This window comes from Neophocaena asiaeorientalis, unplaced genomic scaffold, assembly GCF_003031525.2.
Source record: "Neophocaena asiaeorientalis asiaeorientalis breed wild unplaced genomic scaffold, Neophocaena_asiaeorientalis_V1.1 scaffold784, whole genome shotgun sequence".
Lineage (NCBI taxonomy): Eukaryota > Metazoa > Chordata > Mammalia > Artiodactyla > Phocoenidae > Neophocaena > Neophocaena asiaeorientalis.
In genome coordinates, this window is record NW_020174692.1 from 397,732 (window position 1) to 541,910 (window position 144,179).

Here is a 144,179-nt window from a genome sequence, read left to right on the forward strand (position 1 = left end):
TCCTCAGATCTCGCCACAAGCTCTCACTTTGCAGTTGTGGCAGCCAAACACAATGGCATCTCAAACTTCTGTGCACACTTCTGCTTTGCATTCAAGGTGACCATAAATGGCAGCTTCTCAGACTCCTCCACAAGCTCTGTCTTCTTATATTTCTCCATGAGTTTCGGCTTCTTCATCTGCTTCAATAATTCAAAGTCAATAGTGAGTGTTCTATAACCCTTTGGCTGCATCTCCCAGACCTGCATTCCTCCTTATTTAGCCCAATGAGACCTCTAGAACTGTAAAATAATAAATCTGTGTTGTTTTAAGCCTCTAGATTTGTAGTAATTTATTACAGCAGCAATAGGAATCTAGTCTATCTACTGTCTGGAGATTAGCCTCCCCTTGCCTGAAGAACCTGTAATGACCTATCCTGAAGTAGGTGTTTTGCAGAGGAATGTTGATTCTCCTCAAGACCCATACCTATCGCTTCTAATTTCATTGCTTCTAGACTAATAACTAGACTCAAATCCTGGAAGACGCCAATGGAACAAGTACATTGCATATTATTCCATGGTGATGACCACAGGTTAACAAATTTGGAAAGCTATTTGTAAAGATTGCTAAAACATTTCTCAAAGGGGATACAGTATCTGTTCAAGAGGACCAGAGTATAAAAGATTTTTTGGTCTGTTGATAGTTTAACTTTGTGGCTAACCAGCAGTCTAGATGACTTATAGCTCTATTTTGGGGGGCTCTTTTTTTTTTTTGGTGTTACACCATAGTTGTAAAATGATGATAACGATCCAGTAGAAAGACAAGAACTGGTGATGTAGAGTAGAAGTAGGATAATTGAAGAAGCCAAGTTCTTAAGTAGGTGAGAGAAGATGGGATCCAATGCACAAGGTTGAGTAGAGATGATTCATCTGTTGTATGGGAGGGAAGGAAGATTATATGAGTACAGATGTAGGTAAATCAATAAGTTTGGTGATAAACAGATAATTAGTTCTGATTCCTTCTATTTTTCTCAGCTGGTTAAGAAGTCTGTCACTAGCATAGAGAACAGACCGGTGGTTGCCAAGGGGAAGGGGGTTGAGAAAGCAGTGCAGTGGGAGGATGAGGTTAGCAGATGCAAGCTTTTATACAGAGAATGGAGAAACAACAAGGTCCTACTGTATAACACAGAGAACTATATTCAATATCCTATGATAAACCATAAAGGAAAAGAATATTAAAAAGGAATGTATATGTATAACTTAATCACTTTGCTGTACAGCAGTAATTACCACAACATTGTAAATCAACTATACTTCAATTTAAAAAATAAATAATAATTTATTTATTTAAAAAATAAATAATAAAATAAAATAGAAAAGAAGTCTTTCATTAGCAGAGAGTGTGGACAGGGGTGGAGGTAGAGAAGATTTAAGAATATTAAGGAAAGTGGAAACACAAATTCCCCAGGCCCAGGGAATCCAAGACTTTATTAAAAACTGTTGATCAGGACAGAGCCCACCTAGAGCCTTACTGGAAGCTACCAGAGATCTACTCATAAGATCTGAAAGCCACTCCCTCCAGAAACCTTAGGCAGGGTGTCACTGATTTATCTCCTGTGGGTGTGATCATATAACCAGTTATGATATACCTTCTTGTCTATTCGACCAACTCCTGTGTCTCCACCTTGATGCTGAGGACTCATGAGAAACCCAGGTAGTAAATACCTTTTGAGTTGTCTGCCAAGCCATGACTTCTTTCTCTGAACTCTCCCCTCAACCAAGAGTGGCCCCTTTGCAGCCAAATTTATATTCTATGACTCCACCCCTACCTCCATTGCCAAACCACAGCCAGGGTAGACACCTGACCCCAACTGATCAATTGGATTTCTCTCCTGGGAATTGAAATTGAATTTAAATTAGGATACTGGGTCTCTAAGCATTTGGTCAGAGGCCTAGAGCTAGGAGGAAATCTGATTGGAGGATTGAGCAGGCTTTTTGCACAATGTGGATCATAGAAGCTGAGAACATAAGTTTTGAGTGTGAAGGGGGGAGAGAGAGAAAGAATGAGCAGATGTATAGAAAGAACGAGAGACCAGAGGCCACGTGGTCCTGACAAGATGAAGATGGTATCTGCCTTGGTTCTTCATGACATACCCATCACTGAGTTCTGTCCTCAGCTGAACTTCTTCCCTTGGGTTATACGCAATGCACCTGTTCCCCGAGATTCACATTTTACCTGAGCAAATCTGAGTACATTTTTGTTACTGTAACCCAAAGAACCTTGATCAAGAGCAAAGATATCTCAAATGCTGGAATCAGGGTATACTGTGTTGATAGCATTTTGCTAACATAATTCTGTCAGAAAAAAAAAAATGAAAGAAAGGAAGTGACCTGAGGCTGAATGATTATTTAGTGACCACATGCAAATTCTTGGGAGAGGTGGAAAGAAAAAAGCAGTAGTCACTACATACAATCCAGCTGTAATTTTTTTAAAATCATTTCAAATAATCTTATTCAGGGATTTCCCTGGTGGTCCAATGGTTAAGACTCGGTGCTTCCACTGCAGAGGGAAAAAATATCTTATTCAATCTGAAAGGCAAAGAAAAAAATCACCCCTAAGACAACCTTCCAAATATAACCACTCTGAGCATTTTGATGTGTTTCATGTCAGGTTTTTTTCCCTTCTGTGTTTGCTTTTAAACAGTGAAATTGCATATCCTACTTTTTTCATCAGCTATTATGCCATACATATTTCCTATGCTGCTGCGTAATCTTCATAGCTAAAATTGTAATGGCTGCCTAATATTCTACTGAACAGATATACTGTAAAAATAACATCGCAGTGATTGTCTAGTGCTCTCCAGTTGGAAATTCCAAAAAGAAATTCCTAACTTTGTAAATATGGCTATTTTTATCATGAGAAAGAGGTTCTCTTTTGTAGGGTTGGAAATAATCAGACGTTACCATTTTGCATCCTCAAGATTAATGTTCACCTTTTTGGGGGTATCTATTCTGGGTCAATTACCCTTTGATGAATAATTCAGCCTCATAGAAAAGGGAACCCTCCTACACTGTTGGTGGGAATGTAAGTTGGTGCAGCCACTGTGGAAAATAGTATGAAGGTTCCTCAGAAAACTAAAAACTGAACTACTGTATGATCCAGCAATCCCACTCCTGGGCATATATCCAGACGAAACTATAATTCAAAAATATGCATGCACCCCTATGTTCATAGCAGCACTATTCACAATAGCCAAGACATGGAAACAACCTAAATGTCCATCAACAGATGAATAGATAAAGAAGATGTGGCACATATATACAGTGGAATGCTACTCAACCATAAAAAAAGAATGAATAATGTCATTTCCAGCAACATGGTTATAACTAGAGATTATCATACTAAGTGAAGTAAGTCAGAAAGACATATACCATATGATATCACATATGTGGAATCTAAAATATGACACAAATGAACCTACTTATGAAACAGAAACAAAATCAGGGACATTTGAATAGACTGGTGGTTGCCAAGGGGGAGGGGAGTGGGAGAAGGTAGGAGTGGGAGTTTGGGGTTAGCAGATGCAAACTGGTATATATAGAATGGATAAACAACAAGGTCCTAACATATAGCACAGGGAAATATATTCAGTATCCTGTGATAAACCATAATGGAAAAGAATATAAAAAAAGAATGTATACATGTGTATAACTGAGTCACTTTGCTGTACAGCAGAGATGGGCACAACACTGTACATCAACTACACTTCAATTAAGAAAAGAAAAAGAATGTATATGTATAACTGAGCCATTTTGCTGTACAGCAATAATTAACACAGTATTGTAATTCAACTATACTTCGGTAAAGAATAAATTAACAGAAAAAATAATTCAGGGGACGTCACTGGTGGTGGTCCAGTGACTAAGACTCCATGCTCCCAATGCAGGGGGCCTGGGTTCAACCCCTGGTCAGGGAACTAGATCTCACATGCTGCAACTAAGAGTTCGCATGCTGCAAATAATGATCCCACATGCCACAACTTAAAAGATCCTGCATGCCTCAACTAAGACCCGGTGCAGCCAAATAAATAAATATTTGTAAAAATAATAATAATTCAGCCTCATGGTTACCCTCATATGGGGAAGGTGTTATCCTTCATGGCAGCCATAAATGTTCAGGACATTGGAAAGGAAACGTCCCTTGTCCCCAAAATTGTACATTAATAGATTAATAAATTGGCATTTTGGTTTTTGCAGTGGCATCTTGTGTGTTTACAGTGGCAGAATCAGTACTTAGAGATCTGAGAACCAGACCTTGGTCTGTGGTGGGCATACTAAAGTACCGCCACCCTGTGGGCTCTTTTTGGGAGGCCTGCCAGCCCCCTTCATTCCCATCTCCATTTGCTGAGCTTTGGCCTTACTGACTATGGAAGACCTCAAACCTGAAACCTTCAAAAATCAGCCAGACAATTGCACAGTAATTGGCAGGAAGTAGCCAAGAAGAGAATAGAGTGATCTCATCTATACTCGTAGCTTCAAATACCACCTCATGATAATTTTAAGTCTTCGGATTTCTGTTCATTGATATTCTATGTCATTTCAAGTGCCTTCTGTCATATATAGATTTAGCGTTATCTGGAGTTCTTCCCCCCCCTCCTTCAACAAAGTCCTCTTGATCAGTTTGCCATATTTCTGGAAAAAAGTCTGTTTTCCCCTAGCCCTTTAGGGATGCACTCTATCCCTAGCCAAGATACTAGTTTTTATTGTCCAAAGATGTCATTCAGGAAACCAGATTCTATGCAGCTAAGCATCTACATACCATATCATTCTTCCTTTCTATTGACAATTTTCTATTGAAAACACTGTCCAGAATGCTGTTTTTACTCCTAAGTACTTCATCTTCTGGCCCAGCACTTCTGAATCCTTTAATGTACATCCTAGGTCTCTTCTGCAAGGGATGGATGACCTTTCCCACAAATTTATAAAAGCAGCTAGTGACTCTCAAGTTTGATGAGACAATAGACCATATATCACTTTCCAGCAAGGTACTCCAGGAAGACCACATACCTCTCCATGGGCCACAGCAGGGACCAAGGCTGCCTTTGCACTCTTCCTCAGGAAGTTGCCAAACATCATTCTGTTAACAAACACTTCATTGTGGCCTCTTGTTTGGCAAGCAGCCTGATAGGCCCAGCACAGGATCTAACCGTCTAACCACTCTTCTTTCTGGGTCTAGGAACCAATATCCTTACACTGTCTACTACTTGTGAAGCTTTTAAATTTTATTTTGTACTATATTCTTATTTTTACTTTAAAGTAGTATTAAAGTACACAAGTAATAAATGAATACAGTTTCACCCTAAACATCCAGACAAACCGCTAACCCACTCCCACTCTCTAAAAATAGACATACAAACTTTAGAGTGGTACCACCATTCTTGAATTTTGCCACTAAGATCTTCTGGTAGGTCCTCTCTTTAAACTCTGTTATTCTCCAGAATTTTCTCCTTGGTCCTCTTCTCTTCTTACTACAGATCCCTTCTTAGTGACTTCATCTACAGATGAGGTATACTCATAACTTCAAATACTATCTCACTTTGATAACTTTTTTTAATCAGTGTGATTTATAATCACTCAGTGCAGTGTATGATCCGTTACACAGTGGCCCGCAAGCTGCTAGGCAAACATCTAAATTGATCAAAAAAGAAATTTTATTTTTGAAAATTACTCACATCCTTCCACCTTTTTCAGTCTTCACTCTTCTTTACCTATACTGGGAAAGTTTCTTCAGTGACTTCTTGATCTCTCTACCAGAGAATGTTCTAGGGTATTTTGTAAATTTTCCCATAATCACAGCTCTGAAACCAGGTGATTGAATGTCCAAAATCGTGTAAAGAATTGAAAGCTGAAAGGCTGAATGTATAAGATAAATTTATTTACTTGCCACATCAGAGTAGTAGATTTTTTTAGATTCATGTCCTGTTTCAAATAACCTTTGCACAATGAGAACTGTAAAAGCAATTCCATCAAACTATTTTTCTTTATTTGAATTTTTATTGAGATAATTTTAGAGTCACATGCAATTGTAAGAAATAACATAGGGGCTTCTCTGGTGGCACAGTGGTTGAGAGTCCGCCTGCCGATGCAGGAGACGCGGGTTCGTGCCCCGGTCCGGGAGGATCCCACATGCGGAGCGGCTGGGCCCGTGAGCCATGGCCGCTGAGCCTGCGCGTCCGGAGCCTGTGCTCCGCAACGGGAGAGGCCACAACAGCGAGAGGTCCCCGTACCGCAAAAAGAAATAACATAGAAGGATCCCATGTACATTTCACCCATTTTCCTCCAATGGCAACATTTTACAAAACTACAATTTAAATCAGAACCAGGAAATTGACATGAATACAATCCACATATCTTCACACTTCCTCAGTTTTACTCTGTGTACGTCAGCAGTCCCCAACTTTTTTGGCACCAGGGACTGGTTTCGTGGAAGACAATTTTTCCACGGACGGGGGTGGGGGGACGGTTTCAGCATGATTCAAGCGCATTACATTTATTGTGCACTTTATTTCTATTGTTATTACATTGTAATAGATAATGAAATAATTACACAGCTCACCACAATGCAGAATCCAGTGGGAGCCCTGACCTTGTTTTCCTGCAACTAGATGGTCCCATCTGGGGATGATGGGAGACAGTAACACCTGAAGTGTGTTGCTTATGTCCACCCTACTCCGTAATCTCGTTTTGGTTGCTCTCACTACAGGAAACCCTGCTTCACAAGGAGAGGATGCTGGAAATGGAAGCAGGCTTTTCAGTGCTTTTGTGGCAATCTCTGGATATTCCTCCATGACTTTAAACCAGAACATATGGAGATTTGAAGTTGTCTCAAACATACTTTTAAGGCCACTGTCGTTTGCGATCTCAAACAGTTGATCCTCTTCTAGCACGGACAAAGTCGATTCACCTGTCTTATTCACAAATGGGTCCTGGGTCCATTCCTTCCCAGTTCGGGGGTCTTTTGTGGTTGGAGAGTAATGCTCAAACTGTTTTGAAAGCTGAGACAGGGGATCATTCACCAGCTGGGAGAAAGAAGGCCCTGGCTCAGTCTCTTTTAAAATCTCTGCCAATGTTTGAAACATGTCAAAATCCCCAGTGTTCACTCATCGCTCCCATAATTCCAGTTTGGCTTTGAATGCAGCCACTTTATCTGCAGATTTGAACATAGTTGTTGTTCTCCCCTGAAGTGACAGATTGAGTTCGTTGAAAGCTTGAATATGTCACACAAGTAAGCAAGTTTTGCAACCCATTCTGTGTCACTGAAATTTGCTGCCAGTGGTGACTGTTTTTTTGAAAGAAATCTCTGGAGCTCACAACTCAAAAACTCTGGCCAGTGGTCTACCTCTAGAAAGCCATCTCACTCTGTGTGTAAGAGAAGACGTGTGTGCTCTGCCTCCATCTCCTCACAGAGCTGCGCGAACAGACGTGAGTTAAGGGCATGTACTTTAATGGGGTTGATCATTTTAATTACATCCTGCAAAACGTTGTTAAGTTCAGGTGACATTTTTCAGCTAGCCAGCATTTCTCTATGGATGACAAAGTGCGTAGACTCACATTCTGAAGCAACCTCTTTGACCCGAGTAGTGAAACCAGAAAGTCGTCCAGTCGTGGCAGCCGCCCTGTCCATGCATATAACCAACACAAAATTAACAGTTCAGTTTTCCTGATACGTAATCATTCAAAGACTTGAATAGTTCTGCAGCTGTGGTGCTGGTTCACAACAAAAGTGCGCATAACATATCCTCATGCACATCCTCCTGAAAAATATATCGAAAAAAACCAAGCGTTGTTGCCTTGTTGTCAACATCGGTACTCGTCAACCTGGATTGTGTACCATGGTGACTCAGTAATCTTCTCTAACAATTGTGCCTCAATATCCTCTGCTATTTCATCAATTCATCCAGTTATGGAGCTAGCCGAAAGAGGAACGCGTGCCACGTTTTGAACTGCAGCCTCTCCTAAAGGTTCACGACAAATGTCCTTAGCAGCAGGCAGGGTTAACTCTTCACCAATAGTAAAGGGCTTCTTAGCTTTAGCAATGCAGTTAGCCACCAAGAATGATGCTCTCAGTGCAGACACATTTCATGAAGTGGTGGCCTTCAATAATTGCTTCTGTCCTTCGTGTTCACAGCTTTTTCTTTTGAAAAACTCCAAAGACTTGTCTTTTAATGCAGGGTGATTGGTCTCCATGTGGTGAAGCAGTTTTGAAGGTTTCATGGCTTCGTTGGATGGCCAGTCACCACATATTATACAAAGCAGGCTTGGAGAGTGTGAATCACCTGTTGCAATGAACCCGTAATTTAAGTAGGACTCTTGGTATTTTCTTTTAAACGCAGCTTTCTTTCTTTCTTTAGATTTTATTTATTTATTTATTTTTGGCTGCATTGGGTCCTTTGTTGCTGCACGTGGACTTTCTCTAGTTGCTGTTAGCAGGGTTTACTCTTCGTTGTGGTGTGCAGGCTTCTCATTGCGGTGGCTTCTCTTGCAGAGTGCGGGCTCTAGGCACACAGGCTTCAGTAGTTGTGGCTCATGGGCTCTAGAGGGCAGGCTCAGTAGTTGTGGTGCTCAGGCTTAGTTGCTCCATGGCATGTGGGATCTTCCCAGACCAGAGCTCAAACCTGTGTCCCCTGCGTTGGCAGGCGGATTCTTAACCACTGCACCACCAGGGAAGCCCCCTAAATGCAGCTTTCTTTTTGTTGGCAGTCTTAGTGTCTTCTGCTGTCTCATCATTGGGTCTTTCCCCCTTTTCAAAGAGGCTCTCCAACGATGTTTGTTTTTTACTCATCTTGGCTAGGGTGAGCTTGTGGGCTTACCAAAACTGTGACTGAGACAAGTGCACAGTTGGGGAAAGACGTGCAGACAGAACTGTAAATAAAATAATGGGCGGGCCATGCGCAGACTAAAATAAGTGTTGGATTCTGACTTAAAGCCTGCCACCAGATGCAGCTGTACAATTGAAGTACATCAACTCACTTGTCACTATAAAGCCTGCCACTAGATGCAGCTTAATTGTCACTTGCCACTCACTGATAGGGTTTTGATATGAGTCTGCAAGCAACTAATTTATTATGGTCTCTGTGCAGTCAAACCTCTCTGCTAATGATAATCTGTATTTGCAGCCACTCCCCAGTGCTAGCATCACCCCTCAGCTCCACCTCAGATCATCAGGCATTAGATTCTTATAAGGAGTGTGCAACCTAGATCCCTTGCATGCTGGGTTCACAGTAGGATTCACACTCCTATGAGAATCTAATGCCACCCCTGATGTGGCAGGAGGCGGAGCTCAGGCGGTAATGCGAGCAATGGGGAGCGGCTGTAAATACAGATGAAGCTTCACCCAGTCACTCGCTGCTCACCTCCTGCTGTGTGATCTGGTTCCTAACGGGCCATGGACAGGTACTGGTGGTGTACCTACCACCATGGTAAAGAGTTCCAGCACCTTGTGCTAATCCCTGACCCCCAAATCACTATGCTGTTCTCCATTTCTAAATTTTATCATTTCAAAAGATTACATAAAGGAATAACACTTTCTGTAACCTTTTGGGGTGGGTTATTTTTCACTCAGTATAATTCTCTGGAGTTCCATCCCCAGGTTGTGGCGTGTATCAGTAGCTTATTCCTTTTTATTTTTGCATGGTATCCCATGGTATGAATGGACGACAGTTTGTTTAAACCATTCAGCTGTTGAAGTACATCTGAGCAGTTTCCAGTTTGGGGCTATTACAAGTAAAGCTGCTATGAACATCCATGTACAGGTTCTTGTACAAACATAAATGTTCATCTCTTTAGAATAAATGCCCAAAAGTGTAATTGCTGGGTCGAACAGTACTTGCATGTTTTGTTTCATAAAAAACTGCCAAAAGGTTTTCAGGGTGGCTGTACCATTTTATATTCTCACCAACACTGTCTGATGATATACTTTTTCTGCATGCTCACCAGTATTTGATATTATCACTATTTGTTATTTCGGCCATTCTGATAGGTGTGTAGTGATATCTCATTGTGTTTTTAATTTGCATTTCCTGAGGATTAGTGATGTCATACAACTTTTCATGTGATTATTTGCCATCTGCATATTTCACCTGTTTCGGTGCAATGTCTATGCATGTTTACAGGGAAAATGCTCCTTGTGTTTTTCCTCTGCTCTACTACTACTACACTCACATTTAAACACTCCACTTCACAACAGTTCTGACACCAAGCCTAATGGAACAAAACTCTGTTTCCTCTTTTACTTACATTCACAGCACTTCTCTGACCAGAGGTGTGTGAGTTTTTCCTCAACACCAAGCGATCCTCAGATCCTCCTGACACCAGAAGGGTGTCCTACAATTTAACTCAATTCTGACACTGTCTACCTGGAGTTAGCTTCAAATCCACAGGTTAAGGGTTCAGACCCACAGGACTGCCGCCACCTCCTCCACTTCAGATGCCAACTACAAGTCCAGGTCTTTACCTGCTCTTCTGACCAACCGGCTGTAAATCAGAGTTTCCCACAACTCCCTCTTCAGGTTCCATTAATTTGCTAGGGCGGCTCACAGAACTCAGGATAACAGTTTACTTACTAGATCACCAGTTTATTATAAAAGGATACAGCTCAGGAAAACCAGATAGAAGAGATGTGTAGGACAATGTATGAGGGAAGGGGCACAGAGCTTCCATGCCCTCTCTGAATGTATCGCTCTCCCAGCGTCTCTATGTTTTCACCAACCCAGAAGCTCCCCAAACCTTGTCCTTTTGTGTTTTTATGGAGGCCTTCTCTTGTAGGCATGATGGATTAAATTATCAATAATTTATGATAAATTCAACCTCCAGCCCCTCTCCCCTCCTTGGAGATCAGGTGGTGGGCAAAAGTTCCAACCCTCTAATCACATGGTTGTTTCCCCTGACAACCAGCTCCCATCACGTGGTTATCTAGGGGCTTTCCCAAAATAATCACTTATTCACACAGGTGGGTAAAACTGAGTTTTTATGAATAATAAAAGTTACCTTTTCATTTCACCTTTATTTTTCTAAAGCTATTTCAGAAACTGAGGACAAAAATAGTAACTATTATAACAAAAGATGCCCCTATTACTCTAATCACTTAGGATATTATAAGGGTTTTGGGAATCATGTGTCAGAAAGGGACAAATATGTATTTAGTATTATAAACCACAATATCATGATGTCTTTTATGACATATTCTAATTAAAAATTTTTTTTTTTTTGGCCATGCCACGTGGCTTGCAGGACCTCAGTCCTGCAACCAGGGATTGAACTTGGGCCACGGCAGTGAAAGTGCAAAGTCCTAACCACTGGACCACCAGGGAACTCCCTAGTTATTTTTTATGAGTGAACTGTGTTCTTTATAGTCTTTATATATTCTAAGTACTAGTACTTTATCTTTTGTGTGGCTTGCAAATATTTTTGGATCCACTGGATCCTTCATACATGCTGTATGCTGTGTATGAAGATCAAAGACAGAAGTCTATGAAAAATTCACTCTGTAATCACAGATTTGGAGTGTCCCAAACCAACCCACCTCTCTCTCTCTCTCTCTCTCTCTCTCTCTCTTTCTCTCTCTCCCTCTTTCTCCCTCACACACACACATCACACTTTAACCGTCTCTCTTTTTGTATTTTTTATTATTTACATTAATATGGCTTTTCATAAAGTTTTCTAAATATAGACCCAAGTTTACCATTGTAAACTTGACACTTTATTCTGTTATGTCCTGCTTTTCTTGTCTGTCAATAGAAGAGCTGAAATAGCTGGCAAAATTTTTTTAAATATGTCTATTTCTGATTAAATTTATTTAAGTTTAGTATTGTTTGCTATTTTTCAAACAGTATCAGTAAAAGCATTGGGTTCTTTTTTTTTTTTTTTTTGGCCAAACCATGTGGCTTGTGAGATCTTAGTTCCACGACCAGGGACTGAACCCAGGCCCTGGCAGTGAAAGAAACGAGTCCTAACCACTGGACAGGCAGGGAATCCCCTAAAAGTACTGGGTTCTGAACTACCAATCAAAAGCACAGCTCTGCATATATATATATATTATATATATATATATATATAATATATATATACACATATATTTTGGCTGTACCACGCGGCTTACAGGATCATTTCCCCAACCAGGGACTGACCCCGGGCAGCGACAAGGAAAGCCCAGAATCCTAACCACTAGGCCACCAGGGAACTCCCATTTGCTTTTATATTTTTAATTTTCCTGGCCTTGTTTCCATCATCCGAAAAAATGAGGGTTGGAATAGTTTATTTCTGGAGTCTCTGAAGAGAAAAAAAATGTTTGGAATATCTATCAAATATGACTTGATAAGTTTATCTTATCAAAATCTTTTCTGTTAGGGAAAACCCCAAACAAAATGAATAGAAATCATGTGGCCCAGGAATTTCCTTGTTAGGTATCTGCCTTGTGTACTGAAATACAATTCAGAATTAGTGTTAGACTCCGTAGGTTAAAAGCACAAGCCCTAACAAGACTGCCTGCACTTCAGACAACAGATGCAAGTTCAAAGGTCCTCAGGCCACTCATTCTTCTGACTTACTGGATACAAACTCAGGAGTGCTCGGGGTCCAGAGCACGTGGGCTCTGTAGTTTCGGGCACACAGGCTCTCTTGTTAAGGTGTGCGAGCTCAATAGTTGTGGTGCGCAGGCTTAGTTGCCCTGTGGCACGTGGCATCTTAGTTCCCCGACCAGGGATTGAACCTGTGTACCCGCATTGGAAGGTGGATTATTTACCACTGGGCCACCAGGGAAGTCCCAACAAAATGATTTTTTTCTGGTCAATTCACCTTTAAGATTTCTCAGGAGAGCGGGGAAGAGGGAGGAGACAGAAGGAAAAAAAGTGAAAGGGAACCAGCTTTGACAAATATAAAATTATCATTGGAGAAAGCCTAATAATCTTTCTGCTGCAAGGAGAGGAAAAATATTTAGATTTACAAAAACCCATTTCAAAACACATGCACACATACACACACACACATGAATCCTTTTTTGCGGTATGCGGGCCTCTCACTGTTGTGGCCTCTCCCGTTGCGGAGCACAGGCTCCGGACGCGCAGGCTCAGCGGCCATGACTCATGGGCCCAGCCGCTCCACGGCATGTGGGATCTTCGCGGACTGGGGCACGAACCCCTGTCCCCTGCATCGGCAGGCAGACTCCCAACCACTGCGCCACCAGGGAAGCCCACGAATCCTTTTAACTGGTTTAAATAGTAACTCAGACTCTTGACAATTTTATCAAGTCACAGAATAAAACAGCCAATATTTATTAATCCCCTCAGAATGGAAATTAAGGATGTTTGAGGAGGGAGGGAGTTTTTCTTTAAACTAAATGATCTTTCACACAAATAAGATAGACAATCCCCTCAAGAGATTTTTGAGGGTTTTAAAATATTTATTTATTTATTGGGCTGGGCCAGATCTTAGTTGCTGCAGGTGGGATCCAGTTCCCTGACCAGGGATCGAACCTGAGCCTCCATGCATTGGGAGCACAGAGTCTTAACTACTGTGCCACCAGGGAAGTCCCAAGAGAGGGTTGTTTTTTCTTTTTCTTTTTCATTCTAAGGTGTCTCTAGAATGAACAATCTTGTTTATGTCAAAGTTCTTCAGAGTAGCCAGTACAATTCCAAACCATCTACTATGAAGCTATGTCAGGAAGTAGTGCAAGTTTATTAGCAGGCAACCCATGAGAAGTTGGCTGATAGTTGGTCAAAAATGAAAATAGCACTTAGAAGAGTTTTAGGTCCTAACCTTAAGGATTAGGTGCCCTGCCTACTTACTCAAGAAACCAGCAAGACTCTGAAGGCCAAAGACATAATAAAAGTCCAGATTCAGCACAAAAGCCACACAATTGAGAACAGAGAGGCCTCAGCAGGGGAAACTCAAGGGGTCTCAGATGTGCATATTGTTACTGAGTCGAGGTCCTGGTTCATGGCAGCAAAGACCTTAACCATACCTCGATGGCAATTATTTTAGCTCAATCAGCCAAAGACCATAAGGGACAAACCTGTATTCGAACACACATGTTGAAACAAGAGGGACTGCACACTGGAGAAACTATGGGGTGTCTCACTAAACAAAGGAAAAGATAAGAGTTACAGGATTGGAGGGAATGCTGACATGTAGGTGAAATTTAAATGAAATTCAAATGTTTTAATAGGATCAAAACAAAGAATTGTTGAATGTAAAGGTGGCAACATCAGATCCGGCCTGCCAAATTGAACAGGCTCTTGTTTCCTTGGAAACTACAAAGTTGTTTTCTTTGTTTTTTTAAAATTTTTTGGCTATGTTGGGTCTTTGTTGCTGCGCGTGGGGTTTCTCTAGTTGCGGCGAGCGGGGGCTACTCTTTATTGCGGTGCGCGGGCTTCTCATTGCTGTGACTTCTCTCGTGGAGCACGGGCTCTAGGCACGCGGGCTTCAGTAGTTGTGGTGCTCGGGCTTAGTTGCTCCACGGCATGTGGGATCTTCCCGGACCAGGGATCGAAACTGTGTCCCCTGCATTGGCAAGCAGATTCTCTTTTTTTTTTGAAATAATTTTTATTTGTATTGAGTCTTTTCCCCATTTCAATAACTGGCAAGCGGATTCTTAACCACTGCACCACCAGGGACTCATTCAGTCATTCATTTATTCATTTTTCAAATATCTGTTGAGGCATAAATATGTACTTGGCACAATTTAAACTCTGGTGAACCAAAATATCAATAGAACATGGCTCCTACCTTTGAGGGGCTCATGGTCCAGTGAGAGAGGCAGACACCTTAAGAATATTTATATTAATGTAATCCTTATGTGGAGGATGCTATTGGAACACAGAGAACCAAGTCCCTACCCCTGCCTGGAGAGGCCTGGGAAGACTCCACAGAGAAGCTGATGTGTGAGCTCTGTCTGGAGGAAAGACTGGTGGACTCCAGGGAGATAAGGGAGGGAGCAGTTTTCCAGGCAGAAGGGACAGCATGTACAATGAGAGGGCTCCCTGTGTTCAAGGAATTGCAAACAGTTTGGTGTTGACAGGGAGAGGGTGGGGATGACACTTGGAAAGGCTGGCTGGGTCAAGACAACCAGGAGGGGTCGTGGTTTCGTTGAACACTACTTCCAAAAGTTAGTCTCTGGCTTTCTTCCTGGTGACCAAACTCCACCTTCTAGCTCTACCTTGGTTTGTTTGTTTATTAACCCCGTTCCCACATTTGCCTTTTGAGAACTCTAATGTGGCCAAATCACTCCTCACTTCAGACACCAGCTCCTTCTTTCCTAAACCTCTGCCAGCTGTCTCCAGCCATTTCTCCTGACTGAAGCTAAACCAGCTTTCCCAGGTGCAGAATCTTAGATTCTCAGGAACTGAAGAAATTTTTAAGATTATTAGACCGGTGGTCTTGTTAATCTTTTTTTTTTTTATATTAACAGACATGATGGATGATTTTCTCCTGCAAAACATACTTCCAAGGGTGTACTTGTGCTGAAACCCTGTTCCTCTCTTTCCAATTCAACTAACGTTAATGGAATGCTAGTAATTGAAAGTGACATTGGGACTTCCCCGGTGGCACAGTGCGTAAAAAATCTGACTGCTAATGAAGGGGACACGGGTTCGAGCCCTGGTCTGGGAAGATCCCACATGCCGCGGAGCAACTAAGCTCGTGCGCCACAACTACTGAGCTCTGCGCTCTAGAGCCCAAGAGCCACAACTACTGAAGCCCGCTTGCCTAGAGCCCGTGCACCGAAACAAAGAGAAGCCACTGCAATGAGAAGCCCGCGCAGCGCAACGAAGAGTAGCCCCCGCTCGCCGCAACTAGAGAAAGCCCGTGTGCAGCAACGAAGACTCAACGCATCCAAAGATAAATAAATAAATTCATTAAAAAAAAAAAAGAAAGTGACATAATTTTTTTTTTTTTTGCGGTACGCGGGCCTCTCACTGCCGCGGCCTCTCCCGTTGCGGAGCACAGGCTCCGGAGGTGCAGGCTCAGCGGCCATGGCTCACGGGCCCAGCCACTCCGCGGCATGTGGGATCTTCCCAGACCGCGGCACGAACCCATGTCCCCTGCATGGGCAGGCGGACTCGCAACCACCGCGCCACCAGGGAAGCCCAAGAAAGTGACATTATTATAGGACTAACATTGACGCTGCAAACATTGGTCCTGCTTAAACCACATGTAACAAGTTCCCTGTGACTGATTTTGGATATCTGATCTCAACCAAAGCTTGACTTCTCTTATAACACACCTGAACCTCAGCTTGAATATTCCTGATGATGTAAATCTCATCTCTCATGAGCAATCATTCAATCGTGGACAGCTCCAAATATCAGACAATTCTTTCTTAAACAGAGTAGAATTTCCCTTTCCATGATTTTATTTGTCCCAGTCCCACTCTTTGGTAACATAGGATAAATATAATCATGCCTCCATATAACAGTCCTTTAAATATCTAAAGATGATTACCCTAGTTCCAATAACAGTTTTCTTTCTCTACTTTAAATATTCCATAGGCATGGTTTCCATTCTCGGGGGACTAAATGGATCATTTCAATTATTGGGGTAGACAAAGCTTAAACTGGATTAGATACTTAATAATTTTCTTTTCCACTAAATAAGAGGAAGGTCAGAAGAGTTTTAGGTTGAAAAAACACTTGTGTTGTACCCTACAAGGTTATTTTATTCGTGGGTAATTGGCCAAAACTTCACTGTAAATCAGTGGGGTAACAAATGCATTATGGTACAGCCTTACGATAATTTATTATGTAGCCATGAATAAAATCTTGTTTTGGAAAAACAAAATCACAGAATCCCAGAATGTCAAGATGGACTAGAATGCTGTATTTCCACTGAATAAAAGGTCTAGTGTGAGAGGAAAACAAAAACCAGAAAAACTTCTGTTTTTTTCCCTGTACATCTGAATTGTGGTAGGAAATAAATTTTTGAACTTATTCCACAAAATTGTCATCAGGAAATAAAGACAAAAGGAAAAAATTAACAAATAAAAATAATATTTTCTAACCCATTCATCCCTTCCCCCCACACACACATCTAATATGAAATTGAGTACTTTTTATACTGCTGTTCTGAGATTAGTAAATTTTTATCATGTTTTTATCAATAAAATATTCTAATAGAATGATACTCTGATGAATTATCCATTTTTTTCTATAGCTAAATATGAAGTAAATTTAAATCTTTGCTTAATTCTATATGGAGAGCAGTAAAGCCATTTTCAATGTTTTTCATTTTATTTTTATTTCTCTGAAATCAATTAATTTGATCAGAATCAATTCTTTGTTTTGAAGATTTGGTCACATTTTGCCCATATCTAATTTTACCATTGAAGATTTTGCCACTATAATTTCTTTTCTTTTTTCTTTTGGCTGCGCTGCACGTGGGATCTTATTTCCCCTACCAGGGATTGAACCCCGGCCCTTGGCAATGAAAGCATGGAGTCCTAACCACTGGACCACCAGGAAATTCCCTATAATTTCTTTTTATGACCATAATTGCTACCAAATCAAATTTTTCCATTTCTAATTTTGCATATCTAAATTTTGTCAAAAAGATTTCATTCTTTGATTTTTAGTTAATAAATGTTTTTCTTTTATCAACTGAAAGTTTTGTTTTGTACTTCATTATTTGTTTTCCTATTTTGAATTTTTAAGTCTATTTTCTATGTGTCAACATTCTTATTAATACAGATTTCAACCTGATAAAGTCTGAACGAAGCATGTAAAATATTTCCGTTTAGAATTGGTTAAATCAGAGAAACATTTTTTTTTTTTTACGGTGTGCGGGCCTCTCACTGCCGTGGCCTCTCCCGTTGCGGAGCACAGGCTCCAGACGCGCAGGCCCGGTGGCCATGGCGCACGGACCAAGCCGCTCCGCGGCATGTGGGATCCTCCCCGACCGGGGCACAAACCCATGTCCCCTGCATCTGCAGGCGGACTCTCAACCACTGCGCCACCAGGGAAGCCCAGAGAAAATTTTTAATTAATTTTGAATATATACCCTCAAAAATAAATATTCACTTAATGTGGCCTTATCTGTTTATGATATCAAAAGGTAGGTTTTATTCTCCCAAAATAAATGTTCTAAGATAAATTCAAGATTCCTTTGAATAAAAAAAAAAATACACCTTCTAAAACAGTGAGCTTATAAAATAGTGCAGTGGATTGCTAGGCATACTTAGTGTAACAGGAAAGTATGTTCACCGAGAAAGAAATTTGAAAAATGACTATAAGCCTTTATGGAAAATTGTAACAAGGCCTTTACTTCATTTACTTTTAGCTATGTCATAAATACTGGAAGATAAATTGGACAGTTTGTGACGAAAGTTAGAAAATTTTTTCCATAAAACGAACTTAGGAATCTTTCCTTTTGGCTCTATGCTCCAATCCACCTTCACTGTGTTAAAGAGATAGCGAGTTCTTCCCGATTTTTGGTTCAAGTGAGTGGTTTCCGAATTGACTGGACTCTCAAGGTAGGGAGTTCCTGCTCAGGGTTTCCCAGTCACCAGGTCTGTGACTTGTCCAACTTTGAAAATGATCGCAGCCAGTTCATGTTTCACGGGCTGTGTCCGTGGGACAGGTAAAGCTGTGAGAAGCACAGTATTTCCAGCTGTGCACTGCTGAAGAGCATCGTAAGGTAGGTTTTTCACTTATTAAAATGCTTTAACAACTAGGGATCCAGAACAAGCCTGGTTACTCTCGCTTTAGCAGGTACTTGAATTGCTGTCGCAATCACCTTCCCCACGACCCATCTGGCATGGATGGATGAATGAGCTATTGACGTTATGTGGCTTTGGTCACCTGGAGGTCTCCCATGCCGCGGCGCTTCGGCCCTGGAATCCACCCCCTGTGGCAGCAGAGCGGGGTCAGCAGTCACCTCAGGGCTCCACTGTCCGTAAGCTTTCTTAAGTCAATATTTAAAGTTTTCCATGCTATAAAAAGAGATGCGATTTTTAAAAAATAAAAAGTGTATCACTAATTTTATCCTGTGCAGGCTTTTTGTTTTTTGTTTTTTCCCCTCTGGCCGCTTAGTGAAAGGGCACAGTCCTAACCACTGGATCACCAGAGGATTCCCTATCATGTTCAGTTTTAGGTGAAATCAATTTTGATGTCATTCTTATCAGTAAAATTCATTTTGAATTTGGTAAAAGACTGATAATTTATGTTCTTTCTTAGAAAATGCATGAGAAAATTATGAGGATAACTTTTTATCATTCAGGATTCTCCCCATTGGACTAGATGGTTTAACATTTGGCGAATCTAATATTTCCACATACTTAGGTCAGTTTCTATGCGATGTAATAACTGTCTGCCCTATGGCTAATGCAAAGAATAAATAGTGGTATATGAGAATATTCTGAATGGCCAAAATGACAGTCAAAATATCCTTCTTCAGTAAAAAACTGATAAGGTAAATAATCATATTTCTTTTGCATTTTGGGAAATAACTAGTTCAGTCATATTAAAATGTAAAGAAAACAAACTAAAAGAACTTAAGCTACCATTACATATCTCTTAAACTAGAAAAAAAAAGTAAACACCAATGTTGGCAAATGAAACAAAAATATTGACTAGTACAATGATGTTGTAAATAGCCCTGTAGATTATTCAGTCTTTTTGGAGAGCAATATAACAATAGGGGGCTTCCCTGGTGGCGCAGTGGTTAAGAATCCGCCTGCCAGTGCAGGGGACATGGGTTCGAGCCCTGGTTCTGGAAGATCCCACATGCTGCGGAGCAACTAAGCCCCGTGCACCACAACTACTGAGCCTGCGCTCTGAAGCCCGCGAGCCACAACTACTGAAGCCCTCGCGCCTAGAGCCTGAGCTCCGCAACAAGAGAAGCCATGGCAATGAAGAGCAGCCCCCGCTCGCCGCAACTAAAGAAATCCCGCACCCAGCAACGAAGACTCAACGCAGCCAAAAATAAAAATAAATTAAATAAGTAAAATTTTAAAATAAGACAATAGGTATAAAATTATACTACTTTGAGAAATGTATAAGAATTACTCCAATCCAAAGGAATAAAGAATATTTACAAAGATATTTATGCTCTCCTTCATAACAAAAAAAATCTGAAAACCACAAATCCTAATCATGATTTTTCTTTCAACCATGTTTTAAAATTGGAGTATAATTAATTTACAGTGTTGTGTTAGTTTCGGGTGTACAGCTAAATGATTCAGATATGTATATACTTTTTCAGATTCTTTTCCATTATAGGTTATTACAAGATATTGAATATAGTTCCCTGTGCTATACAGTAGGTCTTTGTTGTTTATCTGTTTTATGTATAGTGTGTATATGTTAATCCCAAACTCCTAATTTATGCGCCCCGCCCAACTATCCTCTTTGGTAACCATAAGTTTGTTTTCTATGTCTGTGAGTCTATTTCTGTTTTGTGAATTTATAAAAATTAATTTTTTCGTAGCCAACATTCATTTACACTTTCCGACATCTACAGTTTTTTTTTTTTTCTTCATTCCTTTTTGTATCTCAGGCCTTTTTCCTCTAGGATCTATATTTACTATTGGCTTTAGAATCTCCTTTAGTGAAAGCTTCCTCATGATGAAGTGTTTTATTTTTTAATTAATTAATTAATTTTTGGCTGCATTGTGTCTTCCTTGCTGTGCCCGGGCTTTATCTAGTTGTGGCGAGTGGGGACTATTCTGTTGTGGTGCGCGGGCTTCTCATTGCGGTGGCTTCACTTGCTGCGGAGCACGGGCTCTAGGCGTGCAGGCTTCAGTAGTTGTGGCACTTGGGCTCAGTAGTTGTGGCTTACGGGCTCTAGAGTGAAGGCTCAGTAGTTGTGGTGCATGGGCTTAGTTGCTCTGCGGAATGTGAGATTTTCCCGGACCAGGGCTCGAACCTGTGTCCCCTACATTGGCAGACAGATTCTTAACCACTGCACCACCACGGAAGATCCGATGATGAAGTGTTAATATTTTTTTCTTTCAGAAAATATTTTTATTTCACCTCCAATCTTGAAAAATTTTTGGCTGATAGAGAATTCTCAGTTGTGGTTCTTTTCTTTTAGCATTTTTTAATATACCATTCCACTATTGGCTGGCTTCCATTGTTTCTTTTTTTAAAAAAAATTTATTTGTTTTATTTATTTATTTTTGGCTGCGTTGGGTCTTCGTTGCTACATGTGGTCTTCCTCTAGTTGCCGCGAGCGGGGGCTACTCTTCGTTGCGGTGCACAGGCTTCTCATTGCAGTGGCTTCTCTTGTTGCGGAGCATGGGCTCTAGGCACATGGGCTCAGTAGCTGTGGCTCTCGGGCTCTAGAGCGCAGGCTCAGTAGTTGTGGCACACGGACTTAGTTGCTCCGCGGCATGTAGGATCTTCCCCGACCAGGGCTCAAACCCATGTCGTGGCAGATTCTTAACTACTGCACCGCCGGGGAAGCCCACTTCCATTGTTTCTATTCAGAAGTCAGCAATAAGCCTTACTACACCTTTGGAAATAATGTTTCTCTCCCCAGCTGCCTGTTATCTTACTCTCTTATTAGTTATTTTTCATACTTTTAAGTGGAAATTTACAGCATACACTAAATTAGAAATAATCATATTATGAACTCATGTACCTACTACCCAATTAAAAAATTATCAGTGTCATTCCAAACTTGTTTTATTCTACCTCTTTCTTTTTATGCTGTAAATACCATATACCATATCATTTTCGCATAAATATTTTTGTATGTATCTCTAACAGGTAAGAACTTTCTTTAAAAGATAACTAAATACCATTGTGATGTCCATGTTTAAATTTCCCTTAACGTGTTTAAAAACTGTCTTGTCAGAGTTGATAGTTCAAATCTGTTTTCAATAAAGGTGTATACTTTGTATTGGATTAATGTACCTTTTTTTAGTCACAACTTTTTATTTTTTAGTCACAACTTTAAAGAGATATAATTCACATAACATAAAATTTATTTTTTAAATGTACAATTTAGTGGTTTGTAGTAAGTTTACAGAGCTGTGTAGTCATCACCACTTTAGAATTTTTTCTTCAAAAAAGGAATCCCATACACATCAGCAGTCATTTCCTACTGTGTCTTCTTCTAGCCCCTGGGCAAGTATTATTCTATTTTCTGTCTTTATGGATTTACATATTTTGGACATTTCATATAACTGGGCATATAATGTCATATAACTGGGCATATAATATCATACAGCATTTTCATATATAGTATTTATATAACATGTGACCTTTTGTGTCTAGCTACTTTCACTTGGCATGTTTTCAAATATCATCCATGTTGTATTATGTGTCAGTACTTTATTATTTTTGTGACTAAATAATATTCTATTGCACAAATATACACCATTTTGTTTATCCATTCATCAGTTGTTGAACATTTGGATTGTTTCCATTTTTCAGCTATTATAAATAATGTTGCTATGAATATTTGTGTACAAGTTTTTGTGTGGACATGTTTTCATTTTTCTTGGTATTTACCTAAGAGTAAAATTGCTGGGTCATAAGGTAACTCTATGTTTAACTTTTTGAGGAAATGTCACATTGTTTCCTAAAGTGGCACCACAATTTTACATTCCAACCAGCAAAGTATGAGGATTGATTTCTCCACATTCTCACCAAAACTTGTTATTGTCTGTCTTTTTGATTTGGCCATACTAGTATGTTCAAAGCAGTATCTCATTGCATTTTTGATATTTGCATTTCCCTAATGACCACTGATATTCAGCATCTTTTCATGTACTTTTTTTTTTTTTTTTTGGCCACTTTGGGTGACTTGCGGGATCTTAGTTCCCTGACCAGGGATTGAACCCAGGCCCTTGGCAATGGTTGCATGGAGTCCTAACCACTGGACCACCAGGGAATTCCCTCATGTACCTTTCGACCATTTGTATATCTTTTTTGGAGAAATGTCTATTTGGATTCTTTGCCCATTTTATAATTTGTCTTTTTGTGTCTTTTTTTTTTCTTAGTTGTGTTTCTTTTATATTCTAGTTACAAGTCGTTCATCAGATATGTGCTTTCCAATATTTTCTCCCATTCTGTGGATTGTCTTCACTTACTTGATGGTGTACTTCGAAGCACAAATGTTTTTAATTTTGATGAAATCCAATTTATCTGGTTTTTTTTGTTTTTTTTTTTTGCACTTGTGCTTTTGGAAAACATTGCCTAATCCAAGATGGCCAAGATTTACTCCAATGCTTCTATATTTTCTTCTAAGAATTTTAGTTTTAGCTATTACATTTAGATCTTTCACCATTTGCATATTTGCACACAATTTTTGTATATGTTATAAAGTAGGTGTCCAACTTCATTTTTTTGCATGTAGATATCAAATTGTCCCGATACTGTTTGTTGAAAATTCTACTCTTTCCCCATTGCATTGTGTTGGCAACCTTATCAAAACTCAATTGATCATAAATTTAATAATTTATTTCTGGACACTCAACTCTATTCCATGGATCTATGTCTATCTTTATGCCAGTACAACACTGCCCTGATTACTGCAGCTTGTAGGAAATTTTGAAATCAGGAAGTATGAATCCTCCAACTTTCTTCTTTTTTCCCCAAGATAGTTGGGCTATTCTGGGTCCCTTAAATTTCCATAAAATTTTTAAGCTCAGCTTGCCAATATCTGCAAAATGTCCAGCTGAAATTTTGATAGTGATTACATTAAATGTCTAGATCAGTTTGGAGACTACTGCCATTTTAATGATATTAAGCCAAATCCATGTACGTGGACTATATTTCCATTTATTTAAGTCTTCTTTCATTACTTTTATCAATGTCTTATAGTTAGCTATTTACAAATCTTACATTTCTTTTGTTAAATTTATTCCTATTTCATTCTGTTTTGATGCTATTGCAAAAAGAATGTTGTCTTAATTTCAGCTTTGGATTGTTCATTGCTAGTGAATAGAAATAAAACTGATTTTTGTACATTGATCTTGTATCCTGCCACCCTGCTGAACTAATTCATTCTAATATTTTTGTGGATTTTCCATATACAAGGTCATGTCATCTGCAAATATAGTTTTATTGATACTTTTTCCTTTTCAACCCGGATAAATTTTACTTCTCTTTCTTGCCTAGCTGGCCTGGCTAGAATCTTCAATACTAGATTGAATAGGAGTAATAAGAGCTGACATCCTTGTCTAGTACTTCATCTCAGGTGGAAAGCATTCAGTCTCTTACCATTAGTATGATATTAGCTATGGGGTGTTTTAGACAGTCTATCAGGTTGAGGAGGTTCCCCTCTAAATTAACCTGCTTAGGCTGCCATAACAAAATATTATAGACTTGGTGGTTTAAACATTAGGCATTTAGGGACTTCCCTGGTGGTCCAGTGGGTAAGACTGTGTGCCTCTGATGTAGGGGGCCCGGGTTAGATCCCTGGTCAGGGAACTAGATCCTGCATGCATTCTGCAACTAAGAGTCCACATGCCATAACTAAGAAGTCTGCATGCCACAACTAAAAGATCTTGTATGCTGCAACGAAGTTCTTGTGTGCCCCAACTAAGATGTGGTGCAGCCAAAATAAATAAATAAATATTAAAAATATAAACAATAGGCATTTATTTTCTCATATTTCTGGAGGCTAGAAACCTAAGATCAAGGTGCCAGCAGGATTGAGTTCTGGTGAGGCCTCTTTTCCTGGCTTGCAGGTGACCTCCTTCTTGCTGTGTCCTGACATGGCCATTTCTGTGTTTGTGTGTGTGTGTGTGTGTGTGTGTGTGTATGTGCATTTAGAGGGAGGGAGAGATTGATCTCTGGTGTCTCTTCCTTTTCTTATAAAGACATTAGATTAGGGTACTACCCTATTACTTCATTTAACATTAGTTATCTCCTTAAAGGTCCTATTTCCAAATACAGTCACATTGGGTGTTAGGGCTTCAACATGAAAATTTTTTGGTGGGAGGAGGGGACAAAATTTAGTCCATAACACCTGCTATTCCTAGTTTGTTTAATTTTTTTAATCATGAAAGTGTATTGGATTTTGTCAAGTGCTTTTTCTGGTGCACTGAGGTTATTATCTAGTTTTTGTTCTTTTGTATGTTAATATGGTGCATTACATTGGAGTTGATTTTTAGCTGTTAAACCAACCTTACATTCCTGGGATAAATCTCACTTAGTCATCATGTATAATCCTTTTTACATGTTACTGGGTTCTGTTTCCTAGGGTTTTGACTTTTTTTTTCTTTTCTTTTTGAAAGAATGTGTGTGGGGAATTCCCTGGCATTCCAGTGGTTAGGACTCCATGCTCTCACTGCTGAGGGCCCAGATTCAATCCCTGGTCAGGAAACTAAGATCCCACAAGCTGCATGGTGTGGCCAAAAAATGAACAAACAAACAAAACAAACAAAAAACCCCATAAAATAAAGAATGTGTGTGTATATATTTATAAGAATTATTGGTCTGTAGTTTTCTTGTTATATCTTTGTCAGGTTTTGATATCAGGGTAATATTGGCCTCACAGAATGAGTTAGAACGTGTTCCCTTCTCTTTTATTTTCTGGAAGATTTTGTGAAGGATTAGTGTTAATTCTTTAAATGTTTGGTAAAATTCACCAGTGAAGCCTATAATTCTAGGGTTTTCTTCATGGAAAGTTGTTTTTTGTTTGTTTGTTTGCGGTATGCGGGCCTCTCACTGCCGTGGCCTCTCCCGTTGCGGAGCACAGGCTCCGGACGCGCAGGCTCAGCGGCCATGGCGCACGGGCCCAGCCGCTCCGCGGCACGTGGGATCCTCCCGGACCGGAGCACGAACCTGCGTCCCCTGCATCGACAGGCGGACTCTCAACCACTGCGCCACCAGGGAAGCCCTGTTTTTTTAAATTATTAATTCAATGGCTTTACTTGTTCAGTTTTTCTATTTCTTCTTGAGGTGGTTTCAGTAGTTTTTGTCTTTCTAGGAATTTGCCTATTTCAACTAGGTTATGTAATTTGTTCATTGTACTCCCTCCTTGGGAAGTTACAATGTCACAAAGCTTAATGTTCTGAGATTCAGTCATTAAAAAAAAAAAAGCTCCTTGGACTGTTGCAAAACTTTATTTCCAATGTTATGAAAAAGTTGATTTTGACAGTTTTTTTTGCCATTGTTCTCATTCCTTTTATGGAGTAGTGAAATTTTGGATGTCCTCACTCTGCTATTCTGGCACTTATTCTGATTAATTCATCTATTATATATCCATTCCTCACTCTCTTGAGGTTTTTTTTTTTTTTTGTGCTAAAAATGAATTTAATAAAGACTATTTTAGTACCTTAGCCTCTCCAGGAGAAAGCCACACTTGGGAACTTTCATCCAGGAACCATTTCCAAAATCACACCACAAAGCTGGCTCCATAAAGCCACCGTGTTTCTACTGCTGCTGCTCCTGCTATCCACAGATCCTGCTGCTTTCAACACTGACATCATCAATGCTAGATACTGGATGCTGCCGCTAGAACATCACTGCTCCTTTGGAAAAGTAGCTACCACCATGGCTGCCACCTGCCCTAGCATTGATTCCACTAAATCAATTTGATTCACTAGTGTTTGTCTCAAAGTCTAATGTAGGAGAATTCTGACTGATAGAGCTGTGGTCATATATCTGTGCTCTGGCTGTAAGAAAGGCTGGGTAAGTTGATTTTTTAAATATTATGTTGGGTGGTACTCTTTGCTTCTTACCAAGACTCGTATGATGGGAATTCCCCAAACATGGAATGGTAGTCTCCATTTTCCATAAAATACTTGCTATGTCATAAAGAAAGAAAGAATAGTGATTTGCACTTTAAATGCTTGCTTACCATAATACATGTTGCTTACCATAAGTCTTTTAATCTTAAACCACCTCCACTCCCCACTTATTTCATGTCACCTATTTTTTGAAGAAGTGGGACATTCTAATAGTTGAATTTTCCACATTCTAGATTTGACTTGTTGCATCCTCATGGTAGTTTAACATATGCCTCTATTTCTTGTATTTCCTGCTTACTTGTGGTTGGATATCTAGATTTAGCTCCTTTTAAGATTTTGTCTTTGTGGTTGAATATTTAGGTTTCACCATGATGTATCTTTGTAAAGATTTCTCTGTATTTTTCCTACTTGCAGTTTGTTGGTATACTGAATCTGTAGATTGTCTTCCATTGCTTCTAAAAAAATTTCAGCCATTATCTCTTCAAATATTGTCTCTTATTCTGCCTCTTCTTCTAAACCTCCAATTAAATATGTTATATCTACCCACTCTATCCTATATGTCACTGGTTCTCTATGGCAATTTTCATGTTTTTATCTTTTCATGCTACATTTTGGATAGTTTCTTCTCATTTTTTCCTTCAGTTCTGCAATTCTTAAGTTGTGTCCAATCTGTTGTTAGACCCACCTATCTTTTGTTTTTAATTTCATTTATTGTATTGTTTTATTTGTTAAGTTCTGTTTGATTCTTTATCAGATCTGCTATGTTGCTTTTATAGTTTCCTCTTCCCTGGAGATATTTTCAAGCTTATATATTATTTCAACATAATAAGCATGGGGACTTCCCTGGTGGCACAGTGGTTAATAATCCACCTGCCAATGCAGGGGAGACGGGTTCGATCCCAGGTCTGGGAAGATCCCACATGCCATGGAGTAACTAAGCTGAGAGCTACAACTACTGAAGTCCTCGTGCCTAAAGCCCGTGCTCCACAACAAGAGAAGCCACTGCAATGAGAAGCCTGCACACTGCAACGAAGAGTAGCCCCAGCTCGCAGCAACTAGAGAAAGCCTGTGCGCAGCAACAAAGACCCAAGGCAGCCAAAAAAACCCCCAAAAAACATAATAAGCATGGAGGCCTGATATCTCCTGGAACTGTTCATCGTGTGTGTTGATTCTCACTTGTGCTGGCTTTAATTTATTTATGTGCTGGTCATCATGTTTTAAAAAATATCTGTAGAAACAATCAGAAACCTAAGATGAAATAATGATTTTCATCTGATTCTTCCAGGCACTTGAGGCCTTTACCTTTCTAGGACTATCTTAATCTAAATTCTGAGATTGAAGTTGCCTTAACCGCCCAGGTGAGGAATCTGGGTTATCTCTTGCCTTGAGAGTGTAGCCCTTTGGAAGACCTTAGTTTAATGGAGTAATGAGGTATGAGAGTCTCCGCCTGGGGTTGGACCTACGTTTTTGGCTTCTGTGCCCTTTGTCCAGTAAGGCCATTAAACCCAGCTAGGTTTGCTTCTCCAGGTTTTGACCTTCTCTTAGATTTTAGCCAGGTAAATTTCTCATTATCTTTTAAACTCTTTCAGTTCTTTTAAGAAGACTTAAAAAAATATTTCATCCTGCTTAATTTTCTTCAGAAGGATTGGTTTGAATTATTTAGGCCGTAGTTGCTGAATGCAGAGGCAAGTAAATATTTTTTGAAAAATTATACAGGAATACCTCATTTTATTGCACTTCACTTTACTGTGCTTCCAAGATGTTACTTTTCTTACAAATTGAAAGTCTGTGGCAACCCTGCATTGAGCAAGTCTATTGGCACCATTTTTCCAATAGCATTTGCTCACTTAATGTCTCTGCAACACATTTTGGTAATTCTCAAAATATATCAAATGTTTAAGTTATTATTATATTTGTTATGGTGATCTGTAATCAGTGATCTTTGATTTACTACTGTAATTGTTTTGGGGCACCGTGAACCATGCCCATTTAAGAAGGCAAACTTAATCAATAAATGTGTGTGTTCTGACTGCTCCCCTGTCTCTCTCCCTCTCCTCAGGCCTTTCTACTCCTTGAGACACAACAATATGGAAATTAGGCTAATTAATAACTCTACAATTGTCTCTCAGTTTTCAGGTGAAAGAGTCACATATGTCTCACTTTAAATCAAAAGCTAAAAATGATTAAGCTTAGTGAGGAAGGCATGTCCAAAGCTGAGATAGGCTGAAATCTGGGCCTCTTTCACCAGATAGTTAGCCAAGTTGTGAATGCAACAGAAAAGTTCTTGTAGGAAATTAAAAGTGCTCCTCCAGTGAACATATGAATGATAAAGTGAAACTGCCTTATTGCTGATATGGAGAAAGTTTTAGTGGTCTGGATAGAAGATCAAACCAGCCACAACATTCTCTCAAGCCAAAGCCTAATCCAGAGCAAGGCCCTAATTTCCTTCAATTCTATGAAGGCTGAGGGAGGTGAGGAAGCCACAGCAGAAAAGTTTGAAGCTAGCAGAGGCTGGTTCCTGAGGTTTAAGAAAAGAAGCCCTCTCCAAAACATAAAAGTGCAAGGTGAAGCAGCAAGTGCTGATGTAGAAGCTGCAGCAAGTTATCCAGAAGATATAGCTAAGGTAATTAATGAAGGTGGCTACAGTAAACAACAGATTTTCAGTGTGGATGAAACAGCCTTCTATTGGAAGATGCCATGTAGGCTTTCATAACTAGAGAGAAGTTAATGCCTGGGTTCAAAGCTACAAAGGACAGGCTGACTCTCTTGTTAGGGGCTAATGCAGCTGGTGACTTGAGGTTGAAGCCAATGCTCATTTACCATTCCAAAAATTCTAGGGCCCTTAAAAATTATGCTAAATCTACTCCACTTGTGCTCTATAAGTGGCACAAAGCCTGGATGACAACACATCTGTTTACAACATGGTTTGCCGAATATTTTAAGCCCACTTTGAGAACCACTCCTCAGAAAAAAAGATTCCTTTCAAAATATTACTGCTCATTGAAAATGCGCCTGGCCACCCAAGAGCTCTGATGGAGATACACAATGAGTTTTCTTTTATTTTCATGCCTGCTAACACAATGCCCATTCTGCAGCCCATGGATCAAGGAATAATTTTGACTGTCAAGTCTTATCAAAGAAATACATTTCGTAAGGCTATAGCTGCCATACATTGTGATTCCTTGATGGATCTGGGAAAAGTCGATTGAAAACATTCTGGAAAGGATTCACCATTCTAGATGCCATTAGGAACGTTTGTGATTTGTGAGAAGAGGTCAAAATATCAAATACCAGTTTGGAAGAAGTTGATTCCAACTCTCATGGATGACTCTGAGGGGTTCAAGACTTCAGTTGGGAGATGTGGTGGAAATGGCAAGAGATTTAGAATTAGAAGTGAAGTCTGTTATTTGTTTCTATGTGTCTGAATTGCTGCAATCTCATGATAAAACTTTAACGGATGAGGAATTGCTTCTTATGGATTAGCAAAGTGGTTTCTTGAGATGGAACCTACTCCTGTTGAAGATTCTATGAAGATTGCCAAAATGACAACAAAGAATTTATTTTTAAAATTTTATTACTATTTTTAGTTGGAGTATAGTTGCTTTACAATGTTGTATTAGTTTCTGCTGTACAATGAAGTGAATCAGCTATATGTATACATACATCCCCTCCCTCTTGGACCTCCCTCCCACCCCCACCCCCATCCCATCCATCTAAGTCATCATAGAGCACTGAGCTGAGCTCCCTGTGCTATACAGCAGGTTCCCACTAGCTAGCTATTTTAACATGACAGTGTATAAATGTTAATCCTAATCTTCCAGTTAGTTCCACCCTTCCCTTCCCCCACTGTATCCACATGTCTTTTCTCTAGGTCTGTGTCTCTATTCCTGCCCTGCAAATAGGTTCATCTGTACCATTTTTCTAGATTCCACATATATGCATTAATATACGGTATTTGTTTTTCTCTTTCTGAATTACTTCATTCTGTATGACAGACTCTAGGTCCATCCACATCTCTACAAATGACCCAATTTTGTTCCTTTTTATGGCTGAGCAATATTCCGTTGAATATATATACCACATCTTCTTTATCCATTCATCTGTAGATGGACATTTAGGTTGTTTCCATGTCCTGGCTATTGTAAATAGTGCTGCAGTGAACACTGGGGTACATGTGTCTTTTTGAATTATGGTTTTCTCAGGGTATATACCCAGTAGTGGGACTTCTGGGTCATATGGTAGTTCTATTTTTAGTTTTTGAAGGAACCTCCATACTGTTCTCCATAGTGGCTGTATCAATTCACATTCTCACCAACAGTGCAAGAGGGTTCCCTTTTCTCCATACCCTCTCCAGCATTTATTGTTTGTAGATTTTTTTGTTGATGGACATTCTGACTGGTGTGAGGTGATACTTCAGTGTAGTCTTGATTTGCATTTCTCTAGTAATTAGTGATGTTGAGCATCTTTTCATATTACTTGTGATTGGTCTGTTTATATTTTCTAATTCTTCCTCATTCAGTCTTGGAAAGTTGTATCTTTCTAAGAATCTGTCCATTTCTTCCAGGTTGTCTATTTTATTGGCATATAATTGCTTGTAGTATTCTCTTATGATCCTTTATATTGCTGCAATGTCAATTGTAATTTCTCCTTTTTCATTTATAATTTTGATTTGAATCCTCTCCCTTTTTTTCTTGATGAGTCTGGCTAAAGGTTTATCAATTTTGTTTATCTTCTCAAAGAACCAACTTTTAGTTTTATTGATCTTTGCTATTGTTTTCTTCATTTCTATTTCATTTATTTCTGCTCTCCTCTTTATGATTTCTTTCCTTCTACTAACTTTTTTGTTTTTTGTTCTTCTTTCTCTAGTTGCTTTAGGTGTAAGGTTAAATTGTTCATTTGAGATTTTTCTTGTTTCTTGAGGGGAGATAGAATTGCTATAAACTTCCCTCTTAGAACTGCTTTTGCTACATCCCATTAGGTTTTGGGTTGTCATGTTTTCGTTGTTATTTGTTCCTATGTATTTTTTAAATTTCCTCTTTGATTTCTTCAGTGATCTCTTGGTTATTTAGTAGCATATTGTTTAGCCTCCATGTGTTTTTTTTTTTTTTTTTTTCTCCATGTGTTTTTGTATTTTTCCTGTAATTGATTCCTAATCTCATAGCATTGTGGTTGGAAAATATGCTGGATACAATTTCAATTTTCTTAAATTTTCCAAGGCTTGATTTGTGACCCAAGATGTGATTTATCCTGGAGAATGTTCTGTCTGCACTTGAGAAGAAAATGTATTCTGCTGCTTTTGGGCAGAACGTCTTATGAATATCAATTAAATCTATCTGGTTTATTGTGTCATTTAGAGCTTGTGTTTCTTTATTTTATGTCTGGATGGTCTGTCCATTGGTGTAAGTGGGGTGTTAAAGTCCCCCTACTATTATTATGTTACTGTCGATTTCCCCTTTTATGGCTGTTAGCATTTGCTTAATGTATTGAGGTGCTCCTATGTTGGGTGCATAAATATTTATAATTGTATCTTCTTCTTGGATTGATCCCTTGATCATTATGTAGTGTCCTTCCTTATCTCTTATAACAGTATTTTTATTTTTTTTATTTTTTTAATTAATTTTTTTTTTGCAGTACACGGGCCTCTCACTGTTGTGACCTCTCCCGTTGCGGAGCACAGGCTCTGGACATGCAGGCTCAGTGGCCATGGCTCATGGGCCCAGCTGCTCCACGGCATGTGGGATCTTCCTGGACCGGGGCATGTCCCCTGCATTGGCAGGCGAACTCTCAACTGCTGCGCCACCAGGGAAGCCCAACAGTCTTTATTTTAAAGTTTATTTTATCTGATATGAGTATTGCTACTCCAGCTTTCTTTTGATTTCCATTTGCATGGTATATCTTTTCCCATCCACTCACTTTCAGTCTGTATATGTCCCTAGGTCTGAAATGGGTCTCTTGTAGACAGCACATATACGGGTCTTGCTTTTGTATCCATTTATCCAGTCTTTTGGTTGGAGCATTTAATCTATTTACATTCAAGGTAATTATCAATATGTATGTTCCTATTACCATTTTCTCAATTGTTTTGGGTTTGTTTTTGTGGGTCTTTTTCCTCTCTTGTGTTTCCCGCCTAGAGAAGTTCCTTTAGCATTTGCTGTAAAGCTGGTTTGGTGGAGCTGAATTCTTAGCTTTTGCCTGTCAGTAAAGCTTTTGATTTCTCCATTGAATCTGAATGAGATCCTTGCTGGGTACAGTAATCTTGGTTGTAGGTTTTTCCCTTTCATCACTTTAAATATACCATGCCATTCCCTTCTGGCCTGCAGAGTTTCTGCTGAAAAATCAGCTGTTAACCTTATGGGGATTCTTTTGTATGTTATTTGTTGCTTTTCGCTTGCTGCTTTTAACATTTTTTCTTTGAATTTAATTTTTGTTAGTTTGATTAACGTGTGTCTTGGTGTGTTTCTCCTTGGGTTTATCCTGCCTGGGACTCTCTGCGCTTCCTGGACTTGGGTGGCTATTTTCTTTCCCATGTTAGGGAAGTTCTCAACTATAATCCCTTCAACTATTTTCTCAGACCTTTTCTCTTTGTCTTCTTCTTCTGGGACGCCTATATTTCGAATGTTGGTGTGTTTAATGTTGTCCCAGAAATCTCAGAGCCTGTCCTGTCAGTTCTTTTCATTCTGTCTTCTTTATTCGGCTCCTCAGCAGTTATTCCCACCATTCTGTCTTCCAGCTCACTTACCTGTTCTTCTGCCTCAGTTATTCTGCTATTGATTCCTTCTAGTGTATTCTTCATTTCAGTTATTGTTTTGTTCACCACTGTTTGTTTGTTCTTTAGTTCTTCTAGGTCTTTGTTAAACATTTCTTGTATTTTCTCAATCCTTGCCTCCATTCTATTTCCGAGATTTTGGATCATCTTTACTATCATTACTCTGAATTCTTTTTTAGGTAGGTTTCCTATTTCCTCCTCATTTATTTGGTCTTGCAGGTTTTTACCTTGCTCTTCCGTCTGTAACGTATTTTTTGTCATCTCATTTGTTTTGATGGGTGGGGCTGTGTTCCTGTCTTACTGGCTGTTTGGCCTGAGGCATCCAGTACTGGAGTTTACAGGCACTTGCGTACAGCTGGGTCTTGGTGCTGAGATGAGGACCTTGGGAGACCTCACTCCATTTGATATTCCCTGGGGTCTGAGGTTCTGTTAGTCCAGTGGTTTGGACTCAGTGCTCCCACCACAGGAGCTCAGGCTGGACCCCCAGCCTGGGAACCAACGTCCTGAAAGCCATGCGGTGTGGAAAAAAAAAAAAAAAAAAGAAAAAGGGAGCAGAATAACAAAGAATAAAAAATAAAACTAGAAAAATAAAAAATATATTAGATAAAAATACGAATGAAATGACAAGGCAAAACAGAACCACTACAGAAAAAAAAAGTTCAGAAGAAGCCTTGGGGGTGGGGCCTAGGCTCAGGACCCTCATGGCCAGAAAAGGCCTTGTGGGGTTGGGGTCGTGGCTTAGGCTCAGCCTAGACAGTGGGGGCCCCGGAGAGCGGAGGTAGAGGCCTGGGACCCCAGCAGGCTTGCCAGACCCGAGCAGTCAGGGGAGATGCTAGCTGCGTTCCCCTCTGATCCTCCAATCCCCCAGAGGTCTCTCTCTGTCCCCACTGATCCCTGCACCATGGGTGGGCTCCCCCTCTGGTCATGGAACCCCTCCCCTTCCCCAGCCACCCCTCACGGGTGCCAGTCCCCTGCTCCCTCCACTTTCTCTCCCCCCTCCTTCCCTGCCACGTCCTACCTGGTTGTCCGACGTCCCCCACCAGAGCCTGGGAGTTGCCCTAGTTGTGTCAAGAATTTAGAATATTACATAAACGTAGTTGGTAAAGCAGTTGCCGAGTTTGAGAGGGTTGACTCCAATTCTGAAAGAAGTTCTACTGAGCAGGGTAAAGTGCCATCAAACAGCCTTGCATGCTACAGAGAAATCCTTCATGAAAGACAGACCTTGCTGTCTTATTCAAGAGACTGCCTCAGCCACCCACCTTCAGCAACCACCACCCTGATCAGTCAGCAGCATCAACATCCGGGTAAGACCCCCACTGGCAAAAAGATTATGACTCACTAAAGGCTCAGATGATGGTTAGCATTATTTAGCAATAAAGTATTTTCAAATTAAGGTGTATACATTGTTTTTTTAGACATAACACTATTGCACACTTAATAGCCTACAGTATAGTGTAAGCATAACCTATATGTACCGGGAAACAAAAACAATTTGTGTGACTCACCTTACTGCATATTTGCGATGGTCTGGAACTTTACCTGCAATATTTTTAAAGTATGCCTGTATGCCTTTTATCTTATTAGGTATATATGTACACCTGAATACTCTTACACTATATGTAGGACTGCACTAATGCATGGAAATGTAAATATGTAATACAAACTTAAAAAACAGGGCATGATCTTAGCAGTGATTTATCGAGTAATTCTGAAAACCTTTGACATCTTCATGTAATGCTTTTTTTCCTTTCTTATGCAATAAATGCAGTTAATAAACTGTGATCGTTTTCTTAATCAAGTTATACTAAGAGTCTGCATACCTTTCCCAGGAGAACTGTCAAGAGAACAGTAGTTAATGCCTGTATATTTCCTGGTTAAGAGTGTCTGCTTGATTTTTTCTATTAAAGGCAGAGAGAGAAATTTGCTCCTTGGTCTTTAATGAAGAGAAGAATGATTTTATTTCACCAAGTGGCAAATATTTAACACCAGTAGAATTTTAAAAGATTCAGGTTAAAGAAAATACAAAACCAAAACCCTACAATGGTAGTACCATGAATCTTGGCTATGGGTTGGTGAAAAATCCCTGTACCTGCCACCAACACCAAGACCCTTCTCTCCTGGGGTCTGGGATATGTGGGAAAAACAAACATAAACAAAAAAACCAAACTCCACAATCAGTGAATTGGTAATGGAATGTTATGTCTGAATTTGTTATTGTCTTGGATGGAGAATCAAGGGAAAATAAAAACCCTTTTGCCACGTCTATATCTTGGTGTTCTAAAGCATCATGTTAATAGCAATTAAAATAACTTTAATTAAATGAAAAAGGGAAGAGAACTTCCTGGTGGTCCAGTAGTTAGGACTCCTCGCTTTCACTGCAGAGGGCCCTGGTTCAATCCCTGGTGGTTGGGGAATTAAGATCCCACAAGCTGGGCGAGTGGTGACGATAGGTCAAAGTGGAGATATTCTTAGTTATGACAGGCTCCAAGTCCTATTTTTACATGGATTGTAACTAAAGAATAAATACATGAAAAAATAGACATATTTTAAATGAGATCAAAGGTGTAATTTGGGGGTCTCTTTATTTCTGAAGTCATTCAAATGCATAATTAAAAAATTATAATTATATCCATAAAAATATTTTAAAAATCATTTTTCCAGATTATGAAAGTAACACACACTCAAAAATGCCTTTTGTTTTTCCTTATCTCCAAATGATGTGCTAGGTATAGTTCTAAACTCCTAGGAAGAAGTAATAAAAATTCTTGGACTTTTTTCCTGTATTTTAAGTCTGATAGAAATCACACATTAAAAAAAATCTGTACAAGCTAATGAAAATATTGTTTCTTAGATTTTAACTGGCATTATTAAGTTGATGGTACAACGCTGATTATCACTGTAGATGTTGATTGACAGCTATATGCCTTTGATTAATAGAAATGTCACTACATAATGAGCAATATATGTGACATGTACAGCCATTCAAAACATAGTTTATGGGGAGAAAATACCTAAAGTGTTTCTTGGTAATGAAAAATACTGGAAGTACCCTAAAATATTTTAGTCCTCACTGTCACACCCTCCCTTCACCCTTCTGCCTGTATGGTGATCTAAAGAACTTTTTTTTTTTTTTTAAAGAACTTTTATGTCCCATACGTCTCATGGTTCAAGGGTAACCAAAGTAATCACTCAATTCCATAGGACAGGGACTTCCCTGGTGGTCCAGTGGCTGAGACTCCACGCTCCCAATGCAGGTGGCCCGGGTTCCATCCCTGGTCAGGGAACTAGATCTCACATGCCGCAACTAAAAGATCCTGCAAGCCGCAACTAAAACAAAGAAACCTGTATGCTGCAACGAAAATCCCACATGCTGCAACTAAGATCCGGCACAGCCAAATAAATAAAATAAATACCATAGAAAAGCTCTCTCATGAGAATGAGTAGTTGCTTCAGATTATCTAGGCTCCAGTTTCATCAGAGAAACAAGAATGAATCAATTGTTTTTTTTTTTTTTTAAATACTTATTTGGTTGCACTGGGTCTTAGCTGTGGCAGGCGCACTCAGTTGCGGCAGGCATGTGGGATCCAGTTCCCTGACCAGGGACTGAACCCGGGCCCCCTGCATTGGGAACTCGGTCTTAACCACTGTACCACCAGGGAAGTCCCAAGAATGAATGAATTATAATCAAATGCTACTTTCCTACAAAAGACTTCAGCACTCACAAATTAAGACTGCTGACCAATCTTAATGCTTAGAGATCCCTCCCAGAAGTGGCAAACACTGAATCTAGTTCTCAGAGATGCTTGATAGACTCCAAAATGTAATGAGTTACTTTCAATTAGCCAACTTCCTCAATTTGAAAAATCAGGGGATTAATTATGGTTTTCCATAAGTCCTTTTATGGGGTTGGCCCTTCCTGTCTCATCAATAAAACAATCACCCTGTATTTGTTCACCAGCCAGCACACAAACTTCTGAGAACATTTGAAGAAACTTCCTTTGGGTAACCGCATCAAAGATAGCAAATTCAATAAATTTTGGAAATTCCCTGACAGTCCAGTGGTTAAGACTTGGTGCTTCTTACTGCTGTGGGGCGGGCCTCGTTAGATTCTTGGTGGGGGAACTAAGATCCTGCAAACTGCATGGTGTGGCCTAAATGAATGAATTCTAGTCAATCTGTCCCCATAAGAGCCAACTTTGAGTCTTTTAAAACTAGATAGCTTTCAAAGTAGTTTATCATTTCCTTGAGACATTTATATATAGCCATGATTTTTTTTGTCTTAAGAAAACTCATTTTAGTCAGATTCTCAAAAGGTGATAAGCATTGGAACAGTATGTGAAAACCTGTCTGCAGTAGTGCTTCTCACATATTTATAACACATGCTAGTCTTTGGTAAACCAAACTCTTAAGCATTGTTACTTGAAATTTTTAGATTTTAAGTAACAAATCAGAGACTGTTGAATATCCCTTTCCCAATCACACTGAGATCATGATACACCTCCTCAAATGGGGGTACTCCTCTTGGAATGAGTAGACCAAAGAATAAGGTCAGGAATTAAACTGCCACTTAAAGCAACAATCTTTAGGATGTTCAGCATTACCCTCTAATCCATAGAATACCACTGTATTCTTTCCTACAGTTTATAAAACAGTGGTTAAGTCAAAGTTTCCACTTTTTTCTATTCAACCAAAACTCACTGAAATCCCACATCTATTTCAAGACAAAGAAAAATATAAAACCTCAACCAATCCTAAAGGAACAGCCCACATTTTTATGGCAATACACTTTTGAATGACTTTACATGAAAACAAAGTTGTATTGCTTTTGCTCAGAAAGTTGAGACCACAGTAGATGGCAATTCTATTAAGTTGCAGTTTGAGAGAGATTTTTACAGAATGACATTTTCTGACTTCGCTTAACACTAGGAGCAATTCAAATGGCAGAAATGCGCACGCGCGCGCACACACACACACACACCTGTAACTAAAAACTGCAGTTTATATAAAATTACATTTAAAAGTGCAATTATAATTGCAGTGTCCTTGAATCACCTTTTTCATCAGTGAAACATAGTATCCTGTGGTGGACATCCTATTAGATACTTGCAACCTATAGCAATTAATTTCTCAGGTTTCTTTGTATTGAAATTTATAAGATTAGCAAAGGGTCCAGTTACTGTCACCATTATGAAAAAGATGCATGGAAGAGAATGAAATAAATGCTCTGCTCATCCATGTTAGTATCCCAAAGACAGTTTAACTCTTAATCCCTAATCTTGTAAATGTAGCCATCGGACTACAGAATACTAACGTGTTAATCAACAAAACTGCTAATTAGGTTTCTTTCAGGGTAAGTAGCAACACATAGAACTTGCTCAAAACAACTCAGGAAGCACATTTAAAAATATACAGGTTAATTATGTTTGTCATAGGTACTTCAGTTTTTCTAAAAGACCTCAATAATCTCTAGATGTATTTCTTCGAAGTCATATATATCAAGACTTGACTGAAGAGTTTGGATTTTGTTTAAAAAGCTTTTATTCATTTTTGATCAGGGAAAGGACAATCTCAATGTCAACTTGTCACCTAATCATAAATTTGAACTTACAGGATTCACTGCCCTAAAGACACTGCACCTACTGACTTTGACAACATAACTTAAAATGAAAATCTCCTTTCTGTTCCCTAAGGTTGCATGTTGAACGAATCAGACAATCCCTTGCAACAGCCAACATTGGTACTTGGCCTAGGTGTAAGGTCAAATAGCGAAAACAGGAGCAAAAAGCCAAAAGCATTGTAACTTGATAGCCCAGCAAGTACAAACATCATCAGAACAAAGTTGCAGGCACCAAATAAAACAAGGCAGGTTCATTAGCATAAAAAAATTTACACTTGGTTGAAGGTGAGGTCAACTATTCCACATATGAACATGTATGCCAATCCTAATGGCTAACATGGAACCACAGAAACAAAAACAAAAACCTTAAATTCAATAACTACACTGAATGTAAAATTCAAAACTTGAGTTTACCCAGGACATCCTCCAAAATCTACAGCTAAAACTTTTTTTTAATGCACCAGAAGATCTGTTGTAATGACATGACTTGGTCACACTTAGATTTGCATTTACATAAGATTTAAGGGATACCTTTCCCCACTATTCCTTTTACGTTTGAATATGGATATGCTTAACTATTCGGCTCATGCACTAACTGCGCTAAAAATGATGAAACTTACTACCATGATTTTTTCTAAGAACTCACACCACGTAACAGTTAACACCCAATACAGCTTCCTAAAAATGCCCCAACAGAAAACATTTTGTTCAGTTTGGTGCTTGCTGTGACATAATACCAACAGAATAGTATACAATTAATTTAGTTATTCATCCACTACGTCATATATTTTAATCTAACTTTTGTTCAAATTTTAGTAACTTCATACCTATTTGCCAAAATCCTTGTGTTAAATGTAACTACATCTGACATTCTTAAACTGTGGCTCCTATAACATAGTTCAAGTGTTTTTTCCCCTGGGTATATTTAGACAGTTTAATCAAGAAAACAAAGTTATGGTATTATGATTAGCCAAAGCTCTTTCTAGCAGACCACTGAATACAGCAAGTCGTAACAAATGCCTTTCCAGAGACAAGAGCAAAGCAAAATATTTTCTATTCATAAAAGGAGCTACCAGCATGCTTTGTGCCATTAAAAAGTTACTTTTCAAAATATAACCAGAAGACTTATGGTCTACTAGAACGCTTCCACTCATCACAACACTGTAACTACGCCACAGACACTTTCATGACAAAGTCTCCAGATATACAAAGAGAAAACAACATTACTTAAAGGTATGTGGAAGCCTCAGTTAAACAGGGAAATGAAGCCTTAGAACATAGAATACATCTAACAAAAAGAGAACAGAGTAGACACTGTAGCTGGCTATTTGTAAAGGACCACAGTTTCTCCCTATGGATCAACACTCCCTACAAAATAAACTGTGCCTTAATTATTGCTTATTTAAAATTACACTTTTACAGGGCTATTTAGTACCTGACGCAGAAAAACAATCACATAAGGAAGCATTTATTTGAGGTTTAACATGAAATCATACAAATAAAATTTGTATAAACACAAATCCACGTCGAGTCATAACACAGATAGCAAAAGACAAAGTAAAAACAAAAACTAATTGGCGGCTATATACAGTTGGACACAGTTGTGTCTTGTACACTAGAAAGTCTTTTACAAAATAATCATCTTAGATCAACAGAAGACCAATCTTCAATGTCGTCCTGCAAGATGGGTTACTTTAGCAATCTCTTCCTAAAAACAAAAACAAAATGGCAATTAGATTTGTGCAACTCTGACAAGCTTTCAAAGGTCCACTTTCATGAATTGTTTTAAGTTCTCACTTTATTCTTCAATAATTAAAGATCACATGCAAATTCATTGGCAAAACGCAGTTCGGGTAATTAATAAATTCACCCTGAAGTTCCCAAATGATATTAAAGTAAAATTTACTTAGAAAATCTGGGAATGCAGTCTTCCCATATTCACAGGTTGAACTGTGCTAGGTTCAAGGTCTACTAGAAACATCTCTAGTAAGCCACATACAATGCTATTACAAACATGAATTTCTAATAGGCTTGTATTGCAAGAAAACAAATTTCTGTGTGCATATGATCTTTAATTTATATCCCAGATTTTAAAGTTCTTGTTTTGGTTTGTAGATTTCACTATTAGCTATAAAAAGAAAAAGCAAGCATTAAATCTTAAATGAACACTTAAAATGAGGCTCCACAATTGAAATACAACACTAAACAGAAGACCAAAATGATTAAGCTGTAAAAAGGCATTTATGTACTTTAACTCCTGTAAAAAACCATTTAAGTTAAGTTTAGACACTTAATCTTCAAAAAGATTAAAAAAGAAGCCAAAGTCTGAAGTTTTCCACTTTAATCTTTACGCTGGTACATGAAGTTGGAAGAGACCATACCACAGGACAGCGTTTTCTGGTGTATGCCTTGCGCTCTGCCCGCAACGTGCGACCCCCAGAGATAGACGTGGTCAGGGTGACACACGGCCTGCAATGAAGTTCCCGCTGGCGGGTACAAACAAGGTATAATGTCAGAGTTAGAAGACAACATTCCTGTTTTCCTTAAGTTGTACCCATTTCAGTACTTTACCTGTTAATAGTTCTAAAAAAGTTTAATTATTCCTCTAGACCACCTGGTACACAAAGCAAACAGAAAAACTCTTAAGTTTTTCTGTAATACTAAAGAAAGTGAGATAAAACTTTAAAGTTAAAGATCTATAGACACTTTAGGCAAAACAGGTTCATAAAGCAAGTAAAAAATTAACAATTTAGTAAAAACAGGCTACATGATATTTTGTTTTCACTTATTTTTCATTTGTCTATTGATCTTTAAATTAAATTAGAATTTCCACTGGTGTCTTGAACTCTTATACACACCTGTTTTCTCCAACGTCCCCTTTTAGTATGGCTGGTAATTATTTTGGTGATTGCCACCCCCTCGAGATGCCTTGCCATAAGTGCTCTGTTGGCCTATTTTGAAAAAACAAAAAATTATGCTTAGCTTTTAATGAAATAGTTTCACTGTATATTTAAAAAACTATTAAATATGCAAAATCCTCCATGGCAATTAAAATAACCAGATATTTTAAGTCATTATAAACTAGTCACATATCACATTCTAGAATGTTTGTAATGACTGAAGTCTATCAGTATAAGCTCCTATGACTATTAAATGTCTCAAAAATTTAACTCCAAACACTTCAAGAAATAGAAAACACCCACACACACAGTCTCAGAATGGGATTGTACTTTAAACACTGAATTTTAGTACCATTGGTTTACGAAATTAAGTTAAATATTCTTACCACTGTAGTCTGTATATCCCTGTCCATATCCATAGTTCCCATAGTTATACCCAGTATAATCATAGCCGCCATAGCCACTATAGTTTTGATCACCACCATAGGCACTATTGTAATTTCCATATCCTTGATCATAATAGTTATTAAATCCTTGGTTCCAGTTTTGGCCCTGACCTGAAACAATGCACAATGATTGTTAGGAAACAACTTCTGACCCCCAATCCTAACATAAAATGATGCGTTCCTGTCCCTCACTCTGCAAATCTTAAAAAGGCAGAATGGATACCTATATTGCTAACTGACCAAGAAAGTATTATTACAGTTGGCATAAAAAAGGGGGCAGAAAGTCCAATTGTGCCAGTATCAGGCTTCCGAAATTCAATGAAAAATCAGGACAAAGGAGAAGACAGAGTGTTTATCTTTAAAACAAGGACTCCTGCCCTAGAAAACCTATCAGGCCAAAGTGTTCCATGTAATCTTAATTACGTTTAATGGTGTTATTTTCCCATCAGTAACTACACTGCCAGAGTAGCCACTGTTTGAGGAGGTGAAACCAGTAAATACAAAAGCCCACCCACTAAGCTGAGCAGTTTCCATGTTGTAACAGTTTAAATTTGGCTTCACTTTCCTATGGGCTTATTCATATTCCGCAGTTTATAGCTTACAGCATTGAGTCATTGCCCAGGAATTAAGTCTCACCTCGGCCACGACCCCTAGTACCACCTCGTCCACCAGCTGCAGCACCTCTTCCTCCTTTTTGTTGTTGCTGTTGCTGCCTATATACCTCTTTGGGTTGTGCAACTTTGATTTCACACTAAAAACAAAATTTAAAAAGCAAACAGAATTATTACCCATATTCTAATGTCAAGCCATTGTTTTTCTTCTCAAAACAGATTGAGAAATTTCACTTTAAGAAAAGGATATTGTTCATTTACTATAATCAAAATGGCTTTACCTTCCCAGAACCAATTTGATGATATCTGCTTTCTAACAATTTCTTTACTGGCTCTTCGTCTGTATATGTAATAAAACAAAATCCTCTTCTTTCATTTGTTTTTGTATCCATGGGAAGTTCAATATTTTCAATCTGAAATCAAGATACACACTCAAGGTCACCCACTAATGGTAAAAAGCTACTAAGATGTTTTAGAATGCCACAAGTCCTTTTCAAGCTTCAACATAACATGTCATTCTAACGAAATAACTTCTGTATAAACCACCGCTTTATTATCCACATCAAACTAGAGTGATCTGTTTCATCTATGGAGCATTGAGAAGGGAGAGTAAAACCTTATTTAATACCATTTCTTACTCCACAGATGCCACTAGTTAGTAAATCCAAACCCTAACCACACCAAAGCATCCGTCTTTTTGCTGAATTAGTTTCCATTAGACACTAGTTTCCATTATAACACAGAAAGCACTGATTAAGGTACGGTGACTGGAAGGGACTTGAACAATAATTTAATCCCACCCTCATCCAACATTGAGTTTGCTCTGTAAGAACTGGATCAGGAATAAACATTATATAAACGTTATCAAATGAAAATACACGTAAACGTAAAAGCAGAGCGCACCTCTCCAAAGGCTCCGAAATATTCTTTAATTTGTTCTTCTGAAGTATCTGGGCTCAATCCACCCACAAAAACCTTTTTAGGGGGTTCCTTCCCTTTTAAAGCTTTGGCTCTTTTAGGGTCTATCAATTTGCCATCCAGCTTGTGTTCTTTCATTTCCAAAACCTAGAAGACAGATTTATTTAATCTGACAACATACAAGCAACCCTCTGAACAATTTGCAAGAAACACACAAAAGCACCACAATGCGAAACATGTTCCTACCTTATCAACACTAGCAGCATCTTTGAAAAGCACAAATCCAAATCCTCTTGATCTTCCAGTGACTGGATCTGTTTTAATTGTGCAGTCTACAACTTCCCCAAATCGAGACAAATATTCAGTCAGATCTTTCTTGCTTGTATCCCAGCTCAAGCCTCCAATAAACATTTTACTAGAAATAAAAGTTGTTTTTTAAGGTTAGCAGCAACTACAACGATTACTTAAATACTGAAATTACGTTTACGAAATAAAAGTATAAAATAAGCATGGGGAAATACATCCTGATGTACAAATAATTTAACCCGTTTACAGACACACACGAACAAAAGACCACAAAGATCCCCAAGTTCCTCACTTATTCAAAACGGTGGACACCTTGCTCTCCTCACTGCACAATGCCAAGTTTAAACGAGGCCAACAATACATGGTAAAGATTGTTCCCGACTAGAAAATCCAACTTTCTATACTGATCCCACACAACTTAGGCTCACCGTCTTCCTCAACTATCAAACCAACGTTCCACCTAAAAGAACTCATTATCACACGTACTGGGAATCTGGGTACCAGTCGCCTACAGGTTCCCAAACGAGGAGTTCCCTAAATCCTCCCCCTGAAAACTGCGCGGAACCGTAACACAGACACAATGAAGAGGCGGCTGCAGCTGCAGCATGGGGCATAGCGCGGCCGGCCCCTCCCCCTCGGGCCCCACGCGCGCCTGCGCACTCGGGACACAGACGCCGCCGCCCTCCGCCTCCAACCCCTCTGCCCTTCCCCCACCTCCCGCGGGCCTCTCGAGTCACCGCCCCACCTCCGTTTCCTACTTTCCTCTTCCCTCCAACCTAGTGAGGCCCAGCGGGCACGCGGGGAATCGACTTGGGGAAAGAACCGGGGCAGCACGCGGCCCCCGAGGGACGAAGGGGTGCATGCGGAGCGCTGGGGGAGGGGGGAAGAGGAGAAGCGTGCGGTACCCGTCATCCTGCTGATTCTTGCTCGCGTTGATCTTAGATCCCTCTGCAAATTCCTCTATGTTGCTGTACTCGTTCATGTCTTCCATAGCGGCTGAGCTATCGGCCGGGAGGCGCTGGCGTGCAATCCGTGTCGCGGCAGCAGCGGCGGCAGAACGTTGTATGGAGCTGGATTTAAAATGGCGGCGGAAGAGATCCGGGCGCCGCCTGCGCCCTCCCTTTATAGCCGCCCCACCCGCCAATCGGGAGGGCTGCTGGGCGGTGACGTGGCGCTGGGCCCGGCGCGCCCCCTGCCGGGCGGAGCTGGGAGCGAGCGAAGGGAGGAGTGGGGCGAGCTGCCGCGGCGCCCTCGGCCGCCAATGGGAGAGGCTGCGGGAGGCTAAAGTAGCGGGAGCGGAGGGGAACAATGGCGGCGGCACATGGGAAAGCCGGGGCGGGACCTCCATCGCGGCCCCTCCGCTGAGGAACGAGGTCGCAGGTGAAGGGACGCGGGCTTGGGAAAAGAGCGTCAGAAGAGAAAAACGAAGGGGCGAAAAGTCCTGGGTCAAAAATCCCGAGCAGCGTCACAGCCCCTCTTGCCTTGAGAGCCTTTGTCTCTGGCGTCCGGTCCAGCCCACTCCCAGCAAAGAGCCGTCAACCCCGCCTTTTTCCGCCCTCGGTCCCCCAGTGCGGAGCTGCTGCTATCGATTGGCACCGGGGCCGCGCTGCTCCGGAAAAAGGCGGACTGCGCCCAGCGCCGGTGGCTGAGGCGGCGAGCGCGCCCTGCCGTCCGCCGCGCGCACGCGTGTTTTGTCCTCGAGCTGGCTGGAAGCAGCCGAACAGGAAGCGGGCACGCGTTGGCCCCTCCGGACAGCGGCGCGGCGCGGGGGCCTCTTCCGCTACCGCTACAGGCGCGCGGGCCGAGGGGGCGCGGCGGGCCTCCCTAGCCGATCGGCCGGAACCGGGGCCAACGCAGTCAGGCTGACCGGGATCCAAACGGCCTCTTTCGCGGGCTGACGGGAGGGGCGCGGGCCCGGTCGGATTACTGTAAAAATGCAAAAGCGGAGGCCGTGGGCAGGGAGGGGGCTAGGTGCAGTAGAGGGCAAGGGGCACTCACATCCCCGGCGCGCCACTCGCGGGGCTCCCGTCTGCACGTGCCCCGGGCCTCTCCCGCTCGCTCAACCAGTCTGCGGAGAGCGCGCGCCCGCGCACCGGGCTCCCGCGTTCGCTTCTTTGTTCCCGCCCACGCGAGGCCCATTTTGACTGATCGGGTTAGAGGCCCTCTAGCGGCCAATCGACGTCGGTGCCATTACCTCTCCCCGCCCCATCGGAACCTCGCGAGGACCGCCCCATTTCCCTGCCCACGTGGTCTAGGCCTCCAGGCCCGGGCAGCTTGCGAGTTCAAGGTTCCTGTGCTGCGGGTTTCTCTATTTTCAGGGGCGCCGACGTGTCCTCTCCGCCTCGTGCGTCAGGCCGCGCGCAGTTGTGCGCTCCGGGACTCTTTTCGGGGCTGTCGGAAGCCCAGCAATTTGCTGGGCGCAGCCGGCACGGCCCTCCGCTCTCCCTACCAGTAGGCCGATTCTCGTAGTAGCAGCCGGTGGGGAAATGGTTGTGCTTTCGGTGCCTGCCGAAGTCACTGTGATCCTGTTAGATATCGAAGGTACCACAACCCCGATTGCTTTCGTGAAGGTGAGGGGCGGAAGGGAGCGGGGAAGTTACTTGTGCTTTAAAACAAAAATTTTAAACTATTGCAGACCTTGCACTAGAGACACGAGGCGTGGGAGAAACGGTGTGGCTTTGCAGCTGCTCTGGGACGGGAGGAGGTAGTCTGCGGCGGATTGCGGGGATGCTTTTCCTCACCGTCTTCACCTTCCCGCGTCCCTGCCCTCGGTTATTTGCAGGTGGGAAGGGATGGAGGTGGTGGTGAAGAAGAGACGAGGAGGGCAGGTACGCCGCGGCAAGGTGAAGCGTTGTGGGCGCCGCCCGCCGGGCAGGTGTGCGCCGCGTCGACCCGCTGGTGAGCTTCCGCCTTGTGGCGGGTTGGACCTGGCGAGGCGGCGGCCGCGATCTAGTGGTCCTTGAGGCTTCTAGTCTAGTAAAATGGGAAGGCTGAAGGATGAAGACGATTTTTCAGGTACCCCTGGTGATAGGCGGTAATGGTTGCTCTTGGCCCTTTCCCACTCCTGCTGTTAGTGGCCGAAATGTATGTTACTGGACTAGGCTAGCAAACGTCTAGATTCCGTTCATTTTCTTCGAAAAACCATGGAGGCTTAAAGTTCTTACCAAAAGCCTTCCTCCTAGGATGTCAGTGCTAACCAACACTTGTCTATACCTAGTTCACAAACTTACAACTTTGCATTAGAGCAGGTTCCTTTATCCTCGGGCCTGGTCTTCTCTTATTTGACTTCTAAAGGTTTAAGATAAAAGTATTCACTAGAAGTGCTTGCGTGCAGTAATAACCGAGAAAGGAGGGAAAGTACAAAGTAGGAAAAATAATAACTGCTTTCTTGTAGTTTTCAAAGAAAAAAAGGATTCCTCATCTTTGTGGTTTATAGTTTACAAGTCACTATCTCCATTCTGGCTTTCTCTTGCTTGCCACTGTTATCAGGAGACCAGGGATAATGACAGGACAGTAGTTGTTATATGGCATATGTAGCGTTCTTGGAAAGTTGATTTAGGGAGTAAGATACCTCATGCAAATCAATTTTGTAACAAAACATTATGTGTCTCACCTTTTTTACCCACTATGTCTTCTGTAAGATGACACGAGCCACTTCTTGGAATCTTTGTTTATGAAAGACTTATCCTGAGATCTTTCTGAGAATAAAAATGCCTTGATGATCTAAATAGATTTTTTTTTTGTTTTTGATTTGTTTCTTTGGTTTTGTTTGGCTTGTGGAATCTTAGTTCCCCGACCAGGGATCGAACCCAGGCCCCTGAAGTGGAAGTGTGGAGCCCTAACCACTGGACCGCCAGGGAATTCCCAAATAGATTTTTTTTTTGGATTTGACACCAGACGCCAAAAAATGATTCGGGGTCTTGTTTAAAGGGTAGTTTCTTGTGCCTTGTTCTATAATCTATTATTATTTTTATTAATATTAATCTATTACAATATAATCGTCTGTTAGTTTGTTATACATTAATTTACCAAAACCAGTGTTTCTAAAAGTATGTTCAGAAGAACATTATGTTTGTTTGGCTGTTTTTAGTAATTATGCAGAAAAGGTTTCCATTATTAAATCCACTTTGGGGGAATGTTCTATATGTATTCAACCAGGTTTCTTTATTGTACGCCTTCTCAGAGCCTTTATATCATGTACACACTTGCACACACACACACACACACACACACACACACACACACACACACACACACACACACACACACACACACACACACACACACACACACACACACTGTGAGCCTTAAAGAGACTAGCATGTCACAAATTTACTTGAACCAGAAAAACTTTTAGCAGAGTATCTCTATATTTTTGAACACCTTTTAAAGAGATGCTAAGTTATATGCTTCTTGGACCTCTGAGCATGGAGCTGGGAATTGGGAGATGTTTGTTCTACTTGGGCTTTATTAGTCAAATTAGGTGTGTGAACTTGTAGCCCTCCTTCCTGTGGAATGGTGTAAGGAAACATTGAGTAATGTATACCTGCAGCTTGTATACTTGACTCATCCTCAAAAACTTGGTGAGGTGTGTGTACTCTTTGCATTTTACTGATAGGAAACTAAGGCTCTGAAAAATTGAACAGTATGCCTGGGATTTGAAACCAAATTGTCTGACTCAACAGCTCTTACTCTTTCCATTATTGCACTCGATCTCTGAAATGGGAACCACAGTGCTCGTTCCATTTTCTTTGCCTGGCCTTGTGGGTGTTAAATGACACAGCTGGTATGAGAGCACTTTAATCAGTAAGAAGTACCATAAAAGTATATGGCAGCAAATTTCAATATACACCACCTCTAGGTGGTAGGTATAAGAGTGAGCCCTTGGAACAGAATAACTATAGTTGAGTCTCACTTTATCTGGGGGGTTGCTTCTACAGTCAGCGTACACTGTGAAAGTTGAGTATTTTCAAAAATTGCCCTTGAACTACCCTTAGGAAGTCAGTTCTCTTTGGAAATTGATTCCGTCTTTCAGTAAGTCATATGCAGCCATTTTTCCTTCAGGGTTGAAACGTATCCCTGCTTCTTCCTTTGAGTATCAGAGGAAGTTGGTTTGGGATTAGGTGATGTAGATGAAAAATATATTGTGTCAAACTTTAGCCTCACAATGAACCATTCATGCTGTAAGAGACACTGAGGAACTGAGAGACTGTCCAAGGGAACAGAACACCTTCATTGAGTAGAATGGCAGACAGATTGCCAGCACTGGTTATGTGTTTTTTTCCCCTTTCTCTTTCTCTCTCCCTCTCTCCCTCTCTCTCTCTCTCTCTCTCTCTTTTTGCTGAGCACTTAGAGTTGAATGTGTATATGATGCAACTTAACTATATAAGATGACACTAACAGTGCTGGATATCTTATGGGATACCATAGAATCCTCCCAGTTTGGGTGCTCTGAGGACAGGCTGTTGCTCTATCAGGGCATGCCTTCAGCCTTTGGGCTCCGGGCAACAATAAACAATGTTTTTACTTCCTGCTATTATGTCTTATTTTCTTTGGTCAAATTTCTATAAAGGGAAGGGTTCCTAGCTTGGATCATCTAGTCAATGTCACAACCAGCTAATTAATTTCTCATATGAATCAACTGATGCCTGGGGGGATATCTTTGTGAGGATCCTCACAATGTGTTGGGGACAGAGCAGCAATAGATGGTTCCCGGTGCATGTGAGTCCTCAAAGCCACCAGCCCACTGCAGGACGTGTGTCTCTGGAGTTTTTCTTTTCTTTTCAAGCGCTAACTTTGATTCTCTACAGTGGTGATCTCCCAACATTTTTTGGTCATGTACATCATCAGCAGAATTGGAGCAGGCAGGCACTACCAATAGAATTTATTGTGTACACGTATTACTGTACTGTTATTAAGTTGTAAAGTAAATTGGAATTTAAAGCTGAGATTTAAATAAGTGTAAATGAATGTTATTGTATTCACTTCCCTTCTCCCCTTGAATCATCTTGCATGCACCTCACAGAGCCACTGCTTGATCTTTGTCTGTGTGATGTAATATTCATTTTCTGACTTTGTGCATTGTATTATTCCAGTGTTTTTAGTCTGTAAGCTATGAAATAACACCATTACCAGTCCTTGGGGTTATCCTGTCAAGAACCTTCAACTATTGTTTTTGAGTTGGAGAAAATGGTGTCTTGCTTCTGAAAACGCTCTATAATTTGGTGCCTTTCCTGCTATTACATGTCAAGTTAGTACATGTAACAACAGTTGCAGCAGTTATGTTCTGTGAAGTTACCGTGAACGCCATCTTAGCAAACACTGAATCATTGCCCCTAGAGAAAATGCAGGGTTTGGTTCCTGTGAGCCTCTGGTCACAGCATATTTGTCAGCTGATCAGTACATAACCTTGTTTTATGTGTGCTTCTGTTTGCCTTATCTAATATATATCGTTGATCCATTAACATTGAACTCACTGCCAGTAGCGCTATAGCTTGTGCTTTAGCGAAGCTTATGTAACACATGTGTTTTCTCTCTGTAAGGCAGCTTTCTTGCCTTTAGGAACACTAGACAGCACTTTGCTTGGGGACCATTTTAAACTGCACACTCACCAACAAAAAGCACAAAATGTGAAAAATGTGGTGCTAAGTAGACCTTGAAAAGGGTACTTGTTTAAAATATGAGAGGTGAAATAAGAAGGCAAAGCATCACATACTGGGAACATGTGCATCTGGTTTTACACAATTTTAGCTGTTCTGCTCATGTATGTACCTGTCCTCAAAAAATTGGGAAAGTGCAGTGAGTAATGATTTTGCGGTTATAAATAAGCTTTAGTGAGTAGGAGAATTTGCAAATACAGAATCTTTAAATAATGAGGATTGGCTTTGTAGAGTAGTATTTATAAGGATGGGCTTGGAGACTGCAAGTCTTGATTAGCATTCTGGCTCTTCCCTAAATGATCTATGGCAAATTAGTTAATGTCTCTGAGTCTAGGTACATATTCCCTCAACTGTACTTTGGGGATATCCACCTCATAAGGCTACTGTGAACATTTAATGAATGTTTAGCCCTTGAAAAAACTTTATAAAAATAAATATATTTCCATCACTATTTCATCCACCATCTCAACAAATCTTGTCAGGGAGTAGTGGGCAGGGGTACTAGCAGGGGCGGGGGCATGTTTTTCACTTATGCCTTAGGAAAACTTTTTGTGCCTGGAAGTAAAATCTTTGTAATAATTAAGAACCTCTCATTAACTGAAAGTATGAATCTGATTAGAATATTTGTCCCTAAAATATAGTAAGTGGGTCATGGTGAGTACCCTTGCCAATGGCTCTTTGTATCTGTGCTTCTCAGACTTGAATGTGTTTACAAATCATCTAGAGATCTGTCTAAAATGTAATTTCTGATTCGGAAGATCTGGAATGGAACTTTTTTTTCATTTTTAATGACATTGTTTTCTTTCTAATTTTACAAGCAATATATGTTCATTGCAGACAATTAGAAATACATAAAAGCATAAAGTAAAAATTAACAATCACCCATAATCTCCACCCCCCCAGAGATAACCATTGTTTGCATTTTGATGCATTTCCTCCCAGTGTCTACGTATTTTTTTTTAATGGAAGTATAATTGACCTACAATATTATGTTAGTTCCAGGTGCACAACATAGTGATTAGATATTTCTATACATTACAAAATGATCACCGCGATATGTCTAGTTACCAGCTGTCACCATACAAAGATATTACAATATAATTGACTATATTCCTCATGCTAAACATTTCATCCTCATTTATTTTGTAACTGGAAGTTTGTACCTCTTAATCTCCCTCACCTATTTCACTAATCCCCCAACCCCCTCCCCTCTGGCAACCACCTATTTCTTCTCTGTATCTATGACTCTGTTGTTTTGTTATGTTTGTTCATTTGTTTTTTAGATATGTGAAATCAGATGGGATTTGTCTTTCTCTGCCTGACTTACTTCATTTAGCATAATACCCTCTAGGTCCATCCACTTCACAAATGGCAAGATTTCATTCTTTTTTATTGCTGAATAATGTGGAACAGAACTTGATGCTGAATTTCGTACAGGTTCCCAGGTGATACTATGGTCCATGGACTGAACTCTGTAGTTAGGCTTTTTTTTTTCCTCTTAATAAATCTATTTTATTTATTTATGTATTGGCTGTGTTGGGTCTTCGTTGCTGCACATGGACTTTCTCTAGTTGTGGCGAGCGGGGGCTACTCTTTGTTGCAGTGCACAGGCAGTGCAGTGCACATTGTGGTGGCTTCTCATTGCAGAACATGGGCTCTAGGCACATGGGCTTCAGTAGTTGTGGCACATGGGCTCAGTAGTTGTGGCTCTCGGGCTCTGGAGTGCAGGCTCAGTAGCTGTGGCACACGGGCTTAGTTGCTCCACGGCATGTGGGATCTTCCCAGACCAGGGATCGAACCCGTGTCCACTGCATTGGCAGGCGGATTCTTAACCACTGTGCCACCAGGGAAGTCCCTGTAGTTAGGCTTTATACAAATTCGTAAGTTCTACCTGTGCCGAGGTCTGTTAGTACTCCTCTTTTCCAGTGGCTCAGAGGAGGTGATAGAGCAGACCAAGGGTGTAGGTGACTTAGGGGAGGTCTATCATTAACAGAACCAAAACCTCTCAAAAGTCAAGTAAATTGATAAAGGAGAGCAAGATGATGAAATAAACTGGTAGACAACAAACCATTAAGCAAGTGGCCACTTCCCCAGCTTTTGCAAATTGTCTTCCAGAAATTGAACTGTAAAAACAGCTTTCTTAATAATAGAAATAGAAAGGAGTTATGTGTACTTATAGGGAAGCAGGATAATAGGCCTGAAAATTCCTGACAGATCTCCAAAATTCCTCTGCGGCTCCCTCTCCTCCCTCACTACCACCATCTTATGTCATTTTCTGGATAATTTGTTAGTAGAAACATTTTACTGAATGTCTGTACAACAGGGGCCTGAAGAATAAGGCTCTAAGTGTCCTGGCAGATGGGCAGGTGAGTAGTGCCTTCCTTTAACCTGCTGTATTAGTTCCTGTGGCTGCTGTAACTAATTGCCATAAGTTTAGTGGTTTAAAACAGTACAGATTTTTCATCTTACAGTTCTGGAGGGTCACAACTCTGAAATAGGTCTCAGTGAGCTAAAAGGAAGGTGTTGGCATGGTGTGTGCCTTCTGGAGACCAGGGGAAAACTCTTCCTTGCTTTTCCAGCTTCTAGAGGCTACCCACATTCCCTGATTCTTGGGCCCTTCCTCTGTCTTTAAAGCCCGCAGAGTAGCATCTTCAGATTGGTCCTTCACTCTCTGACTTTGACACTCCTACTTCCCTCTTTCACTTGCAAGGACTTTGATTATATCAGGCCCAAGCAGATAATCCAGGGTAATCTCCCCATCCTGAGATCCTTAATTTAAATCATGTCTTTAAAAACAGCCCCTTTTGCCGAGTAAAGTAACATAGTCATAGGTTTTGGGGATTAGGAACATGTACATTTGAGGGTAGGGGGCAGTTTCCTCTCTGCCACACTTGCCTAGCACCAACATTTCTGACTAATAGATCCCTTTCCAGGTTTGTGGCTACATCAGAGTTCGGCTTTATAGTAGCTCCAATTTTGAGTTGAAATTTATTATTTATGGTACTGGATAGGATCTATAAATTTTTTTAAAAATTGACAGTTGTTTTTTTTTTTAAAGATTGTGTTTCTCTTAAGGATTGTGGTGGTGTGGAGGCTGGTAAAGACAGTGTTTAAGGGACTGGAATTTTACCTTAAAGAACAAGATATTTGGCAAGGTTTGAACAAGACTAAGGGAAAAGAAGAGATCTCAAACTGAACGTTCTGTGTTAGAAAATATGAATTAAGCAGACAAATCCTTGATCCTATAAATAATATTTATTTGAAGTAGCAGATGCTCATTTAATTGAAAATCAAAATGATAAAGATATTGATTCAGTTAACAGCAGAATCATGTTTGTATGCTTTTCTGACATTTGTTTAATGAATTTCTTTGGAATATCTTGATATTTTATGTTAAAGCACTTTTAGAAATAGCTAATACATTCTTGATTGTTTAACAATACTTGTAATTTACTCTTTTATGTTCTTTTATATTCTAATGATATATTTTGGAAGATAATAATCAGGAAATTTGAAATTGACATTTTTTTCTCATGAAAATGGTTATGTTAATTTTATGGTCTTTCTAAGAAGAGAGCTTGTGTTGTCTGATAGTATCTCCCAACTTTAGTTAAATATCCATTTGGTAAGTTTTATCATTCTGCTCTCAGTATGAAACTGCTAGAAGACTACCCACAAGGGACAGCAACCACGAGCTTGCTTGCACCTGTGCTGTTTATTATTGTTGCTAGTAACTAATTGTGTCATTTTCCCTGGCTTCATTCAGTCTAGGAATTTAGGCTTTTTCATCTTCAAGAATGGGGTAGTAGGATCCGTCATGCTTATAAGGTAGTGATGAAGATTGAGATAGAGTGCAAAAACCTTTGAAAAATATAAAGCCCTGTAGAAACACTGATTATAATGCAGGAAATATCAGACTGTTTGGTGGAGACAGAAAGTGCTTATGAAGGGTCAGTGTGGAAAAGGGGGAACTAACATTTACTGAAACCCGCTGTGATTACCTCCGCCTCTGCTCCTTATGGCCCTGGCCAGATATAAATTAAGAACGAGATGCAGAACTTGGCTAACCTCAGAGAACTTGAGGAGGCACTGGAATGGCAGGACTGCCTTGATAAGTAGCTGTTGATGGGTTGATTAACATTCCCCAAACCTTCCCAGTTGCTCAGGATTCCTAAAGGGAGATATACCCATGGTGGTATGTGAGAGGAATTTTGTTGACTCAGCTTGAGACAAGGGGAGGAGCCTTTGGAGAATCACTGTATTGGGTCTGAGTATATCATGAGGTAGATTAGAAAACAGCTCTGGCCTTAATTTCTGGTCTCTTATTTGTCTACCGCCTTCCGTATCATGGCACTTGCATAATCTTTCCAGCCTAATCAATCTTCCCTTCTTTTCCCTCACATTTATTTGAATACCTATCATGTGCCAGGCTCTGCTAGGCAACCAAAATCCTTAAAGATGCTGCTGCCATCCTTAAGGAACCTAGTAAGGAAGACAGGAACATTAACAGGTTGTCTTTGCACCATCAGAATCCTTTGTGGTTTCCTGTTGGCTCAAAGATAGTTTCAACTCCTCAACTTCAGTGAATTGGGTTTTCCGACTTTCTATTCCTCTATTTCTTTACACTTTTTTTTTTATAGCTGAACATGCCCATTTGGGTCATGCCACACTTTCGTGCCACCACCATTCCTCCAGCTTGGGATGTCATACTTTTTCCTCTCCAAGTGCAAGTTGGTTCCATGTACTTATTAATTTAAAACATATTTATTGCGTTAGGTTATGGGAATACACAGGTAAGACCTACTTCTGCTTTCACAGGACTTCTGTTTAAGCAGGAATTTCAAAATCCTCTCTCTCCCTCCTTTGCAGGGCCATGTATTTGCCACTGTAGCAGATGCTGCCTTGTGGTGGTGTCTGTGTGTGCTGTCTTCCAGCAATGCTGAGAGAGCTCCTTAAGGGCAGAAAGCAGAGCCTGGCATAGTACTTGCACATAAGGCATTCAGCAAATGCTTGTTGATGGCGATATGATGCATTCCAGAATGGACCTGGGAGGGGCTGGTATTGCTTCTCCCACTTCTGCTATCCCTGCTATTTCAGATTTCCTCAAGGTGATACTTCTCATTAGAATATTCATTGACCCAAGATTTCTAAAACCTCTTAGTTTTTATGGTTTTAAATTTCCGTTAACGGAAGTCGGTTAACAATGGAAATTTAAAACCATAAAAAAATTTTGATTAACAATTAAATATAAGTATTTAAAGAGCTAAATACGTTATTCTGTGTAAACTTGTATCTGTTAATGTGAGGAGAGAGGGAAGTGTTTTTTCCCCAAAATCTTTCCTCAAAAATTAATTCACACTTGTTATGAATTGCAAACATTACAGAAGATTCAGAAGATGACAGTGTAGAGAATGAATGCCCTTTCTGCTCCTACCACCCAGCAATAGTCATTAAGAGTTTGGTGAACATTCCTCCTGATTTTTTTCCCTATGCATACAGTAAAGTCACTTAGATCCTTGAAAGAAATGTAGTCACATTGACCCCCAAAAAGGTACCAATTCTAATAAATAACTCCTGTTTTGAAAATACATAGATAAGCCTTTATCTTGCTCAGATTAACTTTTAAAGGATATCCTGTGTTTAGCTCTGAAAAGTCCTACCTTGTCTGATGGTTCTTAAAATTTTCCATCCTTACAGCTCACCCCATGTCACCCCTTCACTAAAAAAAAAGTATTCTTTTTACAGTAAAAGCTTATTTTTGTATAAAACTTTAGATTTTCACATTTATTGACTCAATTTTCAAAATTGGTTTTGGTTTAGGGTAGGGGTCATAAGAGGGGTGGAAGCCAAGCCACCCTGACCCTCTTGCACCTGGTTCTCCATCACCTTTCTGCATTGTGTGGAAAGTTGGTAGCTCTGTCCTCAGAGGCCCTACTGGAAACTCATTGGGCCCTTCCCATTTCAGAAGCATGGATTTCTTTTCAAACACAGAATTCTTTAATACAGAAAAGGGTTCTTTGTCTTCTGGGTATGTACGTGAGTGGTTCATTTCTTAACTTGATTTTCTTTTCACTGATTCATTATGTGACCTTCTAACAAGTTCCTTTTCTTAAGTCTAAAAAGTGTGGAGCTGATACCCTTTACTGAGTAGAGAGAGACTAGCACATGTGGTTTGGAAACTAGTGGTAATCCTGGCAGTGGGGCCTGGGTGGGACTTGAGAGAGGAGCTCGTGGTTAGATCGGCGCTTGGCAGCTAACGTGGTGTGCTCCGAGAGGCTGGCTGACTCCTGCCCCGGGCCTTGTGTGGGTCCAGTAAGCTAATTAGATCCCTTCTCCTGGGATGATCGGGTTCTGGGGATCCGACTCTTCAAACTAAAAAAAAAGACCTGTTTGATAAACTATAACCATAGTTTCTTAATTTATACTTAACCTTTATGTGCCTTTGTGAAATGGAGGAAATAAGGGCACTTGTTTCATAGAGCTATTATGAGGATTGAAATGACATAATTCAGGCCATTCATTAATCAATTCATTGAGTAAATTTGGAGTGCCTTGGGAACAGTGGCAGATGGTGAGAAGTGATAAGATTCTGGATGTATTTTGTAGGTAGGGCTGACTCATTTGCTGATGAATTGGTTGGATGTGGCATGTGAGAGAAAAAGGAGTCAAGCACGACTCTGAGGCTTTTGGCCTGAGCATCTCGGCAGGATGGAGCTGCCACTTACTGAGATGGGGGAGATGTGGGAGGAGTAGGGTTAAGGGCTAGAAGCAAGAGTTGAGTTTCAGACATCCAAGTGGAGATCTGGGGTAGGCAGCTGGAAAAAATCAGTCTGGAGTTCAGGGAAGAGGTCCAGGCTAAAGCTATGGATTTGAGGGTCATCAGCAACAAATGGTATTTAAAATCATGGATTAGATGAGATCACTAAGGATTGACTGTAGAATGAGTGCCTGGAATAGTGAGGGCTTAGTCAGTGTTGGCAGTTATTCCCACTATTACTGCGATTACTCATATTATTCCTACTTAGTAGAACTGTTACAGAACTGCCAGGTGAACCGAAATCTCTCATTCTTTTTAGTACAAATCTCTTTGAGAAAAATGGTATTAGAAGTTTCTGTAGAGAATATATTATCAGTATCCAGGGATTTGGGTGATCCTAATGAGTTGTGCTCCCCGAAGTCATTCACCCACAGAGCTGGATAGGTTCAGGCATTAGAATTCAATAGACCAGGGGTTGAGTCTTGGCTTTACTTTGTACCAGCAGTGAAACCTTTTTTTTTTTTTGGACAATAAAATGATTTTCTTTTATCAAGCAATATTCTGTTAAAATAAAACAGCATTCAAGGAATTTAATGTAACCCAGTAACATACTTCATATTAGCATTCACCCTCAATATTAAAACATGTGGCATTATTATACAGTCTTCAAATGTACATCATAGTCACTTAATCTGTCATGTCTTATTAGAATCTGCTTTCAAAAACGGTGATGTTCCTAATTGGAAATACAATATTGATTATACGATGATAAAATAAGCCAGCTGTAGTGGGCTGAATGATAGCCCCCCAAAAGATATCCATTTCCTAATCCCTGGAACCTATGAATGTTAACTTACTGGAAATAAGGAGTATTGACAGAGATGGAGAAATCACCCTTGATTATCTGATGAGCCCTAAGTTCAATGCCAAGTGTCCTATAAGAGACACAGGGAAGATAGATGCACAGAGAAGGAGGAGGCAGTGTGAGCACAAAGTCAGAGATTGGAGCAGTGCAGCTACAAGACCAGAAAATGGAAGTGGCGAGGAATGGAACCTCTCCTGGAGTCTTTGAAGGGAATCAGGCCCTGTCAACATTATGATTTCAGATTTTTGGCCCCCAGAACTGCAAGAGAATAAACATCTGTTGTTTTCAGCCTCACAGTTTGAAGTCATTTGTTACAGCAGCCATAAGAAACTAATACAACACTAAGAGGTGCTTTTGGGCTTCCCTGGTGGCGCAGTGGTTGAGAGTCCACCTGCCGATGCAGGGGACACGGGTTCATGCCCCGGTCCGGGAAGATCCCACATGCCGCGGAGCGGCTGGGCCCGTGAGCCATGGCCGCTGAGCCTGCGCGTCTGGAGCCTGTGCTCCGCAACGGGAGAGGCCACAACAGTGAGAGGCCCGCGTGCCAAAAAAGAGGTGCTTTTTTCAAGTTTAATTATTTTTAAACAATATGAATGATAAATAAGAACTTTAAAGAGATCTTTTTTTTTCCATAGGCAAACCACATACATTTATTTGATTGGATTTTAGATTTTTGATTTTTTAGATCAGCCTCTTCTTTTAAATAGCATCATGATTAAAAAAGTACAATAGACTAAGATGCAGTCTGGAAGACGAACATATAAAAAGGAAAATAGAGATCACCATATCTTAACCATTCGGTAATTGCGCAACAGTTTGGTGTATTTTGTCCCAGTATATGTGTTCTACATATATATTTTCTGAAGTTGACACTATTCAGTATAGAGTGAAACCTTTTTGAGCCTCAACTTCTTCATCTATTCAAAGGGGTCACCTTGCAGAGATGACAGGTGGATTCAAGGAAGTAAATGTCAGTTTCTTCCCTGTCTTCTCTGCTCATAGGGCCTTGGACTCCATCCTAGAGCCAGTCAGGGTTCCCTCTCTGCAGCTCATGAGATACTGATATTCTTTCTGTCTCTGTGCTTCTTTTTAAAACCTTATGCCAACTACTAGCCCCTTGTAATGATAACCTTCCTTTGTGAGATGTGATTCATTGCAATTAATTAGATTATAGTTTACCTTTCTTGAATTACAGTTTAATCTTTTTTTTTTTTATTGTGGTACGCGGGCCTCTCACTGTTGTGGCCTCTCCCGTTGCGGAGCACAGGCTCCGGACGCGCAGGCTCAGCGGCCATGGCTCACGGTCCCAGCCTCTCCAAGGCATGTGGGATCTTCCCAGCCCGGGGCACGAACCCGCGTCCCCTGCATCGGCAGGCGGACTCTCAACCACTGCACCACCAGGGAAGCCCGAATTACAGTTTAATCTTCTTAATGTGATTTAGAAGACACTTGTCTTATGAGCAACACATTTTAGTTCTTTCTGAATGCAGATGATGAACTCTAATGTTCATTCCTTAAGCGCTTCAGCTTTCAAAGGGGAACGGTTATGTCTCTGCTTACCCCTTGAAAATAGGGACAGCAAAGTTATAATTTCTGAGCCCCTGTGGCCCTTTGTAGCAGCCAGAGCACCGAAACTTCTTTTTGGTAGCTCCTAGTATGGTCTTCAGGAAGGATATTTAAGGAGTAATTCTAATATCACAACTGCTGAAGCACTCTGATGGATGGCATGAGCCACTCCAAGAAGTAGTAAATTTTCCATTGTTAGAAGTGTTCAAGCAGGTACAGATTTCCGGTTATAAAACAAATAAGTCACGGAGATGTAATATATGATGCAGTGACTAGAGTTAATGATACTGTATTTGTATATCTGAAGGTTGCGAAGAGAGTTAATCTTAAAAGTTCTCATCACAAGAGAAAAACTTTGTTTTAACTGTGTCGTGATTGATGTCAACTAGACTTATTGTGATCATTTCACAATACATACAAATATTGAACCAATATGTTGTACAGCTGAGATTAATATAGTGTTATATGTCAGTTATGTCTCAATTTAAGAAAAGACTATACTAATTAAACTTAAAAGCTTCTGCACAGCAAAGGAAACCATAAACAAAATGAAAAAACAACCCACAGAATGGGAGAAAATATTTGCAAATGAAGCTACCAACAAGGGATTAATCTCCAAAATATACAAACAGCTCATGCAGCTCTATGTCAAAAAAAGAAGAAACAAAAAACAACCCAATCAAAAAATGGGCAGAAGATCTAAATAGACATTTCTCCAAAGAAGACATATAGATGGCCAAGAAAAGCACATGAAAAGATGCTCAGCATCATTAATTATCAGAGAAATGCAAATCAGAGCTACAATGAGGTATCACCTCACACCAGTCAGAATGGCCATCATCAAAAAGTCTACAGGGCATTCCCTGGCAGTCCAGTGGTTAGGACCCTGCGCTTCCACTGCAGGAGGGATGGGTTTGATCCCTGGTCGGGGAACTAAGATCCCACGTGCTGTGTGGCACAGCCAAGAAAAAGAAAAAAAAGAAGTCTACAAACAATAAATGTTAGAGAAGGTGTGGAGAAAAGGGAACCCTCCTACACTGATGGTGGGAATGTAAATTGGTACAACCATTATAGAGAACAGTATGGAGGTTCCTTAAAAAACTGAAAATAGAACTACCATATGATCCAGTAATCCCACTCCTGGGCATATATCCAGAGGAAACTATTTCGAAAAGATACATGCACCCCAGTGTTCATAGCAGCACTGTTTACCATAGCCAAGACATGGAAGCAGCCTAAATGTCCAGCAACAGGTGAATGGATAAAGAAGATGTGGTATATATATGCAATAGAATATTACCCAACCATAAAAAAGAATGAAATAATGCCATTTGCAGCAACATGGATGGACCTGGAGATGATTATACTAAGTGAAGTAAGTCAGAAAGAGAAAGACATCATATAATTATCACTTATATGTGGAATCTAAAAAATGATACAAATGAACTTATTTACAAAACAGAAATAGAGTTACAGATGTAGAAAACAAACTTATGGTTACCAGCGGGGGAAAGTGGGGAAGGGATAAATTGCAAGATTGAGATTGACATATACACACTACTATACATAAAGTAGATAAGTAATAAGGACCTATTGTATAACACAGGGGACTCTACTCAATACTCTGTAATGACCTATATGGGAAAAGAATCTAAAAAAAAGTGGTTATATGTATATATATAACTGATTCACTTTGCTGTACAGGAGAAACCAACACAACACTGTAAATCAACTATACTCCAAAAAAAATTTTTTTTAAATCTTAAAAAAAAAAGACTATACACTTTCATTGTAGAAATAAATATGTCAAAAAAAAGGGGGGGTTTCCCCTAGGTATCTCATGACCCAGAGAAAACCTTTGTAAACCTTTATGTCCATATTCTCTTAGATTTTATGTTAGACATTTCTGAAAATACGATTATGCTCTATTTTTTATTTCTTATTTAGAGAATGTGATTTTTTTTTAATTAATTAATTAATTTTGGCTGCGCTGGGTCTTCGTTGCGGCGTGCGGGCTTAGTTACGGTGCATGGGATCTTAGTGCCCCAACCTGGGATCGAACCTGGATGCCCTGAATCAGGAGCATGGAGTCTTAACCACTGCACCACCAGGGAAGTCCAAGAATTGTGATTTGTTCTTAAGATCCATCAAGCTACTTGATTTTCCTTTGCTTTTTAAAAAAAATAATTAATTTTTGGCTGTGTTGGGTCTTCGCTCCTGCGTGCAGGCTTTCTCTAGTTGCGGCGAGCATGGGCCATTGCGGTGGCTTCTCTTGTTGTGGAGCACAGGCTCTAGGCACACTGGCTTCAGTAGTTGTGGTGCGTGGGCTCAGTAGTTGCGGCTCACTGGCTTTGTTGCTCCGTGGCATGTGGGATCTTTCCGGACTAGGGATTGAACCCATGTCCCCTGCATTGGCAGGCGGATTCTTTTTTTCTTTTTTTTTTGGCAGGCGGATTCTTAACCGCTGTGCCGCCAGGGAAGTCTGTTCCTTTGCTTTTTATCCTCTGAGATAAATACAGAAATAATAGCCCACCAATATTGCCTTTGTGTTGTTTAATTTTCTGGCTGGAAAAATATTAAGTTCTCAAATACTATAAATCATTTGCACTGTGTGGTTCCTTTGGAAACCTTTTAAAATAGTTTCTTTAAATAGCAGTAGTATTACCCATTACTTTTTTATTACCCATTTTCCTCAAAGGAGACTTGAGTAAATATTATAGCAACAATTTTATTTTTATTGATTCTATGACATTTTCATTAAAACAGCCACTTGACCATAAAGCAAATCCATATTTGGACTTCTGAACATTTATGAGGCAACTTCTCTAATTAGATCGTCAGAAATATTGTAGCCCTAATGGAGCTTTTTCAGAATGCTGTCGTTGAGCTGTGTAGAATAATAAATTTCTGCTTGCAGAGTATCCCATCTAACATTTAGTGGAATTTAATCATAGTCCCCTGAAAGACAAGTACTCTCATTTAGTTCTGTAGCCTTTTGTTATATGTACTACTGTAACAACCCCGTAGGTGACTGGTGAACTAAAAATATTTACATGCTTATAGAATCCTAGGTTTATTGTAGCATTTTTACATACTATAGAATTCTGAAATTATCTATAAATGGATTATAACTATAACTGAAGTTAAAGTATTTATCATCACAGTTATTTCTGGAATTAATTTTAAAGCCTGAAAATTTTCAATGGGCAGGTTTGAGCAATAAGTACTAACTTTAAAAAGTCTATTTTTAGAGCATTCTTACCTGGTATCGTAGTACATATCAGGCTATGATATAATTATTGGCTTTTAAAAATAAGCAAATTGAAGGCATTTTTTTTTGCATGATAGATGCTCAATAAGTATGTTTAAAGAATGGATAAAATCTTCACAATTTAGTTATTTGCCCCATGTACTTTTATGTTATGCAGTAACACTTTTGCACTAAAATAGACTGTTCGATCAGCTAGCATGCCAATTCCAGTTATACTAAGTTCAAGCTTCATTGCCTGCCTTTGTGTATTAGTGCAGAGGGGAGTTTTATGGATAGAGGAAAGAGGCAAATTGGATGACCAGGAGTTCTAAAGTAATTTCTAATTTCTAAAGCTTTTCCTAAAAGTTTAGAATTGTTTGAAATCTTGACCTTTTATTTCTGTGAGTTCTCTGAGGAGAGGGTCTCTGGTTTATAACTCTGTTATCAGAAATGTCTGGCACTCAATAGGTCCTCAGTAAATGTTGAATGAATGAGTTGGTTGTCTTTGTGATTTATCCTCTGGGGACTTCTCTGCAATTATTTATCACTAAATTGGGGTAAAGGTGATCCTTGCCCAGTTTAAATGTTTGTGCTGGAGTATATAATTAGTGGTAAGGTACTGGGTGCTTTCATCTGATTATCTCTAATGACTGCAGTGACTTTGCTTGGTATTGTCATTGCTGTTTAGCAGATGAGAAAACAGGCTCAAAGAGGATAAGTTACTTGAACACAGCTAGTAAAAGACAGAGGTAGGACCCCAGCCTGGCATGCTGCCTGTAGTCTGTACTCTTTATCTGCTCTTCCACAGAGATTAAGGACCTGGGCTCTCAGGATTAACAGGCTCTTCATGAATTGTTCTTGGTACCAATAAAGCTGGATATAGGAAATTCAACTTTGTGAAGCACAAAGTAAATAATACAGCATTGCATGCGTTTAGAAATTTTTTGGGTACTTCAGCTCTTCAGTTACTGGGTGGCCTTGAATCTGACCAAAAGTTTTCCCTGGGGAATATTCCAGTTGCTTAGGAGTTGGGGAGTAATGGAGGCTGGGCGCTGGAGGAGAAGGACCAAATGAGAAAGGTGTAGGACGAGGGATCAACGGTGGCTTGTTTGTTTTTTAATTGTAACCCATTTAAAACAAGCAGGGATAAAGATTAATGTAATGACTATGCACCGACCACAAAGCTAATTAAACCTTCATATTATGTTTGTTTCAGATCTTAAAGAAATAGAACATTGCAGCTATAACCGAGGCCCTTAGCACATCCCATTTTGTATTAGACTTTTATTCATATGTTAGTTTATATTCATGTTGATAAATACAATTTTAGTACATTCATTTTTAACTGCTATGTAATGTTTTAGAGTATGAATATACCCGTTTATTCTCTAGCTGATGACGATTTAGGTTGTTTCCAATTATTTTGCAGCATACCCAGTGGGACAGTAAACTTTTTTTTACTTCTCTGCACATGTGTGTCTGCCTAGGAGAAGAAGCGCTGTGTATGTGCGCCTTCGGTTCTGCTGCATCTTCTCAGATAGCACTCTCAAGTGGGGGTGGGTTTGCAGTCCTGCCACAGTGCATGAGTGCAGGAGAGATGCTAAGTGGGAGAAAGCAAGGAATGAGGAGGGGCATGCTGAGAAAACAGAGTATTTCAAGAAAATCAGAAGTATATCAGCCCAGTAAAAGGAATCTCTTGCAGAAAAGGAAAGCTGTCAATCTTGGCTCTTCATTTTCCTTCTTTAAGATCAAAAATGAGATTTTATGGAGCTTAAACAAAGCGTTTGTGTCAAGTATGCTGAAAATTTTGCCTGATCACACTGTTCTGAATCTGCTGAGTGATCCATTACTTACTGGAATGCACCATGAGAACAAGCAAAATTGAATGGCTTCTTTTTTTTTTTGGTACGCGGGCCTCTCACTGTTGTGGCCTCTCCCATTGCGGAGCACAGGCTCTGGACACGCAGGCTCAGCGGTCATGGCCCACGGGCCCAGCCTCTCCGCGGCATGTGGGATCTTCCCAGACCGGGGCACGAACCGGTGTCCCCTGCATCAGCAGGCGGGCTCTCAACCACTGTGCCACCAGGGAAGCTCGAACGGCTTCTTTATTTTTACTAGGGAAGGTGAAATTTGAAAAACGTATTGTGAAGAGAGGTAAACACTTCAGTCCTACCATTAAAAAAAAATCCAAAATAACTTTCTTGTGTTGTATATTTTCATTTGGGAGTGCAATTTAAGTTGAACTTAGAATTGGGTCTTCTGAAGTGTTAAAAAATTCTAATTATGGAGCCAAGACTTTGTTCCAGTCAGGGAAATTCTATGCACACTAAAAAACATGGTTTTATTCATGATGATCTATTAACTATGTCCTAACCATGTCATCCCCCAGGCCTGTTAGCAGGAAATAAAATAAAAAGTTTTCTGTCAGCTTCCTCTTTTTTTTTTTTTTAATTGAAGAATCGCTGACTTACAATATTAAATTAGTTTCAGGTATACAACATAGTGATTTGATATTTTTATACACTACAAAATAAGGATAAGTCTAGTTTCCATCTGTTACCATACAAAGTTATTACAGTATTATTGACTATATTCCCTATGCTGTACATTGCATCCCTATGCCTTATTTATTTTATAACTGGAAGTTTGTACCTCTTCACCTACTTTGCCCATCCCCCCACCCCCTCCCCTCTGCCAGCTTCTTTCTTCTCTTTTTGCCCTTGTTCACTCTATTGTAGCAGTAGTTAAGGAAATCTCATGATGCAGAAGCTTGTAATAAGGAGGAAGCAGAAAGGGAAGAGAGGGAGAAGACACAGATCAGTGGTTTTCAGCACAAAGCTGGGTGGTGGGCTGCTACTGGTAAGTACTAATCAGAAGAAGCCGGGTGTGCCGTTTGTCACAAATGACCCTGCAGTAGCACATGCTGGCGCTTAGTGAATTGGAGCCCATTCTTATTTTTACATTTAGTGAGCCCTCTCTGCAGGGAAGAGGATTGCTTGTCTCCAGGGCCTTTTGCACACTACGGGAGTCTTTCCCTACCCACACTGTTCTCTCTGTGTGTTACATTCTCTCCTCTAGTCTTCTCCAGGTTAGTCCTATCCACCTTTGGTGGTTCTCAGACTTCTTATTCTCAGGATTCCTTTACACGCTTAAAAATTTCTGAGGACCCAAAGAACTTTTGTTTATGTGGGTTATATATATATATATATATTTTTTTTTTAAAGGGTTATACTGATCAACATTTACCATATTAGCAATTGAAACTGAGAAATTTAAAAATATTTATTCATTTTAAACAATAAACCCTATTAATTTGTTAACTTTAATAAATAATATATTTTTATGAAGAATATTTTGTTTGTTTTGGAAAACATGGTTAGAAGACTGTTTTAGACATTGTTTTATATTTTATAAACGGGCTAGGAAGATAGCTGGATTCTCATATCTGCATTGGGTCTGTTGTGATATCACACCTGTGTAGCCTCTGGAAAACTATTGTACACTCCTGAAAGAATGAAAGTGAAAAAGGCAAATAACATCTTAGTATTTTTTTGAAAATAGTTTGACCTCGTGGAGCCTTCTAAAAGGGTCTCAGGACCTCAGGGGTCCTGAATCTCACTTTCAGAATCATTGCTTTAGATCTCAGTTCTGTTGTCACTTCTCCAGCAAAGCCTTCCCTGACCTCCCTCACTAGGTCAAACTTTCCTATTGTGCCCTAGTAGTACTATGTACCTCTCATCTGTACCATTTATTAAAGTACCACCTTAACTTTAATGTCTGTTTCTGCTACTTGGCTCCTTGAGATTAGGGATCATGTATGGGTTTTGCGCACAATTATATCCTCAGCCCTTGCCACAAAAGCCTGCCCTGTTCTGGGCATTTGGTGCATATTTAAATAAATAAATGAGTGAATCACTTTAAATAAACAGACTTCTTGGATTCCACTTGATTATAGACTTTCCCTTAAAATGTAAGTCCTTCTCTGAATTGTATACCTGTTGTCTCTATTCAGAGCATATATTTATTTTCTGTTTTTTCAGACTGATTATTGCTAAGACTGTTGCAGGGCCATTACACCCCGGATCTGTGCAGCATTCTGCTCATACTCTGTCTCACCCATTGCACCACGTTACAATTCTCTGTTTACCTTCCATCCCCCATCCCCCCCACTAGATTCTTCAGAAGCTTATTGAGAAAAGGAATTGTGACTTGTTTATCTTTTCAATCCCCTTCTCCATGCCGCAGTAGCATATCTTAGTATATAGTAGACACTAATATTTTCCTGAATGTGTCAAATTGGATTTGAAAAGATACATACACTACAATTGCAAGTAGATGTAAAAATTTTGACCTAAGAAAAATCATGTTCCCAATGCATGGACTACTGACAGCTTATTTATTTCTGAATTGTTTTGCACATCAGAATACATAGGGTAATTCTGTAGGTATTCTGATTTCCAAGAAAGAATCATCGTGATCAGGTGTTTTTTAAAAACATTTGTGGACTTCCCTGGTGGCTCAGTGGTTAAGAATCCACCTGCCAATGCAGGGGACACGGGTTTGAGCCCTGGTCCAGGAAGATCCCACATGCCACTGAGCAACGAAGCCCATGTGCTACAACTACTGAGCCTGTGCTCTAGATCCTGTGAGCCACAACTACTGAGCCCGCATGCCACAACTACTGAAGCCTGTGCACCTAGAGCCCGTGCTCTGCAGCAAGAGAAACCACCAGAATAAGAAGCCTGCACACTGCAACAAAGAGTAGCCCCCGGTCACCGCAACTAGAGAAAGCCCACACGCAGCAGCGAAGACCCTACACAGCCAAAAATAAAGAAAGAAATTAATTAATTTAAGAAACAACAACAACAAAAACATTCGTCATACGTGGACATCATTCTGTCACAAGATATTTGAGTTATGTGCATGTCCCAAGTACTGTGGTGTGCAATGGGGATGTAGCTGTGAGCAGGGTATACTTGATCCCTACCCTCAAGGATGTATAGTCTAGCCATCTGGTTTGAGTCAGCAAACTTTTTCTGTAAAGGACTGAATACTAAATGTTGAGACTTTGAGGGCTATATGGTCTTGGTTACCAGTACTCAACTCTGCACTGTGGCCCCAAAGTGGCCATAGACACCCTGTAAACAAATGAGTGTGGACACATTCCAATAAAACTTCATTTACAAAAATGGGAGAAGATTGGATTTAGCCCACAGGCTGTAGGTGCTGACTCTCGATCTAGTTCGTTTGTTTCTCAGTCTCCGTCTGACTCCTATATCCGGAGCACCAATTTTCATATTTTCAATGAAATTTTCATTGTCTTATTTGCTAGAATTAGCTAAGGTGAGATTGTTGAAGAACTTGATCTCATGCAAACCACTAAAGCTAATTCTTGTTGTTTTCTTTTGCACTTTTATCCAGGACATTTTATTTCCTTACATCAAAGAAAATGTTAAAGAGTATCTGCAGACACATTGGGAAGAAGAGGAGTGCCAGCAGGATATCAATCTTTTGAGGAAACAGGTTGGGATATTTCTATTCCATTGCTTCTACATTCCCAAGGGTGTTAGAACTGAGGATGCCTAAAGACTTAGAATATTCTCCGAGCATATTTTAAAATAAGTGCTCTGGATTCACAGGGCACGGGCGTTGTAGTGACTTGCCTGCTTAGGAATTCACAGTACCTAATTAAAAGGCCAGATATAATGACATCAATGGCAGTTTGTTGTCTCTACAATTGCCTCTTTCTGGAGCTATTTCAGTTGCATAAGATATCATATATTTATAAATCTAAGTCATTTCTGGGTGGAATGCAAAAGGGTCTTGTGCCATCTGATCACATTTTTCATTAATGTCTCCAAGTGATAACACCTCATCACCTCATTCTCCACTCTCTTCTCCTCATGGCATGAGCCCCTGCTTCCCCTCCAGAGTTCCTGGGCCCTCACATACCTCTCTCCCCAGCTCACATTCAGCCCAGCCTTCATACCTGCCTTGGCCTTCGTTACATGTACTTTGTTCTACTTTGATCCCTCCCCAGTTTTCAGTCTTTCTCCTTCCACATCGTGTGCTGTGGAACTCCCGATCTGTTGTTTTTCTTATTAAAATTGCTTCATTGGCAAAGGTCTTACATGCTATGCAGAGCTAACTCTCTGGCTTTTCTGAGTTAATTTTCTACGTTGGACAATGTGGAAGGCTTTCTGTAAATTCTATAATGTTAGAAGTTAGGATTGGAAACAGAGTCACATCCTTTGAGGCATGGGGCATTTGGGTTTGTTGAATTTTCTAGATAACTCAGGGTTAGTCTGAAACACTCCCTTCTTTACCTTTTTTTGTTGTCTCAACTCCTGTTGTTGAAACATACATACATAATCCCTCATTGTAGCATATAAATAAATCATTGAGTCTTTAGGGATTGGACATACGCATTGTCATAGGCTAAACAGCTTCTAAATAGCTATTAAGGTTTTGCAAGATGTGGGAGATTGCAGGAGACTGAATGTAAACCAACCCAGACATTGCTTCACTAGTTTCTTTTCATTGAATTCCAGGCATAAACTAATTTCACTGAGATTTTCTTTATTTCTTTCTCAGTTAGTTATAGTGCAGAGGAAATGATCTGATTTAATTGACGTCCTGGTTTGTTGATCCTAGTAAGTGAATCAACAAACCAGGTCTTATTATAACATTTTATCATTTTGTGCTATCTCTTTTCTCACACACACCATGCCTCTTGGTTTAAGTTTCAGCTTTAGTGATACAGGAAAGGTAAATTTATTAATTATAATCCAGTTTTTTTTAGGAATCATTCATATCAGTCCCAAAGCGTAGGATACTTTAATTTTAACAGGACTCGGAGCTAATGGTGGTTGGAGAAAGTTGGTCTGCTAGTTTTCAGGTATCATTTAAGGGATCTTTTTAAAAATGAGTAAGAAATTTTTTGTTGTTTATGATTTAAAGGCTGAAGAGGACTCCCACCTGGATGGGGCTGTTCCGATCCCAGCAGCATCCGGGAATGGGGCAGATGACCTGCAGCGGATGATCCAGGCCGTGGTAGATAACGTGTGCTGGCAGATGTCTCTGGACCGGAAGACCACGGCGCTGAAACAGCTGCAGGGCCACATGTGGAGGGTGGCATTCAAAGCTGGGAGCATGAAAGCAGAGTATGTAGCTCCTCAAGTGACTAAACACTTCACTAGCCACCAAAGCAAATACATTTTCCACTAGTCCTCTCTCTCCAGTGTAAGTTGCATGATTTGCAAAGTAGATAAAATCAACATTCTTTTTATTCCAACAAGTGAGTGTTTTATTTTGTTTTGTTTTTTCAAAGCTGGGATAAAGCATTTCACCCAGATAAATCCCCCAGGCCCGTGTCTGGCTTTGTGTGATGGTTGGAGACTTTTAACTCAAGTCTAAAACAGCTTCCTAGATGTAAATCAACTATACTCCAATTAAAAAAGAAAAAAAAAACCCCACACACAAAAAAACCAGCTTCTTAGAAAATGGCAACTTCCTTGAACTAAGTCATATCTGATCCTTAGTGTATGACTGACAGCACTGTTGGGCTGCTTCCCAGGATTGAAAGTTAGATTACCTGCTTTCTGCTCTGTTAGAGAAGTAAGAATGCTATAAAATTATGCACCCCGTCACTGTGGGGTTACTCAGTGTCAGCGGTGCCACTCTGTTCTGTGCTCTTACAGCAACTTCCAGACCTCGGAGTCTTGATTGTGGGGTTCCTAAGAGCACTCCTGCTGAAGGAGACTCGTGAGTCCTATGTTGCTATATTAAGAAATCTTAATAAGTTGCTGCCACTAAGGATTTCAGGGCATTGCCTGATGTAAACCCTAAGATCCAAGACTGTTACTAGCTGCCTATATTTCTTTTGTTTTTCTGTCAACTGAGATGCCATTCCTTATGTACTTTACAAGGAACTTCCACCTTTTAAGGATGCTTTAGAATTTCAGGGTAAGCCAGTGATGTGGAAATAAATATCAGTTAGTTCACTTGGTAAAGCACTCAAAGTATTGGAGTCAGGAGATGATGCTCACAGGAGTTAGCCCATCCTTCTCCTGGTTTTAGTTCCTTAATTATAAAACCAAGAACTTGAAATAAATCATCTTTGACTTCTAAGCCCTGCTTTGGAGCGATAACAATCTGCAAATTCAACATGGACTAATCCTGTCTCTGAGTGCAAAGTAACATACAAAGTAACAATTACTGCTTGTTTTGAACTAGTAGTTAATCCCTTTTCTTCATTTTGTTCAATGTTGTTTCATCCAGTAGAAGACTTCTCTGACATTTTCCAGTTAATCTTTTATAGATGACTGGTTCCACATCCCAAGTTTCTTGTACTTTTCACCCATCTCCTGTGATGTTGTCCACTGTAGAGTTGGTGAACAAGACTGTCAGGAATCATTGCTGATTAGCTAATGTGAAATGGTACATGTCTGTTAACTGCTTTGTCACATAATTTTTTTTCTGTATAGTAAAACCTAAGGTTTTCTTAGTTCTCAAGAAACGTAGTTCTGTTTTCTAGCTAATCAAAGATTAATAGCTTTGAGCCTCCAAACATTTTTTTAATTGTTTGGGTATAGATCTTCCTAAAAGCATTTCCATGCTCTCTTAAGGCACACCGGACATAATTGAACCTTTTCTCGTCATGAATTATATCAAAGGCACACAACAGTACACTAGTATTATTGTTTGCTTTTTTGAATTTCTTGGCAATTCAAAAAATCCCTTTCTCAGGGAACTGTATTCAGTATCTTGTGATAAACTATAATGGAAAAGAATCTGAAAAAGTATATATATATATATATATATATATATATATATATATATATGACTGAATCACTTTCCTATACACCAGAAACTAACACAACATTGTAAATCAACTATACTTCAATTAAAAAAAAATTCCTTTCTTATTTTATCTCTTTTTCTGTAATCACTTTTTACTGTCCTTAGTGTGGCTGTCTGTCAAAAACTCTTCTCCCCTCGACCTAAATTACTGCTTCTAATCTACTGTGACGCTGGAACTCTGGGGACACGCTCATTAGATCTGCAGGAGTTCACAGTCTCATGGAGGTGCTTTTCCTGGCCACCATTTGGACACAAATAGAGAAACTTGTGGCAGCTATTTGACTGGTTTTCATTTGTCTGGATAACATGTTCCTTCATTTCAACTTGGTGGTCTTCCCTCTAGGTTCTTTGAAGATGTGGTTCCAGCAGTCAGGAAATGGAGAGAGGTGGGAATGAAGGTGTATATCTATTCTTCAGGGAGTGTAGAGGCACAGAAACTGTTATTTGGGCATTCTACAGAGGGAGATATTCTTGAGGTAGGTTACCCGATTACTTTGTTTTTTTGACACCATCAAAGCATAAAACAGTGAATGTGAGTGCTAAAGTTATAAGCTAAGCAGCATTCAGATAATTGCATTTACATATGCTATGCAGGTTGTAAAAAAGAAGTGGAAAAACTGGGGAATACATTGTGGAAGGGTGAAATGTAGCTGTGGTACCAATCTTTGCATCAGGGGTTCTTAAACTTTGCTGTGCATAAGGATCACCTGGGGAGTTTGTTAAAAATGTAGATCCCTGGGCCCTGTTTCCTGGCAAATCTATATCAGAAGGTCTGGGCTACGGTTGGGAATCTGCATTTTCAAATATCTACCCTAAGTGATTCTGATGACAGTAGTATTAGAACCACATATATATATATATATATATATATATATCACAGATAAATAAGACCTAAGCTAGCTTGTAAATCAGCTATCTTGTCAGTATTAGAAAATCATCAACCCAAAGCAGAGGAAACTAATGGCTTCTTTTGGTTGTTTAAAGTATTAGGTAAGATGTAAAAGAGTGGCACATGCCACTATCCCTCACAAAAGGGCACACAGACTTCTTGAATGCAGGAGAGTACATGGTGGATTCATTTGTTTCTGGTACTTTGGAGAGAGATAGATTTTATTTTAGCAGATTCAGCATTCTTCTGTAAGAGAACTGGGCATGTTATTACACAGTGATTACTTAAGGTCTCCTATTAACATTCCTTGTACCTGAGAAAAGTCTTGCTAGTTTTTCTGTCCCACAGTCCCTACGTCCCCTGGAAGACAGGGTAGTCATTGGAAAAAGGGACTACATTTAGGACTTTAAAAAGAAATGCTGACTAACTGAATACAGGCTGAAATTAGTGATTCACAGTAGTTTACTCAGCCAACTATTTTTTTAAAATAAATATTTATTGACCCTCTACCATGTGCAGAGAACACTTTGACTTTGGAGATTGTCATAGTCTCATCTTACTTTCCTGCTTTTCATCTTAGTTCTAAGTCAAATATTAAATCAGTAGTAAAACCCTTTAATTGCTTGTTAACTATTCTCCTCTGAATACCGATATAAGCTTCTTTTCTGCTCTCTCTGATGAAATAGACAATAAGGTGATAGTAGACAGGACACAGTAATTACCCTCTGAGTTCAGTAATAAAACTTTATTCTACACTTGCTTAGTGTGAGGCAGACTTCAGAGAGAAAGAAAATATGCAAAACAATTATTAACTTTAAAAGTCACAACATTAATATTACCTTAATTTATCTTTGTTAGGCTTATTTTTAGTTTGTGAAAAGTTCTGAAAATATTCGAAAGATCACATCGTAATAGCTGATCCTAAATGTGAACTTATTTTAATGACTGTTGGTTAAATTAGTAAGTTATATATTTGACCCCAATTATTTCTAAGATATCAAGGGTATATATGAGCTCTTGGGTAGAATTTAAAAATGTTTTAATTAGAAAATGAAGGTTTCTTGAAAGTAAAGTAATAGCTTACTAATTAGGCAGGTTAGAGAAATCTGGTCATTCTGGGATCAAAAGGACAATGTTGAGAACCTTTCATCGGGTGAAATCCAGTCTAACAAGTAGTTTGAGTGAATATAGTGTTTTAAGGATAGGAAGTAGGGCATATATATTTTAAAAGATTTTGGATACAAAATTAATACTAATGGAAGAAGGCCAAGATTATAAAATGATCTTATATACATTGAATTGGTAGTTTTCTTTTTCTAAATGTTTATTTCTATAAAACCTTAGTTTATATTTACTTTTTGTAGCTTCCATAAAATTCTCTATGAAGTAGACTTACAGGGAATATTTGTTGAGTGGATGAAGTCACTATGATTGTCGAGTAGTTCAGAGAAAAGGGATGAGAGACAGAGGGGCTGGGTTGCATGTGTGTTAGTAGCATCGTTCTTTCCCCTTCTCTGTGTCCAGCTTGTGGACGGTCACTTTGATACCAAGATTGGACACAAAGTGGAGAGTGAGAGTTATCGAAAGATTGCCAGCAGCATTGGGTGCTCAACCAACAACATCTTGTTTCTGACGGACGTTACCCGAGGTGAGTAATCTGACTTCTTGCACTGTACACTCCAGGGTGGGAGCCGAGCCTGGCACTGCACACGCTTTGCCTTCGTAAAGAAAGTTTATGTGGGTAGCCCTGGAAAATGAAGCAGGTTTATAAAAGGAAATGGTGAAACAGCCAACCCACCTCCCTCTCCATCTACCCATCCTTGGGGGAAGTGGCATTGGAAAGATGAATTTTTCTCCTTTTGACATGAAATGGGGAGATAACAGAGGCAGCCAGCGGTAAGGGTGGGAAGGAGCACGCAGCCAGGAGTATGAGGGTGGGTGTGTGGCCAGTCCAGCACAGTCAAGTCACAGGGGACCTGCGTCAAGTGTACTTAACAGCAGCGAGATCAGCTATACACCCTCATCAAAAAAAGGTGAGAGAGAGAGAAGTCTGTAGTTGGAGCGATTTTGCCTCATTTTCCTGCTGGCTGATGAGCACTGCCCCTCAGTGAGGAGGAACCTCATTTCGCCCTTCCCTCAGATGGGCTCAGGCCCTGGGCGCCCCTCATGTTGTAAACCTCAGCCTCACTGCACATGGATCTCATGTTTAAAGATTGGCATCTTTTTTACCCAGCGTGGCCCTCTTTATATGGTGTGCAGTGCGTTAGCACATGCATTATCACTGTAAGGAGTGAATGTATGAAACCGCACATACTGTACAGTATCGGCAATTTAAGTGATTTCAAGAGCAGTTTGTTTTTTTTTTTTTTTTTGCGGTACGCGGGCCTCTCACTGTTAACGGCCTCTCCCGTTGCGGAGCACAGGCTCCAGACGCGCAGGCTCAGCGGCCATGGCTCACGGGCCCAGCCGCTCCGCGGCATGTGGGATCTTCCCAGACCGGGGCACGAACCCGCGTTCCCTGCATCGGCAGGCGGACTCTCAACCACTGCGTCACCAGGGAAGCCCTCAAGAGCAGTTTTGACCAAACGTAAAGCATACGCTCAAGCATCTATCTGTGTGAGAATACGAGTCCTCCAGAGAATTACAGAAGGAACTGGTAGTGAAGAAGGAAGCAAGGAGCAGCAGGCGAAGAGGTCGGGGGGTGCTGGGGGAGGTGGGGGGTCTCTGCCCCTGGCTGGCGAGGCTTTCCCAGACTCCCCCAGCTGGCTGCAGCCTTTGATCTTGTGGTCATTTTCCTTAGAGTCTGTGCATGTCTCCGGGTCCTACTTTGGTGTATTGTAATTGCACTTGTGTTGGAGGATAGTTGTACTTATTTGTGTTTCTTCCACTCATCTTGGATCGTAGGTTTTACCCTTTGTTTACCCATAGTACAGGGCCTTGTGTACAATGCAGCCGCTCTGATACACTCCATCTATTTCACCAGGCTCAAGAAGGAAAGTAGGGAAAAGGGGCGGAGGGCAGGGGCGCTCTCCTATCTGGTGGCTCCGAGGGACTCCTGGGCCCCGTGGAAGCAGCTTCGGCAGTCTGTAGTTGATATTCCTCCCTCCAGCCCTTCTGTTCGTTGTAGCAGAACTAGAGTCACTCCCACTCACTGGGACTTTTCAGAGATGTCGCCCAAAGGCAAACCCAGGCTGCTGGCAAAGGCATCTTATCTGTGCTAGCGTGTGTGAGTATATTCTTTGTCTGCTGCTTTGGTTTATCATGTTTGGTACGATCTGTAGGCATATAAGCGAATATATACTAATTTGTGAAGCAGTTTAAAAAAAAAATCTTAACCAGCATAGGTCATCTAATGCCTTCAAGAAGTCATAATGTGTTTTCCAGAGAAAGAGTGGTAGACAGGCTTAATTTTACCTGACGTACAGTTGACATTCAGTAACTGCTAATATCTTTGTTAAATTTCAATCCTCGGTGAATCTAGACTGGAATTTTTGATCTAGGGAGATGGTAGCAAATCACAGCCGTTTGTTGTTTCGAGTTTTGAAAGCTCAGTAGATTTAGCGGAGACCTGCCCCTGCTGCACGTCCTGGTTTGGATCAGCCTCAAAGTGCAGGGGTTCTACAAACTGTCATCTTATTTTTCTGCATCCTGGCAAGCTTTGCATTTGCGTGTCTAACTGCACTGAAGGTGAGAGACAGACGCGTGGACACACAGCTTCAAGGTTCACTGTGTAAACAGCTGGCCAGGCTACACCTATGTACCAATAGCCATTTCACCTGGCCTCTGCTTTGAACTGTCAGCGTACTGTAAATGTTTGCCTGTCATATTTCTGTGTATAAGCCATTTACTCATTCAAAGCTACATTTTACCCTCTTCCTTGAATGGCTTTTTGGGGCTCTGAGTGGTGGGCTGGGGAGGTCACTTTACTATCTGTGTAGATAAAGGTGTGAGGAATGATAATTTGAAGACCTTTTGCTTTGTTTTGCTCCTTATGCAAAGGAAATAGGCCTCTTTCTGGTGAGTTTAGCTGGTTTAACCTGTGAATTGCTTTTCTTTAATCATTCACGTAAACAGGGCTGTTGGAGATGAAAATCCATGGTTTGCCCTATATTTAATTCCGCTAGGATTTTGAACGGTGAGTGTCTGCAGGCTTAGAATTAGAGATCTGCTTTGTGACTGGAGCTCCCCACAAAGTCAGCCTGTCCCAAGCATTCTGGGATTGAATGCATGATTCAACCTGTGATCCCCAGACCCTTGCCTTATTCCCTGCTTTTTGGTTACTGCTAATAATTGTAACCCCTGCCCAAAGACCACTTACAGTTTCTTCATATTCTTGTCTTTAGCCACAGTTTTTTTCTAGTTGCCATCATAGTACATCTATAATTTCAAGTCTTTCTCTTTTCACTTAAGCCATATCCTTAGGTTGCAGTCCCAGAAATTAGTCCTATTCTCTTCAGAGACTAGAGATAATCTTCAAGTTGTCTCTCCCTTGAGTCCTCTGCAAGGAGGTTTTATTCCTGCCGTTCATCTTCTGCCAGCTCCACTCCTGCTTAGGCAGTAGGGCCAGACCTGGGCTCACCTGTAGCTGGGACAGGGCCAGGCACCTGGCTGCCTGCCTTGCTCTTTTCTATTGTCTCTGATCCTGTGTTTTAGTAGCACGTGTCCAGACTTCCACTGCCAAGGCAGAGTGGAAGACTAAGTTGATATCCCAAATAATACTCAAATATAAAAGAGAGAACTGAAAGACTTTTCCCTTTGGAGGGAAAGAAAAAAGAGGTCCAGGGTTTGAAGTCAACAAGTATTATTAGATAAGTGTCTCAATAATATATGAAAAGAGCAAATAGATGCTTAAGGACAAAAACTTGCCCCACGGTGATCTTGGTAAGAGGCTGAATGTGGAACGGTCACTAGTAAGTCCCACATGGATTGTGATGACTCAACGTGGTTGAGATCCTGGGTTGCTGGTCCAGAGGACTGTGCTTGAGGTAGCCAGGCTGGGAACTTGGGGTGCGTGGAAGGCAATGCCTTTGCTGCTGGAGTGAATGGCATCTGCAGAATTTGCCGGAGGTGGGGATTTTGGAGCACTATTTTTGCTCTGGGAGGTGACAGTCCTTTCGTAGGAGGTGGGTAGGTGGAAGAGACAGCTCTGCCCCATTTACTCTTTCTTAGTACTGCTGCCCTTTAATTAATGCATTCCGTTGCTCTGGCTGTTTTCCACAGATTGAGAAACTACTGGGGTTTCTTATTACACCAGATCTGAATTGCAAAGAATGTGTTTCAGATTCTTCCCCAGTTTTGCTCTGTCTGCCCAAGTATGCCCCATCTCTGTGACCACAGACCTGTGTCCTGGGTCCATTCTCCTACTGTTTGCACATGTACTTTATGTCTGCCTACAATTCCTCCTCTCTTGCCAGTTTTCCTTCCTTGAAATTTCTGATCAAAACTTACTGTCTGTGCAGAGGAGTCATTTGTTAAATTGCAGGTCCTAATTCAGTCGTTGCACATTGGGGAACCTGGCATTCTGTATTTGTAACAAGCTTCCACGTGATTTCCACACTGCTGGTCCAGGGACTACACTCAGAGCAGCAATGCTCTAGAGCAGGAGTTGGCAAAATTGTTCGGTAAAGCAGGGGGATCCCCAATCCCCTGTTAGGATGCAGGCCGCACAGCAGGAGGTGAGTGGCGGGCAAGCGAGGGAAGCTTCATCTGCTGCTCCCCGTCGCTCGCATTACCGCCTGAATCGTCCCCCACCACTACCCCAGTCCGTGGAAAAATTGTCGTCCATGAAATCAGTCCCTGGTGCCAAAAAGGTTGGGGACCACTGCTGTAAAGGGCCAGGTAGTAGCTGTTCAACTCTGGTCCTTGTAATGCAAAAGCAGCCACAGATAGTACATAAGTGAGTGGGTGTGACTGTGTTCCAATAAGACCATGTTTACAAAAACAGGCGGTGGGCCATAATTTGCTGACCCTTGTTCTAGAGCACAGACCACAGAGTCTGACACACGATTTCAAATTTCACCTCTACCACTTGATAGCTCTCAGTTTCTGCATCTGTAGAATGGAGATAGTAATAGTAACAACCTCAGGGTTGTTGTGAAGATTTAGATGGGAATGGAAGTTCCAGGAAAGCAGGAACTTTGTTTTGTTCACATATCTCTGGTCCTAGAATAGTACCTGGCACATAGTAGGTGCTAAATTAGTACAAGGTATTAACTATTATCTTTCAGATGGACACAAAATGAGGAGGGGTACATAACCCAAGACATATTAGAGATATCCCCTCAAATACATAGCTTACTTAGTTTCATTTGACTAGTCCTATTTTTACTTCCACACAGTCACTGATCTTAAAACACTCTTAGTCCAATGAGGAGAGAGACAACAGGTAATAACATGTCAAATCATATTGTCTTGATAGGACGAAATACAGGGTGTTAATGGAGCACATAGGATGTTCTAATACAGACGGTAGTAGCTCTAGAAGGTAGAATATTTGAGCTGAACTTTGAAGAGTAGGAATTTGCCAGACAAAAAATGGGCAGTCTAGCCAAGGGTTGTGACATGTTTGGGCTCCAGGTGTGAGAGTAGATATTTCAGCCTGATTAGATCCTGGGATTCCATTTGCCCCATATCTATTTAATTGGTATTATTCCTGACAGCCTGTCCTTTGGGAAACAGCTCAGTTCTCTGTAGGACTGATGGGAGGGAATGGAAGAAAGCTGTGGACATGGCTCTGTCTTTGTGCATTCATAAGTACTTAATAAAGCTTAGAAGTCTAGGACACACTGCCCTCCTTGTCTGTCAGTACAGTTAGTTATGCATTTGAAAAAAATTTTTATGGAAAAATTAAAAATTATATAAAAGAATAATAAGTCCACCCCCTGTGCTTGTCTTTTAGCTTCAACAGTTACCAAATCTGGACCAGACTTATTTGTTACATTCCCACATCCCTCTGATTATTTTGAAGCAAATCCCAAACATCATATTCTGCCATTTCTGACACATATTTGGATTTTCGCAGAGGCCAGCGCTGCTGAGGAAGCTGACGTGCACGTAGCTGTGGTGGTGAGACCTGGCAATGCGGGCTTAACAGATGATGAGAAGACTTACTTCAGCCTCATCACGTCCTTCAGTGAACTGTGCCTGCCTTCCTCAACCTAGAGGAGGAGTTCTAAGGAAGACCAAACTGTCTTCACAGAGTTGTCCCTGGAGTCTAGTTTTATTCTAATGGTAAAAGTAACTTACTTAAAAAATACATACATACACATACATAAGGTATGTAAGTGTGTGTATGTTCAAATTACCTTTCACAAGCACGTAAGTGGGAAAAAGAATCTCAGTTCAGTGAAAAGGAAACTTATTTAAAGATGATGCTTTATATGTAGAAATTGTTTGAAACCACAGCTCTAACCATTATTGAGGGCGAAATATAGTTGATAGAGGAAATTACTACTATACAGGTCAAATGTGTTATGTTTATCAAGTCATGTACCAAAATAGAAAGGTAGGTTCGAGAAGTTACTCAGAAGCCTGGTTATTTTAAAAACTAGAAGTATTTCGAAGACATTCCTAGTAATAATCTACTCCTCTTTTAAATTGTGAGTTAGAAGATTACAGCAACTGAATTTCAAGCTGTTAACCTTCCCTATTTACAAATGACAAAGCTATTTGTTTCTGCTCCAAAAGAGAGCAAAGTTGGGAAAGGAAACTCATTTGAGTCTTGATTAATCATATATCTGTTACTTAAGAAACTTGCTAATCGTTGTGGTACCCACAGCAAGCAGTTGCCTTACCAGTGAAAAAGATGCACTAATGTAACAGCTAAAATAGAAATGTGCTTCCTAATGTTTAACAAAACAGTCCTAACCCTGCCACTTATCACAGATTTCAGAGTTAACCTTGCTAACTACTTCTTAGCACAGTTTGAGAACATATGTTAACTGCTGTTTACTATTAAAAAACAAAAGGTTTGCTGAAATTTGTCCATAAGACCTAGAAGAGCCCTAATATCTAATGTTTTCTCTGAAATGAATATGAGAAATGTAAATTTTATAACAGCATTATTTATCCTAGTTCAGCCTAATGGGATGTCGTGTCAATTTCATGTGGTAATTAATAAAAACATTTTCTTCTTTGCTCAGTTGTTGTGTTTTTAAATACATTTATTTATCATATTTATTTATTTTTGGCTGCATTGGGTCTTCGTTGCTGCGCGCGGGCTTTCTCTAGTTGTGGTGAGCGGGGTCTACTCTTCGTTGCAGTGTGCAGGCTTCACATTGCTGTAGCCTCTCTTGTTGCGCCACGTGGGCTTCAGTAGTTGTGGCTTGCGGGCTCAGTAGTTGTGGCTCGAGGGCTCTAGAGCGCAGGCTCAGTAGTTGAGGCTTATGGGCTTAGTTGCTCTGCGGCATGTGGGATCTTCCCGGGCCAGGGATTGAACCCGTGTCCCCTGTGTTGGCAGGCGGATTCTTAACCACTGAGCCACCAGGGAAGTTCCTTCACTCAGTTTTATGTAGGTTTGCTTACTGCCATAAGCAGAAGAGAAACTGAAGAGAGAGTGGACAAATAAGAATTTTAGTTTAGTTTTTTGCCTTAATCTTGTGTGTGTTTGTGATATGTGTGAATATGCATGTGTGTGTTTTAATGGAATGCCAGTAGAAAATCACTGACTATCATTTGAGTTATATATACATATATGGCTAACCTTAGTGGTTATTATTTCATTTGGATAGTAAACATTCAAGATATGAGTAGATTTCTTAGATTTTTGAGAATCTTATATTTGAGGTATATAAGATAATGCTTGAAGGAGGCGATTATTCTCCTAATTAATCAAGAAAAACTAATGAATCCTGGAGGAATAATTTTGGGGATGCTTTGAATAAGGAAAAGGAAGTAGCCTTGCAAATATGAGAGGACAGGGAATATAAAAGATTTTATGTTGACAGTTTTTATCTTCTAGTAGCTAATGAAGAAATCTAAGGACTATGAAGATACAGAAGAGTAGTGAAAGGGGAATGAATTTACGTAAATCTTAGAAATGGGACTAATTTGTAAGTGATGGTAAAGCCACAAATGGTAATTAAAGGATGAACTTCATATAGTTTCTGAAAAAGTTTATGAGAAGGCGAAAGAAAAGGGGTCTCTTAATGATAGTAAATGAACAATTGGAAAACTAAGGAAGGAAAGAAAGAAAATTATGCACCAGGGACTAGATTAGAAAGGAATTAAAGGAAAAGGAGGATGCTCAGTATCTAGCCAGCAGAGAATTGAGCTGGAGAAGTATCTTAGTCCATCTAGGTTGCTGTAATAGGATTCCAGACACTGGGTGGCTTATAAACAACAAAACTTTATTTTTCACAGTTCTGGAGGCTGAGAAGTCCAAGATCAAGGTGCTGGCAAATTCAGTGTCTGGTGAGAGCCTGTCTCCTCACACATGGCTGTCTTTTTCACAGTAAGCTCACATGGCAGAAGGGGTAAAGCAGCTTTCTTGGGCCTCTTTTATGTGGACACTAATCCCATTCATGGCCCCAAAGGCCTCCCAAAGGCCCCACCATCAATACATCACCTTGGGGGGACACTAACATTGTCTACAGCAAGAGACATTTACTATCCATGATAAAAAAAAAAGGTACCAGAAAAACTAGTTTATACTGAGTAGCTGAAGATGGAAATAGATTAAAAAATTAAGAGAAAGTTGCAATATCAGATTCAGTTTCTCAGAGTGGGCTGTGAAGGAAGGGAAAAAAGGTGAGTGGAATATTGCTGAGGTCTTAGGAAACGCATTCATAATTAACGTGATGGAAAAGGATCTTAGGAAGAACTTGAGTCATAAAGTAGGCTGGTCATGAGGAAGGGAAAAATGCCTAGAGAGTGGGTAGTGAGCTATGAGGTGAGTCCAGTTCAAATCATGATCCTTAGTAAGGGAAAGGGGAAAAAATTCTCACCTCTGCAATTTCCGGAAACAGACAAAGTTACTAAATTTTCTCAGCATCTTGTCTGCAGAGAATGCAGGGGACAAAGGTCTCTTAAAGTTGTGGCTCTTGTTATTTCTATTTGTTAATCCAGATCTGCCTTAGTTGTACTCTTTCCCTCGGGGGCACTGATTTCCAATCTTGGGTCAAAACCCAAGTTGGTTTCTTAGAAGAGAAGCCTCAGGCGTCTCTAATCTTATCAGCACTTCCGTGGTAGCAGGGCTTTCTGTTTGGCCTTCTGCGAGGCAGGCTTTAGTTGCTAAGCCCAACTGGTGTCCAGTTCATGGTGGCACAAGAAGTTGAGAGCCCAGCGTTTTTCACCAAGACAGGTGCACAGCAGGCTTTGCCCAGCAGATGGTGCTGTTTCTCTAGAGACTAGCAAGTGTGAGGCCTCCCCAGACACAGCAGATGGGAGCTAGGAGGTAGCATTAAGAGAGGAAAATGAGTATATTTATTCTTAAAAACCATAACATGGGGCTTCGCTGGTGGCGTGGTGGTTAAGAATCTTCCTGCCAATGCAGGGGACGCGGGTTCGAGCCCTGGTCCAGGAAGATCCCACATGCTGCGGAGCAACTAAGCCCGTGAGCCACAACTACTGAGCCCCCATGCCACAACTACCGAAGCCTGCATGCCTAGAGCCCGTGCTCCACAACAAGAGAAGCCACCGCAATGAGAAGCCCACGCACTGCAACGAAGAGTAGCTCTACTCGCTGCAACTAGAGAAAGCCCACACGCAGCAACAAAGACCCAATGCAGCCAAAAAAACCCCCCCAAAATCATAACATGATATTGCAAAAGTCAGAGTAGTTTTGAAAAAATGGCAGTAATCCTGAATGAAATGTACCCACTAATATTTCTCTTCCCCCCTTGTTCCCTAAGTCACATTTTAAAAAAATCAGTGATTTTTGGATAGCTGGTTTTTCCAGCTGCAGTGTTAAAATGGACTTGTTTTGGGGTTTAAAAAAAAAACCCATTGGAGTACAAAGTTGAATGTAATGTATGCCAAAAGAATTTGTAATTCCCAGCACCCAAGCCTAGATGGTAAACTGCTGTTATCCTCAACTTAATATTTAAGAATAATTTGTAGTTTTTGTTGAAACATTGGAGTAACTCTAACAGAAGTAAAATTCACTCTGCTTGCAGATTTTACCTAAGTTATTCATGCAAATATTTATTGAGCATCTACAGTATGCTATAAGGGGACAAAGTCCCTCCCTACTCTCATGGTACATCCATTTTTGGAGGGAGCAGTCAATAATAAACAGCAACAGAAAATTAGACACCAGTAAGTGCTCTGCAGAGAAACTAGGGTAGAGTGGCTTTTTACAAAGGGAATGCTAAAGAAGGTGACATCTAATCTAAACATAAAAGAATAGATATTTGAGAAACTAGAAGGAAGAGCATTCCATGAAGGTGGAACAGCATGTAGTAAAGATCTAGGGCAAAGCTTGGCCTATTCCAGGAATTGAGAGAAGGCCAGTGGCTGGATGCCATCAGAGAAGTGGGCAGAGCCAGATCGTTAGGGCTTGGTACCACGGTAAGGAGTTTGGGTTGTTTTCTAGGTGTGGTGGGAAGCCACTGGAGAATTTTAAATGGAAGATGGCGTGATGTGATTTACATTTTTCAGGGAATTCTCTGTTGGATGGAGAATGGATTATAGGTGGGCAAGAGTGGATGCAGGAAAACCAGTTAGATATATCAGGGTTGAATGCCAAGGCAGAAACTGCTTTAGTTATTTTTTTCAGAGAGGGGTTTTAAAGAAAGAGCGAGACATTTACAAAATTGATGGGAAGGACTAGAGTAGTAGTAGTGGGGGGCTACGGCTGGGCTACGGAGCTGAAGGACTCCCACAGTAGTTGAATCCAGAGCTCAGGAATCCTGCCATCACTGACACTGTGCCTCATATCCACAAAGCTGGCCAGATACTGGAATACCAAATTAACCCTTACCACTTCCTCCAAGCACTGGTACTCTGTGACCTCGCTTACCAACAGCAATACCAACAGGAAGATTGCCTCTGTCTTCTTTCTCTTTACAAATATTGTGCTAGTGCTTTTAACTGGCAGTAGCTGATTCTAACCCAGAACTCTACATGTTAGGGTGTCTGGGACATGTTTTTAGGTTTATAACCTCCAGTTCATGAATAAAATGGTACTTCAGAGAGACAGTTTGCTACATCTAAGATAGGAAGCTATTGTAGTAATAAAGGTAAAGGATGGTGGTGGCTTGGCTTAGGGTGGCAGAAGTGGAAATATATGGAAGTGGACACATTCAGAGTATGTTTTAGAGGTGACAATGATAGCACTTGTTTATTGATTGGATTTGGTAGGATAACTTCTAGACTTTTAGCTTGAGCAGTTGGATAGGTGGTACCACTGACATAGCATGTAAAGTGTGAAATGCCAGGGTAAACGTGACCAACAAGCAGTTGAATTTAAGTCTAGAGCTGAGGGTCTTGCCCTGGCTGGAGATCAGATTTGTGAGCTCATTGGCCTGGAGATGCTATTAGAAGCTATGGGATGTGGGCACATAAGAAGAGACTGTTGATAGAAGGCCTAGACAGAGCCCTTAGTCTCCAATGTTAGAGATCAAGCTAAGGAGAGAAACCAGCAAAGGAGATGGAAAAGGATTGGGCCTGGAGGAAGGAAAATCAGGAGAGAAGCATGAGGGCCAAATGAAGAAGGGGCTGCTCAAATGTGTCAAGTGCTGGTAAGAATTCAAGTCATTTGAGAATAGCAGCGGCCCTTGGATTGGACAAATGCAGTCTCAGTGGAGTGGTGGGAACAAAAGTATGATTAGTTTAAGTTGAGATAATACGAGGTCTAACTAAAGATTTATCCATTTTGTGGATCTTTTCAAAGAAGCAACATTTGGGTTTTTTGCTTCTCTATTTTATTTGTCTCTAATCTTCATTATTTCCTTCCTTCAGCTTGTGTTGGGTTTAGTTTGCTCTTCTTTTTCTAGTTCCTTAAGGTTCTCTATTTTATTTGTCTCTAATCTTCATTATTTCCTTCCTTCTGCTTGTGTTGGGTTTAGTTTGCTCTTCTTTTTCCAGTTCCTTAAGGTGGGTGGTTAGGTTATTGCTTTGAGATCTTTCTTATTTTTTTAAATATGGTCATTTATAGCTGTGAATTTCCCTCTGAGTACTGCTTTCACTGCATCCTGTAGATTTTGGTATCTTGTGTTTTCATTTTTGTTCATCTTGAAGTATTTTCTAGTTTCTTTGTGATTTCTTCTTTGAACAATTGGTTGTTGAAGAGTGTGTTGTTGAGTTTCCACATATTTGTGAATTTTCTAAATTTCCTTCTGTTATTGGTTTCTAATTTCATTCCATTGTACTTGGAGAACATACTTTGTATGATTTTGATCTTTTAAAATTTTTTGAGACCTGTTTTGTGGCCTAACATATGGTCTGTCCTGGAGAATGTCCTCTATGCCATGGAGAAGAGCGTTGTATTCTGTTGTTAGGTGGAGTGCTCTGTAGATGTTCACTAGGTGTAGTTGGTTTATAGTATTGAGTCTTCTGTCTAGTTGTTTTTTCCATTGTTAAATGTAAATGTGGAGTATTGAATTCTCAATCTATTATTGTTGAACTATTTCTCCCTTTAATTCTTGTCTGTTTTTGCTTCATTTACTTTGGTGCTTTGTTTTAGGTGTACATATGTCTATAATTGTCATATCTTCTTGATGGATTGGCCCTTTAACATTATCATGAATAAACTTTTTTGTGTCTTGTAACAGTTTCTGTCTTAAAAGTCTATTTTGCCTAATGTTACTCTGACCACTCCAGCCCTGTTTTGGTTACTGTTTACATGGCATATCTTTTTACATTTTTTAATTTTCAACCTATTTTTACCTTTATTTTTATTTTATTTTTTTTTTGCGGTACGCGGGCCTCTCACTGTTGTGGCCTCTCCCGTTGCGGAGCACAGGCTCCGGACGCACAGGCTCAGCGGCCATGGCTCACGGGCCCAGCCGCTCTGCGGCATGTGGGATCTTCCCGGACCGGGGCACGAACCCGCGTCCCCTGAATCGGCAGGCGGACTCTCAACCACTGCGCCACCAGGGAAGCCCTATTTTTACCTTTAAATTGAAAATGTGTTTCATGGAGACAGAGTATAGCGGATTATGTTTTAAAAATCCATTCTGTCGGTCTCTGCCTTTTAATTGAAGATTAATCCACCACATTTCATGTAATTACTGATAAGGACCTACTTCTGTCATTTTGCTATTGGGTACAAACTTGTAACTAGAAGATGAATAAGTTCTGGAGATCTAACGCACAACATTGTGATGATAGTCAACAATACTGTATTATATACTTCAAAATTGATTTCTATATTTCTTATATCTTTTTTGTTCCTCAGTCTTCCATTACTGACTTCTTTTGTGTTAAAGAGGTATTTTTTAGTACGCCATTTTAGTTTGCTTGTTGTTTCTTTTACACTATATTCTTGAGTTATTTTCCTAGTGGTTTCTCTGGGGGTTATAATTAACATCTTAGTTTATACCAATCCAGTTCTAATTACTACTACCTTAATTTTAATAGGATATAAAACTTGGCTCATATGTAACTCCATCCCCCCCCCACTTATGTTGTTGTCACAAATTACATCTTTATTGTGTGCCTATCAACATAGATTTATAATTATTTCTTTATGCAGTTGTCTTCTAAACCAGATGGGAGGAAAAAAGGAGTTACAAACAACAAACATATTTATATTTTCTTTTAATATTTACCTGTTGTATTAGTTTTCTAGGGCTGCAAAATACCACAAATTGGGTGGCTTAAAGCAATAGAAATTTATTCTCTCACAGTTCTGGATGCCAAAAATCTGAAGTGAAGGTGTCAGCAGAGTTGGTTCCTTCTGGAAGCACCGAAGCACTGAAGGAGAATCTGTCCCTTGCCTCCTAGCTTCTCATGACAGCTGACAACCCTTAGCAGTGCTTGGCATGCAGATGTATTGCTCTAATCTCCATCTCCATCTCACATGGCATTCTCCCTGTGTGTCTGTGTCTTCACATGCTGTCTTACAAGTAGTATTGGATTAGGGGCCTACCCTACTCCAGCATGACCTCATCTTAACCAACTGCATCTACAACAATTCTATATCCAGATAAGGTCACATTCTGAGCTATTGGGGATTAGGACTTCAACAAATCTTTTTGGGGAGACACAATTCAACCCATAACACCAGGAATATGTCAGAGCTTTTCAAAGCCCTTATTTGCCAAAGCACCTCATTCTCCACTCTTTCCTCTCATGCTTTTTGGTTAGTGTGTCTTTTGTCCCATTTGTTATCCAGTGCTCCCGGTAGCTGTGACTAATACATTGCCTTTAAACGTTTTTTTGACAAATGTCCCTGGGCAGCTGCCTCAACACTGGCAGAATTCTTAGTTCGGCAAGATAAAGGTAAATGCTTTGAGCCAGTCCTCCAAGGAGCCGCCAGGCAGATGGTTATGGACTGAATTGTGTTTCTAGGGCTCGCCCCCTCCCCCCACCGGCCCCTCTCAGATTCATAATGTTGAAGTCCTGACCTCCAGTGTGACTCTACTTGGAGATAGGACCTTCAGGAGATAGTTAGGGTTAAAGCAAGTCATCAGGGTGGGGCCCTAGTCCGATGGGATTGATGTCCTCACAGCAGGAGGAAGAGACATCAGACAGCCCCCACCAAAAACTGAATCGACCAGAGCCTTGATCTTGGACTTGCCAGCCTCCAGAACTGTGAGAAAGTAAACTTCTGCTGTTTCAAAGAACCAGCCTGTGGTATTTTGTGACTGCAGCTTGAGCTAATACACAGCTCAAAACAAACAACCACAGTTCTTGGCAAATGAGGTCCATTTTTCTGCTCCCTTTGGTTCTCTTACCCGTTCCAGGAATACAGGCTGTTATTGTCTAGGCTACCCCTGAGCTGGGGAGCAGGGATGGGGCCAAGGTGAGTTAAAACACCACCAAGCTCTCTGTCTTTACTGAGATTCAGCTGTTTTTGCCTTGATTAAGCATGCCCCCGGGCTGCTGTAAGGTTTTACTTACTTTCAAGAATTTTGAAAAAGTTGATTGTGACAGTTTTTGCCAGTCTATTTGTTGCTTTTTTGGAGGGAAGCACTTTTGATGTTCCTTATTCCTCCATTTTCACTGATGTCACCCGACGTGCTCTTTTAACTGTGTGACACTGACACTCCTCCCTCTAGGAGGTGGGGGCCTTTGTTCCCTTCCCTTGAATCTAGGTGGGAGCTTATGACTGCTCCAACCAAAAGAGGCCCACAGAAGTGATGCTCTCTGACTTTCCAGGGTAGGTTGTGAAAAGGATACAGCTTCTATATCCTTTTTTTCAGGAGCTAGGCCTCGGACACTTGCCCTGAGGAAGCCAGCTACCATGCTGTGAGGGCCCAAATTAGCCCAGAGGGAGAGACCAGGTGGAGAGGCCCCTGGGGAGAGGAAAGGAGGCCCCAAGCTGACGCTGGCCTCCATCTGCAGACATAGGAATAAACTAGCCTTCAGATGCTTCCAGCCTCCAGCCCTCAAGTCTTCCAGCTGAGACCTCAGACATCGTAGAGTGGGAATAAGTTGTCCCTGCTGTGCCCTGTCTGAATTCCTGACTCACAGAATCTGTGAGCATAATGCATAGTTATTTTTATGCCGCTATATTTTGTGGTAATTTGCTAGGCAGCCACAGTAACTGGAAAGCCACCAAGTGTGTCATATGGTACCAAGCAGTGGACAGACTTCTCATCCCTTTCAGCACAGATGGATTTAAAGGGCCTGTGCTGCAGAGTGCAAGTGAGGAGCATTAAGATTGCCTCATGTGCTTCCTTTTCCTCCCTCCAAACAGTGGCATCTCTTATCTTCCTAGATTTTGTGAGTGTCCCACCTTCCCAATCATCCAGGCTTGAAACCTCAGAATGTCTCTAATTTTTCCTTCCCCTTCACCCTCCTCACGTGGGTAGCAAGTGACACCCACTGTCTTTTTCACAGCCTCACAAATTTGTTCTTTACTTCCCATTCCTAACAGCCTGTGCTTGAAATTCCAGGAGTTCATTATTACTTACAGAATACAGAGCAATGGGGTAGAAAAAGACTGCCAGTAATAATAGGCATCACGCTCTCAGGTTTCATACTAGCGAAAGGTAGCATTTAAAGCTTTCCAAGGGCAAGAAATGATAATGCTTATAGATATGACATGGAAGTCGGCTGTATTTTGAGAAGGCGCCTCCAGGGCCATTCAAGAAGCAAATCACTGGGTAGTCTCTGGAGTACTTCTTTATTTTTTATTTTTTTGTTGTTTTTTAAAAATTTTATTATTATTTTGGCTGCACTGCACGGCTTGTGGGATTTTAGCTTCCCGACCAGGGATCAAACCCAGACCCCCTGCAGTGGAAGTGCGGTGTCCTAACCACTGGACCGCCAGGGAAGTCCCTGGAGTACTTCTAGTCCCTGGATCCACTTTGTTCCTGTGTTTAGTCAAAGCTCTTTTGCTCCAGCCCCTCTGAACGATCCCAGGCTACAAATCTAAACTTGGTTTAACAAAAATCTAGAGGTGTTAGATATTATTCCAATATTGACTGTTAAATCCCTTAGTTCTACTTTCTACCAAAATATTCATTCAATAACTTACACCATTTCCTTTATCCTAATCCAAACAGTATTTGTAAGGAGAGTTTTTGACGATTTAAATTTTAAAAATCTGAGTATGACCTGCAGAGTCATCTCAGCTTCCTGTCTTAAAACCATGAAATAGATGCAATTTTCCTCAGGTAAGGACCCAGTTATCCAAAAATAACGATTTTATTTTTGAAGCTCCATGAGAGAAAATCAGGTACTGACACAGAGTTTGCATAAGGATTATTTTAAGTCCTATTTAGAACTTGGGTATTTAACGTGTACTAGTTGCTGCAGACATCATAAGAAAAAACCCTTTTTTTAATCTAGAATTTCCTCCTTAAGACCCATAAAGCTGTTTGCTATGAGAAGCATGGGGACAGCTGCATCCTCTGAAATCTGACCCTGTTACTATTGTTTCCTAAGTGCCTTGAACACTGAGCAGCTCATATTTAAGAGACTAAATTAAAAAAAAAAAGAAAAGAAAAAGAGGGGGATAGTAGCTATCATTCATTCATTTATTTTAAAAAATATTTACCAAAGCCAGAAAGAGAAAAACAAATACCGTATGCTAACACATATATACGGAATCTAAAAAAAAAAAATGGTTCTGAAGAACCTAGGGGCAGGGGCAGATTTACTAAGCACTTAACTATATGCTGGGCACTGTTCTAGGTGCCAGGTATATGGCAGACAAAAACCCCTGCCCTCGTGGAGCTTGCACTTTAGGGGTAGAGAAGATGGGATAATAATATAAGTAAAAGGTGTTAGAGAGTGTTACGTATGTCAGACTTTTAAGTAATCACAGGACCATGTTTTTTTTTTTTTTAATTAATTTATTTTTGGCTGTGTTGGGTCTTTGTTGCTGTGTGCAGACTATGGGCTTAGTTGCTCTGCGTGGGATCTTCCCAGACCAGGGCTTGAACCCGTGTCCCCTGCATTGGCAGGTGGATTCTCAACCACTGCGCCACCAGGGAAGCCCAGGACCATGTTTTTAAAAATGCTATGGGGCAAAATAAAGCTGGAAAGAGTGACAGTGTTGGGATGGGCTTGAGGGGGGTGAATTTTAGAGGCCAAGGAGGCCTTAGTGAGAAGGTAACACTTAAGTAGGTGAAGAAGGTGAGAGACGGGGGAAGATTGTCCAAGCCAGAGGTTTTAGCGAGTGCAAAAGTCCTGAGGTCAGAGCATGGCTGGCTGTTGGAGGAACACAAGGAGGCAGAGGGAGTGGACCAGGCGAAATGAAAGATGGAGAGGCAGGTCCTGTTGGGGCTTGCAGGGCATTTTAGTGAACGGGGTTTTTTAGTAGGAGTACAAGAGAAGCCACTGGAGGATTTTAAGCAGAGGAGTGATGATCTGAGATCATTGTGACTGCTGTGTTGAGGACATTCTGAAGGGAGCAAATGAAAAAGCAGAGAAAGTAGTTTTTGTAGGCTATTCTAAAAGTCCAGGAGAGATGGAAGTGGCTTGGATTAGATGGTAGCAGTGGACGAATTCTATTATAATTTGAAGATAGAGCAAACCAAATTTGCTGACAGATGTGGGTGGGGTGTGAGAGAAAGAAGAGATAAGGATTACTTCAGGGTTTCTGTCTGGTAACTGAAAGATGAGTTGTCCTTAACTTAGATGGGAAGAGTCCTGGAGGAGTGAGTTTAAAGAGATCAGATCAGGACTGTTAAACTTTAGGTGCCCTTCGAGGGGAGATGTCACAATGGTAGTTGTATATACAGGTCTGGCATTTAGGATAGAGGTCTGGGCTGGAGAAGTTGGGAGAGGTCAGCATATGGCAACTGTTCAAACTAGCAGACTGTATGAGGTCACCAAGAGAGTGAGTGTAGATGGGAAGGAAGAGTTCCAAGGCCTGAGCCATGGGGGACTTCAACATTCAAAGATGTCAGGGAGAAGAAGGCCCAGCAAAGGAGACTGAGGAGGGGACAGAAGCAGGAGGAAAACTAAAAGAGCATGGTGTTCTGGAAGCCACGTGAAGAAAATGTTTATGCAGGCAGGTGATCCAGTTGTGAAGTGTTGCTAGGTAAGGTATGGAAAGAATGAACTGTGTATATAACATGACAAGGTCTTTGGAGAACTTGAGCAGAGCAGGTCCAGTGAAGTGGTAACAAGCAAGGCTGGAGTGTGTTCAGGAAAGAATTGATCCTACTGTATAGCACAAGGAACATATTCAATATCCTGTGATAAACCATAATGGAAAAGAATATGAAAAAATATATATGTATAACTGAGTCACTTTGCTGTACAGCAGAAATTAACACAACATTGTAAATCAATTATACTTCAACAAAATTTTTTGAAAGAATTGGGGGCTTCCCTGATGACGCAGTCGTTGAGAATCCACCTGCCAACGCAGGGGATACAGGTTTGAGCCCTGGTCTAGGAAGATCCCACATGCCGTGAAGCAATTAAGCCCGTGCGCCATGACTGCTGAGCCTGCGCTCTGGAGCCCGCGAGCCACAACTACTGAGCCCGCGCGCCTAGAGCCCATGCTCCACAACAAGAGAAGCCACTGCAATGAGAAGCCCGCGCACCACAACGAAGAGTAGCCCCCGCTCGCCGCAACTAGAGAAAGTCTGTGCGCAGCAACGAAGATCCAATGCAACCAAAAAAAAATAATAATAAATAAATAAATAAATTTAAAAAAAAGAAGAAGAAAGAATTGGGAGAGAGGGGCTGGAGAGAGCAAATATGGACTTTTTTTTTTTAAGATAGGAGAAATAAAACAATAGTTATGCTAATGGAAAGATCTTTGCTTTTCCAGTGAGGAACCTAGCTTTCTCACCCACCCTCCCTTCCTTGGACTTCAGATTTGGATATTTGCTGTTTCTTGGAACCCTCACTTTGAGGAATGTTAATAGGGAATCTGAGCTGATATGGAACTGAGGATTGTGAAAATCAACTTATTTCATATGTGGAATTCTCTTTCCCCAACTTCTCACTACTTTGAGGGACAAAACACATGTGGCCAGGAGTCCACTTACTGTGGCCAGTAAGTTACTAGGCTGTTCACAAATGTTTCTCCTTCATGGCAGGAGAGCCACTCTAGGGTATGGCCATGTGGTTTTGTTTGCCACTTCATAGCAGCTTTAAGACCAGTGAGCAGTCTCCCACATTGCCTTGGCTGACAGCAACTGTGGAAGCAGTGTTAAGACGAAGCATCTACCAGCCAGGGTCTGAGTCATAGTGATGAACAGAGCCCCTTTGATAACCCGGGTTAGACACCTAGCATGAGTAATAAACTTTAGTTTCGTTAGTTTTATTTTGGGATAGCAAAACCCGATCCATCCTGACACAATGCCTAAGGACCAAAATAAACAGTGATGTACGAGTCTCCACAATAACCAGCAGAATGCAAATTTCAGGGTACGCAAGTTTTACTTTCCCATACCAGGGGCAAAGAAAACCCAATAAATAACACAGGTGATAAAACTTGACCTCACTGTCAGTTCTCCATTAAATCAAAAACTATTGAACCTTGAAAATGTTAACATTGTTCGTAAAATATTTCTCTCCTAACCAGGAAGGCAACTTTTCTTCAAGAGACTTAGCTGGACTACCAGAAACATAGTGTAGTATATTTACTATTTTGTTCTCTGGGTCATCTGCGTTAGCTCCTCCAGGAACGCTCACTCCAAATGCAGATTCCCTGGCCTTGTCCTTCTAGATGAATGCTGTGGTCCTTAACTCCTAGGAGGTTATGTAATCTTGATCTTTATGTGTTTGTGTGGTCTAATACAAAAATTTATTTGGTCTTTGTCTTCCGGTTCCTGCCAAGAGCTGCTAAAGCTCTTGGCATTTTCTGAGTGATAGGAATGGCTTTTGTTTTTTGTAATGAGCCCCTTTGATCACACTTGAGTTTATGCTAATGAGATCACTAAGGGTGAGGTCACTAGATGGCCTCAGGTTGGAGCTGGTCACCAGAAAGACCAAGTGGCTAGACCTCCTGACTGACCTCCAGGCAGGGGTGGCAGAGGGGGCTGGAGAGGAAGCTCTATAAACTCAGCAATAGTGAGATTCAGAGAGCTTCTGGGTTGGTGAGCACATTGAACCCTGGGAGGATGCTGTGCCCCTGCATCCCTCCCCTTCCTTGCCCCGTGTATCTCTTCCATTTGGCTGCTCTCAAGTTATATCTTTTATAATAAACCAGAAAATGGAAGTAAAGTGTTTTCCCAAGTTCTGTGAGCTGTTCCAGGAAATTATTGAACCCAGAAGGGAAGGGAATTGTGGGAACCCTCCAATTTTATGACCAGGTTGGACCGAAGTGTGGGTTATCTGGGGACATGATACTTGCGACCGGCATTTGAAGCGAGGGAGGTCTTGCGGGACCAAGCCTTTAAACCCGTGGGGTCTGAGGATAACTTTGGGTAGTGTCAGAATTGAACTGAATTGTAGGACACCCAGTTGGTGTCCAGAGAATCAGAGAATTGGTTGTTAGTGTTGGAAAACACCCTAGAAATATGCTGCCAATGTCACACTGAAGTTTTCAACATAATGTCTGAGTCAGTTTACACATGCTTTAATATTAGAGAAGAAATGTTCTTGTAAGAGACAAAAGAAAAATCACAATTCTGCACAAAAGAATTTTATTTAGTGGTCAGATCCCGATGAATAATGCCAGTCATTGCTTGATTCTGTTAAAATGCGCTATTAGATCTACTCTTAAGAAAGTGTATGGTGCATCACCAAAAGCTATTTAATTTGGATTGTGTAGAGTAAAAGAAAACTTCATAAATCTTTGTTCTCTGATAAAATTTTTAAAATATAAAAATGAAAAAAAAACCCCAAAAGCAGTATTCAAAAATAATAAATGTCACCTTGGACTATTTACAGTAAGATGACTTTCTAATAGGAGAACACTCTCTGCTTGTCTCTTTTTCTCACATTTTCCTTGTCCCTTAGAGGTGTTCTGCCTCCCCCATCTAACCCTCGTGATTTCTTCCATTCCTGTCTTGCATGAAACAGTCATCTTCCATTCTCTCACACATCTTTGAGTCTTTCTCTGATACTCCTTTTTCGTACTGTAAATTACCAGTAATTCTATTCAACAGATGTTTGTTGAGCACCTAATATGTGCCAGGCACTGTGCTAAGAGGTGGGGATAAATACAGAGATGAAAAGTCATTGAACCCCCTCCTCAAGAAGCTCAGAGTTTGGGTTGGATTAAAAGAACATTTTTTCACATTATATTCCATGAAATCCCAAGCCCCTATGAAGTAAGTTTGGGGATTTCTTGATGCACTCACGGAGAGTCCATCAGCTTGGCCCACTCCAACGCATTTTGATTTAGAATTCTGCCCTTTTTTATGAAGCACATCCTCTAAAGCCCAGGAATAGAGTTTGAGTTCTAAACTCTTCGCAGGTGGGAACTACATGATGTGTTGTAGGGGACGAACTGAACCAATTTGTTTTTCGGGGAGGGTAACCTTTTAATTGGCTTCTACAAATTCTGAGTATGAAAAGCCCTTAACCCCCCGCCCCCCAACATACTAAATTTGAGCAATAGATACATATTAAGAAACTCCTCCTTGATTTGGATTTACAACACGATCCTCTGAAACTCCTCTCTTTTACAAATGTCCAGCAGGAGCTCTTTTTATTACCTCCACACGTATTTCTTTGTGCTTTTCTGTGAACATTTTCTTAGCTTCAAACATAAAAGCAGCAAATTAAGCCTGCAGGTGACCTTTCTTTTTTTTTTCTTTTATCATGCTGAACCCCAGACAAGCTCAGTTCTTGCGTTTGGCCTACATCTTCTCTGTCCGTGAGGCCCCAAGAGAACCATGGTAGTTACTTAAAAAAAAAAAAAAAAAAAAAAAAAAAGAAAAAGAAAAAGCAAACTATGAAACAGAAAATAAAAACTGAACATAGCATACTATGGAAGCAAAACTGAAACCACACCCTCGCTACCCCCATCTCTCCAAGGCAGACCATGGCCTACAAATATTCACATTTGGAAATATTTTCTCAGTCACAGTAAAGTCCAAATCGTGGTGGTGGGCTTCCCCCTCGCAGATCGTAGCATATTCCTTTTGTCGAATCTGCTCAGCCAACCACTGAACGATGATGAAGGGAGTTTTTGTGGGAAAGTTCTATCCTTGATCCAACATCATCCACAGGTTACACGGGGTCACATCTCTGTACAGTTTCCATCCAACCAAATGATACTCTGTCCATTCAAGAGCCCTAGTGCCAGATTCAGAATGTCCTCATGAGCTGGTTCCAAGCCCTCTGGATCTGAAGGCAACTTTGGGAGTTGGCATTATTCCCATGTTACATTTGGCCTGCCCAAGGTAGGGTGATCAGGATGTCTGGAATACGTGAAGAGGACAAGAAGAGCAGGGGGTGTTGGGAGAGAGGGGAAAAGAGAGGTGATCATGCACAAGCTTCTTGCTCTGTCGTGCATTATATTTTCAGTGCTAACAGCGTATATTTCGACACATAGGGCTTGTGCTTTTTTGTTAAATAACTCGCCCCGTAACGCTCGTTTGGCAAACGTGGCCATGAATGTGTGTGTGTGTGTGTGCGTGTGCACGTGCCTGTGTTTACGATGTGTCATGAGGTTGTGTGTCAAGTCCTGTGGGTGTGCCTTGGCCCCTCCCCTGATGCTACACCCACCTCACCAGCAAGGAAAAACTGATGGGTTACACCTGGTCGGTTTGATATTCAGAAGCTTCAGACAGGCTTTCTGAGAAGCTTAGGAAAGTCTCCTGGTATTCGGAACATACAATCTCATAACGATAATGCCGGAACTCCACAGCAAAGGTGCCAAAGTAAGACAGGAAGCACATGACCAGGCCCCACTGGACCCTGGCTGCGTACAGGTGGATGCCTTGGGCCATGAGGATGAAGTCTGGGGAAAAGTAGTCAAGGCAAGTTCCTCCATCGGCCACATTAAGACGGGGCTCTTTTCTGGGCAGAGACAGGTTACGGGAAAAGCCTGGCTCTCCCCCTGACTAGCAGAAGAGCTTCACAGAGCCAGCTGAACACCATCTACATAAATAATACAAGGTAACATTATTGAGCCCTTACTTTGTGCCAGACATGCTTCTAGGTGCTTTCATGGAAAACCTAACTTATTCATCACAACATCCTGTTATCAGCAGTTCGCTTAAAATAGGGAAACGGAGGCCAAATGGGTAACACGGGTATTAACTGGTGGAACTGGGATTCAAACACAAGCACTCTGACTCCCTGGCCATGCATTCGACCGCTATACTCTACGGCTGCCTAATAAACTGTGAGACTAGCTAAAGAATTACAATTCCAAAGTAACTAGTTGGCCAGAAAAATAACGCTGTATTTTTAAAAGACACTGCAGGGCTTCCCTGGTGGCGCAGTGGTTGAGAGTCCACCTGCCGATGGAGGGGACACGGGTTCGTGCCTTGGTCCGGGAGGATCCCACATGCCGCCGAGTGGCTGGGCCCGTGAGCCATGGCCGCTGAGCCTGCGCGTCCGGAGCCTGTGCTCCGCAACGGGAGAAGCCACAACAGTGAGAGGTCCGCGTACCGCAAAAAAAAAAAAAGACACTGCAAATGACGATGGAACAATGTGAACGTATCAAATAGCTAACTACCTCCATATAAGCTGTGTTTGTCTCTGCAGTGATACTAATAAGGTCTAAGTGGCCGCTCTTCTTCTCTCTAGTTTTCACTATTGCCTTTCAGACAATATTCTGTAGGCTGGTTTCATTCCTGGTGTTGCATTTAAACTTGTGCCCAAATGAAAGCAGGCAATTAAAAAACCAAAGAACTGATGATTCATCTATGCCTCACTATACACAGAGTGTATGTATGTGTACACACACACACATCAGTATATATGAAGGTAGGAGCTGGGGAGGAGAAAGGTTCATAATGTTCTATAGTGAAAAGCTAAGAGGCCAAGGACTAAATAAAGTTATTTAGAAAAATCAGAAATGTTCCCTTAGAATTAGTTCTACCTTCAGAACTTAGCCTTAAAATCTTGGGAAATTTTCAGAGAGTGAAAAATTCTGTGACAACTACTTCAGCGAAACTTCGCTCTGCTGACTAGGCCCGGATTCATTCACCTGGGAACCACGAAATGGTTCCAAGTCTTCGGAAATATCATGGATCAGAATTGTTTGGTATAAGCTCAAAACTCAGAATGATTTAAAATCTGTACATACTCTTCTGACTGAGGGTTCAAATTGTTGCCAAAGCAATATTAACTTACAGGGGAGGAATATATCTTCAAATCTCGCACTGGCAGAATTCTGACCCGTTTACTCATAAAATATTTTATCAGGTTGCTAGTAATAAGCAAGTTTTTTGGCTTGAATTTCAAGTCCTTAAATGTTCTCAATCTAATGAGACTTAAGAAAACCGCTAAAATGACTGAATGGCAGTTTGTGAGGGAAGAATAACTAAATGGCTCCAAATACTCCACTAACGAACATCTCCAAACGCTAAACATTTTCGTGGTTTTTTTTTTTTTTTTTTGCGGTACGCGGGCCTCTCATCGTTGTGGCCTCTCCCGTTGCGGAGCACAGGCTCCGGATGTGCCGGCTTAGCGGCCATGGCTCACCGGGCCCAGCCGCTCCGTGGCATGTGGGATCCTCCCGGACCGGGGCACGAACCCGCATCCCCTGCATCGGCAGGCGAACTCTCAACCACTGTGCCACCAGGGAAGCCCAACATTCTCGTATTTTAAAGCCACTCTAAGGAGGGATGGCATAGTGCTTAAGAGTATAAGAACTGAGCCTGAGTTTAGAACAAACTGACACATACCATGTGTGATCTTGGGTAATTAACCTTCGTTTTTCACTATTCTTACTTGTTAAGTGAGGATTAAAAGGGTTGACACATTTAAAGTGCTTAGAATACTGCCTAGCACATTATAAGTACCCAATAAATATTGGCTATTACATTGATGATTGTAACTGTGTTAGCTATACAGTTTGCCGTCTAGGAACTCCCTTCTTCTCCAGTTTCCAGAGGACCTAATGGAGTGAACACTTAGGATTGAGTGACTGATCTGATTGGTGGGGTGGTTACTGGCCAACTTCCACTGGGCCCTGCTATAGTAGGTGGGGTCACTGTGCTCCACCCTGGACCAGTCCCTCTGCGATCTGTTTGGGCTTCAGCTGAGTGTAGTGCTCTCCTCCGCCTTTCCCTGATTTCTCTGCTTCTTACTGGGTGGATAGATTGAATTCCAGGGTGTGAGATAGGAGGCCTGCACGATTTTCCTTTCCAAGTTTACTAGGAATAAAGGCTGATTTCTTCATCCCCATCTGGCTCCGTGTGACTGTTCTCCATTGGTTCAAACTCCGAGGGAGGAAGGGAAATAAATAGCCTCAAAATTATTTGTTTAGGACAACAGTACATGCAGTGGTAATCTAGTTCTTGAATTTTTCCAGAAAAGCTTACTTGTTTTCCTGAAAGGTATAAATGTAATTTTGTCCCTAGAAATTCATTTTAGAGTTAATAGATTAAATGAAATAACAGAGCCACTAATAAAGTCGAAAACGAAAAGAATTTTTCAAGATGGAAGGAAAAAAACCCCACAATTCTCTTTTGGTTATGCATTCTATGTTATTCACAAAAGGAAACTTTACATCAAAAGGAGAATGCATGGCACCATTCCTACAGGTTGAAACAGTTTTGAGAAGGCAGAGCTTGTTTTATCTTTAGCTCTCCATCTCCTCTTTGGCATGAAAAATAGGTCTGAAAGTTTTCGTTTTTATACCTATTTATTTTTCTTTTTTGTCTAATATTCTGAGTTGATACGACAGTATATCCTAACCAACTGAGAATGGCACTCTTCTCATCTTCTACATGGACAACTTATCTGTGTTTTAATCTCACTGGCAAAGAACGTTTTCACATTCAAAGGATACAGAGGACCACGCAGAGAGTGACAGATGCTGAGAGAATAACTCGTGGAATTCCAACTTTCCGTCCTTCATTCTTGATGTTTACTTTGAGTGTCAATGCAGCCTGGATCCAGCAGGTCAACGTGCCAAATCCAAAAGTCAAGGAAGTTCCGACATTATGGATTTCTTCATCATTTGTGAGCTAAGGGATGAACAGATAATGACCTGTGGAGACCCATTTAGAAAATACATACAAGCCAATGGAATACGTGAAGGAGAAAAAAATAGGTAAAGAGATGTCCCAATAATGGGATGATAGGTTGTAGAAAGAGTAGAACCCTGCATCTCCACTGGCTCTTTGTGCCTATTCTCCATTGGTTCCAACTCTGAGAGGAAGAAGAGAAATGAATAGTATGCCTACACCTCAAAACGTTTGTTTGGAAGAATCATACAGGCAGTGGTAATTTATTCTTTGAATTTATTTTCCAGAAAAGCTTTGTAGAAAAGTAAAAGAAAAAAGCAGGAGAGTTACACAAAAAAAGAGAAATGTCAAAGTTTCTACAGACATAAACCCCAAACTCTGTTTTCTACACTAAGAAATGAGACCAGAATCCGGCTGTGTACTTACTGATTGAAGATGGCCAATTCTAAGCAGGTCAAGATTTCACTGGCCTGGACAACTAATAACACTTGAGCTGTTCTTTACTCTTACAAAACTGGCCAGTCTATGTAATGTGGCCAACTCATTGTTAATGGGCTTTTGTTTTGTTTCCTATTATAATAAGAAAACTGCACTTATGAGCTTTTGCCATATCTGGAGACCCATTAAAGGGCAACAGTGTTTGAAGATTCCTGGTCAAGGCTTTTATACAGTTAATAGGTTAAAGGAGACCCATCTGGGTTATTTCAATTGGGGGTTAGAGATGTAAACTGCCCAAATCATTACCCACTGATTTAAAAAATATACCTGTCACTTAAAACACCTTTATTAAGTGCATATATTTTTAACCTCACATATAGTACCCCACATATATAGGACACACAGGTAATAAAATCTACTGTTGAAAGATGGCTTTAAAAACATGGTGAAAATATCTTTTTGAATCGCCATTGCCTTCAGGTGTTTTATTGTTTAGCGTTGCTATGAATAATGGTTGTATCAAATCAATATTACTTTCCCTTTACAATTTTTTTCTATTGTTTTGGCTGTAGGATTTTTTTCTTCTTTGAAGAAGCCATTTTCCCCCCCTCACAGTTCAAAACACATATTTTTGAAACATTTTATTTTATTTTATTGTTATTTATTTATTTTTTGGCTGCGCAGCATGTGGGATCTTAGTTCCCTGACCAGGGATCGAACCCACACCCCCTGCATTGGAAGCGTGGAGTCTAAACAACTGGACCGCCAGGAAAGTCCTGAAACACTTTAAGTAATGATTCCCCAAGTCAAATTTTACTACTAGGAAATTGGTTTTCCATGGTCTACATAGTCTGTTCATTTATTTTTTAATTCTACTTTTAAAAATAGATGATACAGTTACATGGGCCAAACTTTAAAAAATTGTAAAAAGAGTATAGATTGAAAAGTCTGTCTCTTATCTCATATACTAGCCACCTGGTTTCTCCACAGGCAACTAATGTGTTATTTGTTTCCTGTGTAATCTCTGTAGATATTCCAGAAAATGTTCTTCATATATAGCGTCATCATTTACAGTTTTGAATATCTGTGGTTCACCCAAACAACCCAATCACTGGGATTCTTTGGGGAACTTTAGTGAAAAACAAAATGTCTATTCAGTAACTTCCATCTAAGACCTGGTTGAGAGAAATGATAGTTACTGAGCATTTTACAACATGCCAGTCCCTGTAGCACAGATGGATAAGTGGAGGAAAGACTACCTCCAAAATCTCAATAAAAAATGCTCTGTGCCCTAACATTTTGGAGCTTAACAGATAAACTCTCAAATATTCTCCTGATAATTCATCCTCCTAGCCAATATGTTCTAAGAATGCAGTTTTCTCATTATCTAGGTTGATATGGAATGAGATCTAGAATAGTTAGAGGAATGGGTGGGATTGCCTGCCTATCTGTCAGACAGCCCATTAAGCAAAAAATACTTATTAAGGGCTTCCCTGGTGGCACAGTGGTTAAGAATCCATCTGCCAATGCAGGGGACACAGGTTCAAGCCCTGGTTTGGGAAGATCCCACATGCCGTGGGGCAACTAAGCCCACGTGCCACAACTACTGAAGCCCGTGCACCTAGAGCCCATGCTCTGCAACAAGAGACGACACCGCAATGAGAAGTCCGCGCACTGCAACAAAGAATAGCCCCTACTCGCCGCAACTAGAGAAAGCCCGCGCACAGCAACGAAGACCCAGTGCAGCCACAAAAATAAAAATAAATAAATAAATTTATTTATTTAAAAAAATACTTATTGAGTTGCTACTGTGTGCCAGGGGACATCCTGGGGAATGAATTATCCTAATTTAATGAATTATCAGCACTGAGGGTCAAGGACGAGAGACAGTCTTAGAAAATCCACTACCATATTTTCAGTAAGAACATTCCTAAACACTCAATAGAATGCTGAGTGTCTGGAATGCCTGCACCATTTGGATTTCACTCAACAGACGGTGGAGAAGTGTCAGGATTGGTGTTTGACTGCAAGGAGGAAGTTTCTAGCAGCAGTATAGGCCGGAGGATGCTGGGGAGGGAATGGAGGCAGGGAAAACAGAAAACTACTGTAACTGGGCAGGGTCTCCATGTCTATTTTACAAATGAAGTCATTTAGGTCAAGAGTTGTGTGAGGGTATTGGCAAGGGAAATTATGCTTAAGTGACCTTGGGTTTCTACATCTCTGGGAAGAAGAGTGAGGGTTAGTACCTCCTTATTCAAGTCACAGGCGTTCTAGAGAAATTCTGTGTTTTCAAACTGACTCCCATATGAGCTTGCTAATCTAAAATGCAAGGTTTCATCCAATAAGAATGTTCAATGTTTAATTACAGAAAGGCAATGATCCTATTAATTTTCTAGAAAGGTACATTAGAATACAATTTGTTATGAAAAGAAGTATATAGCGGTTTGAAAGCCCTATTTTAGTAGATATGTTTCCCAATAGCTGTGCTGTATTTCCAATGCATAGGGAGGAATTTATCATGTTTAATTCAGACTTACGTAGGCGAGGCTCAAAGAACAGATGGGCTGACTGCTGGAGAAACTGTGCATATCAGGAACCACTGTTAGCATTTTTTTAAAGATTCATGGAGAATTCTATGGGCCACGTAGTGACTATAACTCAGTGGCTGTGATCATCATATAGGTGAAGTGTGAGATGGAGGTGAAAAAGGCCAAATGAAGTACCTGAAAATTACCAAGTAAGGTCATTCCAAAGGAAGCCAGACAGAGCGCCACCAATCCACTAATATTCAGCCATGGATTAAAAACCTTTGGTTTCAGTTGTATGAAGCGCAGAACAGCTACCACCAGAGCTGGGAATAAAACAAAATGTTATAATTGAAAAAGTTAAATCACACAGTCAGACTAGGAAGCAGCGTTCTAAAGCCACGATGTGCAGAAGTAAACTTTTTGCCACAGTACACCTTTAAATCTCTAAAACGACAGATGCATTTTTAAAAGAAATTTTCCATGTGATGTTTCTGAGTACTGAGATGTTTTATTCTAGCTAACCTGGGGAAAGCAGAGAGGAACTGAAGCAGCGTGCTATATGTTATTTGGGTGACACAAGATGATAGACTGGTAACAACTAGTGTTGTTCTCAGAGTTTTCAAAAACAAGGTCAGCACAAGACAGACTGGCTTAGGAGAACATCACAGAGGCTTGGCACACAACAGATCAGACACAGAGAGACAGCCCGTGGCACGGGAATTCACTGATTCAATCAGCCTTTAGTTTAGAACCGTGTTAGAACAGATAGGGCAAGAAAACAAGGGGAAGAAGACAAGGTTACCAATCTAGACAAACCTGCTGGTCCCTGTGCCAGAAATCATTCCCGGGGATAGGAAGGAAGATAAAGGCACATGTACAAATCCCTTTATTACTGGTTTATTCCCTCTCCCTTCTGATTCTACCTGCAGGTGTTCATTGTCAAAGGACAAAGACAGCTCACCCAAATTAGAGCAGTTACAGCAATAAAATCATGGAATCTGTATTTTAACATAGCAGATTTGGGGGTTTGGTATGTACTGAAAATCATATTGATTATATTAAGAAAGCTCAATTTTTCACATGATGTTAATTACTTATTTTAAAATCCCACTCTTTTGAATCAAATTGTCATTGGAGAATCTGCAGAGAGAAAAAGGAAGTTACTTAGATTTCAAATCTGACTTCTAATAGTAACCTTGAGGCCAGTCCATACTCAAGTCACTAATCTAAGAATCTCCTTTTATTAATTGCTTGGTGCAGGGATATTTTCATATTTATACAAAAAGCTGGGAGAGGTCAGTCTACAAATGATTTTTAAAAAGCACTTGCAATTAATATGTTATATCTAATATGAAGAAATGCACTTACTACTTCCTAAGGCAATTTATTTTGACATTAAGGTTTAGCAGGGAAGACAATTAGGAATTCAAGAATCATCCTATTTATACAACAATTAGTAGGTAATTATTTGCTGTAAGTCTGCCTTGATTTCAGGCCATTATTAGTAGCCATTAACAAAGAAACCCATTCACAAGTTTGCATTTCCCAAGTATGACGAATTTCATAGTTTCAAGCTACAAAGTTAGTTCAGTGAGTTGACTTTCAGTTCCAAGTACCTCTGGTCAAAGAGTGGTATACAACTTGGTTAATAGTTGGATTCTGGAAACAAAATAGAAATAAACTGCAATCTATGAAATCTTAAATTGTTTGGATCTGATTTAGCTTTTAGTGTATTTATGTTAAAGCTAATGCCCATGAGTCATCATCAAATTAATAGATTTTACTTGAGTTGATAATAGCTTTTTAACATCTTTATTGGAGTATAATTGCTTTATAGTGGTATGTTAGTTTCTGCTTTATAACAAAGTGAATCAGTTATACATATACATATGTTCCCATATCTCTTCCCTCTTGCATCTCCCTCCCTCCCACCCTCCCTATCCCACCCCTCCAGGCGGTCACAAAGCACTGAGCTGATCTCCCTGTGCTATGTGGCTGCTTTCCACTAGCTATCTATCTTACATTTGGTAGTGTATATATGTCCATGCCACTCTCTCATTTCATTCCAGCTTACCCTTCCCCCTCCCCGTATCCTCAAGTCCCTTCTCTGCATCTGTGTCTTTATTCCTGTCCTGCCCCTAGGTTCTTCAGAACCATTTTTTTGATAATAGTTTTTCAACCTAATGGTTTGAGGGATCCAGTTAGGAGTTATCATATTATCAGAAGTCTATTAATGTTGACAATAACTATCCTAGAGGATGAAAAAATAAGCACAATTTCTAATACTTTTGGGGATACGAATAGGAGGAAGAAGTGGGAAGACGAGAAATTCAACATAAGCGCCCTGACACAAAGTGATCTTCAGATAAAGAAGTCATTAGATTTAGACCAGAAATCTCCACACAAGGCACCAGGGGAGACATTTGCTAATTAATTGTGTGTGGATATTAGTCAGCACATAATGACAGAATACCGAGGCAGCACATTTAATTTCTTTTAAAAACGACTAGTGGAGAGTATGACTCTGGGAACTTTCTGGTTGTCATCTAGTTTGGAGGGCTAGGATGGTGTCGGAACTCTCACCGAAGCCCTAACCCACTGCCAAAGCAGACACCGAAATGGCTCTTCACGTTGACCATCCAGGTAGTTTGTGCCACTCTACCCAAAGGGACACAGTCAGTGCCACTGTCTGTGTTACTCATTTCTCTCCAGTGAACTCTGGATGTGTACTATTCTCCTGGCTCCAGCATTGCTAGCCTTCTCATTTGTAATATGGATGGTAAGTCATTTCATCAAGAACAGATGATGACATTAACCAGGAAACAGAAACTTCCCTGAAGACAGGAATCAACCCAACATTCCCAACTTCCAGAACAGCATTCCAAACACCACACTTTGCCCTTTTAACCTATTAGCTCCATTATTAATCAGCTGAGGCTAGGCCTAATTTCTTTCCATAATAGGGTCTAGTTGAAATTTTATAGTTGTGGAAATAATAAAGCTTCTGATCCATTAACAGTTTTATTAACAGGTTTAAATGCAGACAGATTCAGACTGTTATGAAGTCCATTTACAACCAAGTAATGATTTAATTATACCTTATTGAAAAAGTTTTCTTGGGCAGTAGGGCAATTTCAAAGCCATCTTTATATATGTCAACCAATTTTTACCACATTAACATTCTGCTCAATAGATATATTTTTTGTTTCATTTAAAAATTTTAAATTTTACTTACAGTTTTAGAAAAGATTTTTAAAACCCACCCTTTTGTTGTTTTTGATATTCCCAACAGTCCTTTGCTATACAAGTGTCCCTTATTTAATTTATCTGCCTGTTAAAAAACATAAATATTAGAGTAATTCCTTATTTTCTTTGTTAAATTCTTTTATTTTGAAGCTGATCGGGTTTTTAAAGTTCAAACTCAAAACAGCAGCTCTTCACTGCAGTTCTAGACTGGGTCTGGCCAAATTCTTTTTCATTTTGTTTAGTTTTACTGTTTATACATCAATAATTCTTATTTATGACAGCAGTAGAACATGACAATCAATATGTTTTGGCTGAAGGAGGGAAAGACGCCACTATTAGGTGACCAAAATCATTCAGCTATTAGTTTATCCTCACAACCTCTCCAGAGCAGAAAATAATATTCCTTTTAAGAAATTTTTCTTGGTCTCCAAAGAAGACATACAGATGGCCGTGGCACGTGAAAAGCTGCTCAACATCATTAATTATTAGAGAAATGCAAATCAAAACTACAATGAGGTATCACCTCACACCAGTTAGAACGGGCATCATCAGAAAATCTACAAACAATAAATGCTGGAGAGGGTGTGGAGAAAAGGGGACCCTCTTGCACTGTTGGTGGGAATGTTAATTGATACAGCCTCTATGGAGAACAGTATGGAGGTTCCTTAAAAAACTAAAGACAGAATTACCATATGACCCAGCAATTCCACTACTGGGCATATACCCTGAGAAAACCATAATTCAAAAAGACACATGCACCCCAATGTGCACTGCAGCACTATTTACAATGGCCAGGTCATGGAAGCAACCTAAATGCCCATCAACAGATGAATGGATAAAGAAGATGTGGTACATGTATACAATGGAATAGTACTCAACCATAAAAAGCAACAAAATTGGGTCATTTGTAGAGACGTGGATAGATCTGGAGACTGTCATACAGAGTGAAGTAAGTCAGAAAGGGAAAAACAAATATTGTATATTAATGCATATATGTGGAATCTGGAAAAATGGTACAGATGAACCAGTTTGCAAGGCAGAAATAGAGACACAGATGTAGAGAACAAACGTATGGACACCAAGGAGGGAAAGGGGGGGGGTGATGGTGGTGGGATGAATTGGGAGATTGGGATTGACATGTATACATTAATACGTATCAAATGGATAGCTAATAACAACCTGCTGTATAAAAAGAAATAAACAAACAAAATTTAGGAAGTTAAAAAAAAAAAGAAATTACCCAGCCCATAAAAACTAACCACCCTGTAACCTGGGGCCTTTTGACTTCTGAGATGGCCCACACTCTGTCTGTGGAGTGTGTTTCTCTCTAAATAAATCCACTTCTTACCTAAAAAAAAAAAAGAAATTACCCAGCCCATAAAAACTAACCACCCTGTAACCTGGGGCCTTTTGACTTCTGAGATGGCCCACACTCTGTCTGTGGAGTGTGTTTCTCTCTAAATAAATCCACTTCTTACCTAAAAAAAAAAAAGAAATTTGTCTTAGGTCTTTACACCCCACCCCCCAGGAGAAATGAAAGTGTGGATTCAGGCCAAAAAGCATAACTAATTCTATAAGGAAATCACTGAGCATTTGATCTTTGATTAGTCCATCAAAAAGATATAAGATCTTTGCTACACCAACTCATTTGTAGGTTATAAATTATCATCTATACAGCTGCCAACAAGCAGTGATTTACAGGTGGTCTATGTTGTTTCTTATAGTCAGTGATGTCGTCTAAAGTAACAGTCTGAGGTCTAAGAGGGATAGGCCTGGGGAGACAAAAGCAACCACAGTTTAGAGCAAGAATCATTAGCAAACTGATTCTTTTTCATTCCCAGATAAATAATTGTTGGTTCACTCCCACTGAACACTAATCTTAATCAGTTCTGTGTCTACCAGATGGCACTAAAAATGATGAAAGATAATAAAGTATAAATATTGGATGCTGTAATACCTTAGAGCAAAAGCTAGTAAAAACTTAATTGCTTCTTGGTGGAGCAGGGGAGGACTGGAGAGTCAGATGATGACGAATGTCATCTGCAAGAGGGGAACTTGTTTTCATGACTGTGTTTTTGGAAATGCTTTTATAATGAGTTAATCATCAGCTTTATATGGATAAATTTGTGAGCTGTGCAATCTGGCATATTTTAGATTTTACACTAAAGACTATTGGGACATATCAATTTGTCTTAAGAATATAAAGGATAATATATTGTTTCCAACATGTTCATTGGTTTCTTTAAAGCCCAGTGGAGGACAGACAGCCTGTGATAGCTTCCTCATAAAGGCAGTCTCCTTCCTCATAAAGGCAGTCTCCTGTGTATCATGATTAGAAGAGGTAGTATTTGCAAAGCACTCAGCATTGTGCCTGGAATATTAAGTGACTGCCATTATTGTAATTATTGTGCTCCGTGGGGCACAATATGAGTCTGTACCAACCTGCAGGCCTATGTGGTGTGATTGCAGAGGGGCTGGGAAGGGTCCCTGACCCTGCAAGTCCAGATTCACCCTTGGGACTTTGTGTTCTATTAAATGCAAGTATCTCCTTAGAGGTCATTTATGCCTTAGCATGAGTACGTTTATTAGAGCTCTTCAGAAGAGTAGTGTCAAGGCTAGGAAAAAAGAGTGAGTCTACAGCTCCTGGCAACTTTGAGGCTAAAGGCAGTGAGACAAAACCGGACCCACTAGCACTTCCCCTGGTGCCTCACAGGGAACATTCTCCATGTTTCTCACATTATCAGCCTTCTGAACCAACTAGGATTCTGCCTGTGTTGCATGTTGGACCAACAGTCTCCCTTGATTTTCCAGGGAATTCTACAGGTCTTCCCTTTTCCTACAGCAAACATTAAAAAGGAACATGTAAGAGTGAATAGAAATTTCTTTGTGGGGTGTTTATAAATAGATGAAATAACAGGGCACCTCTCTGGGGGACAGGTGCCAATACTCCCTCGGTAATAACATCATCATTCTCTCTTACTCGGAGTGAAAGTCTTACTATGCAAAATAAACACTTCCAGAAAACCACTGTTGAAAAATTTAGCTGTCACTGGCCGACCCAACAATATGCCAGTGGTGGTAGCTGGTTGACCCTTTGAAAGACACCGAGAGTCCTGGCCTGGAGGAAATGGGCGATAAGGTCAATATGGAGGAAGACAGAGAGCATGGCTGGTTCCCACGATCCCCAGGGAACAGTACAAAGGGGACAGGATATTAAATGAAGGCCTTGGTCCCTAAAGGAAAAGTGGGGAATTGGGGCCAGACATGAGTACAAAAGGTTTCTTTCTTTCTTTTTTTAACCTACATTTCCATTTGCCAGCTTGATATGTGTATAGGCACAGGGGAGAGCATCACCCTAATGTTAAGGCTGACCTTTAGATTTAAAGACAATATCTACACACATCAATATTTATCACAGAGCCTAAGCATTTTTTCATCCTTGCCAGTGAAGGAAAAAATAAGGCATGCTTTTTAAAGCAAACATATTGCACAATATTACATTCTCATGCAGGATTTTATGGCCCATGAAATATATTATTTCATGCAGCAAAAGAAATAAAGTCAAGAATTGGCTGAAATGATTAAAGATGGTAATGGGAAAAGAAAACGTAAGGTAAGCAGGTGAATGTAAAAGGATTCATGAGAAAAAAAGACACTCAAAACAAAAAGCCTTCTTCAGCATATTGACATGATATGATACCAAATTATCAACTAAGTCCACCATGATTTTGATATGGGTTTGGGAGAATTTAAAATAAAAAAGAAACATACCAAAGCACATAAAGCATTCTTTATGCTCTTCTTACCTAGGAATGCTGCCATGTTCATAACTTGACTAAACACACAGCTTGCAGGAGGTTCATCACCTGCAATACTTGAAAAACAGGAAGTGTTTTATATTACTGTAGTAAAATTGATAACTCTCTGCCATCGACTGAATGTCTGTGTCCCCTAAAAATTCATATGCTGAAATCCTAACCCCCAATGTGATGGCATTAGGAGGTGGGGCCTTTGGGAAGTGATTAGATCATGAGGGTGGAGCCCTGGTGAATGGGATTAGTGCCCTTATAAAAGGGACCCTAAAGAGTTCTCTTGCCCTCTTTCTGCCATGTGAGGACACAATGAGAGGATGGCAGTCTGCAACCTGGAAGAACGCTCTCATCAGAACCTGACAATGCTAGCACCCTGATCTTGGACTTCCAGCCTCTAGAGATGTGAGAAATAAGTTTCTCATGTTTATAAGCCATCCAGTCTATGCTACTTTGTCTTAGTAGCCAGAACTAATACACCCTAAACTTTCCTAAGATCCAACAGATCAGAAGAGAACTATCAAATTACCTTATATACGGTGCATGCTTCACACCAGGTTTCCTGGATAACAAAAGAAAACCCAAAAGCTCAGGTTAAAGCATGGTCACTTGTGCATAGTTTAACTTCATCAGTGGCAAAGTTTTTGTTAAATCTACTGATGAACAAAGAATTACCCAGAGATAAATTTACCTTTCATCTGAGTTTAATGGGAAAATTTTGTCATCCTCCACAGCTATAAAGTATCTATGAAGAAAAAACAAAAAAATTTATAAAACAAAGAAATGTTAAAAAAAACCCAAGAATCGGGCTTCCCTGGTGGCGCAGTGGTTGAGAGCCCGCCTGCCGATGCAGGGGATGCGGGTTCGTGCCCCGGTCCGGGAAGATCCCACATGCCGCGGAGCAGCTGGGCCCGTGAGCCATGGCCGCTGAGCCTGCGCATCCGGAGCCTGTGCTCCGCAATGGGAGAGGCCACAGCAGTGAGAGGCCCGTGTACCACAACAAAACAAAACAAAACAAAAAACCCAAGAATCATTTGTTTCCCAGTTTTATTGGATTAACCACATTAAATCATATTCATTTTTTTCTAACTGGGACAATGTTGTTTTACTACAATGCTTTACCTATAGCTCACCTAGCCCTCTGAACCATAAATGTCATTAATAGTATTTCTGTAATTTTCAAAAGAAAATTAATGGCAATTAATTAATGGCAATCATTATAATCTGGAAACCGGGAAGCAAAGAAGTAAGACCATACAACTTTGGGCAAACTAAAATTAGGATTCAAAGTTTCTAATTTCTCAGGAATATGTGTCCACCTTTCTTAATGAACTGCAAGGAACTAAAATAATTTTCTAGAAGTAAACAGTACTTGAAATAAGCAAGTGTGGGAATGTTTTGTGATAAGCAAGACTTCTAATGTAATGATACCCATTTTATAAACATACCAGACCCAGTCACACACACCAAAAAACTGGACTATGAACGGGACTGTGAATGGAATCTTTATAGCATGTTAATGTCAAATTAGCAAATCTTGCAAATAATGAGTCCACATCACCAGTATTTTTCACCATCTGCTTTGCATAATTTATTACTTGCTCTTATTATCTACTTTGGGTGAAACAAGAAGGGAAGAGAAATGGGGAATTTAGCATGACTGAATTAGTAAACATTATTTTAAAGTATTTACAAATACATTCATATGAATATGAACAGTTGTCCCTCGGTATATGTGGGGGATTGGTCCCAGGACCAGCAGTGGACACCAGATGCTGTGGATAATCAAGTCCCATAGTCAGCTCTACATCCAAGGGTCCATATCCTCGAACTCAACCAACCATGGACTATACAGTACTGTAGTATTTATTGAAAAATATCCACATATAAGTGGGCTCTCGCAGTTCAAACTCCTGTTGTTCAAGGGTCAACTGTAACCTACGCACATCCTCCTGTATACTTTCATCTCTAAGTTATTTATAATACCTAATAAAATATAAATAGTTGTAAATACAATGTAAATGCTATGTAAATAGTTGCCAGTGAGCAGCAAATTCAAGTTTTGCCTTTTGGAACTTTCTGGAATTTTTTTTCCTGAATAATTTTGATCTGCAGTTGGTTGACTCCAAGGATGTGCAGTCTGCAGATACAAAGGGGCAACCATACTATCAACACTTGACATTTTTATCTACATTGCACCTGAGTCCTTAAATAAGAGAATACTCACACTATCCACAATCCAGCTGAAGTAAACAAGGTAAATACAAGGGGTAAAAACATCCATATGCTGCATTGCTTCCCATCCATGCCTGTACCCCTGAAATAAAATGAACAGGTGTTAATAACTAAGGCAAAAATTGATCGCACTCTTTCAAGATGGAATGGAAGTTTACTTTAACCTAAAAAAGTGTATTTTATGAAGCCACGATTCAAATCAGTGTCATTACTGTTACCTACACAGGTAGGAAATCCCTTGAGGAAGTAACATGGAAGACTGTTTTCTATCATTAGTTTAAATATTCCAGAGTTTTAGTTGAGAACTGATGGGAAATTTCTCCTAAAGACGTGTATCCTTATACAAGCATCAGTGTATTTAAGAAAAGACCAGAGAGTTTGGTTTAGGACTTTCAGGAGAAAAGCTAGATATCAAAGGCATACTCCAACCTACTTTTAGTGCTATTATTAACATTTATGGATTATGGATCTATGGATCTGGCATGTACCTATGTCTACAGCTTGGCAGACAAGAGTGTGAGAAACAAATGGTTACTAAACAAATTAGCAGCGCAGGAAGAAATGACAAATGCTTTGGAAATCTGAACTTTCCTCATGACATGTTACCGAGCAACAATCTCAGAAGACTCTAAAGACGAATGTTCTAGAAAACAATGTATTGTGTATAACTTTAAATTCTCTCCAACCAACACAATCAAAAAGGATACAGATGTCAGGCATTTTGTATACTATATTTTAAAAGAAAAACAGATGAATAAAAAGTTCTCCACAAAAATGAAGTGAAAACCAGAAGCTTCAGAAGTGTCTGTGAAAAGTTATTGGTACAGAACAGAAAGAAACAACTAATTATCACTTTCCTTCTTTGCCCAAAGCCATCAGACAAAATCTATTTGAGACTCTGGATGCCAACAATCCTTAAGGCAAAAGAAAAAACCTGTTTCAAGAAAATAAAGTGCCCTAGTGACTTCCGCAGGTGACCTGACAAAGGGAAGGGTAAAGTGATTAAGTGGCACCTCTAAGGAAATATCACTGCTCATTATTTGGGGTTTTACAATTAACTGCAAAAAGTCACTTACTGGCTTTGAACCAGTGCTGCCACATTTCTGAGCACCTCTGCAATATCTGCTATCATGTGCTGAGACTCCCTGGCCCTTCCCAGTGCTGAGAACATAGAGAGAACACAGCCTTCCCTTCCAGGCTGGTAATCTGCGAGGTCTCAGGAAGGTCTTAGTTCCCAGAACTGACCTACCTGATTAGGTAGATCTTTCAGATCAGGTGACAGAAAACTTGACCTAATAATGTGTCTTTGAACAGACATGCTGTAGTGTAAACATCTACTTGGGTAGGGGTGTTAAATAAATTACAGAATCTAGGAGTCGAAACACATTAGAGCCACCTTCAATCAATTTAATTCAGTCTAATCCAATCTGATCCAGTTCACAGGTATTAACAACCTACTTGTGCCAGGTACTATACCGTGCAGTGGAAATACTGAGGTCTAATGAGTATAACTCTTTATATGTAATAGTCTATGCAATATATAAAAGCTTTTATCTGAGCCAGTGGTGCATGGCTGCCCAGTTTATACGATGTCGAAATGATGAACATTTTAAACAAATACAATATGACTTTTCAGTGTCTATTCATTTATTTATGTCCAGAAAATTGAGCTCATAATAAAGCTATCAATAATGCTAACAAAAGTAATTCCACCAGTAGCCAAGATGCAGAGGGAGTACAGAAAATAGGGATGTTAACTGAGCATATAAACCAATTTTTCTGGATCTGCCCCTTGAAATAGGGCGCTCTGACAAGATGAGTACAGCCAAAAGGGTTACACTGGAGTAAGAGTTAGGGGACCTAGTTCTCAACTTTCGCTTTGCCTGTAACTGATTCCGTAAGCCCTCGCCATTTACTTAAATCAGCAACACCATTTCCCCATCTTGCCGCATGAAGACTGAATTCTAAGAGAGGGAGAAGGGCATCAAAGACTGAAGCCTCACAGGGTGGTGGTACCTTGGAAATTAACCCAAGTTCAGTATCTTATATTTTTACAGTAACAGAATGCTCCCATATACCCAGAATAATCAGCTGCAGAAGAACTCATGCCTATGAACCATTTTCACACTAGGCTGGTGAGTAAATCACAGTGTCAACTTAACTGATATACAGTGAAAACAGAACTGCCAAAAGGTTAAATATTCACATGGGCTTCCCTTTTAGGAATGTCTATATGGAAAATCAAAATTTTGAAGCAGGAAGTTAGAGTGAAAAGAGTTAATGAGATAATTAATTCTAAGACCAAGGCATCAAGCACAATAGCCACTCACTAGCTGTGTGATCTCTGGCAAGTTATTTCATCTCCTAAGCCTTAGTTTAATGATGGAGATAACTTCTATTTTGTAGAGTTGTGCTGAGGATTAATGACAAGGCAGGTAAAGTACCTCACACATAAATACACGTTCTGTAAGTGGCATCCCTGCCAACTCTTTTTTTTTTTGCGGTACGCGGGCCTCTCACTGTTGTGGCCTCTCCCGTTGCGGAGCACAGGCTCCGGACGCGCAGGCTCAGCGGCCATGGCTCACGGGCGCAGCCGCTCCGCGGCATGTGGGATCTTCCCGGACCAGGGCACAAACCCGTGTCCCCTATATCGGCAGGCGGACTCTCAACCACTGCGCCACCAGGGAAGCCCCCCTGCCAACTCTTAACTGCCAAGCAGATCAATACACCTGTTAGGACAAGGGCAAGGCCTCACGACAGCTTAACACTTTCTTCTCTGGGCTCCTGCTTTTCTAGAACAGGGCAGACTCCCTTCCTGATAGTATTAATAATAGTTTCTGTCTTCAGATGACTCTCCAAAAAATTAATTAATACCTTTTTCTTACACATATATTGAAGGCCCACCTTCTTAAGTTTCTACCCTCTGGTTATCATTAAGTGTGCACTGCTTTTCTTATTTTGTTTTGGAAGCAGCTAAGGTGGCTAATGGCTACTCTCCTAAATTGTTTTATTTTCTTTCTTTTTGTGTGTGTGTGTGTGTGTGTGTGTGTGTGGTATGCGGGCCTCTCACTGTTGTGGCCTCTCCCGTTGTGGAGCACAGGCTCTGGACGCGCAGGCTCAGCGGCCATGGCTCACAGGCCCAGCCGCTCCACGGCATGTGGGATCTTCCCAGACCGGGGCACGAACCTGTGTCCCCTGCATCAGCAGGTGGACTCTCAACCACTGCGCCACCAGGGAAGCACCTATGCTTTTTTTTTTTTTTTTTTTTTTTTTTTCCCCTTAGAGAAAACTGCAAATTCATGGGCAGTTGTAAGAAAGAAATCTGCCTGTACATCCTTCACTCTGTCTTCCCATCCTGTATAACCACAGTACAATATCAACACCAAGATACTGACATTGATATAATCCTTTCACTTTATTCAGATTCCACCAGCTTTACATGCTCTCCTTTCTGTGTGTGTGTGTGCACGTGTATTTAGTTTATGCAATTTTACTACATGTGTAGATTCACGTGGCCACCACTACAGTCAAGGTACAGGACTGTTCCAACACCTCAAAGATCCCTAATGTCGCCCTTTTATAACCACACCCACTTCCCTTCCCTGCACCCTCCTTAATGATCTCTAGCACCCATTAATCTGTTCTCCATTTCTATAATTTTACCATTTCAAGAATGATATACAAATGGAATCATATAGTATGCAACTTTTAGGACTGACTTTTTTTCAGTCATCATAATTCCCTGGAGACCATCTAAGGTTTGTGCTGATCAACAGTTTGGTACCTTTCATTGTTGTGTAGTATTCCATGGTATGGATGGACCAAGTGTGTTGATTTACCTCTTACAAGGTATCCAGTTTGTTTCAAGATTTTGGCCATTGCAAATCAAGAAGCTATGAACATTAGTGTACAGATTTTTGTGGGAACATAAGTTTTTTTAAATTGATTATTACTATTTTTAAAATATTTATTTATTTATTTAGGCTGCATTGGGTCTCCGCTGCTGCGTGTGGGCTTTCTCTAGTTGTGCCGAGCAGGGGCTTCTCTTGTTGTGGAGCACAGGCTCTAGGCGCCTGGGCTTTCATAGTTGCTGTGCGTGGGCTCAGTAGTTGTGGCTCACGGGCTCTAGGGCGCAGGCTCAGTAGTTGTGGCGCATGGGCCTCGTTTCTCCATGGCACGTGGGATCTTCCTGGACCAGGGATCGAACCCACGTCCCCTGCATTGGCAGGTGGATTCTTAACCACTGTGCCACCAGGGAAGACTCGGAACATAAGTTTTTATTTCTCTGGAATAAACACCCAAGATTGCAATTGCTGGGTCATTTGCTAATACATGATTCGTTTTTTTCTTTCAATCTCCATAGAGTCTGTCAAAAATTGCCATTGCGGACTATATTTCAAGTCGTTATGGTGGGGTATTGGGAAAAGTTTTCAGTTAGCAATAATCACACCTTGGATAAACCTCATTGGCTACAATACTGCCACTGTGCAAACCTAATACATGTTTAGTTTTTAAAGACTTGGTCAAACTGTTTCCAGAGCAGCTGTACCATTTTATTTTCCTACCAGCAATGTATGATTGATGCGGTTTCTTCACATCATTATCACTATCGATGATATCACTATTTGGTGTTATCATTAAATAATCAGTGTTAATTGGTGCTATCACAATTTTTTATGTTAGCCATTCTGAGAGTCATATAATGACATCTCATTGTGGTTTTAATTTGCATTTCCCTGGTGGCTAGTGATATTAAACATCTTTTCCTGTGCTTATTTGCCATCTGTATGCTCTCTTCAGTGAAATGTCTATTCTTGTCTTTTACCCATTTTCAACTTGGATTTCTTTCTTTTTTTTTTTACAGTTGAGAACAAAATAACAGTTTGAGATTTCTTCATATATTCTAGATACTAGTCTGTTTTGGACATGTAGTTTGTAACAAGTCTGTAGCATCTCTATCCTCTTATACAGGGTCTTTTTAAAAATTATTTTTGTGTATGTGTGATACAATATACATAATGTAAAAATTTTACCATTTTAACCATTGTAAGTGTACAACTCAGTGGCATTAAGTACCTTCATATTGTTGTGCAACCATCACCACTATTCATCTCCAGAACCTTTTCATCTTCTCAAACTGAAACTCTATACCCGTTAAACAATAACTCTATTCCCTCCTCCCCCAGCCCCTGGTATCCACCATTCTACTCTCTATTTCTAGGATTTTGACTACTCTAGCTACCTCATGTAAGTGGAATCATACAGTATTTGTCTTTCTGTGTCTGGCTTATTTCATTTATTATAAAGTTCTTGAGGTTCAAGCATGATGTAGCATGTATCAGAACTTCGTTTCTTTTCCTTTTTTAAAATTTTATTTATTTATTTAATTTATTTTTGGCTGTGTTGGGTCTTAGCTGCGGCACGCGGGATATTTGTTGAGGCATGCGGGATCTTTCTTTGCAGCGCGTGGGCTTCTCTCTAGTTGTGGCCTGCAGGTTTTCTCTTCTGTAGTTGAGGTGTGCAAGCTCAGTAGTTGTGGTGTGCGGGCTTAGTTGCCCCGCAGCATGTGGGATCTTAGTTCCCTAACCAGGGATCGAACCCGTGTCCCCTGCATTGGAAGGCAGATTCTTTATCACTGGACCACCAGGGAAGTCCCAGAACTTCATTTCTTTTTGTTTTTAAATTAATTAATTTTACTTATTTATTTTTGGCTGCTTTGGTTCTTTGTTGCTGCACGCAGCTTTCTCTAGTTGCGGCGAGCGTGGGCTACTCTTCGTTGTGGTGCGTGGGCTTCTCACTGCGGTAGCCTCTCTTGTTGCGGAGCCCGGGCTCTAGGCACATGGGCTTCAGTAGTTGTGGCACACGGGCTCAGTAGTTGCGGCTAGTGGGCTCTAGAGCACAGGCTCAGTAATTGTGACGCCTGGGCTTAGTTGCTCCATGGCATGTGGGATCTTCCCGGGCCAGGGCTCAAACCTGTGTCCCCTGCATTGGCAGGCAGATTCTTAACCAATGCGCCACCAGGGAAGCCCTTCATTTCTTTTTAAGGCTGAATAATATACCACTGTATGTACATGCCATATTTTGTTTACCCATTCATCTATAAATGGACACTTGGCTTGTTTCCACCTTTTGGTTATTGTGAATAATGCTGCTATAAACATATGTATGACATACACAAATATCTATTCATGTCCCTGCTTTCAGTTCTTTTGGGTATATACCTAGGAATTAAATTGCTGGTACTTGGTGGTCATGTGGTAATTTTATGTTTAAGGTTTTGAGGAACCCCCACGGTAGCTGCACCATTTTACATTCCCACCAGTGATGTACAAGGGTTCCAGTTTCTCCACATCATCACCAACACTTGTTATTTTCTGGTTTCTTTTTCTTCTTTTTTATTTAAACAGGGATTGTGTCAGATTTTATTTATTTATTTATTTGGCCACACTGTGCAGCTTGTGGAATGTTAGTTCCCTGACCAGGGATTGAACCCGGGCCTTTGGCAGTGAAAGCATGGGGTCCTAACCACTGGACCACCAGGGAATTCCCTATTTTCTGGTTTCTTGATAGTATCCAGAACTATTTATTTAAAAGACTGTCTTTTTAAATTTTGATGAGTTCTAACTTACCAAGTTTTTCTTTTGTGGATCATGATTTTGATGTCAAGCCTAAGAACTTTGCCTAGCCCTTAATATCGAAGATTTCCTCCTGTATTTTTTTCCTAAAAGATGTATAATTTTACATTTAAATCTGCGATCTGGTTATGTCTTTTTAAACAATAGATTTCTATTGTCTTATTCAATTGGATTAGACCCTAGACCATTTATAAATCACTTTAACAAGGATCAGGAAATAGGTGATGAGCTAAGTCAGTCTTCTGACTTAGTAATAAGTAGTAAAGAAGATTCTTATAATGAAGAACATATATTTAAGCCATAATACACCCTACCATGCCAGGTTCTTTTGTCAACTGACGAGTATGAGGTTAAGAACAGAACAGTGAGGTGTATGTGTGTAGATGGGGAAAGTTCCCTTACTTACTTCACCTCCTTACCCACCTTTGAGTTATCATGGAGACCAGAAAATCAAAGTAAAATGCTCTTTCAGGACCAGCTTCTGGTTTTGTTAACCTACCTCCTGATGCTTTTATTTCCTTCTCCCTCCCTGGTGGGACTGTGTTAACCAAAGAAGGGGACTCTGTTACATATACTTTTCTTGTCCAAAATAATCTATTTGTCTTTCCTTAGCGCATACCCAGCTGATAATGTAACCAAAGAACCTGCAATAGAAAAAACACTGATATACTCTCTACTTTCTGTGCTGCAGGAGGATTTCTGGAGATGCCAGGAGATGAATGTTTGATTTGGTTTGGTTCATAAGGTGTTCTGGCTTGACAAGTTCAGATGTTTGACTGGAAGTACTTCTAAAAGAAAAAAATGAATAGATCTATTCAATCAACTCTCTTCATTGCCTCAATGTTATCTAAGAATTAAAAGTTAAAACTGAGAGGTGGTTCTCTTTCTCCCATCCTTCCAGACACCATTAAAATAAACTGGCCCAATGCTTCCTATCACAGTAGAAAGTGTCACACAAACTTTACTTATATTTCCAAGCAAGGACAAGTTCCACTCTTTCCCTGAGCTGCATCAACATGGTACCTACCAGCTATGAGGATACATTTTTCCTTGCCTTTTTAAAGAAAGAGGGGAAGAAGGAAGGACTACTCCATACTCTTAAGATAGTTTTATCTGTGCATTCTGAATTATACTTTTTAAAATTTTTGTGTAATATTTACTCCATTGATATTAATCTTCCAATAATACCTCATAGGAAAAAACTTAGGATAATTGCTTCCATGTCCCAAATAGTAAACTATATCTGGAACAAGGTCACCTAATGCGTTTCTGACAAAAGGAGGAAAAGAGCCAGAATTGCATAAACCTTCTCGAAAGGGTTCTGGCATTTGGACTCAGTTTGGAAGACTCCCCTCCAAATGGTGTCATTTACCCAAATGATTTGCAAAGCTGTTATCCAGATGGTCAAATCCTCCTCGAATGCCAGTACTGCTAATCCCCTGTACATTTCTTTTGCATGTTCTTTTCTTCCAATAAAAGTTTGAGCGATCTTCAGTCTCTTTCATGGAATCTGTGGTAGGAGTGGGACTGCACAGTGGGGACTGCTGAGCAGTCAAGTCAAAGGCTGAAAATCTCAATCTGCTCCCTGCTTCCCTGAGCGCTCCTTCTTCCTCAGAAAGAAAAATGAACTGTCAAACGTTTGCAGTGGCTCTGCTGTCGACATTTTTGTTCCTCTGTAAGTCTTCGAGCTTTAATGCTCAAGAGAACACTTGGTCATTTGAAAATTTACAATCTCATGGAAAGAAACAAAGTGTTACTTAAGCCCACAGTTGCTCAGCACCCAAGACTCCAACTACATGAACGTGACTTGAAAAACGTGATTTGACTCCAACTACATGAACGGGTCTTGATAAAGTTGAGGTCATATATTCATAATTTTATCACCAAATTCCAAACAGATGATTCTTATAGTATAATCTAATGAAGCTACTCAAGTCAAAGAATATAGCATACTGTTACCAATAATAATCCTTGAAGACAAACTTTCCATTCTTTCAGGTGGTGGTAAAACTCCTCCAAGCAACAAATGGAAAAAGAAAGCCCATTGGATCATCTTGATTTACAGATTTTAAAACTTTGTTAATAAGAAACTACTTATGACAGTGAAATGTCTCAAAAGTTAAGATAATATCTTTTGGGGCTGGAAACAATTTGCTTGTTATGAATTGGAAGGATTTTGTATAACCTAGGGTAGTGGTGAGAGGCAGTTAGAGTTCATGGACTCAGAAGCCAGCTTACCAGGGCTTGTAATCCCAGCTCTGCCACTTATTATAGTGGTTGTGTGATCTCGGTTTTTCAGTCCTCTCTGTGCCTCAGTTTCTTCATCAGTAAAGTGGGAACAATAATAGTACCTACTCATCGGGTTTTTATGAGGGTTGAAAATACATTTAAGGCTCTGATAACAGTGCCTAACATTTGATGGCTTTTCAATAAGTCTTAACTATATGCCACTGCAAGTGATCTTCGGGGTCTTCAGTTATCTTTCTTAAAATTTTGTAATTTATCAGGAAATAAGCTCTCTACCAAAGCAATTTTTCATTCTGCTCCCAGGGCCAGCTGGCATGGAGCAGGAAAGATTAACAAGTCACCCACTAATGACCAGGATTGTTGCAGTGTCTATGGACCAAGAGCATCCTTGATTTTTTTTAACCTTCTGGGAATCTCGAGTTATTTTCCACATGTATCATAGACAAATGTGGAGAGCATGAGTTATTTTGTAATTCATTTACAATTATAGATGGTAAAGACAAGGACTATTTGTTTTGTTTTGTTTCATCCCTAAAATGTTTACAGGGTCTCAGATGTAAGTCAGCATAGAGATCTTCAATATAGCAAACTCAATATGCTGATGGTTAAAATTTTGCTTTCAAAATCCTAAGTTTGGGAAAGCATGATAGCTTGAGTGACTTGGTGTCATATAAAAATATATGACTTCCTTTAATCATACAGATATAAACAATACTATTCAAGCTATGAGGTCAATTTTGAGCCAAAATAATTTCCACGAACACTGGAAAGAAACAATATATTAATAACGGAATTCTTTAAAATATTACCATCTCCAAAGGAATATGATAGTTTCTATGTAGAACGAATGGTGACTGGTTTTTCTTCAATGGGCTCTTGATTTCTAAAATCAACCGCTTTCATTCAGTCGACAAATGACTTATAGGGATCCATTCACGCTAGTGGCCCAAATGATTCTTTTTCTCAGAAATAGATGGAACATACTGTCCTCACACCATTCACGGAATAATCCCAGAAGGAAGTCCCTTCTTCCAGTATTTCAATTCAATATTAACCTCTTAGAATTTCTATGCCAAGATCCTCCTCAGAGTCCATTTATATCTTCAATAATAAAAATATTTCCCACATATGGCAAATATAATTGCCAACTCAAAAATCATTTCTCCTCTTTTTCTTAGCTAACAGAATCTAGTTTTACCCAGCACAGCAATGTGTTCGGCCCAAGAGTATAAGTCATGGCCAGTATAAGCCAATTATAGCTATCTCATTTTCCTTAGACAAATATCTTTCCAGACTCCCTTGCACCTGGCCAATGAGATGAAACGGAAAGCCTCTTTTCTGCTCACTCTTCTCCTTTCCCCCTTGGGATGCTGTTGTGAAAGTATGATACCTAGTGCTATGGCAGCCATCATGTAACCATGAGACAACAAACACAAGGACCCAAAGCCAAAATACTAAGGATGGCAGAGTAGCAGATGGAAAGAACTGACTCCTTGATAGTATCATTCATTAGACACTGTACTAAATTCCCGATATCACCAGCTCCCAAACTTCTTGTAATGTGAACCAATTAAGTCTTCATTGCTTTATTACTGTAGGTTGGTACAGCATCAAAATCTGCTCTCCCTTCTTCCATTATAACTGGGCAAGTGGCTGCTCAACTACACTATAATTAGCAGCCTCCCTTTCAAGTGAGTGTGGCCCTGTGTGTAAGTTCTGTCCAATGGGATGTAAGTGAAGGCTCTTACAATAAAAATATTGTATTATATAGGAAAAGGTATCTATTTTCTAGAGATGCACACTGAAGTATTTGGGGATTAATTGTCATAGTGTCTAAAATTCACTTTTAAAAACTTCATCCATGGGGCGATGAAAGAATTTTAGAAATAGAGTGGTGATGGTTATAAAACATTGTCAATCTAATCAGTGCCTCTGAATTATATACTTAAAAATGGTTAAAATGGTACATTTTATGTTATATGTATTTTACCATAATAGAAAAATAATTTTAGAAACCTACATCATCAAAAAAATATGTACCACATGACACTGATTAGGATGTCTATTATCAAAATCAAAACCAAAACCAAAAAAACCCCAGAAAATAACAAATGTTGGTGAGGATGGAGAGAAACTGGAACCTTTGTGTAGTATTGGCAGGAATGTAAAATAGGGCAGCTGCTATGGAAAACAGTGTGGTAGTTCCTCAAAAAATTAAACATAGAATTACCATATGGGCCAGTAACACATTTCTGGATACACACCCATAAGGACTGAAAGCAGAGACTCAGAGATATTTGCACACCCATGTTCACAGCAGCATTTTTCAAGGTAACTAAAAGGTGGAAGCAACCAGTGTCCATCAATGGATGGCTAAACAAAATGTGGTGTAAACATACAATGGAGTATTATTCAGCCTAAAGAGGAAGGAAATTCTGACATACTATACAACGTGGACATTTTGAGGACATAATGCTAGGTGAAATAAGCCAGTCACAGAAGGACAAATACTGTGTGATTCCACTTATATGAGGTACCTAGAGTAATCAACTTTATTGAGTTGGAAAGTAGAATGGTGGTTGTTAGGGGCTGGGGGAAAAAGGGGATAGGGAGTTAGTGTTTAATGGCTACAGAGTTTGCAAGATGAGAAGAGTTCTGGAGATGGATGAAGGTGATGGTTGCAAAACAATGTGAATGTACTTAATGCCACTAAATTATACACTTAAAATGGTAACTTTTATATGATATTTTACCACAATTTTAAAAAAAGGAACAGACACAAGAAAAATGTCACAGAAGATCTAAACAGACATTTCTCCAAAGAAGACATACAGGCCAAAAGACACATGAAAACATACTTAAAAATCTAGAAGAACTAAAGAACAAACAAACAGAGATGAACAACACAATAACTGAAATGAAAAATACACTAGAAGGGATCAATAACAGAATAACTGAAGCAGAAGAATGAAGAAGTGAGCTCGAAGACAAAATGGTGGAAATAACTGCCAAGGAACAGGATAAAGAAAAAAGAATGAAAAGAATTGAAAATCTCAGAGACCTCTGGATAACACAAAACACACCAACATTCAAACTATAAGTGTCCCAGAAGAAGAAGAGAGAAAGAAAGGGTCTGAGAAAACATTTGAAGAGATTATAGTTGAAAACTTTCCTAACATGGGAAAGGAAATAGTCACCCAGGTCCAGGAAGCACAGAGAGTCCCATACAGGATAAACCCTAGGAAAAAAACATCAAGACACATATTAATCAAACTAACAAAAATTAAATTCAAAGAAAAAATATTAAAAGCAGCAAGGGAAAAACCAAAAAGAACATACAAAGGAATCCCCATAAGGTTATCAGCTGATTTTTCAGCAGAAACTCTGCAGGCCAGAAGGGAGTGGCAGGATATACTTAAAGTGATGAAAGAGAAAAATCTACAGCCAAGATTACTCTACCCAGCAAGGATCTCATTCAGATCTGATGGAGAAGTCAAAAGCTTTTCAGACAAACAAAAGCTAAGAGAAATTCAGCACCACCAAACCAGCCTTACAAGAAAGCTAAAGACGTTCTCTAGGTGGGAAACACAAGAGAAGAAAAAGACCCACAAAAAAAACCCCACAAAATAATTAAGACAATCGTAATAGGAACATATATACGATAATAACCTTGAACGTAAATGGATTAAATGCCCCAACCTGTATCAAGCATCTTTTCTGACCACAATGCTATGAGACTGGAAATCAATTACAGGAAAAAAAACTGTAAAAAACACAAATACATGGAGGCTAAACAGTGCGTTACTAAATAACCAAGAGATCACTGAAGAAATCAAAGAAGAAATAAAAAAATACATAGAAACAAATGACAATGAAAACATGACGACCCAAAACCTATGGGATGCAGCAAAAGCAGTTCTAAGAGGGAAGTATATAGCAATACAACCTCACCTCAAGAAACAAGAAAAATCTCAAATAAACAATCTAACCCTACACTTAAAACAACTAGAGAAAGAAGAACAAAGAAAACCCAAAGTAGAAGGAAAGAAATCATAAAGATCAGAGCAGAAGTAAATGAAATAGAAATGAAGAAAACAGTAGCAAAGATCAATAAAACTAAAAACTGGTTCTTTGAGAAGATAAACAAAATTGATAAACCCTTAGCCAGACTCATCAAGAAGAAAAGGGAGAGGACGCAAATCAATAAAATTAGAAATGAAAAAGGAGAAATAACAACTGACACAGCAGAAATACAAAGGATTGTAAGAGACTACTACAAATAACTATATGCCAATAAAATGGGCAACCATGAAGAAATGGATAAATTCTTGGAAAGGCACAATTTTCCAAGACTGAACCAGGAAGAATTAGAAAATATAAACAGACTTATCACAAGTAATGAAATTGAAACCATGATTAAAAAGCTCCCAACAAAGAAAAGCCCAGGACAAGATGGCTTCACAGGCAAACTCTATCAAACATTTGGAGAAGAGCTAACACCAATCCTTCTCAAACTCTTCTAAAAAACTGCAGAGAGAGAAACACTCCCAAATTCATTCTGTGAAGCCACCATCACCCTGATACCAAAACGAGAAAAAGATATCACAAAATAGAAAATCATAGACCAATATCACTGATGAACGTAGATGCAAAAATCCTGAACAAAATACTAGCAAACAGAATCCAACCGCACATTAAAAGGATCGTACACCATGATCAAGTGGGATTTATCCTAGGGATGCAAGGATTCTTCAATATATGCAAATCAACCAATGTGATACACCACATTAACAAATTAAGTAATAAAAACCATATGATCATCTGAACAGATGCAGAAAAAGCTTTTGACAAAATGCAACACCCATTTATGATAAAAACTCTCCAGAAAATGGGCATAGAGGGAAACTACAACAACATAATAAAGGCCATATATGACAAACTCACAGCACGCATCATACATAATGGTGAAAAACTGAAAGCATTTCCACTAAGATCAGGAACAAGACAAGGATCTCCATCTTCACCACTCTTATTCAACATAGTTTTGGAAGTCCTAGCCACAGCAATCAGAGAAGAAAAAGAAATAAAAGGAATACAAATTGGAAAAGAAGAAGTAAAACTGTAACCGTTTGCCGATGATATGATACTATACATAGTATAGAAAATACTAAAGATGTCACCAGAAAACTACTAGAACTAATCAATGAATTTGGTAAGGTTTCAGGATACAAAATTAATGCACAGAAATCTCTGGCATTCCTATACACTAACAACGAAAAATCAGAAAGAGAAATTAAGGAAACACTCCCATTTACCACTGCAACAAAAGGAATAAAATACCTTGGAATAAACCTGCTTAAGGAGGCAAAAGACTTGTACTCAGAAAACTATAAAACACTGATGAAAGAAATCAAAGATGACACATACAGATGGAGAAATATACCATGTTCTTGGATTGGAAGAATCAATATTGTGAAAATGACTATACTACCCAAAGCAATCTACAGATTCAGTGCAATCCCTATCAAACTACCAATGGCATTCTTCACAGAATTAGAACAAAAATTTTTACAATTCGTATGGAAACACAAAAGACTCCGAATAGCAAAAGCAATCTTGAGAAAGAAAAATGGAGTTGGAGAAATCAGGCTCCCCAACTTCAAACTATACCACAAAGCTACAGTAATCAAGACAGTATGGTACTGGCACAAAAACAGAAATATAGTCAATGGTATAAGACAGAATGCCCAGAGATAAACCCACACACATATGGGAACCTAATTTATAACAAAGGAGGCAAGAACATACAATGGAGAAAAGACAGCCTCTTCAATAAGTGGTGCTGGAAAAACTGGACAGCTACATGTAAAAGAATGAAATTAGAACACTACCTAACAGTATACACAAAAATAAACTCCAAATGGAGTAAAGACTTAAATGTAAGACAAGACACTATAAAACTCTTAGAGGAAAACATAGGAAAAACCACTCTTTGACATAAACCACAGCAAGATCTTTTTTGACCCACCTCCTAGAGTAATGGAAATAAAAACAAAAATAAACAAATGGGACTTAAAACTCACTTTGTTATAAAGCAGAAACAAACACACCATTGTAAAGTAATTATACTCCAATAAAGCTGTTATAAAATATAAAAACAAATACCATATGCTAATGCATATATATGGAATCTTAAAAAAAAAGGTACTGATGAACTAGTTGCAGGGCAGGAATAAATCTGCCCTGAATGGACTTGAGGACATGGGGTGGGAGGGGGAAGATGGGGCGAAGTGAGAGTAGCATCGACATGTATACACTACCGAATATAAAATAGTTGGCTGGTGGGAAGCAGCAGCATAGCACAGTGAGATCGGCTCAGTGCTTTGCAGTGACCTAGAGGGGTGGGGTAGGAAGGATGGGAGGGAGGCTCAAGAGGGAGAGGATATGGGGACATATGTATGCATACGGCTGATTCGCTTTGTTGTGCAACAGAAACTAACACAGTATTGTGAAGCAATTATACTCTAATAAAGATCTATTAAAAATAAAATAAATGTTTAAAAAGCACACACAAAAAAAGATACTTAACATTGCTAATTATTAGAGAAATTGAAATCAAAACTACAGTGAGGTATCACCTCACTCTGGTCAAAATGGCCATCATTAATAAGTTTACAAATAATAACTGTTGGAGAGGGTATGGAGAAAAGTGAACGCTCTTACACTGTTGGTGGGAGTGTAAACTGGTGCAGCCACTATGGAAAACAGTATGGAGGTTCCTTAAAAAAGTAAAAATAGAGTTACCACATGATCTTGCAATCCCACTCCTGGGCATATATTCAGAGAAAACCATAATTCAAAAAGATACATGCACCCCAATGTTCATTGCAGCAATATTTACAATAGTCAAGACATGAAGCAACCTAAATGTCCATCAACAGAGGAATGGATAAAGAAGATGTGGTATATATATATATATATATAAAATGAAATATTACTCATAAAAAAATAAAAAGAAAAAAGAATGAAATAATGCCATTGCAGCAACATGGAGGGACCTAGAGATTATCATACTAAGTGAAGTAAGCCAGAAAGAGACAAAATCATATGACTGTTAGCTGTCAACCTAAGTGTCCATCAACAGATGAATGGATAAAGAAGATGTGGTATATATATACAATGGAAAATTAGTTCATCCATAAAAAAGAACGAAACAGTGCCATCTGCAGCAACATGAATGGACCTAGAGATTATTATACTAAGTGAAGTATAAGACAGAGAAAGACAAATACCATATGATATCACTTATATGTGGAATCTAAATAAATGATACAAATGAACTTATTTACAAAACACAAAGAGACTCACAGACATAGAAAACAAACTTATGGTTACCAAAGGGGAAGGGGGGGAGGCATAAATTAGGAGTTTGGGATTAACATGTACACACTACTGTATATAAAATAAATAACCTATTGTATAGCTCAGGGAACTATATTCAATATCTTATAATAACCTATAGTGGAAAAGAATCTATATATATATCTGAGTCACTTTGCTGTACACCTGAAACTAACACAACATTATAAATCAACTATATTTCAATAAAAATTTAAAAAGATTGTTAGCTAGCTGTCTATGAAAATCCACTTTCCCCTTCTTCCACTGTGTTAAAAGAATAGCTAGGCATCATTTGGCTGCCCAGCCTCCTCTGCATGTGAAGTAGCACTGGGACTGAATTCCTGCCAATGGAATGTGAGTAGAAGAGATGGGTGCCACTTCCTGTCCCGGCACACACGTCTCTCAAACACTCATTTCCTATGGGCTGAGACAGTGGTGACCAGAAGAAAGAAGTTACTTTGAGCACGGCCTGCCATGAATCTCTCCTCTCCCGCTGATATGGGACACCCGCCCGGGACCGATACTTGAGAAAACAAACTTCATTTTTAAGCAATGGCCATCATTAATAAGTTTACAAATAATAACTGTTGGAGAGGGTATGGAGAAAAGTGAACGCTCTTACACTGTTGGTGGGAGTGTAAACTGGTGCAGCCACTATGGAAAACAGTATGGAGGTTCCTTAAAAAAGTAAAAATAGAGTTACCACATGATCTTGCAATCCCACTCCTGGGCATATATTCAGAGAAAACCATAATTCAAAAAGATACATGCACCCCAATGTTCATTGCAGCAATATTTACAATAGTCAAGACATGAAGCAACCTAAATGTCCATCAACAGAGGAATGGATAAAGAAGATGTGGTATATATATATATATATATAAAATGAAATATTACTCATAAAAAAATAAAAAGAAAAAAGAATGAAATAATGCCATTGCAGCAACATGGAGGGACCTAGAGATTATCATACTAAGTGAAGTAAGCCAGAAAGAGACAAAATCATATGACTGTTAGCTGTCAACCTAAGTGTCCATCAACAGATGAATGGATAAAGAAGATGTGGTATATATATACAATGGAAAATTAGTTCATCCATAAAAAAGAACGAAACAGTGCCATCTGCAGCAACATGAATGGACCTAGAGATTATTATACTAAGTGAAGTATAAGACAGAGAAAGACAAATACCATATGATATCACTTATATGTGGAATCTAAATAAATGATACAAATGAACTTATTTACAAAACACAAAGAGACTCACAGACATAGAAAACAAACTTATGGTTACCAAAGGGGAAGGGGGGGAGGCATAAATTAGGAGTTTGGGATTAACATGTACACACTACTGTATATAAAATAAATAACCTATTGTATAGCTCAGGGAACTATATTCAATATCTTATAATAACCTATAGTGGAAAAGAATCTATATATATATCTGAGTCACTTTGCTGTACACCTGAAACTAACACAACATTATAAATCAACTATATTTCAATAAAAATTTAAAAAGATTGTTAGCTAGCTGTCTATGAAAATCCACTTTCCCCTTCTTCCACTGTGTTAAAAGAATAGCTAGGCATCATTTGGCTGCCCAGCCTCCTCTGCATGTGAAGTAGCACTGGGACTGAATTCCTGCCAATGGAATGTGAGTAGAAGAGATGGGTGCCACTTCCTGTCCCGGCACACACGTCTCTCAAACACTCATTTCCTATGGGCTGAGACAGTGGTGACCAGAAGAAAGAAGTTACTTTGAGCACGGCCTGCCATGAATCTCTCCTCTCCCGCTGATATGGGACACCCGCCCGGGACCGATACTTGAGAAAACAAACTTCATTTTTAAGCCACACTGTTGTTGGGTTTCTTTTTACAGCAGCTGAACCTTTTACCACAGCGAATACATTCAGATACTCTGTTCACCGCAGCCCAAATATCTTATCTGATACCTGCCATCATTTCCCATAAAAATGATGAAGTCACTCTGTCCACGAGCTATTGGAGAAGTACATGGATTCTTAGGTGACAACAATTTAAGAGAATCCTGCCCTGATGAATCAGATGATACCCAAGCATTCCAAGTGACTAGGTGTTTTCTTTAAGTACATGAAATAATTAAGGCCAGGGGACATCTTCCTCACTTAGCAGTGACCAACATTTTACATATAATTTTCAAAAAGCCTTTACAAATACACAAACATATGTTTTTCCTAAAGAGCTAGTTGTATTTTATAGATCTGGAATCAAATGAATCCTCAGGGCATCCTGGGAGGTATAAAAAAGTTGAGTAATATTATTAATTTTATTTTATAGATGACAATGACATCACTGCTTTTAACATTCTCGATTCACCAGTTCTAAAGAATCTTGTCTAGACTCTTTGCCACATGCAATTATTTCATGTGCCTTCCTATCCCTAAGGCAAAAAACAAACACAAAAAAAGACTATAAAGCCATCTGACCACAGGCTACCTGGAAATGAAATCCTTGTGCCCGGGAGTCCCTGATCCAGAGCTTTGAAACAGCATCACAACAACCCCTTCTGACCCACAGTCACAGCTCCAAGTGCCAAAACAAACGACGACTCCTCGTGATGCTGGCGCTCTCTTGCTGGGCTCTGACACCAACTCCACAGGCCTGAAACAAACATGAAGCAAGCAAGAGCAAAACAGAAATCCCCAAAGGATAGGTAAGTTCTGTAAGTTCAAGACATGGGGATCTGAGAAGGAAATTCAGGTAGAATCTTAAGTGACTGAAAAATGCTAGGCTACTACTGCACATGACCATCAAGCGCCAAGCACTGAACTTGTATCTCCTCATCCAACACACTCGCAGCTGCTCAGTGGATATGATATACCAAAAGTGAGAGGCAAAATGATAATTCTTCCACTCTCCATTACAGTGGGAACACAGAATAGAGCTGGATCCCTAAGCATGTGTCCTGGATCCAGAGTCTGCCACAGAGTTGCTGGGTGATGCTGTGCAAATCGCTTAACCTCTCTAAGCCTCAATTTTCTCATCTATAGAATGGGATCATAATAATACCTATTTCCTAGGGCTGCCATGAGGATTAAGGAAGTTAAAACATGTAAGGCTCTTTGATAAGTATATGGCAAGAGCTCAATAATTGGAAGCCTATTATTATAAATTGCTGTCTTAATATCACTAGTGCCCACCCATTTGTGGTCCAGAAAAAGAAAGTAGAAATGTGCAAATTTATTCTAGCTTAACAGTGACTGCTCAGGAATTCAGTGAGGAACGTGAAAGAGAAAGTAAGGTAAGCTTTTAATGTTCTCTTGGTGAAGCAGGGTATGACCTTGTACAAAAATCCTTCAAACTGTCTCCTAGAAATTACGCTGATGACGTCTTTGGAAGGACCAAAAAACCACATGAAATATATGAGACCAGAGGTTGCTTTGTGGAGCTCAGATGTGCACTGAAGAAGGCTGTACATCATCCTGCATCTTTCTCAAGGCCAGAGGAACTAATCAGCAACTCAGAACCTGAACTCCCCCGAACACTCAGAACCACTACATCACCAGAATAAAAATCAGTGAAACGAGGGATTTATAAAATGTAGTTTACTGCCTGATGCCTCGTCTTCCACACCCAGCTGGCATTTCCACACACCTTGTGAAAGGTGACCTAATGCAGTTTCTCATTTCATACAGTTCCCTTGTACAAAAAACAACCTGGAATAGACCTCATAAATCATCAACCTCTTCTGTCTTCCTCAAATCCTCATTCCCACAGATGATGTCACTGCATGTTAATTTTAAGCACTTAGAAGGCTACAGGATATACATAAGGGTGTGCCTGCAGAATTAAGAGCAAAATTAGCAAAATCACCAACAAAGGTGGCTCCATAGTGAACCAATGAAATTAAGCACTTTGAGCAGTAACATATCTGAACAACGACTTACAAGCATCCTGCTAAGAGACTGGCATGCTTCCCCACTCTCAGAAAGTAGTGACTGGCGTGAAACTGGAACTCTGAACCACTCAGTGTGCTGGGCCCAGCCGTTGTGCCCCTTGGTGGTTCTCCAAAGGCTCGAGTGTCCTTCACCAGACCCAGGATGCTTTGGCCTTGGTCCTGGGTTACTTCTTTAGGTCAATGCTCTCCCAATTGCCCCTTTCACAGCTCAGATGCCAGCTCCCTTCTGCGGCCCATCTCTGCTTCCCTGTGAAGATGGATCATACGTGATCATACATGATACCCAGTTCCTGAGAGTGGAAGGGAGGGGCAGGGTGGAGGCAGAGGAATCATCCCCTAGGACACACATGCCGTCTCTCCCAAGTGTCTCTTTTTTGTTTCATTAAAATCAAACACAAATGGAGACCAGACTTGACAACTCCCTGAGCAAAATCAGTTTAGTTATACAAGCAAAACTTAATTCGGCTTATTTTGCAAGACAAGCAAGGCCAATCTGGGTCACTTCTTGCTTCTGCCTCTGGGAAAGTCAAAAGTGAAACTTAATCGTTCCCCCAAATTGATAATGAGGCATCGCTAACCAATTCCCTTTCATTTAAGAAAATTCTAATATGGTAACCAATCGCTGTGAAGAATAAACAACCAATGCCTCCATACTACATAAGTCGCTTTAGAGTAATACGGCAGTACACCTCCGAGCCTCCTTCCATGTTTCGGTTTGAGTGCTCCTGTCTTGCAAACTGTCTTTTTTGGTGTGTTCACAATAAACTTCAACTAGCATGATGACTTCAGTGATTCATTGGTTTTACTTTTGCTTTTTTCCGAACTTTTGACAGTTCACAGCATCAGAAGTGGGATCCAAAGAAGACTCCCCCAGTGACTCCAAGGCTGGTGAGCAATCAGGAGTCAGGACCCACAGCCCACTGCGCTCACTGCTTTCTCGCGGACCCTGGAGTTTGGGGGTTAAGGCTCTCTTGGGTCTGAGCTTTCCTCTCTTCGCATTCTGAGTTCTCCAACCTTATTGTGCACACTTGCTCTCTGTTTCTGTTTGTTGAAGCTTCTTGCTAAGTCACCCTTCTGTCTGTGAGGGGAGAAACCCGTGATTCCCTGGGGTTTAGGCAGCCGTTGGATTACTGGGCTCCCCATAGATTGTTTGTTTCGGGGAATCTAAAGGCAGAGAGGGGGTCTACCTGATCTCAAGTTCCTCCTTCTCCCTTAAAAGACTCCTGCTTCTTATATGTATACCCACTAGGGACCAGGATCTTGTGCCTTTCTGGAAAAATGGGTGAACTTTTGAATAATTTGTAATTGCAGTGGCCACTCTGGGGAAATTTTAACTGAGGTAAGTCCACCTAAAGGGAGACCCTGGAAAAGAGAGGATCCCAAACCTCTCAGAGATAATGGAATGCATTCTTTGACTGGCATGCAGAAGCTTCTAAAAGACAAAATGACTCCAAAAATATTTTCTCTAAAAGAATCCTTACAGAATGCAAAAAAAAAACTTTTGTAAATAACTTTGTCTAACTGAGCAGGTTATCTTAACTGAGTCCACCGGCCCAAAACACAATTTGGATCCAGTTATTTTTTTGTCTTGTACCTAAGACATGGCTAAAATTTTTATTTATTTATTTTTGGCCGCGCCGTGTGGCTTGCGGAATCTTAGTTCCCCAACCAGGGATTGCACCTGGGCCCTCAGCAGTGAAAACTTGGAGTCCTAAACACTGGACTGCCAGGGAATTCCCAACGTGGCTAAAATTTTTAAATGAAGGCCACAAGATCTCTCTTCGCATCTGTCTATATGTTTACGTGTATGTATGTATGTATATTATGTACCTGTGATATTTTTGAGTTCTATTTAATTGACTTAAAGAAAAAGAAATGCTCATATAAATTGATTCCTAAAACTCTCAGAAATGTAAAATCTAATCCAAATGTTTTTCAAGGTCACATGATCTGGGATAATCTTTGATAAATAAAAACTAATTTAACTCCTAGAGGTAAACATTGGCAGAAGACTCTTTGATATAAATCGCAGCAATATGTTTCTGGGTCCATCTCTTAAAGGAAATAAAAGAAAAAATAAATAAATGGGACTTAATAAAACTTAAAAGCTTTTGCATAGCAAAGGAAGCATTGACAAAACAAAAAAAACAATCTACTGAATGGGAAAAAATATTCGCAAATGATACGACTGATAAGGGATTAATATCCAACATGTATAAACAGCTCACACAACTCTACAACAAAAAAAGAAACAACCAGATTAAAAAATGGGCATAAGAACTGAATAGACATTTTTCCAAAGAGGAAATGCAGACACATGAAAAGATGCTCAACATCAGTAATTATCAGGGAAATGCAAATCAAAACCACAATGAGATATCACCTCACACCTGTCAGAATGACTATCATCAAAAAGAACACAAATAACAAATGCTGGCAAGGATGTGGAAAAAAGGGAACCCTCATACATTTGTGGGTGGGAATGTAAATTATTGCAGCAACTGTGGAAAACAGTATGGAGGTTTCTCAAAACACTAAAAATAGAACTACCATATGACCCAGCATTTCCACTCCTGGGTATATGTCCAAAAAAATCCATAAACACTAACTTGAAAAGATACATGCACCCCAATGTTCATAGCAGCATGATTTATAATTGCCAAGATATGGAAGCAACCTAAGTGTCTGTCAACAGATGAATGGATAAAAAAGATGTGGTATACATATACAATGCAATACTACTCACCTATAAAAAATGAAGTATTACCATATGCAGCAACATGGATGGACTTGGAGGGCATTATGCTAAGTGAAATAAGTCAGACAGAATAAGACAAATGCTGCATGATATCACTTATATGTGGAATCTAAAAAACGCAACAAATTAGTGAATATAATAAAAAAAAGGAGACGCAGTTAGAGAGAACAAACTAGTGGTTACCAGTGGGCAGGGGAGGGGCAACACAGGGGTGGGGAAATGGGAGGTACAAACTATTAGGTGTAAGATGGATTCAAGGATGTATTGTACAACTTGGGGACTATAGTCAATATTTTGTAATAACTGTAAACGGAAAGTAACTTTGAAAAATTGTATAAAAACTTAAAAGAATTTTTAAATAAAAGAACAACTAATTTGGAAAAAAATACTAGTTTAAGTTTGTTGGTTTAATAAAAACAGACATGTCTTCAGGATTGTCAACATTAAATGTAATACAAACATACAACTTTTCCTACCTGGGTTTGCTTGTCACATAAGCTCATGCTATCTCTATGTTACAAAATTTGTCAACAAGAAAAATAACTTAAGATAATGTTTAGCTGTTTGATGTATAATCTAAGCATGATTGTTAAAAGTAAATTTAAAAAGTAATTTAAATAAACAAATGAGATAAAAGTTTATACTAAGTTAAAGTAAATAATGGATATTCACTGATGTCTAGATATTCAAATATTTAGATATTCAAATAAGATAATATACAGATACTGATTGCTAAACATAAGTTTATCTACTTTTGGTTTTTTAATTTTTACAGAGAGACAAAATATGTTTAGGTTTATTAATAAATATCTTTTACCACATTAAAAATTATACTATGAAAAACATGTCTCTAAAAAGAATGTTTTCATAATCATATATTATTATATATTATATAGTATATAATAATATATATTATATATAATATATATATTATTAAATTATATAAATTTGCTAATCTACTACTGGATGCTAATATGTGATAGACAGTTCACAACTGCCTGCTTCCCAGTTTTCACTGGAAGGTAAAATTTACTAATGGTTAAAATTTATAATCAATACATAAAAACAAAACTATAAGAAACAATAAGAGTGAAGGGAAACAACTTTGCATACAAAATATGGGAAGAAAATGGGATGTAATTTTATATGCAGAGTATGCAAGGAATATAGAATGAGTTTGTCAGGGAAAAAGAGAGTAATGCTGTCTAAAATAAAATAACTAGTTGTTCCAGATTAAGAAAGGAAAAGAATAAGACAAAACCTAAATGGATATAGAAACTTACACGTTTGTGGAAAAGAAATTTCATGTTGTGAAGTCAAAGCTGGCTAAAATTGAATGGTTTTGTTATAAGGATTTTAAAAAATAAGCTTTAATAAGTAGTGTCCTTATGTAAAACTAAAACTTATTGGACCATTGGTCTGCTATTGATAAGCTTCTGCAAGCTTTTTCTTTACCCTTAAAGTAAGCTGCCTAGAAAACAAAGACTCTGTGTTTTATCAAAATAATTTCTGGGGCTTCACGTTGTCTTTATCATGTCTTTGATTAAGAAAACTGAGTTTTCCATATTAAAAGAGCTAAGGTTTTTTACAACAATATAACTTTCTCTATTAGCCTTTGAAATCTTTTAATTGTCACTTTGGTTGAATGTATAACTAGGTATTGTTTCACAGTGACCTGTGATCCTATTTGATCAAGTGTTTTAAACCGTTTGACATTTTGGACAAACTTCCCCAAATCAAATTCTGAATGAAGTCTTTTTGACCTCAAACTAAATTTGGGATTTTCCAGAGGGCCCAGGGAAGATCTCAAAAGATTTGTTCTCTCTCCTTATAAAAGAAAAATGTTAATTTATTTAGGCTTAGTTGATATGTTAAATTACATGGGAAACAAGGTCAAATAAAAAGTAATGTTTAACCTTTTTAGATTATATTTACATGGTTATATAAGTGCTCCAGAAATTATACAAAATTCCTAAAAATCTGATGTGTCCTGGTATAATACTATCAGTCATAATTCCAGTTATTATTTTACAATCTTGTGTATCACAAAAATAACAATTTGCTTCTCAGTTGCATCATTTTAGGTGAACTTTCTCTCACCAGATCTTTAACGAAGGCTATTTAAGTCTTTTGTCACTCACAGATAGTTATTGTTTTACTCTCCATTCTTCTCTGAAAGCATTTACAATCAACTACAGGCAAAAATCTCTTTATCTTCAAAGAGATTCAAGGCCAAGACGCTGGCAACTTTAACATCATACTACTGAACTCAGTAAGAATTTCTAAATGCTAATGGAAAACTGATAGATTCATAAAGCTTCAAACCCAAGATGAAGCAAAACAAAAATTAATTACAGGAGACTGAATGAACTGATGAAGATGACTACAACTTTTATGACTTCACTGAAAACATTGCTGCTTCTTTAATGTTTTGTTTTACGGATTTAAAGAGCCTCTTTCCTCCTCTCTTTTAAAAAAACTATTTATACCTTACAGCAATTTGATAAAGTATACTTTTGTAAACAAAAGTTGAAACATTTCTCTTTTTCTCACTATTTGATTCCTCCAGAATTCAGAAACCCTTATTAAATATTTTTATTTTTCATGACAATATATGAATTTGTATAAGCTCAATAAGAATCTGTTCTCCTTGTAACAGGACACAACTAGACAAGTCCTTAGCTTGGCTTCTTATCCTAAATAGACTTTAAAGATCTAATCTGAGATTCCTTATTACCAGACAACGTTAAAGACCTAAGGTTGACTTTATCAGTAAAGCCCCTTGAATATTACCAAAACTTCAGCTGAAATGTCATATTTGAGAATTGCATAGAATTATTGTTGTTACTACATTTATGTAAATAATAAGACTAGACTTATTGTTTTGTTTTACAAACAAATTAGTTTCACTGTAAATTTTTTTTTTTTTTTTTTTTTTTTTTTTTTGCGGTACGCGGGCCTCTCACTGTTGTGGCCTCTCCCGTTGCGGAGCACAGGCTCCGGACGCACAGGCTCAGCGGCCATGGCTCACGGGCCCAGCCGCTCCACGGCATGTGGGATCCTCCCGGGCCGGGGCATGAACCCACGTCCCCTGCATCGGCAGGCGGACTCCCAACCACTGCGCCACCAGGGAAGCCCCACTGTAAATATTTTTGATAAAAATGGGTTACTATAAAAATTGTATCTCAATAGAAAACTGTAGCATACCTATTCTCAGATTCTGGTCCAGTTCATTGTCTTTGAGGTTTTATTATCTACTTTAAACTTCAGAGAAATTACTACTGTAAATCACATATGGAACCTTCATGCCTGTTGCTATATGAGCCACTCAAGAAAGTTCAATAGAATACCTGATGACTTCATCAAAGACAGTCAAACTGCAAACCAGGGAAATCCACCATACTGAGACTGCCATCCTCATTCCATCTGCTAGAGATGCTCCGAACTCAAAACTAGAAATTTTCTCAACTAGCTGTTCTCCAGATTCAGAAACTGAATGTATAATCTGCTGAAACTATTACCCTTTGTTTTCCTTTTCTTTCCATAGAAATATCTCTTATTAAATTACCCGATTGCCCACAGCATGTAGAGGCCTAACTTAGGTGAAAACTCACCTGCAGCACCACCTCCTGAAATAAAACATCCTCACGTTCATCCTGTCCTAAGTAATCATGAGAATATGTGATTGTCAATACATCATGTTGTGCTACATAAATCACTCAAAATAGAAATGTAGATTGACTTAGAAAGGTAAAGTCTGAATCTGATTATAATCCATTTGAGTTGTTTGGTTGGTTAAATCTTGGCCTCTGGAAATCTCTGCTCGGGGGAATTTTTCAGTCCTTGACTAACTTTTTCAGCGTGCTGTTTCCTCTTAAGCGTTTTAAATACCTTTTGGCAGCCACACACACATCAGTGATAACACCATCAGGATTAGACAACTTGAGGAACTCAATGATCTGACCTCCCAGGTCTATGATGACGATGCAACTGTTGGTAACAGCAACTGCACGACCCTCTGTCCTGACAAATATTGGATACAGCGAATATGTGATTCTTCAGCCTGGCTACAGCAACAACGGTAACCAAGAGTAATGCTATACAAGTTGTTCACACTCTAAGTTTGCTGAGAGAATGACCAAAGCAGGGGACTGCTAAAATCAAACACAAATGGAGACTAGACTTGAAAATTCCTTGAGCAGACAAAACCAGTTTAGTTATAAAAGCAAAGCTTAATTTAGCTTATTTTGCAAGCCAAACGATGCTAATGTGACCTGGGTCACTTCTTGCTTATACCTCTGAAAATCATAAGCGAAACTAAAATTGTTCTCTTGAATTGATATGAGGTCATCACGAACCAATTCCTTTCATTTAAGAAAATTCTAATATCGTAACCAATCACTGTGAAGAATAAACAACCAATGCCTCCGTACTATATCAGCTGCTTTACGGCAGTACACCTCTGAGCCTCACTCCATGTTTTGGTTTGAGTGCTCCTGTCTTGCAAACTATCTTTTTCATGTGTTCACAATAAACGTAAACTAGTATGATTACTTCAGTGACTCAATGGTTTTACTTCTGTTGTTTTTTCCTAAACTTTTGACAGTTCCCTCTACCATACCTAGACCAAGTCTCTTTCTGACTGTGATTTGGCTGCCCAGTTTCTGGACTAGTACTGTTCTACTTTTCAAGACTTGCCACCCGCCCGTGTTACTTTTCCTTCCAGCTATGGTATCTGCAAAATTCTCCTTTAATGGCTCTGCAGTAATTGGTCCCCTTACAAAAAACAGATTGAGACAATAGTTTTCTTTTAGAAATAGCTCATCAGCAAATAGATAACCTGTTCTCTCTCTGTAGATAACTAATTTCTAGCATATTGTTCAGATTCTCAAATTAGTTACACTCCCCTTAATATCTTGAATTGTACCTTGCCTGGTGTGAATTAAGGGCAGATTCGTGAACTGAGCAAGTTGATCCATTAGAATTTTTAGTGTGTCTGAATAGTGTTGGATTGGGGAAAAGTTTCTTTGATTCTGAGGATGATTAGTTTTCTGGAAGGAAACAACTCGACAGAAAAGAATAGCAATTTGCCAAAGTAGCCTTGCTTGGTAGAAATATCCTCACTTCTATTGTTCTAAATCTATATTTACCAAGTCACATTTTGGCTTATAATATGGTTTTCTGAATGGAGTTACCCACAAGAAAGGATTTTCCTAAGCAAACAATTAATATTACTTTAAACCTATTGTGAATACATTTCTATTCTGGTTTAGAAATGTCTTATGAATTTGTTGGTGTGAGTTGGCCTTCAGAGTTTGAGCGCCTTCTGGAGAATGATGAAGGAAACCTGCAAAGCTGAGAGCTTAGACCTTGGACCTGGGTAGACTCACCGGGTCTGATCGCCCTACCTTATCCAGTTCTGCTCTTTGCCTTCTCACATGCACTGCAGTTAGGGCCATGTCTTATGCATTTTTGTACCCCTCATATCACCTGGACTTGTGCATTGTATACACGTGAAAAATAGAAGGTGACGTCTTGACGTCTCCAGTAATGCCACACCCTAAACAATTAACTGCTAGCACTTAAACATGCTTCTTCCCAGGCTTTCCCCACCATATGTATAAGTGTGAAATTTTTTTTCTTTTTTGCAGTACGCGGACCTCTCACTGTTGTGGCCTCTCCCGTTGCGGAGCACAGGCTCTGGACGCGCAGTTTCAGCGGCCGTGGCTCACGGGCCCAGCCGCTCTGCGGCACATGGGATCTTCCCGGACCAGGGCACGAACCCGCGTCCCCTGCATCGGCAGGCGGACTCCCAACCACTGCGCCACCAGGGAAGCCCTGAAATTTTTTACTTAACACACCACGGGCAGCTTTATACATCACTAGACACAGATGTCCTCTTGACCTTGTTGCCCCAAACCTGGAGTCTCCACTCCTCATTAATGGTGGCTCCACCCTTCCTGTTTCTCAAGCTGAAATCCTCAGGGTCGCCTTAAATGGCTCAATTTCTCACACACCCTACCTTCAGTATGCCAGGAAATCCTGTTCCAAAAGAGATCCTAAGCCTAGCCACTTCTCACCACAGTGGTCTGATCATTTTAAAACACAGGCCAGATCAGACCACTCTTTAGCCCAACTCCTGCTAAGGGTAAACACCAACCCCTACCTCCGAAGGCTAACTCCTCTCTGACTTTGTCCATGTCTTTCCCCTAGCTCCGGCCACTCTGGCCTCCAGGCGGACCTTGGATACCCCCAGCACCTCCCTGCGCTGCCCCCCAGAAATGCACATGACTGCCCCCTCACCCCTGCAAATCTTCACCCAAATGGGACCTCCTTGAGGAGGCCCTCCCTGAAAACCCAATTTAAATCACCCTCACTCCTCACCTCCAGAATTCCCTGAACCTCCTTGCTCTATCTTCCTCCACAGTACCCAGCACTATATTTTATCCATTTTATTAGCAGTCTTTCTTCTTTGGCTACATGTAAGCTCCATGAGGGTATGGATTTTTTTTTTTTTTTCGCCTGCCATTTACATGTTCTAATCACACGTCTCTGCCTTGGGAGTTCTCTGGTTAAGAATGGTGAGCTAGCCTGGGCATCCCCTGTCCTTGTTACCAAAATCCACAACTGACCAAATGAAACAATGTGGAGAAACCAAAACGTTGACTATTCTTGAAATGGTTTTGACATGATGGAAGTAAGCTCTAACAAAACATCACAGAACATAATCTGAAAATCAGTTAGGGGTCAGTAGCATGCAAAATTTTATTTCCAGTTGAGTTAAATGGTGGATTTACAAAGATAAAGAGATGCTTCTAGGTTTGTTTGGGGTGCAAAGAAAATTTGGCACCTTAATGCATGAAATCAAAAAGTGTACTGCTCTGAGAGGCATCAGATAGCCAACTGTAAGGTCCTGAAGCACTCTATATGATAATAAAGTGAGAAGAAAGACGAGGTAGGGTCAAAATAACCTACTTCATTAAAACACAACAACTAAAAACATTACCATACTTCAAAATTGGGGGACTTCCCTGGTGGTGCAGTGGTTAAGAATCTGCCTGCCAATGCAGGGGACACGGGTTTGAGTCCTGGTCCTGGAATATCCCACATGCCGTGGAGCAATGAAGCCAGTGCGCCACAACTACTGAACCTGTGCTCTAGAGCCCGTGAGCCACAACTACTGAAGTCCATGAGCCACAACTACTGAGCCTGCATGCCACAACTACTGAAGCCTGTGAGCCTAGAGCCCCTGCTCTGCAACAAGAGAGGCTACCACAATGAGAAACCCATGCACCGCAACGAAGAGCAGCCCCCGCTCGCTGCAACTAGAGAAAGCTTGCACGCAGCAGCGAAGACCCAACGCAGCCAAAAATAAAAATAAATTAATTAAAATAACAAAAACAAAATTGGGTTGCAGAGACTAAGATTATCTCAGATGTACCATTTTATTCTTTGATCGTTTTTGAACAAAAAAAATTGTTTTTTTCTTTCTACAAAGACATTCATTGTACATTTAGGTAGATATTATACATTTCTAAAAAGAGAGAAGAGTATCTTGGGAACCCTGCCTTTTATCCTCTGGCTGTGAAGGAACAGCCCATTTCTTTTAAACTACAAATTACTTGTGGCTTTCTCTAGTTTCTTCAGAAAAATATCTAAGTAATTGTCTTCTTTATTATGTTTTTTCTTCTTCTTTATATACCAACCTTAAAAAAGGAGATTGCATTTTCATTCTCTCAACAAGTATTTACCAAGTGCCTTCCCTGGATCAGGTATTGTATTAGGTAGTGGGGAAGTTACAATTATGAAGAAGGCAAGGATTCTGCCCTCAAGGTGTCTAGAGGAGGAGATGGAAACAAATAATTACAAATGCAAATGTAATGACTTTCATAATACAAAGAAGCTCTACCAAGCCCAAAGTAAGGCATGCATGATCCCACTGAGGAAGCTGGGGAGAGATGAATAGAGAGGTGACATTTTAGATGGTCTTGAAGGAATTCACCAGGCAGACAAAGCTAAAAGGGCATCCTGGGCAGGGGGACAGCTTGAACAAAGCCATGGAAACACGATTCGATTATGAACCTGTTTTACCAATGAACAGGATTTCAGTATGGCTGAGGTACTGGGGGAGTTCTTGCACTGTCCTGCAGAGACGCTGATATCCTGAACCAAAGCAGTAGCAGTTGAGACATCATGAAAGAGATGAATTCAAGAAATACTTTGAAGGTGGGACGTGAAAGCAGAAAGAATGC

The 144,179-nt window shown here is 40.0% G+C and overlaps 3 protein-coding genes, 1 non-coding gene and 1 pseudogene across 8 annotated transcripts; 1 reads left to right on the top strand and 4 right to left on the bottom strand.

Moving 5' to 3' along the window:
• Window positions 1–18,413: 18,413 nt before the first annotated feature.
• LOC112409008 (28S ribosomal protein S17, mitochondrial pseudogene) lies at window positions 18,414–20,474 on the bottom strand (annotated as a pseudogene).
• Window positions 20,475–35,996: 15,522 nt separating this feature from the next.
• HNRNPDL (heterogeneous nuclear ribonucleoprotein D like) lies at window positions 35,997–46,298 on the bottom strand. Of its 4 annotated transcripts, XR_003005069.1 has the most exons (9): window positions 45,137–46,298; window positions 44,172–44,340; window positions 43,911–44,072; window positions 43,289–43,420; window positions 43,033–43,147; window positions 42,337–42,507; window positions 41,909–42,001; window positions 41,432–41,536; window positions 35,997–40,758 (listed from the first exon to the last, which is right to left on the bottom strand). XR_003005069.1 is itself a non-coding variant. In XM_024758873.1 (8 exons), exons 1-7 carry the CDS (start codon window positions 45,577–45,579, stop codon window positions 41,931–41,933), a joined length of 1,263 nt encoding a protein of 420 aa, XP_024614641.1. In that variant the 5' UTR covers window positions 45,580–46,298; the 3' UTR covers window positions 35,997–40,758; window positions 41,909–41,930. The 4 variants fall into 4 exon arrangements, 3 of the variants coding, with proteins under 3 accessions (XP_024614641.1, XP_024614642.1, XP_024614640.1); XM_024758873.1 differs by lacking the exon at window positions 41,432–41,536; XM_024758874.1 differs by having other exon boundaries at window positions 35,997–41,536.
• Window positions 46,299–46,440: 142 nt separating this feature from the next.
• ENOPH1 (enolase-phosphatase 1) lies at window positions 46,441–81,221 on the top strand. 2 transcript variants are annotated; one of them, XM_024758875.1, is made up of 6 exons: window positions 46,441–46,801; window positions 68,750–68,851; window positions 70,289–70,491; window positions 72,534–72,666; window positions 74,604–74,727; window positions 80,101–81,221. In XM_024758875.1, the coding sequence occupies exons 1-6, from the start codon at window positions 46,718–46,720 to the stop codon at window positions 80,238–80,240; spliced, it is 786 nt and encodes a 261-aa protein (XP_024614643.1). In that variant the 5' UTR covers window positions 46,441–46,717; the 3' UTR covers window positions 80,241–81,221. The 2 variants fall into 2 exon arrangements, with proteins under 2 accessions (XP_024614643.1, XP_024614645.1); XM_024758877.1 differs by having other exon boundaries at window positions 46,452–46,772.
• Window positions 81,222–95,258: 14,037 nt separating this feature from the next.
• Window positions 95,259–113,024, bottom strand: TMEM150C (transmembrane protein 150C). Its single transcript, XM_024758889.1, has 7 exons — window positions 112,942–113,024; window positions 111,406–111,459; window positions 111,244–111,276; window positions 110,712–110,779; window positions 103,855–103,982; window positions 100,516–100,693; window positions 95,259–97,509 (listed from the first exon to the last, which is right to left on the bottom strand). The coding sequence occupies exons 1-7, from the start codon at window positions 113,019–113,021 to the stop codon at window positions 97,301–97,303; spliced, it is 750 nt and encodes a 249-aa protein (XP_024614657.1). The 5' UTR covers window positions 113,022–113,024; the 3' UTR covers window positions 95,259–97,300.
• A 4,279-nt stretch (window positions 113,025–117,303) lies between these two features.
• Window positions 117,304–117,444, bottom strand: LOC112409020 (U4 spliceosomal RNA). Its single transcript, XR_003005072.1, has one exon. It is a non-coding gene; the product is annotated as a U4 spliceosomal RNA (small nuclear RNA).
• Window positions 117,445–144,179: the final 26,735 nt, after the last annotated feature.

What these genes read in the sequence shown, in the direction of transcription:
- ENOPH1 (XM_024758875.1), top strand. Translation starts at nt 46,718, where the DNA reads ATGGTTGTGCTTTCGGTGCCTGCCGAAGTCACTGTGATCCTGTTAGAT. An exon ending in TCAATCTTTTGAGGAAACAG is followed by an intron (nt 68,852 to 70,288) that starts GTTGGGATATTT and finishes TATGATTTAAAG; the next exon opens with GCTGAAGAGGACTCCCACCT. An exon ending in TCTGACGGACGTTACCCGAG is followed by an intron (nt 74,728 to 80,100) that starts GTGAGTAATCTG and finishes GGATTTTCGCAG; the next exon opens with AGGCCAGCGCTGCTGAGGAA.
- HNRNPDL (XM_024758873.1), bottom strand. Translation starts at nt 45,579, where the DNA reads ATGGAGGTCCCGCCCCGGCTTTCCCATGTGCCGCCGCCATTGTTCCCC. An exon ending in ATGCTGCTAGTGTTGATAAG is followed by an intron (nt 44,073 to 44,171) that starts GTAGGAACATGT and finishes TCTGTCTTCTAG; the next exon opens with GTTTTGGAAATGAAAGAACA. An exon ending in TACTAGGGGTCGTGGCCGAG is followed by an intron (nt 42,508 to 43,032) that starts GTGAGACTTAAT and finishes GCATTGTTTCAG; the next exon opens with GTCAGGGCCAAAACTGGAAC.
- TMEM150C (XM_024758889.1), bottom strand. Translation starts at nt 113,021, where the DNA reads ATGGATGGGAAGCAATGCAGCATATGGATGTTTTTACCCCTTGTATTT. An exon ending in AAGCATGCACCGTATATAAG is followed by an intron (nt 110,780 to 111,243) that starts GTAATTTGATAG and finishes CTGTTTTTCAAG; the next exon opens with TATTGCAGGTGATGAACCTC. An exon ending in CCTTACTTGGTAATTTTCAG is followed by an intron (nt 100,694 to 103,854) that starts GTACTTCATTTG and finishes TTCATCCCTTAG; the next exon opens with CTCACAAATGATGAAGAAAT.